The 142070-nt window shown below is 55.0% G+C and overlaps 1 protein-coding gene across 1 annotated transcript; it reads right to left on the bottom strand.

Moving 5' to 3' along the window:
- Nucleotides 1-30882: 30882 nt before the first annotated feature.
- Nucleotides 30883-95744, bottom strand: SMAD6 (SMAD family member 6). The gene is made up of 4 exons (XM_056127205.1): nucleotides 93962-95744; nucleotides 86567-86623; nucleotides 80998-81075; nucleotides 30883-31676 (listed from the first exon to the last, which is right to left on the bottom strand). The coding sequence occupies exons 1-4, from the start codon at nucleotides 94746-94748 to the stop codon at nucleotides 31132-31134; spliced, it is 1467 nt and encodes a 488-aa protein (XP_055983180.1). The 5' UTR covers nucleotides 94749-95744; the 3' UTR covers nucleotides 30883-31131.
- Nucleotides 95745-142070: the final 46326 nt, after the last annotated feature.

The raw sequence follows: 142070 nt of genomic DNA, 5'->3' as shown, positions 1-142070 counted from the left end.
CTTACTCCTGGCTCTGTGCTCAGGGATCACTCCTGGCAGGACTCAGGGGACCAGATGTGGTGCCGGGAATAGAACTGGGGTCAACTTCTTGCAAGGCAAGTGCCCACCCCACTTTGTTCCTTGGCCCTTATTTACTTTTTATTTTGTTATGGGGTAGGGGTTATCGTTCTTTGTATTGCTCAGGGGACTAGAGAGTGGACCCTGGGCTCCCATATATGAAGGCTCCATTGTCACCCTCTGAGTCACCTCCAGCCACTTTGTCCCCTTTATAGAGGAAACAGGCCAGGTGCTCATCTGCCCCACACCCCGCCAGCTAAGGGAAGGCAGCATGAGCACCCACATGGCGGCACTGTGCATCCCCTCGAGGGAAACCACGTGCTAGGGGCTGTGAATCAGAGCCACATCCACACATTCATGTCTCTCTGCTATGACCACCCAGGGGCATTGCCCGTGATGGGATGGAAGTGGTGGCCTGGCTCATGGAGATTGTCCAGTCACCAACATTGATCCCAGTAGCCCAGCTCATCCCCAGGACGTGCTGCCATTGTGATGCTCCCAGCTCAGCTTCCAATGCCCCCATGATCTATCTGCAAGGAAGGATGGGGGAGGGAGCACATCTTTCGCCCATGGAGCCCTCAAGCGTCTGTGTGCAAATGAGGATCTGTAGCCCTGTACACATACACACACACACACACACACACACACACACGATTTTCCCATGTTCAAGGACAGAAGCAGCTTTAGTATGCAAAGGCAAAGTACATAGATGTTGCTACAGCAGCCTCAGTGGTGGCCAGAAGACAAAACATTACCAGAGAGTCACTTCACTTTTCACTGGCCTGCTAGCAATATTTAACTCTCTCCTCCCTCCCTTCCTTTCTCTCCTCTCTCTCTCTCCCTCTCCCTCTCTGTCTCTCTGTCTCTGTCTCTCTCTCCCTCTCTGTCTCTCTGTCTCTGTCTCTCTCTCCCTCTCTGTTTGTCTTTGTCTCTGTATCTCTGTCTGTCTGTCTGTCTGTCTCTCTCTCTGTTTCTCTCTCTCCTGGGTCACCTCCAACAGTGTTCAGGGCTAACTCCTGTCTCTGTGCTCGGGAATCACTCCAGGTGCTGCTCAGGGACCATAAGGATTACTGCATATTTGAACTGGATTAAGAGGGTTGCAAGGCAGGTGCCTTGTTTCCTGTACTATAAAACTCTGACCCATTGCCTTTTTTTATATATATATACTTTTGTTTGTTTTTGTTTTGGGGCCACACCTGGCAATGCTCAAGGCTCACTCCTGGCTCTTCACCTCAGAAATTTTTCCTGGAGGTGCTCAGGGGACCATATGGGGTCCCAGCGGTTGAACCCCAGTCAGACATACAGCAGGCACTTAGGGGATTCACAGGTGCACCTGGGACCCTCCCAGCACAGTTGTTTTGCTGAGGTGGTGCTGGGAGCACCAGGGCTATGCAGTTAGTGCTTAGCAGGGGCCATGCAGTGCTGAGGATCAAACTCGGGGCCTTGTGCTGCAAAGCTCTTCAGGCCTCTGCAACTCCTGGTTCCACACAGGATTTTGCTGGACAGGCTTTGCAGTGGCCACTCAGGGCTACCACCTGCTTGCCCCAAATTGGCACATGAGTCTCATCTCACCATTTCTATGGTTTGAGGTGGCCTCACGGAGCTTGCCTCCTGGTCTCTCCCAGACTGTCATAGAGCTCTGTGTGTATGTGTGCATGTGTGTGAGTGTGTGTGTTTGTGTATGTGCTTGCATGTGTGTGAGTGTGTTTGTGTGTCTGTGTGCATGCACGCATATGTGCATGCGTTTGTGTGTATGTGCGTGTGTGTGTTTGTGTATGTGCGTGTGTGTGTATGTCTGTGTACGTGCGTGCATGTATGCATGTGTTTGTGTGCTTGTGTTTCTGGGTGTGTGCATGCATTTTTCTGTGTGTGTGCGTGTGTGTGTGCATGTATGTGCGTGTGTATATATGTGTGTCTGTGTGTGCATGCATTTATGCATGCATTTGTCTGTGTGTATGTGTGTGCGTGCGTGTGTGTGTGTGTGTGTGTGTGTTTGGGCGGGTTCCCTCAGGCTCATGCAAATGCTGCTGGCAGGGTTGGGTGCCCCGTGGTTGCCAGGCCACAGACCTCAGGTCCCACAGGCCTTGCTGAACGTAGACTGGAGGCCTCTTTGCCCTGTAGAGTGTCCCAATAGGCCAGTGGGCAACATTTGGGGGAAAAGGACAGTGTCTGGGACAATGGCCTGGGTCCTGGTCTGCAGCGTGACACCAGCCATACTGTTCTTCCCCTTCTGCTGTGTGATGAGTGGTCTTGAGCCCAGTGCATCTGCGTAGAGGAAAACACAAGGATCCCAGCACTGGGGTTCTGTGGGAAGTGCCTCCCAGGCCCTACAGGCCTGGTTCCAAGGTGGGTGTTCCTGGGAGAAAGAGAAGGGGCTCTGGGTCGGGGCTGCAGGCACCAACCACAATCTCTGTCCTCACTCCAGGGCCTCTGGAGGGTCGGGGTGATTTGCAGGCAGTGAGAGCCACATTCCAGGGCTGGGTACTTAACATTCCATAGAAGCTCTCAGCTAATTATTGCCTTACCCAGTGAGGCCTGGACCACCAGCTCCCCGGGGGCTCCCACGGCTTCGCTCCTGGGTCAGACCCGCAGTCTCAGATAGGGCCTGACTTAACAAGACTGGCCTGAGATAGCAACTGGCAACGGCAGAGGCTGGAGCCCAGCCTTCCCCACCGCCCCCACATCCCCACCCCTGTAAGTTTGTGGGCAACAGGAGATGTAGCAGGAACCCGGGGCTCAGCCGGCTCAGCAAGTGAGTCTCCGTTTTCTGGGAAAAGAGGATTATTCTTTCTACTATTATTGCTACGATGATATTGTTTTATTTGGGGGCCACATCCAGTGGTTCTCAGGGCTCACTCTGGACTCTGCATCAAGGTCTTACTCCTGACCGTCCTGAGGGACCTCATAGGATGCTGGGGATTGAACCCGGCTCAGCGATTGCAAAGCGAGTGCCCTACCTGCTGTGCTTCTGCTTCAGCCCCTGAAAGGCCAACCTTTCTAAGAGCTGTGACTGTGTGAAAATCTTGAACTCTCCCTTTCACCCCATTTCCAATGGGCCCCTCTTAGCTTTCCAGCGGGGCTCTGTCCTGGGCCTTGTCTCGGGCCTAGGCCCACTCTAGCAAGAACCCAGATTAGTCGGGATAAAGATGACCTTACCAGCCCTGATAACCCTTCACCCTGCTGGGTCTTCAATAGAAACCTTGTGTATTAAGAAGCAAGAAGCCCTCCTACTCCTTATTTTGTGGGAAGTGGGTAGTTTGGGTTTGGGGCCACACCCAGATGTGCTCAGGGATCACTGGGATCCTGGCATTATTCAGGGTATTATGCAGTACAGGGTATCAAACCGGGAATGGCCATGTGCAAGGCAAGGCCTTAACCCCTGAACTATCTCTCTAGATCACGTTTTTATTCTTCGGAGGCTGAGTACTCTCTGTGAGACTGATTGGAGTCTCAGGCTTCTCTGTGAGATACTATTAAGAACAGGGGATTAGAGGAGAGAGAGCGTAGCATAGCAGGGAGGGCACTCACCTTGCATACAGCTGATGTGGATTCAATCTCTGGCATCCCATAGGGTCCCCTGAGCCCCAAGAGGAGCGATCTCTAAGTGCAGCGGCTAGAGTAAGCCCTGAGCACAAACAAAACAAAACAGAACAACAGAAGACTTTCCCTTTCTTCTGCAGTGACACCTGTTCTCCTTTCTTGTGGGAAGCTAAAGGTAAAGCTAAAGGTAACTGAGAATTTCACTGACAAAGCCAAGACTTCCTGCCATCTCCTCCTCTCTTCCTTGCCTTCCTTCCTTCCTTCCTTTAAAAAAAAAAACTCTCTTTGTCTCTTCCCTTAAGCTCCCTGAATCCTTTGATGAGCCCCCATTAAGCCTCCCCCTCCTCAATTTCTCTCTTCCCACTCCAGCCCCTCAATTCCTGCAGCAACTTAAGGATGAGGCTCCCTGACCCCATTTGAGGTCTCCACGGGCCTCGGATACTTCCCAAATATAACAAGAAAAATTAACGTTTTCAAATTCTCTTTTTTTAAGGTAAAGGGATGTACATAATCACCTTTCTGTTTCTGTTTTGTAAACCATAATGCTGGGGGGGGGGGGGAGAGAGAGAGAGAGAGAGAGAGAGAGAGAGAGAGAGAGAGAGAGAGAAGTGTCTGCCATAGACACAGGTTGCAGTAGGGATGGTCAGAGAGAAACTGGGGAAACTGGTGGTAGGAAATGTACACTGGTGAAGGGATGGGTGTTGGAACATTATATGACAGAAATACTATCATGAACAACTTTGTAACTGTAGATCTCACTATTACTCAAATTTAAAAAAAATTAATTCCCTTCCTTAAATATTGGTAACGTCTTTAACCCTCATGTTGAAAGTAAACTCAACTTATCCTATTTGGCAGAAATAAAATTCTGATAAAAAAAAATTTAAAAAGACAAAGGTACTGGGCTGGAGAGATCAAACAATGGTTAAGGTGTTTTGGAGCTGAGTTCGAATCCCCAGGACCACATATGGTCCCACAGGCACCACGGGGCTCACTCCTGAGCACAGAACCAGGAGTAGCCTCTGAGCACTACCAGGTGTACCCCCCCAAAAAAATGCTAAATGCTGTATATGTAGGTCAATGAGATTTGTGTTAGCATATTTATCTGACTCATGGCTAAAACTTTGAAATACAGTTGTCAGAACCTTTAGCAAAATTCTAGCTAAGCAAGTTCAATGCTACGTGACTAATACCACATACCCAGAAAGATTTAGCCCACAAATGCAAGCATGGTTCAACCAAATAATGGGCCAGAGAGTTCAAGAGGCTGAGTGGACGCCTTGCATGTGGTGGCCCTCGAGGTGCTGTCAGGAGTGACCCTCCCAAACACACACCCAAGAATAATTCAAGTCCCTCCAGCAAACAGAAACATGCACAAGTCAATAATGTAATTCAGCATCAACAACCTAACTTCTTAAACTGTGGGATTCAATTCTACAACTGAATGTGGGTATTTATGAAAAAAATTGGCAATAGTAAAAAGTCTCTGAATGTGCAATGACAAAACAATAATTCAAAATCCAATATGCAGGGATTGGAGAAATAGTTCAGCAGGTAGGACATTTGTCTTGTATGCCACCAATCTGAGTTCTATCTCCAGCACCACATATGGTCCCCCTGAGGCTGCCAAGAGAGATCCCTGAGCACAGAGCCAGGAAAAGGCCCAAGCAATGCAGTGTGGTCCCAAAACAAAACAAAACAAAAATTCAAATATCAATGGACAAGAAGTTCTTGGCATTGCTTACCTGCCTGCATTGTGTTTCTTGGAAAACAAGGAGTTGTGAAAATACAAAGCTTCAAAAGCCCTGGTGGGGCTGCAGAGGGCATGGCAGGCTCTGTGCCTGGTCAGGGGCTGGCATAGATCATTCAGAGAGACGGTGTGCATGCTCCAAGTTTCCCAGCACCACGGTTCCCTGAAAGTTGTAACCCTAATGACTTGTAAACCATGAAACCGGCAACGTTGGTCCAAGTATCTCCTGCAGACACCCCCAAGTATTGCTGGGGAGGTCCCCAAATAAATATAAAGTGAAAAGTTTCTGTATAACAATAAAAACAATATAAACAGGACAAAAACATGACCTATTGAACAGTAGCAGGTATTTATTTAAGCCTCCTCCATCTGATAAGGAGTTAATATCTAAGGTTATATAAGGAATGCATGCAGGGGGCAGAGCGATAGTACAGTATGTAGGGCAGTTGTCTTGCACAGGGCTGACCTGGGTTCGATCCTCAGCATCCCATGTAGTCTCCTGAGCACAGCCAGGAGTGATCTCTGAGTGCAGAGCCAGGAGTAACCCTGGAGAACCGCCTGGTGTGACCCAAAAAGGCAAAAAGCAAAAAATAAAAAAACAAAGAAAAGCCCTGCATGCAACTCATAAACAGCGAAGCAAATAGCACAATTAACAAAGGAAGGAATATCTGCATGGATCTTCATGTAAGGGGTCACCAGGCACATGAAAAGACGTTCCTCTTGTTTTACAATCTCCTCTTAGCAAAATGCAGAGTGTCACCACCACATACACCTGCGAGACTAATTCTGCTTTCACAGAACAGCAAAGATCTGGGAGACTCTGGTACAGCATTGCTGGGAGTTGGGGGTCAGCCAGCAATTTGAGGAGAGAGGTGGGTGTTTCCTCATGATGCTGAACACACAGCTACCAGAAAATGGGCAGACATTCGCTCAGAAGATTTCCACTCCTAGGGTCAAGCCAGAGAACAGCTGGAAAAATGCTTCCTTGCACGCAGCCAACCCAGGTTCTAACCCCAGCTCTACAAATGGTCCCTGAGCCTTTCCAGGAGTGAGTTCCTGAATACAGAGCTAGGAGTCAGCCCTGAGCACAGCCAGGTGGGTCCCTTCCCACCAAAACAACAACAACAAAAAAGATTTCCACTATTGCTTGAGAACTTCTGGGTAAAGAAACTATGGTACATCTACACAATGGAATACTATGTAGCCACCAGGAAAAATGAAGTCATAAAACTTGCTTATAAATAGATGGACATGGGGAGTATCATGCTGAGTGAAATGAGTCAGAGGGAGAGGGACAGACCTAGAAGGATTGCACCCGTTTGTGGGATATAAAAAACTAGTATGAGACTAATAATACCCAAGGACAATAGAAACAAGGGTCAAGAGGACTGGACCATGGTTAGAAGCTTGCCACAGTGAGATGGGGGAAGGGCAGTTAGGACAGAGAAGGGACGACTATGACAATAGTTGGAAATTATCACTCTGGATCTGGACAAGAAGTGAGTGCTGAAAGGAGGTGAAGGGACAAATGACTTCAAATGAAGGGACAAAAGTTTTCAGTACTTTTATTGCAAACCACAATGCGCAGAAAGACTGAGCGAGGGAGAGAGAAAGAGAGAGAAAAGAAAAGTATCTGTCATAGAGTCAGGCTGGTAGAGAGGTGTGGTGGGAGGGAAATTGGGGACATTGGCGGTGAAAAATGCACACTAGTGAAGGGACAGGTGTTGCAACATTGTATAATGGAAACCCAATCAAGAACAACTTTGTATCTATATATCTCACCTCTGAGGTTCAAGTTAAAAAAAAATAGATGAGTGGGTAACAATGTTGCGGAACACAACTGGGCCATAAAGAAAAGAGTGAAACTCTGCCATTTTCAGGAGAAGGAAGAAACTTGAGATGCCGCTGCAAATGATTCAGATGATGCAGAGGAGTCAAAAGGAGAAAGGCAAATACTAGATGACTCTACCTCCGCCTTCAGTATAAGGAAACAAAGCAGATGAATGAGCGAAACAAAGTAGAAACTAAGTCAGCTAATGACCACAACACAGACACAACACAGACCACAACACAGAGGCTATCAGAAGGGAAGAAGTTTTGGGAGGGGGGTGGAAAGCAGGGTTCTAAGAATGGTGACAGTGTGAAAGAAAAGAAAACCAAGAATATGGATCCAAAGCCACATTGGGGGGAAGAGAAATAGATATGGGGGAGAGGGGTTGGGCCACCACATCTTGCAGTGTTCAGGGATCACTCCTGGCTCTGTGCTCAGGGATCACTCCTGATGGGGCTCAGGAAACCATATGGGGTGTCGGGGATTGAACCGAGTCAGTTGCATGCAAGGCAAGAGCCCCACCCTCTGTCCTATCGCCCTGGCCCAAGATAAATAGAATTTAATAACCATGTCTTTTTTCCAAAATGAGAGACCAAGAAGGCACGTGGCTCAGGGATAGAATGCTTGCCTTGAGAAGGAGGAAGAGAGCAAGGAGAGAGCAGGAGAGGAGGAGGAAGAAGAAGGAGGAGGAGAAGGAGGAGGAGGAGGGAGAGAAGGCAGAAGAGGGAGAAGAAGGAGAGGAGGACACCAGGAACTGGGACAGAAATAATGACAAACCATATGTGTCTTATTTAACAATAATGCATGTCTTCTGATTTGTTAACCTTAAGGAAAATACATTTATACACTTATACACATTTATTCTGTTTGACTTTATTAATCAAAATAAACTGGATATTTACTTTTCAGTGATACCCTACTTACTGGATATTTCAGATTGTAAACATTATAAATTCAACTGACATACAAGTGTTCGGGTAAATATGCATAAAAATGAACTGGTGCATTGTTATAACTTGACATGTATGAAGTTTGGTAGGAAAAGGTAAAAGTAGGATTGGAACAGTGGTTGGGGCATTTGCCTTGCACACAGCCAACCTAGGTTCGATCCCCAGCATCCCATATGGTCCCCCAAGTACCACCAAGACTAATTCCTGAGTGCAGAGCAAGGAGTAAATCCTGAGCATCACAGGTCATAATCCAAAACTTCACTGCTGCCTGGAGGGCCCCAGGGAGTCCTCATAGCACTTTGGAGGGGTGGCTCGCTAGGGATTGAACACAGCCTGTGCTTGCAGCTGCCTTTATTTCTGAGCCCTGGACCCAGGGCCCTGAATTGATGTTTTCAGTTTTCTGGTGTTTTGCCTTTGTGATTTTTCTGATGCTTATCTAGTACATGTGTTATAAAAATTGTTAACAGGTTAAGGCTAGCTGTGTCTGATGTCTTACGAAATGTCGGTGAAGAATCCAAGCATTGTCAAGAACATGTTTATTATAAGTCGGTGTAAGTGAAAGAGGTTTTTAGAAACCTATGGCTCAGCTCTGGGGTACATGTTTCATGTGTGAGGACCTAGGTTTGATGCCCAGCACTGAAAAGAAATAGCTAAAATAAAAATTTGAACTACTAAGGAGTCTGGGCACATTAATGTGTGGGATAGTATATTTCTAAAATGTGCTAGTTTGCTATAGAATTCTGTATGTTAGACAATTTCCAACTGCCTGCCTCCTAGTTTTCTCTGAAAAAAAATTATTCGTGGTCAAAATACATAATATGTGTAAATGAATGATTCATATATGTAAATTTAAGTTTAAAAGTTCATTCTAGAAGTCATGATAAGCAAATCACTTTTCATAAGGGTTATACAAGAAATGCAGGGCAATTTTTTATGGGGAAAAAAAGAGCAATTTAGACCTAGGGCAATTCAGCCCTAAAACACAATTCAAAGTCTGAACAGTTAGAAACAATTATAGCCAAGGCTCCTCCTTAGTTCAATAAAGCATATCAACAAAATGAGGGAAGGAGGGAGAAAAGAGGAACTTTCTACTCAGATCAGGTCCCAGGTAAAGATATGCCCAGCCCTGATCCTTTTCTGCTGGCTAAGGGTTCCAGCAAAGGCAACAAAACAAGAAGGGAAAGCAAGTCCATCAATATAGTAGCAAATTTCATGGCTTCATTTTACCTGGTGGCTGCATAATATTCCATTGTGTAGATGGTGGCTGCAGAGTATTCCATTGTGTGTATGTGCCATAGTTTCTTTATCCACTAATCTGTTCTTGGGCACTCTGGTTGTTTCCAGATTCTGGATATTGTGAATACTGAGGTGATTCGATTTAAAAACTATATATTATTTAAATAAAAGGAAAAGAAAGCAAAAGTGGAGAGGCTGAGAAGGAGGAAATAGCATGACCTGACTCAACCATTTCTAGAGAAGATAGGAAGGAACCACTCAAGTCTCGGGAACGAGGCTTGATTACAGCCAGGAACTCGATTCCACAGCTCTGGAACAAAGGCACATTCTGCTTTCAATGCAGACAAGGCACAGGCGCACCCACCCTGTATACCAGAGAGGAACAAGCAGGATTTGAAATTTAAAGACCACAGGAGTGTTGCACAGGGGTTTGCCTCTGTGTTCAGAGCTGACTCAGATGTATGGATTCATTTTTAAGTGTTTTGTGTTTTAAGTTTTAATAGTACACTGGTAGTGTACTATTAATAGTATACAAAGTACACTCCATTGTGCCAGCCCTCTGCTACAAGAAAAATTTCTTGGATTACGGGTGCGCTTTGTTTTGGGGTCGCACCTGGCAGTGCTCACAGTTTGCTCCTGGCTCTGTCCCAGGGATCACTCCTGCAAGGAGCAGGGGAGATATAGGGTGCCAGGAATCAAACTTGGGTCAGCTACATGAAAGAGACAAGCATTGTGCCCTGTGTGCTATTGTTCCAACCCTCCGGTCTGCTGCAAGTCAAAGATAGCAAAAGGTTTTTCTCGAACTTTTTTGTAATGTCCCTGAAAATCAAAGATTCTGTGTCTTAGCAGAATCATTTCCTGTGCCTTCATGTTACCCTTCCTCCTGGTCTTAACTTTTTAAAAGTTAAGGTTTTCTCACTTTTGGGGCTGGAGCGATAGCACAGTGGGTAGGGCATTTGCCTTGCACACGGCCAGCCCGGGTTTGATTCCCAGCATCCCATATGGTACCCTGAGCACCGCCAGGAGTGATTCCTGAGTAGAGAGCCAGGAGTAAGCCCTGAGCATCGCCAGGTGTAACACAAAAAGAAAAAAAAAAAGTTTCTCACTTTTAAAAGCTGATGTAGGTCAGAGCTATAGTATAGCAGGGAGAGCACTTGCCTTGCATGTACCCAACCAGGTTCATCCCCAGCACCCCATAGGGTTCCTAAGCCCTGCCAGGAATGATCCCGGAACACAGCCATTAGCACAGCAGACGTGTTGCCTTGAACAAATGAAGAAATGAAAGAGCTGGAGCTGGAGCGACAGCACAGTGGGTAGGGCATTTGCCATGCACGCGGCCAACCTGGGTTCAATTCCCAGCATCCCATATGGTCCCTCAAGCACTGCCAGGAGTAATTCCTGAGTGCATGAGCCAGGAGTAACCCCTGTGCATCGCCGGGTATAACCCAAAAAGAAAAAAAAAATAAATGAAAGAGCTGATACTCATGTTTGTTCATGTTTGTTTCCTCCTCAGCCCCTTCCCTTGGTGCCAGGGTCTCAGCGACAGGGCACCGTGAGGGCTCACAGAGCAGGCTCTGCCCCTTGCACACTCACCTTTCTGATGCAGGCCTCCTTCGGTCACAATGTGTGGACATGCCCTGCCCTGCTGGGAGCCACAACCTGACCCAGAGGACAACCTTACTGCCTCGAGGTACTGAACACTCCATAGCGGCCCTGGGGATCCCACAAGGCAGAAGAGTCGAGACCACACTCAGGATATGCAAGTGGCACCAGGGGTCTAACTCGTGCTCAGAAAGCAGAAGGGTCTCACTTCCACAGAGCTATTCATCCTGGCCCTGAGTCCCTGAGGTTTCATCTACAACCAAGCCATCTCCTGACGTTCCCCCGTACCCATGTCTCTCTTTACAGGAGTATCAAACAGGTGGCAAGGTCCAGGGTCACAGTGACCTAAGGTCTTACTCAGATGCATACGCTCAAACTTTGGGGCATTTTGACAATTTGGGCATCTCAAAAATCACATCCGGAAGGAGATTTTCTTCTTGAACTGAGCTTGAGATTTATCAGGGAGCCCCGGTGAAAATTTCAAAAGATCTTTTCTTGTATAAAGTAATGTTAGGGTTGGAAGAGATAGTACAAGGAGTTGGACACCTGCCTTGCATGCAGTTGACCTGGGTTCAATTCCCAGCACCTCAAAGGTCCCCTGAGCCCTGCCAGGAGTGATCCCTGAGTGCAGACAGGAGTCATCCCTGAACACTGCTGAATGTGGCCCCCAAACCAACCAATAAAAAAAGTGATGTTAAAAGGTCAGGAATGTGGTTCAGTGATAGAATGTGGGCTTTGCCTGTGAGAGGGCTGGCTTCGACCCCTGGCACCTTAACAAACATTTCTTTAAAAATTAGATTTGAGGGACTGGAGCAATAGTACAGTGGGTCCAGCATATGCCTTGTATGCAGCTGACCGGGTTTGATTCCCCAGCATTCCATATGATCACCTAAGTACTGCCAGGAGGAATTTCTGAGTGCAGAGCCAGGAATAACCCCTGAGCATAGTCAGTGTGGCCCAAAAATCAAAATAGATTTGAGATGTTGAATTGCGTGAGTAGCACTATCAAATATTCAATCGTTCCTCAAATGTTTATGTGGATAAAGGTCACAAGTGTGAGTGTCTCAGAGATTGCAGGGAGTGTCTCGTCTGACTCGTCTCTGCCCATGAAATATCTCGCCTCATGACATCAGCCCTGATTCCAGTTACTGTTTAAGAGGGAACATGTCACACAGATACCACATTTCCTCTTCAATTGTATCATTTCTGTGGCAAACTGATCAGATCTTGTCCCAAAGCACTTTCTAATCCTTCCCTGCCCACTGAGATTTGACTCTGACCAGTCTGTGAAAGTCCTGTGGTCAGCCAGGGGCATGAGTGTGGTCTCCAGGGATGGGGGCTGTGCTCTCTGGGACCTTGGAGGAAAGGCTTGACAGACCTTCGGCCTGGTCTCCTGTAGCTTTGCATGGACAACATAAGACAATCTCTCTGGGCTGAGTAAGGATTTCTAGAACTCCATAGCAAATCTGACAGACTCAGAAAACCTGCTAACTTAGGATCAAGCAGAACAAGAATTGGTGTCACAGCTCAGAGAGAAGTAATAAGGAAGGATTATGGCTTTGATTTGAAATGTCACAATTGAGCTGAAGAACCCCTTTGTTCTTTTCACAGTCACAGTCACGGTCTTCCCATTGTTCATCGATTTGCTTGAGCGGGCCCAGTAACGTCTCCATTGTTGTTACTGTGTTTGGCATATCGAGTACGCCATGGGTAGCTTGCCAGGCTTTGCCGTGCGGGCGAGATACTCTCGGTAGCTTGCCGGGCTCTCCGAGAGGGGCAGAGGAATCGAACTCCTGTCGGCCATTCACCCAACTCGGCTGCGTGTAAGGCAAACGCCCTACCGCTAGGCTATCACTCCAGCCCTTGCTTTTTTCACTTAACAATTTAGTCAATTTAATATTGCAAACCATAATGACCAAAAGAAGAGAGTTTGGGGAAAATTGTCTGCCATAGAGGCAGGAAAAGGGTTGGGAAGTGGGCAGGGGGGTGGATACTGGGGACATTGGTGGTGGGGAGAGTGCACTGGTGGATGGATGGATGCTTGATCATTGTATGACTGAAACTCAAACGTGAAAGTTTTGTAACTGTATCTCACTGTGTCACTGTCACTGTCACTGTCCTCCCGTTGTTCATCGATTTGCTCGAGCGGGCCCAGTAACGTCTCCATTGTTGTTACTGTGTTTGGCATATCGAGTACGCCACGGGTAGCTTGCCAGGCTTTGCCGTGCGGGCGAGATACTCTCGGTAGCTTGCCGGGCTCTCCGAGAGGGGCAGAGGAATCGAACTCCTGTCGGCCATTCACCCAACTCGGCTGCGTGTAAGGCAAACACCCTACCGCTAGGCTATCACTCCAGCCCTTGCTCTTTTCACTTAACAATTTAGTCAATTTAATATTGCAAACCATAATGACCAAAAGAAGAGAGAGTTTGGGGAAAATTGTCTGCCATAGAGGCAGGAAAAGGGTTGGGAAGTGGGCAGGGGGGGTGGATACTGGGGACATTGGTGGTGGGGAGAGTGCACTGGTGGACGGATGGATGCTTGATCATTGTATGGCTGAAACTCAAATGTGAAAGTTTTGTAACTGTATCTCACTGTGTCACTGTCACTGTCACTGTCCTCCTGTTGTTCATCGATTTGCTCGAGCGGGCCCAGTAACGTCTCCATTGGAGACTTTTGTTGTTACTGTGTTTGGCATATCGAATACATCACGGGTAGCTTGCCAGGCTCTCCGAGAGGGGCGAAGGAATCAAACTCGGGTCAGCCATGTTGGACGCTTGCAAGGCAAACACCCTACCTGCTGCGCTATCGCTCCAGCCCATCTCACAGTGATTCCGTAAAATTTTTTAAAAGTTTTTTAAAAAAGAATTTAGTCAATATAGCTAGAAAGAAACAACACTTGTCTTTTTCTTTCAAACTAAACCCTCCAGAATTTTGAAATTTTTATTGCATGTTCACATGTCATGGTCATAAAATTATTTGCATGAGTTCTGTAAGAATTAGTCCTTTAGAAAAAAAATTAAAAAATAAAAAATAAAATAAAAAAATTAAAAAAAAAGAATTAGTCCTTTAGGGGGCTGGAGAGATAGCACAGCGGGTAGGGCATTTGCCTTGCACGCGGCCAACCAAGGTTTGATTCCCAGCATCCCATATGATCCCCTGAGCACCGCCAGGAGTAACTCCTGAGTACAGAGCCAGAAGTAATCCCTGTGCATTGCCGGGTGTGACCCAAAAAGCAAAAAAAAAAAAAAAAAAAAAAAAAGAAAGAAAGAAAGAAAGAAAGAACAAAAGAATTAGTCCTTTAGAAAGACTTGCATGTGGCTGACCCAGGTTTGATCCCCAGCACCCCATATGGTCCTTCTAAGATGTTCGGGAGTGAATCCTGAGTGCAGAGCCAGAACTAAGCCCTGAGCACTGCTGGTGTGGCCCAATATTCTTCTTGTAACAGGAAATTATGGGAAAACGCATTACATTATCAAGGTTTAGACTGAAATGTCTTATTTGAGCACAATATGTGGAGAGATAGCTTTGAGGGGGCTGAAAGAGCCAAGTCTCACTTAATGGAGCCAGTGGGAAGAGGGTCCTGAAGACGTCACATCCAGTGGTCCTTGGGGCCTAGTCCTGAGGTGTGGTACTCAGGGACTGTGGTACTCCAGGGGCCGCACTGTGCAGGGGACACACATCCTGTGTCCCATTGTCCAAACGCCTTCGTCCCTCTCCATCCATCTGTGTCCCTCTGGGGACACTCTGAGGACACTCTCCCTCTGTGTGGGTATTAGGGCTGACTGGTGCCGGAGTTCAGCTTGTGCCACTTGGCTATTCAATAAGAAATCACTGAAGGAAGAAAGGGCTGCTGTCAGCCCTAAGCATTATCTGGTGTGGCCCAAGTTTTTTTTACATCGGACTCCACACCAGGCTATTTCACCCAGGGTGCCCCAGAAAGGTGCGGGTGAGAGCCCTCCCCACCCCAAGGGACCAAGCGCTGGCAGCCAAAAGCCTCCACTACTCAACTGCTGCCATGCTCAAGGCCGCTCCCCACACGCTCGAGCCAAGCCTCACATACGAGTGAACATATTCCTGAACCAACACATCATGAGACACTCTCTACCCATTCTCCATAATTATGACACCATATTTGATGGGGTTCAGATAGTAGGTAATAAATCATAGGGGATTTATATATATATATATATACATATTTTCAGATATATATATCAAAGCTCACATCACCCAAACTTTAACAACATGTTAGTAATATTCTTTAGAATGTCTTAATTGCATGGGCTGGAGCGATAGCACAGCAGTAGGGCGTTTGCCTTGCACACAGCCAACATGGCCGACCCGAGTTCTATTCCTCCACCCCTCTCAGAGAGCCCGGCAAGCTACCGAGAGTATCTCACCCGCACGGCAGAGCCTGGCAAGCTCCCCATGACGTATTCGATATGCCAGACACAGTAACAACAAAGTCTCCAATGGAGACGTTACTGGGCCCGCTCGAGCAAATCGATGAACAACGGGAGGACAGCTTACAGCTTAATGGCATCTGCCAAAATAGAACAATCCTTACACTGTTTCCTCTATGAACAGTTTTTTGTAAGCATGTTCAGCAGTTCTTCATAACAGACAATACAAAATACATTATTTCAGTTATGTTTTGGGACAGGGATTGGGGCTTCCCGAATATGGTGGTGGGAAAGTGTGATAATGGTGGTAGGATTGGAGTCTGAATATTAAATGAATCAAATATTGTTAACTTACTTATAAAATAAAAAAATCTAAAAGAAAAAAAAAGGGAGCAGAAAGGACAAGCAAACAAAAGGTCAAAGGTCAGCCCTCCCAGCCTGGCCAGTCTCAACTGCTCTAACAGTTTCACAGACCTGGTCACGGAACAGAGAACCCACTCCAGCGGTGGTTGGCATCTGAGAGCAGAAGCTCAGGCCCCAGAGGGCCCCGTCCCCATGGAGTTGCTGTCTGCAGCTTCCCAGCGTGGCCTCAGAGAGAGAAAGAGCAAGAGTGAGGTCGGACAGACAGCACAGAGAGGTTCAGGGGCCTGGCTGGCACGCAGCCGACCCTGGTTCAATCCTCAGCCTCCCATAGGTCACTGAGCACTCATCTCCGTCACTGTTCTCTGACGCATTCCCTCACCTCTTAGCTGAGAATTCCTGGTTCCGCCCTGGCTCTAGGCAATTGGCTGGCCAGCCCTTATCTGTAGACTAATTGTCTGCGCACACAGGTCTGCACCATCACCTGTTGCCATAATAATGATGAGCAACAAACTACCCCAAACCTGGTTGGCAAACATTTATTTAGCTCATGCATGTGTGGGGCTCAGCTGCTCTGGGCTGGGAGCTGTCAGCTGGCACGATCTCCTGGCACCTCCCTGGGCAGAAGCAAAGGGGAAGCAAAGCTTATCTCACATCCCATCAGCCAAAGCAAATCAGAGCTAAGCCCAGAGCCAAGAGCTGGGCAGAACATTCTACCCGGGGTGGAAGGCAGAGTCACTGGGCACCAGAGCGACGGAGAAATGTGAATTGTGGGCAGCATGCCACCCATAACCGCCATCTCCTCCAGGAGAACGAGTTGGGTTCCTCCCACGCTGAGTTTTCTTCACTGGACTGGGAATTCTCTTGTTGGTTGGATTTGGGAGGGAAAAGGTTGGAAAACTCAGCCCAATCCTCTCGGTGTGATCGTGAGAAAAACCATTCAAAGGCTTGATTTCTTGGAGGGGCTGGAGAGGGTACAGCTAGTAAGCTGTTTGCCTTGCACACAACTGACCCAGGTTTGATCCCCTGTATCCCAAATGGTGCCCCCCCCCCCGCACCACAGGGTATGGCCCCCAAACAAAAACACATTCAAATTCTTGATTTCCTCATTTTTGAAATAGGGAAGAGGGTTGGGTCAGAGAAATGGTACAGTGACTAGGGCTTTTGCTCTGCCCGCAGCTGACTTGGGTTTGATCCCCAGCACCCCATAAGGTCCCCGACCCAGCTGGGAGTGCTCCCTGAGTGCAGAGTCAGGGGTAAGTCCTAAACACCACTGATATGGCCCCCCAAGCCCCAGAAAAGGAAGAGAATAATTCCTGGGCCAGAGAATTAGGGGAACATGGAGATGTGGGCTTTGCCCGGCTTTGGAGCAAGCAGAATTCTTGTGCCCCTTGGTGCTTTTTTTTTTTCTATTGTATTTTAGGCCATACCCAGCAATTCTCAGGATTTACTCCTAACTCTTTGTTCAGGGTTCACTCCTGGTAGGCCCAGGAGACTTTCTGGGGTGCCAGGGATGGAACCCCGGTAGGCGTGTGCAAACACTCTGGACACCATGCTTAGCCTTTTAGCCACCAAACTGCTTCCCAAAGTGGCCGCCACTCCCCTGCCAGCATCACTGATGCTCCTGGAGCCCCCGCCCCCACCCCACAGCTGTGCTATCGGCCCTTTGTATGGGGGTCCGTAAGGTGTGGGGAGCACCTCATTGTGGTTTTATTTGCAATTCCCTTGAGAAAAATTGCATCTAGCAGTTGTTCAATGTGTATCTTTTCCATCAATATAGCTTTGGCAATGTTTTGCTTTGGGGTGTCACCCAGCAGTGTTTTAGGGTGCTGAGGGGCCACTTCTAGTGACACTCAGTCAGCCAAGCCAGGTGGTTCAATGCTTGGGCATGATGACGGGGTTCTGCTCAGGGCCTGGGGTGAAGGGGGCCACCAGAGTCACACCTGGAGGTGCTGGGGGTCAGCCCAGGCCTTGCATATCTGGGGAACGTACTTCTGACCCCCAAGACATCTCCTAGCCCCTCACAGCCTCTCTGCAGTCTTCCTGTTCAAGTCTGCTTTCCTGCTTTTAAATTGGAGAGACATCATCTATTTTAAGTTTTAAGGTGTTTTTTGTTTTGTTTTGTTTTTAATATTTTGAGTAAAGTTTTTCCCCAGATTTCCATCTGGGCCATGGCTGACTTCATTTTCTTCTGAGTAACTCTATGGAAGGCTCACATTTTAATAAACTCCACTTTATGTCCTCACTCCTGATACTCACCACTTGTGTCTTCTTCTTTTCTTAGTTGGGCTGAAGATACTGATGGATTGATCTTATCAAAGGCCTCACTTTCAATTTTAATGGTTTCCGATTTCTTATTTTCAATTTTTACTTACTTTCATTACTACTAAGCAACAATCATTAATCATGAATCATATTATTTATCATCTTACTCAAATTATCTGATAATTAAATGATGTTGATTGAAATTAGTCAAGTACTATCTTATTATAAATCATTTCAATATTCATAGGCAATTTATTATTTCCAAATAATAAATTAATTTATTATTAAACTTATTATATTTATTATATTTATTATAATAATATTGTATTTTTTATAATGTGATCATTGATATTTTAATGGCATTAAGCTTATTATTTCTTCCCCCTGATGGCTTTAGGCTAGTACCACTTTTCCTTCTCTAGTGTCCTAAACTTAAAACACGGGAACTAGAGCTACAGAACAGTGGGAGCGCTCTTCCCTTGCATGCAGCAGACGTGGGTTTAATCCCTGACATCTCACATAGTGCTGAGTCCACCAGGCGTCATCCCTGAGTGCAGAGCCAGAAGTAAGCCCTGAGCACCTCCGCGTATGGTCCCAAACACAAATAAATAAAGAGAAGACACAAAAAACTTCAGCCATTCTTACCTCTCAGTGGCTCAAAGCCACTGAGGCCTCTGAACATAGGGTTGGGGTGCACAGGAGCCCCTGCAGGTTTGTTCAAATGCAGATTCAGAGCTGAGGGATGCTCACAGGGCTGAGCTCACGCTTTGCAGACAGGAGGTCGCGGTTCAATCCCAAATACCACATGCTCCCCTGAGCACTGTGGGGAGTGACCCTCACAAGGTCATGAATAGCCCCTGAGTGCCACTAGGTGTGGCCCCAAAACAAACCAGATGTGTTGGGGCTGGAATGATAGTACAGCAGGGCAAGCACTTGCACACGGCTGACCCGAGTTTGATCCCCAGCATCCTATATAGTCCCCTGAGCCCTGCCAGAAATGATCCCTGAGTGTAGAGACAGGAGTAAGTACTAAGCACCACTGGAAGGAAAAAAAAAAAAAACAACCAAACAACAATTACCTAAAACCAAAATAACCAAACAGGATGCTGATTCATCAGGTCTGAGCTGGGGGTGGGTCCAGTGTTGGGCTCCCAACAGTCTTTGGGCTGCTGGTCCCAGATTCAGCAGGTGCCCGCACCCTGTTCCATTGGGTCTCTTGATTCTCTCCGTCCAGCTATTGCCCAGCTCAGTCCCCTGAGGGACCCTCTTAGGGAGCAGGATGTGCCCAGGGTTACACATGCACAGAAGCCAGGAGACAGGCGACAGCCACGGCTGAGACTTGGCCCTGCGCTATCCAACCTTTCCAAGGCCTGGACCTGGCCAAAGCAGCACTTACTGGTCACTTGTTGGACAGAGAAGTGACCACAGCATGACCCCCAGGGTGAGACAGGACGGGACGTGTCAGTGTGTCTCTGGCTACGAGTGAATGAGCGCAGATGTTTATTTGGGGCTGACTTCTGGCTCCCCCAGTGCGGGGTCTGAGGGAGGAGGACCTGTCCACTCACATCTCTGGATGCTGCCATTAGAGTGTCTGTCCAGTAGTTCTGGACGGGACCTGAGAGCCTGTATTTTGGGCTCTGCCCAGACAGGCGGCTGTGAGAGACTCCACCGGCCCCAGGAGAGGGCGGCACTTGCCAGGCCACTCTTGTGATCAGCGTTTCCCAACGGGCCCTGAGAAGGGCCCTTCTGCCACTGGCCTGTCCCCCCTCCTGCCCCTGAAGCCCAGCCTCAGCACCCCCTACAGAGCCTTTCTGTGCGTCCCTGGAGCCTGCCTTGGCCAAGCAGTGGACATGTCTATGTAGACTGGCTTTGTACCCTGGTGACTGACCCAGGCCAGGGCCTCTGGGGCCACAGTGGCCTGTGGCGCTCATCCACCCCCACCCCCCCACCTGGTGACTCAAGCTTCCTTTGGGACTCCGGGAAACCCTGGCACTGCCACCACAGCCACCACTGCTATTTCCTGGTTTAATGAGATCTTCTCTGGAGATTTCCATGGTAACCTCAGGAGCGGGGGCAGGGGGAGAGGGGGACAAATCCATTCCAGAGAGGGGCCCCAAGAATGCCCACCACCCCACACCATGGTACATACACACTTGCATGCATATACACATGCATGCAGGCACACACACAGGCACACACATGTGTGCACACACACACACACATGCACATACGAGCACACACATACATGCGCGCGCTCGCGCGCACACACACACACACACACATACGCACACTCATGCCCTTGCATCCTCCTGCCAGCTCCTGGTCTGAACCCCCCAACCCTCCGTGGATCTTGGGGCCAGGAAGGCTGGGCCCAGAAATGCTTGCTTTTATTAAAAAGGAATGGCCTCACAAAGGCACGACTGTAGGAAAGGTTGTAATTTGCCCAAATAAAACTTAATTTGATCCATGAAATAGCTGTGGTTTATTGTGTAATGGATGTGCTATGTGTTTCACTGTAATGGGGCCACACGAGCGGGGGCAGCCGGGGCCTCCGGGGCAGCCTCCTCCCCCTGCACACAGTAGGGCCGCAACCTGCCCGGCCACCGAGGCCCTCCGCCCACCGAGGCTGAGGCCGGACAGAGCCGGCCGCAGACTCCTGGCCCAGGCCCTGGAGGCTCGTGGGAAACAGTCCCGGGACAGAGGAGGGAAGAGTGCTGGAAGGCGAAAACAGAAAAAGGGAAGAAATGAAAACCGCCCTTTTCCAAAGCAAGGCAGGAGGAGGGAGGCTGAGTCACCTTCCTGTCCCCTGCCTGCGAGCCACCACCAGGCTGCGGGAGAGAGAGGGCGGGCCTGTCCGCTGGAATGTATGGGGGCGTGGGGGTCCCTAGAAAGAAGCCTTTGGAGACTGTCCTGGAGGCAGTGGACTCTGGTCAGCTCAGCAAGAAGGTGAATAGGCTGGGATTGAACCAGGGCTGAAGGGTCCCTAGGCTATGGCAAGGCTCCCGGGAAAAGTTCACACCAAGGCCCAGAGAGGGTAAGCAAGCTCTGAAAGGTTGAACAGCCCCAGAGCAATGAGAGAGAGAGAGAGAGAGAGAGAGAGAGAGAGAGCATTTGTCCTCTTCAGTCTCTTTAATCTCAGAGTCTCTGAGGCCTATGGCACGCAGGCAGCCAAGGGGGTGTGGGGGGGAGGGGAAGTACATGATCACATGATACAAATGTGGGGATTCATTTACTGACATTTAATATAGTCAAATGTCAGTTAAGCAGAACCCGGGCAGCTAGAAATGTTTTCTAGAGATTTAATGCCAAATAAATCCCTCTTGGTTCAACATTTATGGGAGGAGGAGGGCTTTTATAATTATCATTCATAATTAAGTTTAATGCATTCTAATAAAGATAATGCATGCCCATTGTAGGAAATTTGAAAAATGTGGGAAAATATTAAAAATGAAACAAGGGCTGGGCACATTGCTCAGGGGCAGAGTGAATGCTTGCCATGTCTGAGCATCCGGGTTCAAGGCCAAGAAAATTCAACTTTAAAGCAAAAGCGCATTTAAGTGCAAAATTCCCCCCAGCTCCACAGAACTGTTTGTTGATTATATTTTACACACAGATGAGCATGAATGTTACCAAAGCATTCTCTCTGTTGTAGGAGAACGGCATTATCTGTGCTTTGAGCTTTTGTTTTTGCTTTTTCAGTCACACCCTGCGATGCTCAGGGTTTACCCCTGGCTCCACACTCAAGAATCACTGCTGGTCATGCTCAAGGGACCATAAGGGATGCCAGGGATTGAACCAGGGTCAGCCGTGTGCAAGGCAAGTGCCGACCTGCTGTACTGTCTCTCCTGCCCTCTGTGCTTAAATTTGAATGCAGTACTGGAAAAAAAATATATATATATGTATATATGTATATATATATGTATATTATAGCCTTAAATCACTTGCCTTTTTTCCCCATTCACTACTCTATGATACTTTTTTCAAATAATCGTTAAAAAGCCTAATAAACATTTTTTTCTTATATAAATAATATATGCTTGGGGCGGAGTGATGGTATAGTGGGTAGGATGTCTGCCTTGCTTGTGGCTTATGTGGGTATAATCCCTGACACCCCAAGTGGTCCCCTGAGTACTGTCAGGAGTGATTCCTGAGTGCGGAGCAAGGTGTAATCCTTGAGCACCACCCGTGAGACACCCCAAAACCAAAACAAACAAAAAATATATGCTCATGGTAAGGTAAAGACTCCAGAATGAAAAGAAAACCAACAATAACTGAACCTTTCCTAGTCTCCCAGGTATAATTTCTGTTAACAATAAAACAAGAATTATTTTATTTTATTTTTGTGTTTCAGGCCTCACCCAGCGGTGCTCACAGCTTATTCTGGGCTCTGTGCTCAGGGATCACTCCTCTCAGGTTCAGGAGGCCATTCGAGTTGCTGGGGATTGAACTTGGGTAGGCTGTGTGCAAGACAAGTACCTTATCCCGATATTCTCTCTGAACCCCCTTCCCCAATGTGTTGTTCTGTTGCTGTTGTTGCTTTGGTGTCTGGGGTCATTTTTGTCTCAGTGCTGGAGTTAGTTAGTGGTGCTTGCTAGTGGTGCTCATCAGAGGTTACACTTGTGGCATCCAGGAGCACACCTGGCAGGGTCCAGATGGCACTTAGCATGTGAGTGGTGCTGGAGGTCGGATTAGCAGCCTTCTGACTGCAGACCAGGTGCCCTACCACGAAGAAAGGCTGCAATCTTTGCTGTTCTAAAAATGACTATTTTCTGGGAACTGGAGCAACAGTACATCAGGGAGGGCACGTGCCTTGCATGTGACTGACCCAGGTTCCATCCCCAGCAACTCGTATGGTTCCCAAGCCCCACCAGGAGTGATTCCTGAGCACAGAGCCAGGAGTCAGCCCTGAACATAGCAAGGTGCGGTCCCAAGACCAAAACCAAACCAAACAAAAACACTATTTCCAGCAAAAGTTCCCGTGAGTCAAAATTGCTAGAACAAAGTTTCAAACAATGAACAATTGGGGTAGGGGGTTGTGAGATTGGGTCACACCTGGCGGTGCTCAGGACTGACTCCTGGTGCTGTGCTCAGGGAGCCCTCCTGGTAAGGCCTGGGACTGACCCGAGCCCACAAGACAAACAGCTGACCCACTATGCTCACTCTCCAGCCTGGGACAAGGTCTTTAGAGGGCTCTGATCCCTAGAGAGATACTGGTTTCCTGAAAGATGCCATTTAAAGCAACAAAGGCATGAGAGGAGCACTTTGCTCTCTTGTCTTTTTTCTTTCTTTTTTGGATGCCAGCATGGAACCCAGGACCTCACGCATACCAGGCTCTACCCCTGAGCTCTGTCCCCCGCCTAATGCTTCTCTCCTTTTATCTCAGTACCATTGAACGTTACTTTTATACATCTACAAACACATGTATTACACATACACACATACATAAACACACATTTACATAGACATATATTTTGACTCAAGTGATCAAAGGAGAATAATGTCACTATTTGATATTTTTTTCATTCCTTCCTTCCCATCATCCTTCCCTTTTTCAACATCGGTGCCGTGGTAACAATCACGGAGCTTACACCACATAGCTGGTTGTGTGCCTGTCCACTTGTAGCTATGCTCACACCCTTAGTGGTGGTTCACAAGTTATGCTTGTGATGCTTGCTAAGGGGTACTACAGTGCTCACACCTGTGCTTCTAAGGCCCATTACATTTCTGGATTCCCGTACACATCTTTTCATTGGTGATGCTCACACACCTGGCTTTGGTGCTGGCAGAAATTGCTGTGGCACCAGAGCCCACAGACAAGCAGAACTCCAAGGATAACACTTGCCACACGTGGGATGCCAGGGGTTTGAACTCGTGACCATGAATTTGCAAGGCAGGTGCTATAAGCCCCTGGGCCAGCATCTTACTGGAGCTTTGGTTTGGTAATGAATGAGCTTAGAGACATGTTCATGTGCTGGGGCACTTGTGTTGTTTTTTTTTTCCCTTAGTTAATCTTTTCATTTCTAACTGCTTATTTGTTTCTCTGAATGTTATGAGATTTTTTTTTTTTTTGCCTTTTGGGTCATACCCAGCAATACTCAGGGGTTACTCCTGGCTGTACTCAGGAATTACTCCTGGCGGTGCTTGGGGGTACCATATGGGATGCCAGGGATCGAACCCGGGTCGACTGTGTGCAAGGCAATTGCCCTACCCTCTGTACTATCGCTCCAGCCCTATGAGATCTTTTTTTTTTTTTTTGGTTCACAGGTACTCTTTGCATATTTGTTTCTATTTGGATGCTGCGAATGTGTTGGTGAGCTGACCTTTCCAGTTTCTGGGACAGCCGTCTGTGTCTTTCCTGGGATCACTTCCTCCAGAGTTGCTGAGCTCAGCCGAGTCCATGGGCACTTTATCCTAGTTACCTCACAGTTTCCGTGTGTTCGTGTTTGGTCCCATTCATCCGGAAGTCATCTGCCTGATAGTGTGAGGCGAAAGTGTGGCTGTTCTCTGCCTGCCTCTCCACCAGCTCCTCGGTTTCCTCAATACCCCCTTAGTAAATGAAACTTCCTTTCTAGGGGACTTGCTGACATGCAACCCCAGGCACTGGGACAGAACTTCCTAGAGACACCCCAATCTTTCAAGAAACCCTCTGCCCCACACCTATCAGGCGTCCACTTTATCCCGGGACCCTCTGCCCTGCACTGGGCACCCAGAAACTGATCCAAAAGGCTTCCGCCTTTTCTAACTGGTGGCTCAGTGACAGGGGCCTATGTGACTACATGTGTAAAGCACTGTAGTGTTCAGTGGGACATGAGTCTGCTGTCAAGAAAAGGGAATTGCGTCACTGGGGACAAAATGGATAGAGTTTGAGGTGATGCCAAGAAATAAACCAGGAAGTGATGGTCAGTCACCAGGTGGCGTCACTCACATGTGGGCCAGCAGGAATCACGGAAGCAGACGAACTGGCTGCAGCGTGAAGGGCACTTATTTTGCACTTGGCCATTCAAGTTTGATCCGCAGCACCATAAAGGGGCCTTTGAGTGCAGAGACAGGAGTGATCCCTGAGCACAAGCCATGAATGAGCCCTGAGCACAGAGCCAGGAGTGAGCCCTGGGCACAGAGCCAGGAGTGATGCTGAGCACAGAGCCAGGAGTGAGCCCTGAGTACAAAGACAGGAGTGAACCCTGAGCACAGAGACAGGAGTGAGCCCTGAGAGCAGAGCTAGGAGTGACTTCTGAGCACCACAGGTGTGATTCCAAAAGAAAAACAAAACAAAACAAATAACTGAGGCCGGAGCCATAGTACAGCAGGGAGGGTGCTTGCCTTGCACATAGCTGAACCAGATTCGATTCCTGACAGCCCATATGGTCCCCTGAGCCCAGGAGTGATCCCTGAGCACAGAGCTAGGAGAAAGCTCTGGAGCTTTTACAGAGCTCAGGAGCACACTAGGGGGTGACCCCAAAACAAACAAAAAAATTAAAAACAAACAGAAAACTGGGGACTGGAGCCATGGTAGAGAGGGGAGGGCATTTGCCTTGCATGCAACTGACCCAGGACCCAGGTTCGATTCCTGACACCTTATATGATCCTCCAAGCCCTGCCAGGAGTTAGCCCTGAGCACAGGACCAGAAGTAAGCCCTGAGCACACTAGGGGTAGCCCCTAAGCAAGGAAAGAAAAGAAGGAAGGAAGGGAGGGAGGAAGGAAGGAAGGGAGGGAGGGAGGGAGGGAGGGAGGGAGAGAGGGAGGGAGGGAGGGAGAAAGGGAGGGAGGGAGAAAGGGAGAAAGGGAGGGAAGGTGGAAAGGAAGGAAGTCGTTGACCTTACAGTGTTTCTTGTAATTAAACAACGAAACATGCTTCTGAACTCAATGAAAACTATGGGGGTTTCCAGAGGGAAGGAGGCAGGGTGGGAACAATGCCTAAAAGGGTCTTCTTGGTAGGGGTCGGGGGTGGGTTGCAGGTCTTTGGAGGCTGGAGAATCCGAGACAGAGAGAGAAGTGGTGAAAACGTCAGTGTCTATCAGAGAGATCAGAATGGTAATGTTCCCTTCCACTGACATTAATTTTGGATGTTTCCAGAAATTCGTTTTTTGGGGCCAGAGCAATAGGACAGTGCAGAACAAGACATTTGCTTTGCTTGCAGTTGACGTGGGTTTGATTCCCAGCATCCCCTATGTTCCTACAAGCCTGCTCAGAGTGATCCCTGAGCATAGAGCCAGGAGTAACCCCTCAGCATCTCCAGGTGCAGCCCTCTCAAAAAAAAAATTAATTAATTAATTAATTAATTAAATTTGACCAGAATTCCACTTGCAGGGACCAGCGATAGTACAGCTGGCAGTGCACTGGCCTTGCATGCTGCCAAGCTGGTGCACCCCCACCTGCCAAAAATATAAAACAGAATTCCATGTGCTGCCCTACAGGCCCTCTGGCTAAATGTCTGTTACAGAACAAGGCACGCTGGCCAGGGAAAGTAAGGAGGGGCCTCCCCAGAAATGGGCAGGACGAAATCTCCATCCCAAAATGGGTCTCCATGACACCCCAGCAACAAAGCTTTAATGAAGGTTGGTGGCAGGAGTCATGGAGGGAGTTGGACCCTCTCTGGAATTCCCGTGGACCATGGCTGACTCCCCTACGCAGGCTAGTGGATTATGAGGCCACTTGGGAGGGAGGAAGAAGGAAGCCGGACTTGGGCTGGAGCAATAGTACAGCAGGTAGCGCATTTGCCTTGCCAGCATCCCATATGGTCCCCCGAGCACCACCAGGAGTAATTCCTGAGCGTAGAGCCAGGAGTAACCGCTGTGCATCACCAAGTGTGACCCAAAAAGCAAAAAAAAAAAAAAAAAAAAAAAAAAAAGGAAGTTGGACTTGACAGACCAGCCCTCACCTCTGGGAATTGGTTTAAAAGTAGTCAGCAGCAGGGCCGGAGCAATAGCATAGTGGGCAGGGCATGCTATTGGCTTTGCCTTGCATGCAGCAAACCCAGGTTCTGTCTCCAGCGTCCCATATGGTTCCCTGAGCAATAGTTCCTGAGTACAGAGTTGCAGAGTGAGGGGTAACCCCTGAGTATTACTGAAAAACCAAAAACTAAAAAGAAAAAAAAAGGGAGGGAGGGAGAGAGAGAGAGAGAGAGAGAGAGAGAGAGAGAGAGAGAGAGAGAGAGAGAAAGTTGTCCCCAGGATTTGAGGGCTGCTTCAGCCTGCAACCCAGTGCTGCAACTTCCTGTGGGGGGCGGCGGTGACCAGGGGAGTGGGTAGGGACCTCCACCACAGCTCAGTGTCAAGAAGGGGAACCTGTTTGGGTCTTTTTTTTTTCGCCTTTTATTAAACAACAGGGTGGGCTGGAATGATAGCACAGCAGTAGGGTGTTTGCCTTGTGCACAGCCAGCCCGGCCAAGCCGGCTTCGATTCCTCCGCCCCTCTGGGAGAGCCCGGCAAGCTACCGAGAGAATCTCGCCCGCAAGGCAAAGCCTGGCAAGCTACCCGTGACGTATTCAATATGCCAAACACAGTAACAACAAGTCTCAAAATGGAGACGTTACTGGGCCCGCTCGAGCAAATCGATGAACAACGGGAGGACAGTGCTTTAATTAAACAATGTGTGGATTAGCCCAGATCTGTGGACCTCCCCTCCCTCCCAGTGCGAGAGGCATGTCTGTTTCAGCTCAGTGATATGTGCTGAAAAGCATCCAGGAAGAAGAGAAGTTTCCAGCACTGGACTGTGGTTGCCCAACGATGCAAATGCAGAGACATGGCCAAACAGGCTGATGTCAAGTTAGGCAAATTTTAAAGTCAAATTTAAATAATTTATTGAAAAGAGTATCACGAAGAGCAAACACGATTGGTCTGCCCCTTCCTCGCTTCTTGGCTCCCTTTGCCAGTGTGCCTGCCTTTCTGCAGCTTCTCCGGGGTCCTATGAGGTGCCGAAGTGCCTGTCTCCCGCTGCTACGGGGCTCTGGGGGTTAGCGCCTATGGTCCTGAGGCCTGTGGGGAAGTGGCTGTAGTGGTCCAGGAGACGTAGAGAATCAGGAGCTCGGCCTGATGGGTGCCCACTGGTACCCCTGACCTCTGTGACCCTTTTGTCCCGAAAACATCCAGAAGCCCATCAGGAACAGACCGGGCATCACTGGTGTCCAGGAGACTCCCTGGAGGAGAAGGAGCAGAGGGCACCACTGGGCTCAGGCCTAGGCTGAGCAAGTGGAGGGTGGGTGCCACGGAAACTTGGGCAAAAGAACAGGAGGTGGGCAGGGGAGGTGGGGGAGGGGAGGCTGGAGTGGGGTGGGCTGGAGCAGGAGCAGCCTGAGTTGTCTCTGGGACTCAGGTCCTGAGGGTACAGTGGGAAGAAGCAGGGGCACTGTCAGGTGGAGGTGTGAGTCTTGAGTGTTTGTGGGGCTGGAGTGATAGCACAGCAGGTAGGGTGTTTGCCTTGCATGTGGCCAACCTGGGTTCGATTCCCAGCATCCCATATGGTTCCCCCGAGCACCACCAGGAGTAATTCCTGAGTGCAAGAGCCAGGACTAACCCCTGAGCATCGCATCGCCGGGTTTGACCCAAAATGCAAAAAAAAAAAAAAGTGTTTGTGAGTGAGAGCACAAATGATGTGTGATAGTGTGTGTGTGTGTGTGTGTGTGTGTGTGTATGAATGAGTGTGTGTGAATGTGCATGTGTGTGTTGGGGGAGCTTCCAGGACTAAGGGACAGGACTGGGACACAGGCAAGACCTTGGCAATGACCACAGGTGAGCTGGTGGGAACCACCCCTCAGAACCAGATCTGGAAGCAGCAGTCAGACCAGGGGTCCTGCGGTGAGCTTTATGTCCACTTGCTGTGTGATCTCTGGCCACTTGAAGTCCTTCTCTGGGCCTCTGTTTTTTCCCCCTGAGGCAAATGCTTTCAGACTGTCCCTCCCCCACTCGTCCCCGACTGCTTTTCTAGCTCCTCCACTCCCACACCCCAAACAATCCCAGAAGGGTGGGACTGAGGGCCGAACCCCTTCCCCCAAAGCCCCATGATCTGCCAAGAATCACCGTGTCCCCCTTGGGGCTGTGGGGAGCCGCCCCCTCATTCCCTGGAGATCAGACTTGTTTAGAATGAGTCACCAGAGCCCCGGTGGTCTGCAGGAACCGGATGGGGGGGGGGGGCTTTGAGCTGTGGCTAGGGGGGTGGGGGTGGCAGGGATGTCAGCAGCTTAGCCTGGACTCTGTTTCCCCACGTGTAAACTGGGAGAAAGGGGCATCTGAGACTGCCAACAATACCCTGCACTGGGCAGTCCCAGGAGCGCCCGTGGGTCAGTGCCCTGTGTCCTGCAAGCTGCAGTGGGCACTTCAGGCCGTGTCTTGGACCTCACAGATGCGAGTGCGGTCTACTGTCAGAAAACTCAAAGAAGCAGCAGGGAATGGTGCTCTTCTCAGGAGCCGGGCCATGACCCCCAGCACCTGCCCCCAATCTGTTCCCCAACCCCTCCGTCACGGCTGCATCACTGAGCAGAAGCGGGGACAGGCCAGTTGTAAAACACAGTTACAGAAGATGGCAGCTTCACTCTTGGCCCCAGGGAAAGTCACATCCACGCCACACACAGCACAGCTGAGGGTTCCTGAGCCCCACAGCCGAGGCCTCCAGCCGGCAGCCACCTGAGTCCCCCAGCCCCACCTGAAGCCTCAGAAGACGGCAGGTACGCTGTGACCTCACATTGCCTCCAGCCTGATTCAGGGTGCAACGACTGTTTGCATCTCTGAGAAAGCAGCTCTTCATTGCCACATCCCCCTGGGGTTCCTGTACAGAGTTCTCGGTTCCCGGTTCCCTGAGCTTTCTCAAGAGAGAAAAACCATTTTACTATGCTGCTGCTCCTCGAATATAACTTCTGACCTCCTCTGCTTCCTGATTAGTCACCTGCCCTTCTGGCACCTTACTCTCCCCTTTTATAGGGTGGGAAGATTCGACCTGCCTCTGTGTGAGTCAGGGTGACGCCCTGGGTGGGGGGTGGGGATCAGGTCTTGGGGAACGAGCCCTGCTCAGATGCTCCCCGGGCTCTCAAGGCTTCTCTAGGGTGGGCTCAAGGCCCACCAGTCAGATATTTTATTTTACACGCCACTTTTCCCCCAGAGGATGAGAAAAAGCATCTTCTGACTCCTGTGGGTATCATCCACTGGGAGGCGAGGGCTGGCTCCTCCCCACACCCACCCCTGCTCACACCACACCACCTTCTCTAAACGGCAGGGTTTTTTCTTTTTCCTTATCTTTGGCCACACCTGGTAGTGCTTAGGGATCACTTCTGGAAGGCTCTAGCTAGGGACCATATGTGGTGCTGGGGATCGAACCAGGGTCAACTGTGTGCAAGGCAAGTGCCCTCCATAACCTGGGTTCAAACTCCCTGGCCCCAGCCCTTTTCAATTATAAATTTCCTGGTCTATCAGGTAAACTGACTGAGATCAGTTGTTTTTTTTTTTTTGAGTGAACTGAGATCAATTTTTTTTTTTTGGGAGGGGGGTCACAACCGGCAATACTCAGGGTTTACTCCTGGATCTGCACTCAGGAATTACTCCTGGCGGTGCCCAGGGGACCATATGGGATGCTGGGAATCCAACCCAAGCCAACCTTGTGCAAGTCAAACACCCTACCCGCTATACTATTGCTCCAGTCCCTGAGATCAGTTTTAAGGTTCTTGATGGGTGAAAAACATCTGCCGGTGCCCTGAATGTCCATCTTTGTTCAAAGCAAGACAGTTTAAAAAAAAAAAACCTATAATGCGAATACTTTATTATCAACGAGTGACTGGCATTAGCTTTTTTTTTTTTGGTCTGGGCATTAATATTTCAAAAATCATATACCAAACCCAGGTTTCTTCGACTGCCCAGATCCGCTGCACTGTATTTTTAAAAAATAAAGAGGAGAAAGGAAGGAAAGAAAGAAAATATATCTGTATTGAAAGAAGTATAAGCCAAAGTGCGTCTTTCTTGTTTTGTTCATATACACACATTGCACCGTACATAAATAATTACATTGTAAAAATGACTCCATAATTACAAGTATAATATATATTTCCATATAATATATAAAACTTTTATATTAAATCTAGGTAGATGATATCTGGGGGTGGGAGGGGGGTGGGAGGCGGGGCCGAGTCTCTGGGCTCCGGTGGGGGAGGGGGGCCACTATCTGTGGTTGTTGAGGAGGATTTCCAGCCAGCAGGGGCAGGAGGTGATGAACTGCCGCGAGTAGCTGGGCCCCCAGCCCTTGGCGAAGCTGATGCGCACGCTGTTGGGGTCGTAGGGGCCGTGCGCCGCGTCGGGCTCGGGCGCGTGGTGCAGCTGGCCCGAGCGCTCGAAGTCGAAGACCTTGATGGAGTAGCCGGGGGGCACCTTGCGCACTACGAGCGTGCGGCCGGCGCCCGGCGCGTCCAGCGTGGGCGAGTTGACGAAGATGGGGTGCTCGCCGCGGTTGTAGGCCCACACGCCGTCGGGCTCCTTGCTCAGCTGGATGCCGAAGCCGATCTTGCTGCGCGTGCGCCGCACCGACTCGCCGCGCTGCTCCAGGTGGAGCTGGCCCAGGCAGAAGCCGCTGCCCTGAGGTAGGTCGTAGAAGATGCTGACAGCCTGCTCGCACACCGCGTACAGGCGGCCCACCCGCGTCCGGTGCTCCCAGTACGCCACGCTGCACCAGTGGCTCGGCTTGGTGGCGTCCGGGGACATGCTGGTGTCTGTGGGCAAACACAGGAAAGGGAGAGTTATTCCCAGGGGTGGGCGCTAGCTGTGTGTGCCACCAACCCAGGTTCCATCCTCAGCATCCCACAGGGTCCCCCATGTGTCCCCAGGAGTGATCCCCGAGTCAGCCCTGAGCACGGCCAGGGGTGGTGCCAGGCCTGCCCGGGCATTGCGGGCGCGGTTGCCTTCATGTTCAGTGGGTTTAGTTGTCCCCCACATGTCACGTGGTTCGGGGAGAAAGCCCAAGGGTGCACACACCCAGTGAGAGGGAGAACTTGGGCTGTGTCCTGGTACCCCCGTGGCCCACCCCAACTCCCAACACCTGCTGGCTGTGGTCCTTGTAATTAAGAACAAGACATTCTAGGGCCGGAGAAATAGTACAACGGGGAGGGCGCTGCCTTTACACGGAGGTGATCTGGGTCCCATCTCTGACACCCCATACCATCTCCAGCCCAGCCAGGAGTGATCCCGGAATGCAGCCAGGAGTAAGCCCTGAGTACGGACCAAAGTTCAAAGAAAAGGAAGTTCCAGCAGGAAGCCAACCCCTCTATGCACGAACCTCAACACAAGATAAAGACTTGACCCTACGGGTAGGGCAAAGCAGCCACCACGTGCTGTGGCCAACCCACTCTCGCCCCTTAGGAGGGACGGCGTGTGGCGCCCAGCCCCAGCCAGCCATGGGATAGTCAGTTGCATCTAGTCCATCCACACCTCTCTGTCCACCTCCACAGCCCCGGCCAGGACTCAGAGCAGAGCAGGGTGACAAGGGTTGCTCTGCAGGACACGCTCCTGTGGTGGTCCCGGACCTCAGACCCCACCTCTGCCTGGGACCAGCAACCTGGCAGGGTTTCCGGGGCCACCCTGAGAGTGGGAGGAAGGAAGGGAGGGTTCCAAGTGCCACACAACAAAACCCCTCTTCAGACCAACACCTAAGGAGAGTAGAGATAAGGGCCAAATGGAGAGTTCCACGGCTTGGAAGCTAATCTCATGAGCTGGGGGAAAAGGCAGGTGGGATGGAGAAAGGACCACCAAGCAAATGATGGTTGGAAGAATCACTCAGGATGGCAGATGCATGCTGAAAATAGACTATAGACCAAACATGATGGCCGCTTAGTACCTGTATTGCAAACCATAACACCCAAAGGGAGAGAGAGTAAGAGGGAATGTGCCTGCCACAGAGGCAGGGGATGGGAAAAGGGGGGAGGGTGGTGGGAGGGACACTGGGAACATTGGTGGTGGAGAATGGGCACTGGTGGAGGGATGGGTACTTGATCATTGTTGGACTGAAATGCAATCATAGAAGTTTTTAAGTCTCTAATTGTATCTCACAGTGGTTCGTTAAAATAAAAAAAATAAAATAAAAAAACAAAAACAACCAGGCCTTGTGCAGAGACGGCGCAACCACCGGGGTTGATAAGGCCAGTCCCCCTGCCTGTGGGCAGCCGGAGCAGACCCAGCTGCTCCTTTCCCCAGGCTGCACCCCCCTCAAGGAGCTCCCAGGGGCAAGAGAAGCAGTGACATTCCAGCCTGGCCAGAGACCACTAGCCCAACACTCGGGTAGTGACCAAGGCCTCTGGGGGCTTCAGGGGCAAAGATGGGGCAGCCAGGATACAGGCTGGACAGCAGGCACTGGGCGGACAGTGGGAATGTGAAGCCCCCACCACCCACTTCCCAGCAAAGGAGGCTGAGAGTGAGGCCACGGCAGGTCAGGGTCTACATGAGCAGGTGCCCAGCTGGCATCCTCCGTCCAGGCTGAGCAAGCCTTCCCTCTGAGCCTCAGTTTCTCTCTCTATGACCACGCTTGTCAGTCCTAGGGGTGCTGACCCATCCAAGGGAGAGTCAGGACCCTGCTCCGGGCACAGGCCAGAGGGACTGGGGGCCTGCTGGGCCCGTCCACAGGGAAGGGGCCACTGGCCAGCACGTACCCCTCCCTCAGGCCTATGGTCTGTGCCCCCTCCACCCACCTGATGCCCATATGATGCTCTCGGTCCCTGGATCACTGGCTTGGAGCAGGGTACCCTGGGATTGGAAGTGAGTCCTCAAACTGCCCAGGGTCCAGGCTGCCTCAGTAGCTGGCGCAAGGACACTGACACCAGCTGGGCCAAACCTCCACCCTCACCCGATGCCCTGCACAAGGCCTCCACCACCTCCCGAGGTCCAGGAGCTCTACACCACCTCTGTGACCACTGCCCTGCTCCCTCAAGCTTCCGACTCTGGGTCCTCAGCGTGGCTGTCCTCACAGTACACGAGGGGTCCAGCCTAGGTGAGGTCCCGGAATCCAGCCCCTGCATCACACGACCCCCACAATCCCCCACCTCAGCTCTGCAAGGTGTGGGCCTGGTGTCCCCTCTCCTTCCCACCCGGCACTGCCAGGAGTGGCCCCCCACAAAGTAATGCCCACCCAAACACTCTCCAGGTCTGCAGCTGGCCCCGCAGGCCGGGCTCGGCTCTCCTCCCAGTTCCCCAGGGTGAAAAGCCACCAGAGAGTCACTGACCCAGCTCTATCCCCTGAGCCCCGTGTCATGGGTCACGTACGTAGCTGGGAGGTGGGTCCAGCACCTCCAGTGATGCTCAGGCACCGTGAGACACAGGGATCAAAGCTGGGCCTCCAGCATTCCAAATCAGGTGGCCAGCTCACAGATGCCCTTTCAGACCCGCACCCACCCTGGCATCAGCAAAACCCCATCCTTCTGCTCTTGCTGGCACCAGGTCAGCTGGGCGAGTGCAGGAATGGGACAGTTCACACAGTCAGGCTCTATGTTTGCTCTGTGGGGACCAAGGAAAGCGTGTCTGGGTCTGCTGGCGGGGCCCACTTCTGGCACGCTCCCTCTGAGCCCCTATTCTCCCGGAAACGAGGCACTAGGGTCCCCACAAAGGTCCGGGGCAGGGGATGGAGCCTGAGAGCCCAACACCAAAGCGTGACCCTGGACACGAAGGTGTCCAAGCCAGACGGGCCGAGGCACTCCTTGCGGTCAAGACTCAGGTCCCCGCCTGCGGATGGACGTTCGTGTCGCAGGCACAGCCCACCTCTGGGTTTTCCAGAAACTCTAGAGCAGATCAGCCGGGTGTGGAGAGAAGTGGCTGCTCAGGTAGGAGCTTCCCAAGGGATCTGAGGGTTCAGGGCCCAGAGTGACCACTGTGGGAGGTCACAGCAGGGCACAGTGAGCTGCAACGCCCCGGCTGGACCCCAGGGCCCTTTGCGAGTGACCCACTATAGGGGAGAGAGATGTGGGGTGAGTTTTTTGAGGGGGAAAGGTGGGTGTCCTCCTCCTTGCCTGCCGCTGGCAGGACAGGCCCCTGGACGAGCTGCTCTCTCCTGAGCTCGTGGCCGCAGCCGGCCCCGCCATCTCCCTCAGCCATCAGCCTAATTAGGAAGCCGCTCCTTAATTGCAAATAAATACCGGGGGAGTCAGACCCGAGTGAGCGACATCAAAGGTGACCGCGGTCTGACCGAAACTCCTGCTCAGTAGCCCCTGCCCGGGGCCTGGCCTCGCGCCCAGCCGGACTCGGGGTGTGCGGGCGGAGGGAGGGGGGGGAGGCTCAGTCTGGGACTGTGCCCCCCAGACAAGGCATCACTCTTCTCTCTCCTGGCTCACACTCTCTGCGATGTGGCGAACATTCCCCACAGCTCTGACCTCTGTGGGCAGTGGGGACTGGTGGCCCGGTCACCCCCAACTCCTAGGCGGAGACCCTGCCCCTGGTGTGGTCACTCAGGAGGTGGGGGGTCAGGGGGAACCTGCCCCGTGCGTGCAGGTGGGACGTGTAGATGCCCTCCCCCAAGACACACCCATCCCTCTCCTGTGCCCCTTGGCCAGCAGGGACAGAGCCCAGGACCAGCCCAGCTGGAAGTGGGCGCCTGTGAGAGAGAGGGTGACCCCATTTCTAGGCAGACAGACAGACAGACAGAGCGGACGCAGGAAACTGCCGAGGGAAAAGAAGGTGGGGCCGGGGCTCAGGATACGAAGGGACGGCAAAGAAGCCAGGACGGAGGCTTCTTTCTAGAACATTCAGGGGGTGGGGGGGGTGGGAAGGAGGGCTCCTGACAGGCTCAGGGCAGGACTGTCTGGGAGGAGGAGGAGGAAGACAGGGTCTGAAGGAACTGCTGGGGTCAGGGGGACAGTCGCGTCACCGCTTCCCAGCAGAGGAAAAGCCAGCAGGAGGAGGGCCAGTGCCCTGCCCTGCACACACAGCAGGACCCCTTGGGGACAGGCGTGTCCCCCTGATGCTGTGATGCACATTCCTGCCACCAGAGGGTGGTGGACGCCTGTGGTGGGCAGCAGAGAGGCTGGGCCAGGCAGCCAACCCCCCCAGGGCCCCCTCTCCCCCTACCCCAGCCAGCCCCTCCGCCCCAGGGAGGGAGCTGGGAGCCCAACCTGTAATTTTGTGGGGGTGCTGAGGCTCCCGGGGCGGGGCCAACAGCAGCCTGGGGGCGGCAAGGAGAACCAAGGGCCCAAGAAAAGCCTTTTTCCCCTCTTCGAATCAGCAGTTTTTGGTCAAAACAAAGGGCATGAACGTTCTTGGGGCTCCCTGTGAGACCAGCCACTCTGAGCACACGCATGCAAGGCAGCTGGTTTGCTGGGGAAGGGCCACACCGCCGCCCACCCTGCAGGGGCCTCAGTCAAGGTCACTCGGAGAGGGGACCAGAATGTGCTTGAGGGCTCAGACATTTCCCAGGAGGAGCTGAAAAGCCCCCAAGGGCCGGGCCTCTGCCAAAGTCATTAGTTCCCATAAGCCAGAGCCCCTCCGGCCCCCCCAGGGCCAGGCAGAGGGAGAAACAGAGGGGTGGGGGCAGCAGCCCAGGGAGGAGGGAGGCTGTCTTGTACACAGCCGGTACCCTATGGTGCCCCGAGCACCACCAGACATGGTCTCTGAGTGCAGAACCACGAGTCAGCCCTGAGCACTGCTGGGTTGGCCCCCAAACAAACAAAAGAAGTATCCCATCCAGAGGTGGAGGGAAATAGGGACTCAGGCCCCGAGAGACCCTGGAGAACTGCCAGAGGGCAGCAGCGTGCTGGGGGCAGAGGAGCCCAGGCCCGGTGCCCGTTGTGTCCAGTGCCCCTGTCCCGGGGCCAGGCTGGGGCCCAGTGCTCTCTTCTGTCCCCTGCCAGCCTTGTGTGGCTTCAAATCGCAGCAACTGGAGTCTGGGAGTGAACACCTGGCCCACATCTGTCTGACCTAACACCCCGCTAAAAGCCTTGTTTGCCCATTAGATAAGTAGTTTCTGTTATCAAACTCTTTCCGCTTCACCTTCCTTTGTCAGTTTAAGCTGCAGACCCGGCTTTGGACTCCGCAGCACGCCCAGGGCTGCCCCAGAAGGGCTGGGTCCCTCTTTCGTTCCTTCCCCCCTCTTCTGGATGAAGGGTCTGACCTTCACGCAGGGTGCTGGCAGCAAGACAGAAATGCACGCACACAAGCAGGACCACGTTAGTGGACAACGCTTTGAGGGAGCATCAGCGCGGAGCCCTTTCAGAAGCAGGGCCCAGCTGACCGGCGGTCATGCTGCTGTCCCTCCCTACTCCTGTCTCAGTCCAGCGCCTCTGGCTGGAGAGGAAGCCCTGCATCCAAGAGGAAGTGTCTAATGGGTCATTCCATCCCGGGAGGTCTGGGCACGGCCTGCACAGGGCCCACCTTGGCTCTCGGAGGCAGGAGGAGCCAGCCCCACGCCCCAGATGCTCTGATGGGACAGTCTCACCACCAGGACCGGGACGAGGACAGTGAGGGTGAGGGGTGAGGGGGAGGGGTGCAGAGCTCTGTCACCACAGTCCCTGGGGCTCAAGTTCGAGACTCCACAGTTGCAGAAACAGGGTCCCCCGGGAAATCAGGACAAGCCCACCATGACACAGTGCAGGGACCCCGGGCAGCTGCTCCTTCTCCAACTCTATGAAACAGGAGTATTGTGGCAGGGACTTCAGCAGGATATTGGGGTTAATTGCACGGGCAACCAGATAGTATCTGGTTCAGAATTAAGCCAGCAGCAGTACAGTGGGCAGGGCGCTTGCCCAGCACACAGCCACATGGGTAGGATCCCTGAGCACAGAGCTAGGAGTAACCTCTGAGCATCACCAGGAGGGACCCAAAATACAATAAATAAATAACCAAAAGGGACTGTAAAAAAAAAGAAGAAAAAAACCTCAGAAGGGTAGGAGGACTTTTTTTTTTTTTTTGCTTTGTTGGGTCACACCTGGTGATGCACAGGGATTACTCCTGGCTCTGTATTCAGGAATTACCCCTGATGGTGCACCATATGGGATGCTGGGTTGGGCGCGTACAAGGCAAATGCCATACCCGCTGTCCTATTGCTCCAACCCCCGGGTAGGAGGACTTTAAAAATAAAAGATAATAATTCAGAGAGTTCAACATGTTGAGCACATGTCCTGCTTGCAGGAGGCCCAAGTTTGGTCTCCAGCACCCCTGAGCACTGCTGGGTGCGGCCCCCAAATCCAACCCTCCCAATACTAAATAAGTACTCCTTAAAACAACTACAATTGGCCAACCCAGGTTCAATCCCCAGCACCCCATATGGTCCCCCACCCAGCCCACCAAGAGTGATCCTGGAGGACAGAGCCAGGAGTAGCCCTGAGCAACTCAGCCAAACAAAAACCAAAATAAAACAACCACAATTTTTGTTTTGTTTTGGGGCCTCACTTGGCAGTTCTCAGGGGTTACTTCTGGCTCTGCACTCAGGAATTACTTGCAGTGGTGCTCGCGGGAACCGTATGGGATGACGGGAATCAAACCCAGGTTGCAAGGCAAACACCCTACCCACTGTACTATCGCTCTGGCTCACAACCATGATTTAAAAAAAAAAAAAAAACGAATTATCACCATCTTCCCTTTGTTTGAGAGTAGACATTATGTCGCCCGGCTAGGGTTCCGTGATCACTCCTGCAGAGACGATGGGCTGTTGGCACTGAGCGTGAAGGGAAAACCCACAAGAAGTACTACTCGTTAACAGCAGAAGAAATAAAATAATCCAGTCAGCACTGAAACAGAGTATGTGTTTAAATCCACACGCTGTGAGTCCCTTAATTGCATTTTAAATGACTGAGTGGGGTCAAAGCAACAGCACAGCGGGGTGGGAGTGGAGGGCCACTTGCCTTGCACGAGGCCAAGCCCGGTTCGATCCCCGCACCCCCACATGGTCCCCTGAGTAATGCCAGGAGTGACTCCTGAGTACAGAGCCAGGGTTAAGTCCTGAGCACCACCAGGTGTGGCCCAAAGATAAAAAGGAAAGAAAAAGGGAGGCTTTTGCCTGCGGGGGCCCCTGGTTTGACCTCCGGTACCTGTGATCCCCCAAGCACCACCCCCAGAAACCTCCACGCACCAGAGAGCAGCCCCGAGCTGCGTGCCCCAAACAAAACTAAATAAACAAGATGAGAGAGAGAGAGAAAGAGAGAGAGAGAGAGAGAGAGAGAGAGAGAGAGAGAGAGAGAGAGTCTGGCTGTGGCATAGCAACAGAGCTGCGCCTGGCCTGGGTGAGGGTCATGGAGGAAGAGGGGGAGGAACTGAGTTCTTCAAGTCAGGTGATGTCAGGGTCTGCACTTGCTTGAGTCCGATCCCCAGCACCCTGCAGGGTCCGTCCCCGGAGCCCTGCCAGAAGTGAGCTCTGAGCACCACCGGGTGTGGTCCAAAACCCAAAACCAAACAAACAGAAAACAGTTAAACATGTCGTGCCATGCCTGCAGTCCTCAGCTCAGAAGCCGTGGCGCCGGGTTCAAACTCGGGGTCAGTGGGGCTTCGAGACGGGCCTTGCCTGACGACTGTGGCCGCGACCCCAGATGCCAACGCCCCCCCTCCCACCCCACAGACACAGGGCAGGGTGGGGCACCGTGGCAAAGGGGGCTCCAGTCTTACCCGACAGCCCGCCTCCCCAGGACACAGGCCCGGCACTCAGGGCTCCCAAGAGCTCCCTGTGGATGGAACCTCTTTGCTCTGGGGCCCGGGGGACACAGTGCTGAGGACAGAGCCTCGGGTCTCTCACCATAGAGTGTGAGACTCGCTCAGCCAGTGCTCCCCAAGGCCCTGAAGAGCTGGTTTCTCCACCAGTGCCCCCTGCCCCTCCACAGCCCAAGGAACACTCCCCGCCCCGCCCCCCCAAGTCCCTCCATGGGGAGGTGCCGGCTGACACAGGCCCTTGAACTGCTCAAGAGACAGGATGATGGCCCCACTCTGAAAACACAGCCCCAGACGCAGTGTGAGATGGAGCCTCACCCTGCATCGCAGACGCAGGAGCTGCTAGAGGTGGGAGATGTGGGGAGAAGGGCAGTCACCATCCTTGGTCTCTGCGGAGAAAGGACGGTCAGACTGCCCCTTCCCTGGCCCCAGGCCCACCCTGGAGAAAGGGATTTCAGGATGAAATGATAGTGAAGTCAAGTAGTTTTGTTTGGGTGGGGGGCACATCCAGGAGTGCTCAGGGATGACTCCTGGCTCTGCACTCAGGAATCACTTCTGGTGGTGTTGGGGGACCCTATGGAGGGCTGGGGGTGGAACCCGGATCAGCCAGCTGCCCGTGAGGCCGGCGCCCTCCCCGCCGTGCCATCCCTTGGCCCAAGCTGTCCAGTCTTTCATCCTGTGCAGTAAACAAACGAATCCTGAAAAGTGAACCTCAGCCTGAAAGGAACTTTCACCAAGGCCGAGAGCTCAGGCTTGCTCTGCGTGGCCGCGCTCCAGGCCCCGGTGCCCAGCAGGCAGGAGCAAGCCCGGGGAGCAAGCCCGGCCCCTCCCCGCCCGTGTCTCCTGCAGCCTGGTAAGACCACTGCCCCAGCCCACGGTGGGCAAGCACTTGCCATGCACCATAGAAGTGACCATTGAACACAGAGCCTTGAGAGTAAGAGTCAGCCCTGAGCACAGCCGTGTGTAGCCCCCAAACCAAACCAAACTAAACCAAGGCGCTGGGCCTGCAGTGAGACTGTTGAAAAACAACCTCTCAGTGCGATACTCTGTGGGAGCAAAGCTCAGAGCCTTTTGCTGCAGGAATTGGTTCCTTCCAGGGCTCTGTTCAAGGTTCCATTGGTGGCTTCCAGCTGCTGTATGCCTGGACCAGCCCCACTGGCGTTACTTTGGTGTCTGGCCACCACCGAGGTGCTCTGGGGGTCACTCATAGTCATGCTGAAGTCATGTGACCATGTGGTTCCAGGTTCAAACCCAGGGCTCCAGCATATGCACAAGCTCCAGCCCCTTGACCCCCCCCTCACCAGCCAACCTGGCCCTGGGGAGCTGCCCTGGGTTGTGCAGGGGCTGGTCTCAGCAGGAACCTGGCTCCCACCACCTGGGGGTTTCGCCCAGACCCATGGGCCCGGGCGACAGCATCGGTGGAAGAATCCAGAGGCCCAGGAAAGGCCAGTTTGAGGGGAGACGCAGATGGGAGTGAAGGGGCTTATCGGCCGGACACGGTTCCCCAGAAGGAACAAGTTTCTGTAACAAGGCTCCAAGCTTTGCCCCCACCCGAATATCACAGGAAAAGGTCAATCTGTGCAATTGTTTATGGATCCTGAAAGCCCCTCCCCCCAGCCACTGCCCCCACCACCACACCGGGGGATAGCCTGTCCTCCCTGTAAGGTCCAGAGAAACTAACAGAAGCCTGGAAAAGGTGGCAGATGGGGGGCTCAGGGGGGGTGGGGGGTGGAGGAGAATCTTCCAGAATAAGCCTGCTGCCTTGTTTGTAAACCACCAACCAGTTAATTCGTGCTGTGTCTGGGCTCAACTCTAGCTGCCAGTGCTGATGCTCAGGGGTCCCCACCCGGACCAGGAAGAACATGGTGCTCTGGGGGTTCAGCTAGGCTGGGCTGGGCTGAGGTGGAGGTGAGGGATGGGCAGGGGGTCCCCGCATGTGGACCAGGAGGATCCAGGCATCACCGGCTTCCTCACCTCCCAAATACAACAAGTTGACCAGTCCAGCGTCCTGCCTCCCACTTCAAGGAGGCAAAGGACCACAGGTGCTCAGATGATACTGTTTTGGTCAAATGATGAGACCCACCCCCCAACTCTGCTTTCTGTGGAGTGCTGGGGTAGGGGACAGCCTCAGGAGGAAGTGTCTGAGGGCGGCAGCATGACTTGAGGACTTCCTATAAGAATCCCCCACAGCAGGGCAGAAGCAGCCCGGTTTGGAGAACCACGGTGCCCACACTACACTGGTTCCTCCCCACCAGCTCCCTCTCTCAGGGCAGCTGTGTACCAGGCCCACTGAGGGGGCGGCAGGGCCCCCAGGGCTAAAACTGTAAGAATCTGACCAAGATGGAACACCAATGGCGGGTGCCTCAGGAGCCCTGGATAGGACCCCCAGCATTGAAGGGTGGTCTCAGCACCAGGCAACAGGCCAGAATTAGTCCCAGAGCATGGTCATGGGGTCCAACCTGCCCCCAGACCTAAACATTCAGGACTGATGTGGTGTGTACCACTGGTGGTTCACATGCGCCTGGTTTAATCGACACGCCAGTGTTAATGTGCTCAAATAGGTCCCCTCCTCTCGGGACCCCCAGCACACACTCCTCTCCAAGAATGCCTCCACCCAGAGCTGCGTGTCCTATCCAGGGGACTCGACGTGGCTGTCAGGCTGGTACTGAGCTGCCTGGGAGTGCAGCAGGGGCGCTGTCTGCCCCCGCACCCCACGGAGGGGGGTCTAACATGAGAGCCGCACAGGGGCAGAGGAACGGGAGGGACGGGCCCTGCTCGCAGGAGATCCCGGGGTGCGGGGAAGCTGCTGGAACAAGCCAGGCACCGAGACGGCGGCTGTGCTGGACGCACTAGGAAGCCGGGGGACAGTGTCCAACAGTGGCTGTGCTGCTGACCAGTCAGTCCCCCCAAGGGGAGATGGCCGGAGCCTCATTTTCCACCATCTACTTTGTCATCCTTGGATTCTTCTGGAAAAGACCAGGGGCCTGGGAGGTGCCGGCCATGCCCAAGTGTCTCCTGACCTGCCCATGGTGTGAGTGAGGGTCGAAGCTCGTCTGCAGGGCCCTTAGGAGGTGGGCGGGAGACACTGTGAGTCTGCAGAGGGCTGCTCAGTGGCCCTGGGCCACCCTGAGCCGCTCCCGACCTTCCAGCCCGCCTAAGACGTCCTACAGCTCACTCTCTTCTCACGAGCTATCCAGCCGCACCAGAGGGCCCTGAGCGAAGGGTCAGTGGAGGATCCCCGGCTCTCAGGAAGGTCAAGTCTCAGAGCCAAGGTCACACAGCCAAGAGCCAGAGTCTGGACCCTGAGCTCCCTTCCTTCCTCCCGCAGCCAGGAGGACTCAGCTTCTCCGCAGTACCTGGACCCAGCCCGGGTCGGCGGGCAGTCCCTCTCCCAAGGGTGTGACCCGTCCCTCCTCTAGGCCTCCTCCCAGGCCCTGGCGCCGGCCTCACAGTCCCCCCCACTTCCCCACCCTTCCCCAGGGCACAAACCAGCCTGCGGGCTGCCAGCGTCTGCATTCCTGGAGCTCGTGCCCAAGCTGGGCCCAGAAGGAGGATCCGAGTAAATCATGCCCATAAATCAAGGCCATTGTGAATTTCCCTTTTAGCCACAGGCAGAGTCAGGCTTTTCCGTCCCCCACCGGAGTTAACCATTCTCTGTACACAGTATCGCCCCTGGCGGGGCCTGGCTGGGGGCCAGTTCTCAATTATTAATTAATCGGGGAGGCAGGTCGCATTCCTGGCCACCTAACCACTTCCTCCTTGGTTGGTCGGGAACTCGCCGGCCGAGCCCTTTTAGTTACATCAAGAGTCTCACAACATCCCAGACCTACTTTGTGGCCACAGCAGCAAGAAAGGACACTTAAAACCAGAATTTAAAAAAAAAAAAAAACCAGCAAAGGGCTGGAGAAGCAGCTCCCAGGGCTGCAGCGCTGTGGGCAGGAGCCCAGGTTCAGGCACTGCCTGGCCCCCAGCACAGCCGGGAGTGACCCTGAGGACCACCGAGCCCAGAGGCAAGCAGCGACAGCCCCCTAAACAAGTGAAAAGAGAAATCCCGAGCACCCGGCAGTCACTTCCCCCTGACAACGGGTGGCACCTCCTCTTGCAAATCGGGACTATGTGTTCCAGCCATGGGATGCCTGGTGTGGGGGGCCTGGGTAGGTGGGGAGCCCCCTCTCAGCAATGGGCAGTCCGACAGGGGCTAGATACCCCTAGGGAAGTATCTTGAGGGATGGTGAGGGAAAGGAAAACAGACTGGGCCCCTCTGTTGATATTTTTTGTTGGGGGAGTTGTTTGTTTTTTTGTTTGGGGGACCACACCTGGTGATGCTCAGAGATTACTCCTGGCTCTGCACTCAGGAATCACTCCTGGAGGTACTTAGGGGACCATATGGGATGCCGGGGATTGACCCTAGGTCAGCCCTGTGCAAGGTAAGTGCCCTATCTACTGTATTATCACTCTGGCCTCTCTTGTGTTTTTTTTTTTTTCCTTGGGTTTTGGGGCCACACCCAGCAGTGATCTGGGTTTACTTCTGGCTCTGTGCTCGGGGATCATTCTTGGCAGGGCTTGGAGGACCATATGAGATCTGGGGATCGAATCCAGGTTGTAACATGCAAGGCCAATGCCCTCCCACTGTACTGTCTCTATCCCCAGGATCTTACTTTCCTAATTAATAGAAGCCCTTCCCTCCTTCCAGCTACCAATCAGAATGGGCACCTTGTGTCTGCGTAATGCTGGAGGGATGATAACACCAGCTGAGTACATGGCAGAAGTGAAACCCAGGACATCACAGCTTCCTCCACCTTCCTTCCCTCCCTGGCCGGGTCACGTGACGCAGGATGTCAGTCCCACTTGAACTGTCCCCCAAGAGCAAGACAGGAGCATGAATAACTTAGGGGTACACAGACCATTCCCCAGCTTACAATGGTTTGATTGATTCCTTTTCGCCAGTAGGCTAACAGAACCCAGACGGCCAGTTCAGCAAGGTAGCGCTACAAGCTACGCTTCACTTCCAGGCAGCAGACAATAAATCATACCAGAGAGCCACACCTGATTCTGAAACAGACTTTGCAGCAGATGACTGCCCGACTCCAGGCCCACCTTAAACGTCCTAAGCGAAGAGACAATGGGTCAGGCTGTTCTTCAGCAGGCCAGTGTGTGAAACGCACTCAACAATTCATTCGGTGGGGCTGGCGCGACAGTACAGTGGGGAGGGCGCTTGCCTTGCACATGACCAACCCAAGTTCAATCCCTGGCACCCCATACGGTCAGCTGAGTGTACCAGGAGTGATCCCTGAGCACAGAGCTAGGAAAAACCCCTGAGCACTGCCAGGTGCACTCCCTCCACCCCCAAAAACAGTTCCCTCGGGCCAGAGAGATATAGTACAGTAGGCATGGCACCTGTCTTACTTATGGTCAACACAGGTTTGAGCCCCAGCACCACATAAGGACCCTGAGCACAGAGCCAGGAATAAGCCCTGAGCACTGCTGAGCGTGGCCCCCAAATCAAAAAGAAACAAATAAGTAAATGAATTGTTCATCAGGACAGTCCCGTGTGTGAGTGGAGGGTTGTTATTTGCATTTTAGGAAAGATCTCAGAGTCTCCTGCCTTCCCAGCTATCCTCTAAGATAATGTGCAATCTCATCCCCAAGTTTTCAGATGATATTAATATTCTGGGGCAGGATCTATCCTGAGGCTCAGTACTGAGGCATTTGGAGAAAACAAGCATTCCGTCAAGATAACGTGCCTATATAATAAAGAACCAGTAATTAGGACTCATAAATCTAGAGTTTGTAGTAATTCCAAAAGCAGCTGGGTTCAAGTTTAAAAAAAAAAAGTCTTGATAAACAAACGCAAAATATAAATAAGGTTTAAGAGAACTGTTTATTCTACAAACGCTGTATAAACAACTGGCATACCAATTACGAATCCTCTTATCTACCCCCTAAAGCAAGACCTGCAAATGACCTTTACAGGAAACACCCCGTTTGCATTGCGCAGTCTTTGTAAAGAAAAGAAAAAAAAATCAGAAAACTTGGTTTCTTAGACAGTGCCCTGCTTCCCAGCACCCACACAAATGGAACGGCTGGGGGAGCCCTGCTCCATTTTGTGTCTGGATGGTGGAACATCCAGAACCCCCAGCCCCAGAGGGCATCCTGAAAGGCAAAGTGACCCTTGGCTCCGGTATGCCTACCTGCCACCCAGCTATCTCTACGCCCATCTAGAGTAGCACCGTTCCCTTGGGCTGGGGGCCAGGGGACGCAGCCAACTGGGACATTCCCCCAGGAATGGTTCCCCACGTGGACACCCTGTGGGTCAGGGTGTGGAGAGACGCCTCCTGGGTGCCAGGCAGATGCCCCCTGTGTGCATCTCAGAGGAATGGGGATTCCCAGCTGAGCTGGGGGTCTGGGGGCCCTCTGTCACCTGGTTCCCTGGACGCAAGCCAGCCAAAGAGCCCTCTCGAAGGTGGACAGACTGAGGCCCCAGAAGCAGGCTGCAGACCAGGCTATAGCTCAGGGCTGGCTCTGCCGAGTCCAGGGGTGGGGGGTTTGGGGGGTGGAGGAGGAGGTGTGGATGCTTGGGGGACGAACAGGACAGCAGGTTCTGGCCAGGGAGAGCTTCAAGGACACCGAGTCCGGAGCAACTGCCTGGGCACGTGAGAGCTGGAGTCATGCCTGCGGGACCCAGGGTCACCCATTTCCCTGGAATGCCCCTGGCCGGGTACTCGCCAGCAGCCACCAGCCTGGCAGGCCCCCGTGGAATGCGGCGACCTCATTCTAGCAGGACTTGGCTGATGCCCAGAGCATCCCCTGGGAGAGGGGGCTGCAGGCACTGCTCAGTGGCTGTCTCAGAGGTCTTCTGTACCCTACACCCTGGATGGACAGTACCCACTGGGATAAGGGGCCAGCCTTGGGGGAGGCCTCAGGTCAAGAAAAATCTCTGCAGCATCCTTGGGGGAAATGGCCGGTGGCACTGCCCTGGCACACAGTCAACCGGGGCTCGATCCCAGCACCTAATAAGGTCCTCCGGGCCCCACCAAGGGGTGATCCCTGAAAACCACCAGGTGTGGCCCAAATGCCAACAAATAAATGAATTAGAGACCTACTAGGGCTGGAGTGATAACACAGCAGGTAGGGCATTTGCTTTGAATGCAGCTGACCCGGGTTTGATTCCTCCGCCCCTCTCGGAGAGCCCGGCAAGCTACCGAGAGTATCCCGCCCGCACGGCAGAGCCTGGCAAGCTCCCCATGGTGTATTGGATATGCCAAAAACAGTAACAACAAGTCTCACAATGGAGACGTTACTGGTGTCCACTTGAGCAGATTGATGAACAACAGGAGGACAGGACAGTGCTACAGAGACCCACTGAGCAGTACGCCCTCGCAGGTGAGCGAACCCTGAGTCAGTCCATCTCTGCCCTCCCCTGCACCTGTTCCACTCTCACGCTCCAGCATGTACGCCGGGCCCCAGCCTCAGTCCCTGAAAGCAAATCCCTTGTGGAGAAAAGAATGGGCTGGGAGTGTTTGAGGAGCCACTCATTGTGGACCTGAGGTGCCGTCAGCAGACGGAGATGCATGAGGCGCCTCCTGCGGGCAAAGGTGCCCCGTGGGGAAGTTTCGAGGCTGGAGGAGAAGAAAATAAGGGAGAAGGCGAAAGAAGGGAGGCTCTCGCTTTGTAAATATCATTCCTCTGGCCAGTTCCGTGGTATTTTGTGGGCTATGCACACACTTTTTATTTTGTTTTCTTTTCCCTCAAACCAAAGTAAACCTCCTTAAAACTTCCCAGCCAAGGAGAAGAAGGAAAAGAGCATAAACATTCCTTGCATCTGGCCCTTAGGGGAGAAGGGCGGTGTCAGCCCTAGCCCACAGCAGTTACCCAAACAGGGGCAAGCCCAAAGGGTGTCCCTGGCAGACTCCTCACTCAGAATGGCCCTCGTGGTCATCCTGCAGACAGCCCAGGCCACCCCGGGCCAGGTGCACGTCTGGGGACCGAACAGTCCCCCCCCCCCACTGTATCCCCCGCAGGCAAATGTTGGAAACTGGAAATTATAGGGTGCCATGGAAAATGCCAGCTAAGGGTAAGATCAACTCCTTTCAAAGAGAAGCTTGGAGGAGGTTAAGGGCATCTAGAGAGTGTCCAGGCCGTCCCTGCGGCCTACACAGAACAATCTCCTTCTTTTGCAGACGGGGAAACTGAGGCTCAGCGAGCAGAAGCCACAATGCCCAATGGTCATGGCAGGACAGGGTCCTCCAAACATACCGCAATCTCCTCCAGGAACAAACCATCCCAGCCGGTCCCGCCAGCATGAATTATTTTCACCCAGAAGGTCTATTTGTTTGTTCTCGCGGGGCGTGGGGAGCGTGGCCTTCGGCCACTCCCAGCCCGCGCCAGAGAAGTGGCGGCCGGGGCTGGCCGGCACCAAGGCTCTCTCAAGCAAAGGATGTGCGTTGCAAAAATGGGGCAAAGTTTCCTATTCTGAAGATAACATTGTAAGACACAGGAAGTCTGCAAGCCAGGCCTGCGTTTCCAGCACCTCCTCAGCAGAGCCACTCACAGCCGTGTCCACTGAACTCAAGACGCTGGACGTCCCTGGCCGGGGCACACTGTGAGGGGCAAGGGCAGTGCTGGCAAGGGGCACAGCTGAGCCCGGGTGCTAGTCCGGAGAGTGGTCTGCGGTCTTCCCCGCCTGCGGCCCCTCCTGCCCACACCCACCTCTCCCGTGGGGAGGCATCCACGTCTGCAGCCGTGGGGCCAAGGGTAACACAGAGCGCACACAAGGGTTAACAGAGCCGCCCGCCCGCCCCCAGGGCCCTGGCGTCCAGATTCCCAGACCCGCCCCTGGAGGTTCTGATTCATGGGTTCTGGGTGGGGCCCAGGAATCTATGTTTTCAACAGAATTTAAGAGGCCCCTTTTCTGGCTGGGATCTGGACAGATCCCCCGAGCGGGGCGGCGGGTTCAACGGCCTGGCACGGCAGCGGCGAGGGCAGGAAGGAGGCCAAACCGAGTCCAGCGGGAGCGCTGGGGCCCGCGGGGGGAGAGGGGCAGTGCTGGCAGAGACCTAGGCAGCCTGCTCTTCGCGGGGGGCCGCGGCACGTCCCGCTGGGCTGCTCCCATCCCGGTCCTGCCACTTCTGGGCTGTGCATCTGGGGACAGCCCATGCGAGGATGGGCTAATCCCCACCCTACCTGCTCCTGACCTGCACGGAGGAAGTGGGAGCTGCCCCCGGCGGAGAAGGGGCGTGGCCAGGGCTGTAGCCCCGCCCACTTGCACCCCAGGGCACAGACCCAGCTCTGCAGAGGGCTCCAACCAAGGCAGGGCAGAGTACTGAGCGCAGCGAGGCCAGTGGGGGTGGGAGGAGGCGACAACTGTAGGTGACAGAGGGGTGCAAGGACCCGGGGGGTGACGGGCTTAGCCCCAAGGAAGTGGGCAGATGGAGAGCTAGAGGAGATGGAAGAGGACAGAGTCTGGCAACATCAGGCAGTGCTCAGGGCTCACTCCAGGCGGTGCTCGGGGACCATATGCAGTGCCAGGATCAAACCGGGGTCAGCTGCATGCAAGGCAAAGGCCCTCCACACTGTACCACCTCTCTGGCACCCAGACTCACGTTTACACTGGACCCTGACAGAGCTGATGAGCACTTGTTCCATGAGCACAGAATCTGGGCAGGGGGTAGCACAGAGGGCAGCTCTGCCGGGCTCCACGGTGTGTACCCTACACCCCAACAGGCTGAGGGCACTTAAGGCGGCCCCGCCTCTCACTTCCTCCCTACAGCTGACTGTGCCCAGCCAGGAGCCGCTGCTTCTCCTGTCCTCTCCCTGGTCTCCATCAGCAAGAAGACAGACTCAAGAAAGAGGGCTGGGGTAGCATCGAGGGCTGCAGTGAGTGCCTCGCCTGTGTGCAGTGAGTTCCAGCTCCGGGTCACCCGGTCCAGCAGTCACTGAACACTGAATCCTTGGGCTGAGCCCCAGGCCAGTGGGTGCATCCAAAGCTGGTTCTGCTCTTCCCACCACCCTCCACGCTCTAGAATCAAGTTCATTCCTCCAGTGCTTGCCCAAGTCCTTTCTCCCCTCACCAAACTGCACTTTACAAAGGGCAGTTTTGGGCATATAAAGATTTCTCACCACCTTGGTGCTGACCGGAAAGTGGGAAGGGTGAGGGAGAGCCTCGCTGAGACCCTGTTTGTTGTGTGGATGAAGCTCCACACACAGTGCACGCTCACTCGCTCACCAGCTATCCACGGAGGTCCCAGTGGCAGTGGCCAGCAGTGGTGAGATAGTCGGGGGCGGGGGGGTTCTGCGAGGCTGAAATAATAACTTCTGGTCCCCTGTGATCTCCTAACGAAGGCCTCTGTTCCTCGGCGTGCACTCCTGACTTATTTTAATGTTGCTGCCTGATGTTTTTGTCTAGAACTGTTCAATGTGCCTTTCCCCCATTGCTCTGTTTTGTTTTGGGGTCACTCCTGGAAATGCTCACAGGTTCTTCACTCCTAATTCTGCACTCAAGGATCAATCACTCCTGGCCATGCTCAGGGGACTAGATGGAATGCTGGGGATGGACCCCTGGTCGGGCAGGTGCACAGCAAGCATCTTCCCCTCGGGATTATCTCCCTCCCCACCCTTCACTTTTTTTGTTCTTTACTTTGGACCTTCTGAAGCAGTTTTGTTTAAGTGTGCAACCCTCTTCTGGAAACTCGGCGTGCACCTGGAACTGGAAGATCACTCCGACAGTCATCGGTGCTATCACTGCTCCTGGGTTTTGCCCTCACCACACTGTCATTCTTCTTCCTTCCTTGTTTTCCATGGCAGTGGGGACAGCTCCTGGCAGTGCTCCGGGGGCCCTGAGGTGCTGGGGAGCAGAGCAAGCCCCACACACGCAGGGCATGATGATTCCCATCACTCGGTCATATCCCTGGCCTGTGTGTGTGTGTGTGTGTGTGTGTGTGTGTGTGTGTGTGAGAGAGAGAGAGAGAGAGAGAGAGAGAGAGAAACTGTTTTCCTTTTTTTAATCCACACAATACACTATAACTTTCATCCTGTTCAACTGGTGCAGTGACGCTGCAGTGGGCAGTGTTTGAGAGGGATGTTTGGGGTCTGACAGAGGCTCTCGGGCCTGCGTAGTGACACACAGGTTTGCATTTAATCATCCAAAGGTGCACCTTTCAAAAACGGACAGCCACGGACAGCCGAAATCTCAGGCACCCTGTCCTCCCTGTAGCCCTCTCTCTGCCAGGCCTGCCCCAGCTCTGGGAAATACAGTCTCGTCAAGGATGGGCCCAACCCACCAGAGACCTGGGCCAGGGGCCACTCCTCTACTGGGCCCAGCGGGGTCCCCTCCACACTAGCTGTGGGCCTGTTCTGCAATGCCCACACTCTGCTGTCCAGCGGACACTCCTCACCCAGGGTGTGTGGCAGAATGCATGGCCAGTGTCCTACATTTCTCATCTGCGGCAGGAGATGGAGGCCAGCAAGGCCTGGGAGAGCCTGGGCTGAGGAGAGGACCCCAAGGGGCCAGATCTAAAGGGACCAGCCAGGGGAGGTTGGAATCCCTACAGAGGGTCACTGGGACTGTGCCGTGGGCCGGGCATGGGGTGTGGGGCGAAGCTCCAACACCCGCAATCCCGCTGTCCCTGGGCCTCTATGCTCCCTGGGGCAGAAGCCGAGTCCTGCCTCCTCAGTAAGGAGAGAGGGCCACAGGGGGCATCTGGAGCCAGAGGCAGGGCCTTTCCCGGGCACCCAGGGCACATGTCACCCCCGGCGGGCTGGGCGCTGTGAGGGGGTAATGAAAGCTTCTCCTGGGCACCCTGGGGGCTCCACAGACCATCTCCTCCATCACTGCAACAATATGGGCAGCCCCAGTCACAGATGGGAAAACTGAGGCTCAGGCAGGGCCTTCCCTTCTCCCCACCAGGTGTCTGGGGCCCAGAGGAACCAAGACCAAGAGTCAGGAGACAGATGCCTCTATAGTAGCCACAAAGTGGAACCACGGCCATCTGGAGACATGCACACCTCCACCTCTCTGCGGGACACACGGTACGTACCTCTGGTCACAACTGATTCTGATTTGCTGGTGATTTTAGACAAGTCACTCACCCTCTCTGGGCCCTCTCTTCCTTGCCACTAGGGGACTCGGCTCTGGGATCCTCCCCAGGGCGACTGCTCCCTCCACCCCCAGGAGACTCTATCAAGTGTGGGAGCCCCCCCCCCCCAGCCCTGTGCGGCCCGTGGGCGGAGAGGGGAGGATGGACTGTGATGGAAAACAAGTATTTTCAAGGGATGGGAGTAAACACCCCTGCTGGCAGGGCAGGGCCGGCGGAGTCCTGAACTAAAATCCTGAAACCGTTAAAAATAGGAAAAGAAACGGTCCCGTTCACATATTTTGCAAAGCTAAGTTAAATCAACATCTGCAAAAAATATCCCCGTTAAACGGAATAGCAGGATTTCATTAAGTAAATTGCAAGTTGGCAAAAATTCTGAAAGAAAGGGGGAAAGCCACGGGCCGGCCTGTAATTTAAACCTTACTTTAACTGTGACAGCAGAGCTGCAAAGGGTTCGGCTTCCAAGGGAAAGGGAGAAGAAAATAAAATAAAACCTAAAAAAAGAGAATCCCCCACCCCCACAAAGGGCCTCCTGCATGGGGGGCGTGGCTCCCCAGCTCCACGGACCCACAACATTTGCAGTAATTATAAGGTCACCTAACTTTCCCAGGCTGCACACACGGAGGAGGAGTGGGGGCGGGGCACGTGGCCTCGGTCATTTGGAACCAGGGCTCAGTTCTCTGCACACCACACCGCACCGGAGGCGGGGCTGCCGGGCCGGCCCAGGAAAGTGGTGGCCCCGCCCCCTGCCCGCCCACCCATCCCCAAGCGGCTCACAGGCTGCTGGGTGGGGGGGCGTTCCCTAGGCCTGCTTGGGCCTAGAACCTCATCTCCCACAGCAGGGATGAGGCCAGTGGCCGCCCTGCCGGGGGTGGACAGGGAGATTTGTGACAAGTACCCGGAAAGCACAGGGACCCCCAAAGTCCACTTCTGCAGAGGAGAGGGCTCTGGTGGGCTGGCAGCACCCCCCTTTCAGCACCTGCCCTGCCCTGAACTCCCTCCAGCCCGCAGGTGAGCTGACCTTTGCTAGACTGTCAGCATGTCCACAGTTCTCAGGGATGGAGGCCGGGGCAGGAAGGTGCCTTTACTGAGCCAGAAACACCCCCACTCTCACAGGGCCCTCCTGCGACCTCCGGGTCCTCAAACACGCCAGTCATGTGCCCCCCTACCCCGACCCCAGGGCTTTACAGCAGCAATGGGAAGAACTCACACTCATCTAGAATGGGAAACTGAGGCAGGGCCCCGAGAGGTGAGAGTGCAGCCCTGCCCTTAGGAGGGTCCATGTTCCAGGTCACTCTGAAGCCTGAAGCTTAGTGCGGAGGAGACCACCCCCCCATATCCCCATATATGCCCCCACCCCAAACACACACCCCCTCCACCCACACACACTTGAACATGCACCCCCAAGGCGAACTGGGAGCAGCGGAACAGACTGGAGCCCAGGGAGAGACGCTCTCACCACACAATTGGCTGCCCCCAGTTTCCAGAACACTTAGGGAGGGATTAGGTAAGCAGGCAGTTTTTATAGCTCAGAGAGGGAAAGGGACTTGTGTAAAGTCACACAGCTGACAAGCTGCAGAGAAGGCAAAAGGGACAAGATCAGAGCAGCACCCCCAGCCCCCAGGTGGAAGCTCAACTTCCGGATCAGCTGCGACCCCCACAGAGGACCCCACGCTGGCATCCTGAAGGCTTCTCCCCCTGAAGGATTCTCATTACCTTTCCCAGAGCCTGTGGATGAAGACCACCCTGAGCAGACCTGCCCCGGCCACCCTAGCTGCACCCAAGACAACAGGGGCCCTTGGGGAGACGCGCACGAACTGAGGGGTCAGAGACACAGCACAGAGGAAGGACGCTGGGCACTGCATGCAGCCAGTGTGCTCGAACCCTGGCACCCCAAGGGGGTCCCCAGAGTCCCACCGGGAGTGATGCCCGAATGCACAGCCAGGAGTCAGCCCTGAGGAGCACAGAGGGTCCCCCTGTGACCCTCTTGAGGGTCCAGTGCAGGCAGGGGGGAGCAGGAGGCAGTGCAGGGTTAGGGCACACACTCAGGGCATAAGCCTGGCATGCACCAGACCCACTCAATTCCCAGCACACCCGTGCCCCGGAGGAGTACCAGGTGTACCCTGGAGACCGTGAGAGCAACGCATCCCTGGGGGCTGGCTGGCCCTGGACCCCCAACCTTTGGGAGGCCCAATGGAAAAAAAATGTGTGTGTGTGTGTGTGCGCGCGTGTGTGTGTGTACACACAAATATATACACAGTACATAACTAATCTATTTAATCTATAAACTCCATATACCAGGTCTGGACAGTCCTGAGCAGCCCCCCACCCCCAACACACACACACTCAGCCACACTGTGGGAGCCTCCGCACGCGTCCCAGAGCAGGAGGAAGGGCATCAGGGAAGGCTGCCTGGAAGCAGCGTGGATAGGGCAGGGGGTGCCTTCTCACCCCGCCAGCAGAGCACCTGCTCGTGCACTCACCTGTGCCAGGTAAGCATTCATGCTCAAGTCCTGAAGAGTGGCCACACGAGCACTGCCCACCGGACAGCCAAGGGTGGGCAGTGGCGGTGGCCGCAGGACAGCCAGACACGGGGGAGAGCCCTGCCTGCTGGAACAGTCAGCACCCCTCGAGGAGTCTCCAGAGAGGCAGGGGTGAGCTTGGGGTGCAGAGCACCAGCCAACGCAAGGAACTGCATCACTGTTTTTGTATTGGGGGCCACACCATGCAGTGCTAGGTTACTCCTGTCTGCACTCAGGGATCACCCCTGGTCAAGGCAAGCGCCCTCCCTGCTGTGCTATCTCTCTGGCCGCAAGGTTTTTCATTTCTTAAGCATCTAATACACACTGAGAACCAGGCCAGCACTGCTCCTGGGCCATCGCTGAAACAGCCAGACTGGCAGAGTCCTTGTCCCCTGCAGCGACAGGCTAATAAGGCCAGCGCTGGGCACGGCTCCGACTGGCCGCTGTGGCCCTGCTCTCTTTGCCACAGCTCTGGAGGCTGCTGGTGGGTCTCGGTACGTACCGGCTCAACAACCCCAATGTGCACAGTACCTGCCCACATCTCCTCAGCCCTCCCCGGGTGCTCAGCCCAGAGCGGCATGCATGCCCCATGCTGGCTTCAATCCCAGGACTGGCCCTGGACGCAGGGACCTGGCTCCCCCTGAGAGTTGGGAAATGCCAGAAATGAATGACCTCCCACTCCCCCAGCGGCGGCCCGAGAACCGGCTCCCTCGCCGGCCCTGAAATAACCCTGGTGTGAGTTCAGTCCTGGCTCCCAACTGACAGCCGGCGTCCAGGCCAAGTGCCCACAGAGGTAGCTGGTTTGCTAACGGTCCCCTAACTGGCCCCCGAACAGCCCCTCCCCTGCTCGCCTGCGCTCTCCCCTCTGGGTCCAGCCTCTGCTGCCACTGCAGAATGCAGGGGTGAAGGCATGTCTCTGCAGGCCACTGCACCCAGCACCACCCGTCCCCCCAACGGGAGTGCTCCTTGAGAGCACAGTAAGAACAAATCTGCTGGGGGTGGGTGAGGGGCACAGAATAAAGATCTGTGAAAACTGAGTCGTGCGCTCCCATCTTCATCTGCAGAGACAGACACTCCACACTGAGAAAACCTCCCCTGGAAGTCACAGGGCTGGACCCCGGAAGCGCCCCCAGGAGGCGCGGGTTTCCCAGGGGCGCCCAGAGCCAGAGCAGAGTGAGTGTGTGATGAGTCACTCTCTGGGCGGGCACTCCCCGCTGGCACTGTCTCCATAGTGTCTGCACACATCAAAGGATGCGTGCTCCCCGTGACGACATGGGCAGGCGCAGCCCCCGGGGCCACTCCCAGGGCAGGCTCCGTGGCATCAAGAGAAGGGTCACAGGGCAGGAGGGCGCGGGAGGTGCCCACAGACGCCCTGGACATGGGGCGCAGTCCCAAAAGGGTCAAAAAGGGTCCTGGTGGGGTTGGAGCGATAGCACAGCAGGGAGGGCATGTGCCTTGCAACGTGGTCGACCCGGGTTCAATTCCCAGCATCCCATATGGTCCCCCGAGCACCACCAGAAGTAACTTCTGAGTGCAGAGCCAGGAGTAACCTCTGTGTATCACCAGGTATGACTCAAAAAGCAAAAAAAAAAAAAAAAAAAAAAACAGGATCCTGGCTTGCTCAGCCCTGAGGTTGTATGTGTGGGATTGGGTGGGTGGGAACGTGGCGGGGTGGGGGTGAAGGTTGCAGGTGAATACCCGTGCCCGTGTCAGTGTGTGTAAGTCTGACCTCTACAGGTAGCGCCTGGCCAGGCTTGGAAAATGTGTCTTAGGGGCCAGAGAGAGTACAGCGGGTAAGGTATTTGCCTTCCATGCAACTGACTTGGGTTCAATCCTGCATTTTGTGTGACTCCCCAAGCCCTCACCACCTGGCGTGAGCCTTGGGCATAGGCAGGTGTGCCAGCCCCCCTCCTTGCCCAAAAAAGAAAGACAATGTCCCTTCATCACGGGACACCAAACCCAGCACTCAGTGCCCCTCTGGCTCCCGGACCATGAGGCAGAGATGCACCCCTGGCAGCCACCAGGGCCGGGCCACCCTCTGCTGGTACCTGTCATGTTCACACTGTGGATCAGAACAGCAATGTCCACAGTTCCCAGAGGGTCCAGGAGGCACCTTGCAGCCTAGCCCCGGGAGGAGCCTGGATGTCTGTTCCCAGCTTCTGTTGGGCCATTTCTCGCCCAGCCTCTGCAGCAGACGGGGCTCAAGTTCCAGGGCCTGTGGCAAAGCTCTCCTGACCCCTACTGCAAAAGCCCCTCAAGGAATAGGAGAAACTGAGTCTTACATCCCACCCCACACCCCGGCACCCAGCAAAGGCTCTGCAGTGGCACAGGAAACTCAACCCATCTCTTTTTCCTGAGGGTCTCGGGCAAAAGGGAAGTGAGACCCCACAGGCTAGGGGAAACCCCCTGGGGAGGGCAGGCGCTCGAACCTTCCTCGGGAGAGGCCACGGGGTCCCCTGAAGCCAGAGTGTGATTCAGGTGGCCGTGGAAATGGCCATGTTTTAAAGATGAAAGTCTGCAGTTCCCTGAAATGTGTAAGTAGTGCTTTTTCTCTCACACTGAATCACTGAAAACGTTTGCGCATTCCTTGCATTTCTCAGGGCACTGTTCATTTTTATTTATTGTTGTAACCCAATGCCCTTAGCAGCGTGAATGGGGCTATTCGAAGGAAACTTGTTTTGCAATGGGGCGAGTGTCCCAGGTCTCTTAAAAGGTTCATTATGTGTGTGGCGGCTCGGGTCTATTAATAAGCCTGCAGCGTATAGGCAGGGCTGACTTTCCACTCAGCATTATATTTTCCACAATTCTGTAAACAGCTCCCCCCCCCCCCCCCCCACCGCACCAACCTTTTTGATATCAATTCCTCCCTGTTATTTCCCTAACCACTCTTCTCTCTGGGCCTACTTCTTATAAAAAAGGGGGGGGGGGGGGAAGGAGGGGGGGGCAGCGCAGGGTATAAGACAGGGAGAGAAAGAAATCACCCAAGCTCACATATTTTTTCAATTAAGCCATGCTTGGTGCCAAAATATATGGATCCCACTAATAGCCATAAGTAATCTTAAGGTCTTTTCCCCAAATATTTTGATTATTTTACAAATCCCCCAAGGAATGTGCTCTTAGGGTGATTTACAGAGCCCAGGGGGTCAAGACAGGAGAGATATGGGGGCGGGGGGCTCAGTGCCCCTCTAAACACCGCCTTGTGCTCTGGCTGGAGAAGGAGCCTCCAGGGGTCTTGGGGTGGGGGGTACCAGGACATTCATGCTGGGTGCAAAGGTCAGTGCTTTCCCCATACAGAGCAGGCATCGGTAAGCAGTCCCCAGGAAAAACAGAGAAACTGGAGGTGAGGTGACCACCAGAGAGGAATCCCCAGGGCCTGTGATCCCTGAGTCACTTCTACTTGGATTTACTGTGCATTTAAGTGGGGTGAGGGGCTGGAGCCATAGCACAGCAGGGAGGGCACTTGCCTTGCACAGGGCCAAGCCAGGTTTGATCCCCAGCATCCCATATGGTCCTCTGAGTATTGCCAAGAGTGATATCTGAGGACCGCTGGGTGTGGCCTCCCCAAAAAAAGTGGGGTGTTTCCTGTTCAACTTTGGTCAGTTCAACACCACTCACATCTCAACATCTAATTAGTGCAGATACCTACAGGCAACATCAGTGTCAGGCACCAACCTGACATCCAAGACTATCTGTGAACAAGCTGCAGGCACAGACGGAAGCCAGGCTGGGGGCAGGGGCACCCTTGAGGAAGACAGAACCAGGGGTCATCCTAGACAGGGACCAGGAGAGGGAACACACACGCTGTGACAGGGGCGGGGGGCGGGGTGCTGTGTTCTCAAGAGGGCAGCCTGTGGTCACTGACCACAGCCTGACCCCAGGATGGGTCTAGGGCAGTGGTCAGGGTCCTGCACACGCACACCTGGTCACACAGCCAAGGCTAAGTCCCCATACCCTGCTTGCCCAGGGGAACCAACCATTTATTTTTTAGTTTTTGGTTTTGGGGCCACACCCGGCAGTACTCGGGGTTTATTCCTGGCTCTGCACCCAGGAATGACTCTTGGTGGGGCTCAGGGAACCACACGGGATGCCAGGGGCTGAACCAGGTCAGCCATGCACAAATGCCCTGCTTGCTGTGCTACCACTCAGGACCTAGAACCAAGAGTTTCTGTCTTTCTGGCTGGGTTCTGTGGTGGCTGAGCAATTGAAGGGAAGGGATTATTCTCTGTGAAGTGTAGGTGGGGTCGGAAGTTTTGTGCTCTAGCATTCCTGCCCAGCTCCCAGGGCAGGGGGTCACTCTGAGATGAGAGGAAGGCTTCAGCCCATGACCCCAGGACCCCCAGGGGGCTCAATCCTTCCCCTAACCCAGAACTGGATGCCTCGACTCACTGGCACAGCTTCGGTCTGTCCAGAGTCACCCCCTGCCAGTGTCCCACAGAGCGAGCCAGGCCCACTACGGGGCAGTCTGGCGGCCAAGCCCACTGGGCAAGGAGTCAGCCTTAGTCCCAACGGGTGCGGTCTCCAAGGGTCAGACCCAGATCCTCACTGTCGCCGCCTCCCGCAGAGCCAGAGGACATCTGCCCAGAACCAATGAGCTTGCCAGCATGCCCAGGGTCCCGCTGCCGGCATGGAAACTCACCCCAGCAAATCCGGAAGAACCTGGAGGCTGCGTTCAGAACAGCAGGTTCAAGCCACAGAGCTGAGGGGCAGAGCAAAGAGCTGGGGGTGGGGGGGGTCTTTCGGGGACCACACACGGTCATTGGCACGGCAGCCTGCACGCGGGAGGGGCCAGGTGTTGTGTGGCCTTTCAAAAGGCCTGGTTTTGCAAGCTCCAGAAACCCCCAGGCTTGCATGCGCACACCTCAATAGGGGACGCAACAGTCACTCAAGGCCACTCTCTTCCCTGTCCCCTGGGAGGCGGGAGAGGCCCGAGGGTCGAGGGTCTCAGGCAGCAGCACACTCTCCGCTCTGCACCCCGTCCCCACCTCCACTGACTCACAGGGGCCTCTTTTTGAGGGTGACACACCTGCCTCGTGCTCAGGGATGACTCCTGCCTCGTGCTCAGGGATCACTCCTGGCAGTGCTCAGGGGACCGTGTGGGATGCCGAGGATCGGATCTGGGTCAGCTGCATGCAAGGTAAGCGCCTACCTGTTGTACTGTGACTCTGGCCCCCAGAACCTCTAATCCAGACCCACCCGCCCCACTCCTATAACCCAGACCCACTGGCCACACAACCCCCCGGAGTGTGCCCATGTCCCTGCAAAGTGGTTGCACCAGGTGCGGATAGGCAGAGTTCTGCAAGCCATAAGGGGGGGCCTTCCTGCCCCCAGGCACTGAGAAGCGGTCCTTGACCACCACGCACAGGCCCAGCGAGGCCGCACAGCACCCAAGGCTGCACCCCAGGCCCAAGTCTGGCTTCTCGGGGCTTCGTGCCCTCGGCAGCCTGGCAGACACTGCACCCAGTGATGCCCAAGATTCGCCATCCCAAAGTCCATGCGCACCCCCAAGCCAGAAACCCTTCTCCTCTCAGTTGAGTGGAGGCAGGTCAGGGAAGCAGGACAGGGACAGGGAGCCCCCAAGTGCTGCTGGACTGAGGGGCCAGGAAGGGAACTGCTGAGGACAGGTGAGGGGTCAGAGACGCAGGGTTTTCAGGAAGGGCCACACCCAACAGTGCTCGGCATGGACTCCAGGCTCTGTGCTCAGGGATCACCCCTGGTAGGCTGGGGACCGTAGGGTGCCAGGGAGTGACCCCGCACACAAGGGGAATGTTCTACCCACTGGGCTATGGCTGCTCCAGGTCCCTGTAACCTTCTCACCCAGGAGCCTCCACTGTACTACAGCTCTGGCCCCACAGAGCCGGGATTTTAAAAGCAGGGAGTTGGGGGTGGGGGGTGAGTCTCCCCATCTGAAATGAAAAACCTATAACCCTCTTTGAGGAGGCCCCCAGCGTGGGTTGGAGCACTTTATCTGTACCACCCTGGAGGGGAAGGGCACCACCCCACTGCTGACTGGGCAGGGACCAGAATGGGCAGCAGCAGGCCTGATCCAGTAGATATCCACAGTGCTGGAGTCTCACCCATCGGGGCACTGGCACCCACACTCTCAGCCTACAAGCCAGGAGGAGGCCCCAAGAACCGAGTCTCGTCCCAAGAACACAAGCTCAGACAGTGAATACGCATCCACATGGCCTCCAAGATATTCTAGCACTCTCCAAGCAGTGTGTGTGTGTGTGTGTGTGTGTGTGTGTGTGTGTGTGTGTGTATGTGTGTGTTTTGGGGGACGGAATGCCACCTCTTGGGGTGAACAAAGCTCAGACTCTAAAGAGCTCATGGACATGTCTGGAGGACTACACACAGTCAGTAGCTATCCCATGGGCTCCACAGCCCCTAAGTGCACAGCTGAAGCTTGGAGCAACGCCATGGGCAGAGCCAGGTGCTAGCTAGGATGGGGCCAGGGCTGCAGGAGGCCCACCAGGCAGATTGGCAGCCTGAGCCCCACTCCCCCCCGGCTCTCCTGAGCGCCCCCCTGGCCCGGGGAGTGGCCAACTGGCCGCGTGTCTCCCTTCCCCAGCAGGAGGCCGCTCCCAGCACCATTCTTTCTCCTTTTTCATTTTCCAACTCCTCCTGGCTCAGGGCTTGGAAAGAGCAAAGGGCCATGAGCCTCCGGATCCGGGTCCTCGCCTGCACGGCCGCCGGGGAGAGAACGGATGCAGCCTTTCCGGAGGGATGCTGACCCGGGGCGCGCGCGGCCTCTGACCCCCGCTCCCCTTCTAGGAATGCAGCCCCAGGCACAGCACGGGGATGTGCTGGGATGTGCTGAGATGCTGGTGTGCACGCCCGCTGGAGGCCACACCCATGACGGTCCCTCAGACCCTGAACACACTACAGCAGCCGGAATGTCCGGTGGGGATTCTGGGTCAGCAAGAGGATGGGCGGGGCCCGGACCCACACAGCTGAGCATGGAGCCGTCCCCGGTGTGGTCACTGAAACAACCCATCAGCACCTTCTCCTCCTGGGGCGAGCAGGAGCTGAGGGAGACGCCCCGTATGTGCCCAGAAAAGTAATACTCCACTAATCAAAAACATGGGAGGGCCAAAGAGCCAGTACAGTGGGGAGGGCACTTGCCTTGCATGTGGCCAACATGGGTTCAATCCCCGGCACCCCATATGGTCCCCTGAGCATCACCAGCAATGATCCCTGAGCACAGAGCCAGGAGTAAGCCCAGAACACTGCCGGGTGTGGCTCCAAAACCAACAAATAAAAACCCAACAACTGTGTGCAGAGACACTAAATTATTTTGATTAACTTCCCAAACATTTCCCTATATAAAAATTAACATATTTAATTTTTTTTGCTTTCTTTTGGGTCAGCCCCAAAGATGCTCAGAGGTTACTCCTGGTTCTGCACTCATGAATTACTCCTGGCAGTGATGAGGGGACCATATGGGATGATAGGGATCGAACCCTGATTGAGTGTGTACAAGACAAATGCCCTATCCGCTGTACTATTGCTCCGGCCCAACATATTGAATTATTAACACAAACAACCGCACCTCTCCCCACCCAAGACAAGTTAGTCCTCGAGAAACTGACTTACTGAATTAACCATCTAAAGAACCTAGCTGCGTGGACTCCTACACTACAATGAAAATAAAAGCCAGAGTTGGTAAGATCAAGGGACCTGAGCGGTGGTACAGCTGGGAGGGCGCTGGTCTTGCACTTGCCTGAACAGGGCTTGATCCCTGACCACCCCATATGTTCCCTTAAGCCCCACCAGGAGTGGTCTCTAAGCTCCGCTGGGTGTGGCCCAAACATCAGGGATGGATGAAGCTCGGTGGTAGAGCCCAGGCCTTGCCTGCATGGCTGGGCCCAGACTCCAAACGGCCCTCAGAGCACTTCTCCACCACCACCCTCATGCCCCCAGAACCTCATGGGGCAGGTACCCATTTCCCAGAGGCAGAAATGACTCCACAGGGCAGCTCAGAGGCCTCCACTAAGACCCGACTTCGAATGACTGACTGGGGGGGGAGGGGAGAGAAGGAGGCCCCAGGACCACCCACCTCCCCTGGGAGCCAGTGAGCAGCTTTGGCCTCTCTGAGCTGCAGAGGGTCTCGAAGTCCCCGATGCCCAACAGTCCTAGAGTAGACCCTGAGGCGCACAGTGGACAAGGGCCATATGGGCAGAGTGGGGGCTGCCACACTGACAGTCCAGGAAAGGAAACTCACGGCCGAGGACTCGGCAAGAAGCCAGGACACGTACCAGCCTGGGCACACACGCTGGTCTCAGGTCACAGCGGGGGCCACATCCACGAGCCACAGGCCTCCAGGAATCATGCGGGAGGGCATGGACCCAGGTCAGGTCAGGTCAGGTCACGAATGCCAGTGGTGACTGGGCAGCTTCAGCTAACAGGACCATCCGTGAGAAGGGCTATCAGAGTGCAGGGCAAGCCCCATCCTTGGGTGACCATTTACACTGAGAGGCTGACAGGGATCCCAAGAGACCCTGAGACCATACATGTCCAAATGAGCAAGTACACACAGAGCCTCACCTTGTGGGGCAGGCAATATCCCACAACAGGCCATCAGAGTCCCCTACACGCACATGTGCGCGCGCACACACACACGCACACTCACTTGCATTCACGCATGTACACATGCACTCACATGCACATGCCTTCACATAGGCTCGCTCACATGAATTCAGACGCTCACATGCTTTCACACACATACACACACGTGCATACATACCCATACATTGACACAGGCACACTCATACACATGCACTGAATTAACACACACATACACATGCCCACACATATGCTTCTATGCATTCACACATGCTCCATGAATTTACACACACACACGCTCATTTGCATTCACACATGCACACACAATCTCACATCATGTATTCACATACACAAACACACACACACACACACACACACACACACACACACACACACACACGCCGGGCAGGGCTTCCTGACCACGGCAGGAAGCTGGGACACAGGAAAGGAGCGTGACCTTTCACTGACAAGGTGGGAACCAAGAGGAACTCGCCCCACCCCCGCTCCCAGGCTCCGTATCTGTCACCAAGCCCTGGGTGTTAAGGGGTGACGTTTCTGGGAGCCCTGACTTGCTTGCAGCAAAACTCAGAGGGGCAGGACCTGGAAGGGTTTTCTGGTCCAAGACCTCAGTGCCCGAAGCTTGATCTGGGCAGTACAGGCAGGAAGTGGTGCTGAGGAAGGGGAGACAGGTTTCCAGGGGTGGCACACCCCTGAGCCTCAGCCCAAACCTGCCCAGGCTGGCTCAGAGCCCCACTTCAGGGCCAGCTCAGCAGTCAGTGAGAGACTGCGGGGTGCTTGGGAGCCCGGGGAGAGGACCCCCCCCTCCAGCCACCTCAGTGACCCTGCCTGAGAGGATCAGGACCCCTCAACCTTCCCAGGGCCTGGTTCCAAATGACCCTTCCTCCTGAATCCAGGCAATGGTCTGGGCTCTGGGAGTCGAGAGTGCCTGTAAGGGGCACGCTGGGCTTCAAGGCAGGGATTTAAGCTCCAGAATCCCCCGCGGCCACAGCCTGGGTCCCTGCCTTCCACTTAGCAGAGAATGCTGTGTCCCAGGAGACCCTGGCCCGAAGCACCCGATTTCCATCCATATGGGGTGGCCAGCGTCCACCACCACCTCCCAGCTGCTCCCTCCCTCCAGATGCAGAAACTTGAGGTGAAGAGAAGAAGAACCCAAAACTCTGGCGGGAGCCCACGGAAATGCCAACGACCCTTCCTGAAGGGAAAGTAGGTCTGCGACCGGGGATCCCTGGACCATTCTCAGTAGGATGAGATGGGCCGACCCTCTGCAGGTGTGGAAAGGTGAGCTGACCTTTCGCAGGCTGAGGGACGAATGATGGGTTGGTGGTGAGGGAGGGGTTTCCTGACTGCCCCCAGAATCCATAAGGCAAAGACAGTCACCATCTTCCCACCCGGTTCCTCAAGGAACCAGGAAGCCAGAGATCATTTTCTTCTTGTTGTTATTTTTTAAAATACAAATTATTTCCAGCCGGAAGGCAGGGGGCTGAGGGCCACTGGAGGCCTCCAGCCGCGGCACCCCGGCACCCCGCCAGCCTCGTAAATGCCTGGGAGGGAGCCGCTGGTTGCCATGGAGACGAGCTCCTTACTGCTCATTTCCCTGGCTCCCCGCTGATGGATTCGGTGTGTTTCTGTCTCCAAAGACATTTCCTCCCTCCAGGGAACTGCCAGGGCCCTGGGCGCCAGCAGGATATCATAGCAGACTCAGTTTCCCCAACCAAAGTGCAGCAGGCAGGAGAAAAGGGAACAGAGAAAGTTGGCTCAGCTGTGGTCAAGGGCCCCCCACTCCCGCCTCGCTCTCCCTCTGCCCCCTGCTCACTGGGCTGCTGGTTCCTGTGGGTGAAAGGGAAGCGACGTCACCATCCCACCCTGGTACTCGGAACCACCCCCCTTTCCCACGGTGTCACCCCACCAGGATGAGGCAAGGAGTCTGGGCTTCATTATCTCTTCAATTTTCCCTAGTGACCCATGGCATCACCGTCACTCTCCTTTGACAAGGCTCAGAGAGGCTATGGAGTTTGCCAAGGGTCACATAAGACATTGAGGGGTCAGACCCTCCTCAAAGCTTTAGCATCTAAAGCCAGTTCTCTGCGAAGCAGAAGAGCCCAAAGACGTCAGGAACGATGCAAGACCAGCCAGCACCCACGGGCCAGGCAGAACATTTCAGAGATTCCTCCCCCCGCCGGTGCTGGGAGTTCCAGGAGGCACAGATGCCCATTCTACCACCCTGAACAGGCCTGGCCTGCCCAGGGCAGTGGTCAGGGAGGGGCAACGAGAGGAAGAGGAGTGTCCACTGCCCATGGGTGCAGCCAGGCCCACCGAGTGTGCCCCCAGGCAGCTCAGGGCCCTGTAGACCCAGAGGCTAGGAGAGAGGGCAGCCATCAAAAACAGTCTTTCGGGAGTGTTAATGACACAGGGAAATATTTGTCATGCTGAGGGGAAAGGCAGGATGTAAAATTGTATTTTTTTAACAGAAAAAAAAAACCACTTTTTTTTTTAACCGAATAAGCCAGAATGTTCGCAGAGGCTTCCAGGTGAGCCGCAGTATGGGTGCTCCTGCTCAGACCACGTGGCACTCTGCAAGGCTCGTCCACGAGCTCCACAACGTGCTGCTCTTTGGAAAACATCAGCCAATAGGTGCGCTGGAAGTGAGCCAAGATGACGCCTGGCCAGTCCCTCCTCACTGCACGGAGCTGACCCAAAGCCTGGACGCTGGGCGGGGCCGGGTGGAAACAGCAGCCAAGAGCTTGGAGCGGCTCTCACCCAAGCCTAGAAAAGGGGGCTTGGAACTCCAGAGGACCACTGGCCGCCGGCGGTCAGGCCCATGTTCCAGCTCCAGGCAGGTGAGGGCCCGAGCCACCTGGTGAGATGGCAGCAGAGGCAGCCTGGGGCTGCCTCGTAAATATTCCTGGTGCCCTGCGCCCGAGAAGGTGCCCAGCGGCTGGCACACTCAGCTACCCCTCCCCTCTCTGCATCTTGTCTCTGGCCCCAAAGATGTCATGTGCGGCTGAGGCTCACCCCACATGCAGCCCAGAGGCCCCGCTGACAGGACTCCCACACAGCACCAGAGCGAGAACCCCCAAACCATCACAAAGGTCACGGCAGGAAATATGACTCCAGGCCAGGTTCACTGGGTTGGGGCCCCTGGCCATGCCCAGGTCCACAAAGAGATGGAGAAGGAAAGATCTAGAACCCTTGGAAGCCTAAGGATGCAGTCTGGATGGGAGGGCAAGTAGGAAGAGCAGAAAGGAGATCTTTCTCTCTCTCTCTCTCTCTCTCTCTCTCTCTCTCTCTCTCTCTCTCTCCTCCCCCCTTTCTCTCTCACACACACACATACTCACACAGGCATAAAGACACAAAGACACACACCTAGACACACATAAACACAGACACACACTCACACAATCACAGACACAAACACTCACACAGATAGAGACATATTTACAAGCACACAGAAACACATCCAAACATAGACACGCATAAACACACAGACACAGACAAACACAGACACACTCACAAAGGCAGAGACACACAGAGACAGACACACATAGGAACACACAAGACACAGACACACTCACATACATGGCTGAGAAGGACTCAGCCCTTTCTCTCTCCAAACTTTCAAAACAGCTGCGATGCTTCTTTCAGGAGCCCCCGCCCCAACTCCCCTGCCCCCCTGACTCCCCTGGAACCCCCCGACTTTCACAGGGCACATAAGAACAGGCCTATCAGTGACCGTGTTCCCTCCCCTGCCTCCTCCAGCTGTGTCCTGGCCATTGTGGCGCATCCCTACTTGCTTCCTTGCCCCCGGAAGTGGCCTCTGTCCAAGCTCTGGCCGGTGTCAGTGACACAGCATCCCAGTGTGTGTTTCGGCAGTTTACAGGTGGGAGTGAACGCAGGGGGCAGGAACACACGTGTGAGCTGCGTGACAGGTGTGGGTTCTGCTCCAGACCCCGCATGCTTCCACAGTAGCCCCAGTGTGTCCCTGAGCACTGAGCCCCCGGTGGACTCGCCAATCACTGCTGGCCCTGTGGTTCCCCCAACCCAAATCCCTCTACAAATGGCCTCTGTAAAAGGCCATTGTCAGGACGGAGGCCGAGAGCAGGCACTGGGACGGGAGCCGGGGGCCTGACGCTCTCAAACGGTTCCGATGGTAGAGCTGCATCTCTGTATTTCCTCCTGGAGAGGCGCTTCCCATCCCAGCGGCACTCGGGCCCCCTTTCAGGGACCAGGGTCCATTTCCAAATGTGGGGCCGGGGGAGGGCTGCTTACTCCTAGTGATCCAGAGTGGAGTTTGTCTGGGGGGGAGGGACTAGTCATTGAGTGCCCACCACCACCCACGACCCGGCTATCAGGCCTCGCTACCCTGAAGAACCCCCACCCACGTGTCATTGGGAACCTCAGACTGGCACAGGCCAGTGGACTGCAGTGCCAAGAAAAGGCCCAGCAGGAAGGGAGATGAGGCTGGGGAGGAAGACAGGATCCTCCCCCTCAAAGGACCCCCATCCTCCCCCCAATCCTGCATCTTTCCTGAGGGCCTCACCCTGCAGGCGCTGGCACTCGGAGAAGCAGCAGGCATGGGGTGGGGTGCAGGCCAGGAGGCAGGGTGCAGGGGACAGGGGACGGAGGAAGGACACAGAGGACAGGGGACAGAACACAGGGGCTAAGGCACAGGGGGCAAGGGGCAGGGGCAGGGGCAGGGGACGAGGATAGGGCATAGGACGCAGGGCACAGCTGGCCCCTCCCCTTCTGTCGGGGTGAGTGGAGAACCGTGAGCCAGCCCTGGCTCTGGAGAGGAGGGAGCAGGAGGACTGGGCCTCCAGAAAAGAAAACCATTATCTTTTTCTTCTTTTTTTTTTTTCCTTTTTTATTTGGTTTTGGCCGTGCTCTGGGTTGACTCCTGGCTCTGTGCTTAGGGGTCACTCCTGGCGGGGCTCAGAGAACCATATGGGGTGCCAGGGATTGAACCCAGGCTGGCCCCATTGCCAGGCCGGCACCCTCTCCTGTACCATCACTCCGGCCCTATGAGCCGGTGTTCTCCTCCCAGCTGCTGGGCGTCACCACTGGACCTCCAGGGCCCGGGAAGGCCCCCCGCCAGCCCATGACTAGTGCAGGCGTGGAACACGGCATCTCTGGGCCAGAGGGATTGTTCACAGGCGGAGCGCAGCAAAGCATATTCCGTGTGTGGGAGGCCCGGCTCTGTCCCCAGCGCCAGTGGGACTGACCCCTGAGCACTGCCAGGTGTGACCCCAGACAGGAAAATACCCTCTTTGTTGAATAAGAACCTCGGTGTCCCTGCTCCGAAGACACCCACCAGGGTGGCCCCTCGAAGTCCAAGATGCCGCGGTAAACTGTGAGCCAGCACCGCGGGCGGGCCTGGCCCTGCACGCAGCTGACCCGGTTTCAGTCCTCAGAAACCCACGGGGTCACCGGAGCCTGCCACAAGTGAGCCCTGAGTGCTGAGCCGGGAATAAGCCCTGAGCACAGCTGGGTGTGGGCCCCAAACAAAACAAGACAGCAACAACAACAAACAACGCAGGAAATGTCAGACGGAAGAGGAACCCTGTTTGCAGTCACCTCTGGAACGCACCCGTTTCTCACTGTCTTCTGAAACTCAGACACACCTGGACGTCCTGGAGTTTGTTGGGTTTCGGGGAGGTGGGGAGGAAGGGGACACTCGCTGTTACTCAAAGCTTATTCCTGACTCTGCATTCAGGGATGAGTTCTGGCGAGGCTCAGGTGGCCATATGGGGTTCCGGGGACCACACCTAGGTGCCCAGGGGTGAAGGAGGGCCAGGCAAGCACCCTCACCCCCATCTTCTCACTCTAGGCCCGGTCTGGTGCTCTTCTCTACATCAGGGAGCTGGTCTGTAATAGCTGCATCTCAGTCCTGGTCATATTTGGGGACAAGTCAGGTGCCCGGCAGTGAGTCGCTGGGTGCCCAGAAGCCCTGGGGCTGGGGTGCAAAAGTCCGTTTTTTTCTCCTTTCTTCTCAGGCCCCCGTTCAATCCAGCAGAGACACTGCCCAATAGGGGGAGGGCAGCACCTCTCACCTCCCCGAACACAGATGCCATGAAGCTGACCACAGCACAGTAGCCACGGGCATGTGGGCATGTGCTCAGAGAGGCACACCCAGCAACCCACCCCTCGCCGCTGTGGGGACATGGCTGACCCAGTGACAACAGTTGTCAGCAGTGACAACTCCAGGCAGCTCCAGGCCCCTTTCCTGCTTCCACAGAGAACACGGCCCTCCCCGTGGCAAAGCGGTTCCCCTCCCCACCTCGGCTCTGCTCCCACAACCCAAGCCAGGCTACCTCGGCTCCGCCATCACCAGGACAAGTCCCACGTGGGCTCTGGTGTCCATTGAGCCTGGGCTGGCTGCAGAGTGCCCTGAACCCTTTGCTGAGCATCGCTACGGACCCGTAATAAAGCACAGGCCGCCGTTGTGACTTCCTTCCCTGATGGGCTCCCACAGGGAGACGCTCTTGAAGGAGAAAGCGACATTAGCTCTCAGCCCTGCCAAGGGACCGAGAGCACAGGCTGGCCAGACAGGCACCGTGCCATCCGGTCTGGCTCCGGCCCAGCCCTGGACTCCGGCTTGGCTTGGGTGGCCGGCAGGCCCCGATCACCCCAGCTCCCGGCTCTGCTGTAGGCATCCAGGGCCCTGGGACAGTGTCCCGGCATCCTGGTGGGGATGCTGCCAGCATCTCGGCCGCTCTCTGTTCTCAACGAGGCACGCCGGGGAAAGACCAGCTGGCACGGCCGTCTGCTGGCCAAAGCGCTGGCCTGCCCTCCTGCCTGGACCCCAGGTAGTGGCACCGACCAGACACTCATGCCTGCCAAGTGGCCTGCCCCCATGTGTGGGGGCCACAACAGCAACTTAAAGCATCAGAGATATGGGAACAGACTCCAGGGCTCGACTCTCCTGGCACCTCCCCGTGGAACTCCAGGGGACGAAGTCTAGTCACAATGTGGCGCCACCAATCACTCCTACTTCCAGAACTTTTCGTTTTTTCTTATTTTGGTTTTGGGTTACCAGCTATGGTCAGGGCTTCCTCCAGGCTCTGTGCTCAGGGATTACTCCTGGCAAGCTTGGGAGACCCCATTCTGGGAACGGGTCCTGGGGTCAGTCGTGTGCAAGGTGAGCACCTTTTCCACTGTCCAATCTCTCTAGGCCCCTCCAGAGCCTTTTCACCCACCTGCTAGAAATCCGTTACACCAAATGCCAGGTTTACAGTAAAGTCAGAGTGACTCACATAGCTCCTTCGGATGAGGGAAAACCTCTCTGAGCCTTGGTCTCTGAACCAACAAAATGAGAGGGTCCCTGGGAGAGCACCAGGCTCAGCAAAGTTCATTTCCTCCAAGGCGAGCAGACGCCACCCGAACAACGGCCCGGTGGGACGTAGCCGCTCACAGTGTTAGACCCTGCAGAGCAAGGCAGCCGCTCCCGCTCCTGCAGACGCACAGCTGGGACCGCACCAACGGCCTCCAGTGCTTTCCTGTGTCGTGCCGACTCCATTCCAAACCAGACTTACAAAGGCCTTTCAACTCCACGCCTGGGGTGAGGTCAGCCAAAACCGTATTTCCAAGCACGGAGCTTTGAGGCTCTGGAAACAGTCAGACGTGGACTTCAGAGGGGCACCGCTGGCAAGAGGCCGCCTGGGCCTCCGCGTCCTCTGGACAGGCTGCACTGGGGGCATTCCCCAGCCAGACAGGACTGGGTATGGCTGGGCCCGGGGATAGGAGATCCCCCACCACCACCACCACCACCACACACACACACACACCCATCTTCCTCCAGATACCGGGCGACCCAGCCAAGCGCCTTGTCTCTCAGTTCTGTGAAATAAGGGTTCCCCAGGGGAGGACCCGGCTTTCTTCCAGGTCCCTCTGCCCGTGGTCTGTGGATCAGACCGGGTGCTAGGGGGGACAAACTTGGCCAGGCCCTCTGATCTGAGGCTCCCCATGGCCTGCCAGGGATGAACAGGAAGCCAACGGCCAACACTGGGGGGTATCACCCAAGAGGCTGGCAGCTCCCCATAAAATAATTCAGCTTCGGCTATCTTAGCGGATGACAGGGTAAAGGAGATGCTGCCAAGAGACCAGAAGGCAGAGAATCGCCCACTTTGCAAATCTCCCTTTGATACTTGGCACCAAATACTGAATACCCGAGTCATCAAAATCCTACGCATACAGGGTGGATCGAGGGAAAGATGGGGCCTTTCTCTATCCTCTCACTATCACTGTCCTCCCGTTGTTCACCGATTTGCTCAAGCGGGCACCAGTAACGTCTCCATTGTGAGACTTGTTACTGTTTTTGGCATAGCGAATACGCCATGGGGAGCTTTCCAGGCTCTGTCGTATGGGCGGGATACTCTCGGTAGCTTGCCAAACTTTCCGAGAGAGTCGGAAGATTTAAACCAGGGCCGGCCACATGCAAGACAAAAGCCCTACACACTGTGCAATTGCTCCAGTTCTAGTAATGGATAATTGGGAGATCTTTTACAATAGTACCCCCCCCGCCCCTCTCGGAGAGCCCGGCAAGCTACCGAGAGTATTTGATATGCCAGACACAGTAACAATAAAGTCTCCAATGGAGACGTTACTGGGCCCGCTCGAGCAAATCGACGATCAACGGGAGGGCCTTTACCTTTACCTTACCTTTACCCCCCCCCAAAAAAAGTGATAGTACAGCAGGGAAGGCAGGCTTGCCTTGCACGCGACTGACCAAGGTTTGCTCCCCGGCATCCCATATGGTTCCCCAAGTCCACCAGGAGTGATCCCTGAGCACAAAGCCAAGAGTAAACCTTGAGCACCACTGGGTGTGGCTCCTCTCCCTGCAATAAATAAATAAATAACTAAAATGAACTTGGGGGGCTGGAGAGATAGCACAGCAGGTAGGGCGTTTGACTTGCACGCGGCCAACCCAGGTTCGATTCCCAGCATCCCATATGGTCCCCTGAGCACCGCCAGGAGTAACTCCTGAGTGCAGAGCCAGCACCCTGTACATTGCCGGGTGTGACACAAAAAGAAAAAAAAAATAGAAATGAACTTGGAAATGAAAATGCCTAGAAAAACCAGAAGAACTTTGAACAGTGACTTAGAGGATTCGGACTCTCCAGCACCCCAACAACAGGATTGGAGAGAAAGGTGCTACAGCGGTTGGGCTCCATATAAAATGATGATTGTATGTGACTGCTCCATATGTAACTGCTATTAATGGTCAAGACATGTACTGTGCGCAAAAAAAAAAAAAAAAAAAAAACCAATCTGGAAAGTCTGAAACTGTAAAACCTTCGGAAGGAAACCGTGGCAGAACTTGTGAGTTTGGGTTTGTCGGATGATACCAAGAAGCCTGAGAAGCAAGGATTGCTAGGCAGCACTGAGCAGCATTGCAAATGTCTTCTCTTCAAAAGGGTCCACTAGGGCCAGAGTGACAGGACAGCTGGGAGGGCTCCCACCTTGCATGCAGCTGACCTGGGTTCAATCCCCAGCACCACATATGGTACTGAGTCCCACCACAAGTGATCCCTAAGCACAGACAGGAGTCAGCCCTGAACACTGCCGGGGGTGGCCTCAAAGCAAAACACAAAAGGCTCCACTAGGAAATAAAGAGACAAGCTACAGACTGGGGGAAGAGTCACAAAAAGTATGGCTGAAGAATTGCCCACCTGGAAAGGGGACTCTGAAAGGCTAGTGCCTTTCAGTAGCCACACTACACTCGAGGGACCCACACTCCCACTTCGGGTAGGGAACTTCTCTCCAGCACATTTCACTCTGGGACAACCCACCCCAGCTCCGGTGTGCCCGCTCCCTTGGCAGCATGCGACCAGGGCTGCCAGGTCTTTACTTTACACCAGAAATGTCCTTTTTAACTTTGTTTTGTTTCATTTGGGAGCCACTCCGGCAATGCTCAGAGATTATTCCTAGCCCCACACCCAGGAATCACTTCATTCAGGAATCACTCCTGGCAGTGCTCAGGGGACCATATGGGATGCCAGGGATTGAACCCTGGTCGGCAACATGCAAGTCAAGCACCCTCCCGCTGCACTATTGCTCTAACTCCAGAGCATAAGTGTCCTTAAATGTATAGCCTTTCTTCTTTCTCTTTGGAGAATCATTCATTTTTTTAGAATTAGCTTCCACCAGATTAAAATTGGATCCCTTTACAGTTTTTCAGGAAGAGCTGGAGAGACACTGTTGCTCTCTCCAGGGTTAATTAAGACACTTGCCTGGCACACGGCCCACCAGGGTTCTACGCCCAGAGACCTGAGCATCAGGGTTCTGGTCCAAAGTACTGAAAACAAGCCAAATATCCATCCAGACACGCTCAGAGGACCAAAGCGGATGCCGGGGATCAAACCTGCGTTGGCCTGCAAGGCAAACGCCCTTCCCTCTGTGCTCTCAATCCAGCCCCTGTAGATCGTTTCTTAATAAAACCAAAACAGACAGAACCAACAAACACCATTCAGCTTCGAGAGGGGCTCAGCTTCTCCCTCCAACTGTCTTAGGGATCACAGATGGAATGTGGGGGTGATTTCTGCTCTGAGAAGAAACACCCTGTCCAAGAACACACACTCTGAAAGTCAGGAGAACTGGGGGGGACAAAGATGCCTCAGTCACTCATTGGTCTGCAGCCGCAGGCAAGGACTCCTGCCCTGGGGGTGATTTCTCACCTTTGCTGAGAATAGCAGGACCTAACTGAGACTGAAGAACAATCCTGGGGTTGGAGCGATATAGGGCATTTGCCTTGCACGCGGCTGACCCAGGTTCGATTCCCAGCATCCCATATGGTCCCCTGAGCACCGCCACGAGTAATTCCTGAATGCATGAGCCAGGAGTAACCCCTGTGCAACACCAGGTGTGACTCCCCCCCCCCCCCCCAGAAAAAAGAACAAACCTCATGGGTTTTGGCCCCGGGGCCATACCCTGTGATACTCAAGCTTATTCCTGGCCCTGGGCCCGGCGATCACTCCTGGTGGTGCTTGGGGGATCATATGGGATGCCAGAATCCAACTGGGGTCAGTCACATGCAAGGCAAGCGCCTGCCCCACTGTATTATGCCCCTGGTCCCATGTTGCTTTAAATTGTTTGGTTTGATTTGGTTTCTGGGCCCAGCTGGCGGTGCTCAGGGCTTACTCCTGGCTCTGCATTTAGGAATTCTTCCTGGCAAGTGCTCAGGTGACTATATACCCTATGGGATGCTGGCGATGGAATCTGGACCAGTCGCATGCTGGGCAAGCGCACTCCCAGCTGTCCTCTCTCCCAGTCTGGGGCCTTGGGTCTTACACTCAAATTTCGCCACCACAGCTCCATGCTATGATCATAAGGGCCAAGTGGGCGAGGCAGGGGACAAGCCCAAACCATCCTCACACGTGCAGTGGGCAATGCCGGGCTCAAGAGACACTGGCTTCCCGATCCCAGCCAGGGGCAGCCCCAGCCAAGCTGGGAACAGTGAATAAGTTGGTCTAGTGAAGGGAACCACACACAGGCACAAACAAGCTGGGCATCTGCCTTGCAGGGAGGGGGAGGGAGAGAGAGAGAGAGAGAGAGAGAGAGAGAGAGAGAGAGCGCGCAAGCATATCAGGGAATGGGAAGTCCCCTGGAGCAGCAGCAGCCTGGAAGGCTTCCTGGAAAAGGCAGGCTTTCTATGAGCACCTTCCCAGTGAGGGACGAAGAGGGATGCAAGGAAAGTCCTCTCACACCAACTTCCCTCCTACCCATCCTCGCTTTGACGTTTCCTTCCCAAGAACAACCTTGGGCTGAGGGAAGTGTCAACTGGCCAAGCAGCAGCAGGACCCACATGTCCCGACACTGGACAGGAGGGACAGTGGAAAGGTGGGCGCTGTCCCCCTGGTCTGCCCCAACCCGAGGCGGGTGTGTCTGCAGCGTGTTTTCTTAAGTCCCAGTGTTTGCCCAGCAGCCGGGGGCCTGTCCTCACGGCAATGTCGCGGACAGCACGGCCCCTTTAATAAGCAATTTCCGTGGAAAACCCTGGTAACTGGGTCGTGAATCAGGCCTATAAACACCTCAGACCCATCAAAGCACCCAAGAAAAGGGGTGGGGGTGGGAGGGCAGGAATTTTGGATGCTGGCCTGCAGGACAGGCCTTGGTGCCACGCTGAACTGTCCACCCCCGAGAGTGGGACTCGGACCCCCGCCTGGGTGCGGGCCCCAGGATTGAGTACGAGGCCCAGAATGACTGACAGCCCAGGGGGGCAAACCTGCCCGCGCTCCTGGGGCACAGCGACAAGGCACTGCGACGTCCGTGTTTTGGCTACTGGGGAGAGGCTCGTTTACTGGGCTGGGTTCCCGTCCACTCCTCTCCCTGCTCAGGGCCTTCGGAAAGGAGCCGGAGCTGGGGGGTGCGGGCGGGGTGGGGTCCCAAAGTCATCCGAGAAGTGGGCGGGCACCACCTGCGGTCCTGGGTACCAGCTTCCTGGGGCTCGCCCCAGGTTTCCACCATCCAATCCCTCGTGCTGATTCTCCGTGTCCCCTGAAGGGCAAGGGGAAAGGGGTTCCGCACGGTGCACCCCCCCCCCCCCCCGCACGAGTCGGGGAGCGCTGCCAGGCCCACATCGCCCTGGGGTCTCCGCCCACCGACGTAAGGGCCCCGCCCACCAACGCTCAGGTTCCGCCCACCAATGCACACACCCGCCCAGGGAACCCCAAGCCCCTTGGATTACTCAGAGAAACTGCCCACAGCCAGCAGAGTGGAGCACGGGTAGCGCAGTGCAGAGGGCACTTGCCTTGCACGCAGCTGGACGGGATTTGATCCCTGGCATCCCCCCAGGGTTCCCCGAGCAAGGCCAGGAGGGCTTCTTGAGTGCAGAGCCAGGAGTCGGGCCCTGAGCATCAGTGGGTGTGGCCCCAAAGCCAAAGCAAAAATGTGAAAAAAGAACTCTAGGCCCCTGGCACGGGAGAGTTGACCTTAGAAGCTCTTCCGGTCTCCCTGTGCAGACGGGCGCCGGCCACAGGCCAGCTTCAGAGGAGACCTGGATAGGATTCTGGGCCCTGAGGTCAGCCCGGGGGCGCCCTGGTTTTCATCCCAAGGGAAGTAGGCAGCTACGTGGATGATACTGATGACCCTGTCCGCCATTCCTGGCTAGGCACTCAGGCCCCAGGCAGCAGAACCCCCCACAGCCAGGCTCCCCCAACCAGGGCTCTGTCTTTCCTCCTGGAGACCCTCCAGGAGTGCCCCACAGACCATCTGTGTGTCCACTGCACCCCAGACCTCAGCTCGGTGGGGAGGTCCCGGGCCCTGCCTTCTGCATTAAGCCCCCTAAATCCTTGCTTTGGAAATGGTGCCCGTGCCCAGGAGTGGCCCCGCAGGGCGTGGTGGCACAGAGTGGACATGAGGCCCTGGGGGACCGCAGAGCGGCGAATGAAGGCAGAGACACAACAACAGAAGGGCACTGCTCAGCACTGGACAGCAGGAAGGGCAGAGCGCAGAGTGGAGCAGGGAGAGTTCTGGGGGGCCCAGGCACACACTCCGACTCCAGGCTGGCCAGGGAGGACAATCTGTCGAATGCCGGGTGCAGGGTTCAGCTTAGTCAGCAAGACAACTGCCCCTGCCCCATCCCTCGCCAGCCCACTTCACTGACCACAGCTGACAGCAAAGCCTTCCCCCAGCACCCCCTGCCTCCTCCAGCACCCCGTGCCCAGCACCCTACAGCACCTCCCGTGCCCTTCACCTCCCTTTTCCATGCCCAGCACGCCCAGCATCCCATGTCCACCCCCTTATCCTTCTGCTTTGTCGTGCTCTGAGCCCAGTGCTCACACCACCCAAGTCAACTTAGATTAAAGCAACCTCCAGGGGCCGCAGAGACAGAAGAGCAGGGTGGGCACTTGCCTTGCACGTGGCCAAACACCACCCCCCCCCCAGCACCACCAGGAGTGATCCCTGAGCACTGAAACCAAACACCAAAAGCAAAGAAATAAAAGATAAAGCAGCTTCCGGGGCTGGAGGCAGCATGCCACCCTCAGCCATACGAAAAATAGAATCAAGTGGCTTCTAGGCCCCTGACGCCCAGCCCCCAACCCTCCTGCGGAAGCTGGACTCTGCGTCTCCTCCATGGTCTGAACTGGTGGCCTGGGTGCCCGTTCCAGACGTGACCTCTAGCATGGGGTGAGCCCCGCGCCTGTCCCTCAGGGTGCCCTGCAGAGGTGCCAACCCCTCCGGCCTCACCCTCTCTGACGAGAAGTGCCCCTGGGCTGAGGGCTGCCTGGAGGAGGTGGAAAACTAGAATTCTTTCCACCCAGGGCAACTGGAAAAGCAATGCATCACCTTGGCCGTGGAGGGAGAATGTTTAATACAAAAACATCTGACAAAGTACCTCCGGGCTATATTTTCTGCATCAAAGAAAGACTCTTGGCAAGCATGACGGTGCCCTGACAAGGAAACTTTCGAGCGTGGCTCCCGATGGCCAGAGATGCAGGGGTGGGGGTGCCGGGGGGGGGGGGGGGGGGCTCCGGCGGGGGCAGTGGCGGGCGAGCTGGGGGCCTGGCAGACAGATGGCTGTGGTTAGGCTGGAGGCAACCAACTGCATTTTCCTGGAATTTCAGTACCGGCTCTGCGCTCACGGATCACTCCTGGCAGTGCTTGGGAGACCCCATGGAGCACCGCGGGTCCAACCTGGGTCTGCCGTGTGCTGGGGAAGCACCCTCCCCACTGTCCTGTTGCTCCAGTCCTGGCTCTACCTGATGGGTTCTGAAAGGGCTGGTGAAGGCTCCACCCTCAGGAGGTCTGTGTTGGGTCCCCAGCACTGCCAGGAACAACGCCTGGGCACAGGGCTGGGCACAACCCCTGCCTCCCCCCACCGGTTAATGCTGGGCTCCCCAATCCCCCCCAAACTCCTCTAGTCGCTGAGCACCGGGCTAGTGCCACACCTGCTCTTCTCCACCTGGAGTGTCCCCAGTCTCGGCCCCCGGCAGAGCCCAGGGTGGTAGCCCTGGACAGAGGACTTGCTTTTTTTTTTTTTTTTTGGGTCACACCTGGCGATGCTCAGTACTCCTGACTCTGTACTCAGGAATTACTCCTGGCAGTCCTCGGGGGACCATATGGGATGCTGGGAATTGAACCTGGGTTTGTTGCATGCAAGGCAAACACCTTACCCGCTGTGCTATCTCTCCAGCCCCCAGGACTTGCTTTCTTGAGAGGAGGGGTTGGGCCACACCGGGCCCTGATCGCAAGGAGCACTCCTGGTGAGGCTCAGGAAACCACGGGGGCTTACTAAGGGTAGGGCCAGTGCCTTCAGCCCTGAATGGTGTCTCTGGCCTCTGCTCTGCATTTATGTAGCTTCAACCAATGCTAGACAGAGAGTACAGGGGGAAAGGCAGTTGCCTTACATGTGACTGACCTATATAAGGTCCCCTGAGTACTGCCAGGAATGAGCCCTGAGCACAGAACCAGAAGTCCTGAGCATCATCAGGGGTAGCCCAAACAACTCCCCACCAAAAGAAAAACAACTTGGAGGTCACCTCTTCCAGTCAGTCTTCCTGGATATACCCCACCCCATATAAGAGGCAGTGACCACTTCTCATGCTCCTGTTTGTGTCTCCATCTGTCTGTGAGGACCTGAAGGAGCTTTAGAAAGTGGGGAGGGGGCCACGCAGCAGCCAGGTACCAAGAGTAGCAAGGAAATCGGTGGGCTGGGACTGACACTTATGCAGCCGGCTGCTCACCCTTCAAGCATCTGGGTATCCTCGGCGGCAGAGAGCCTTGTCCTCACCTGCGTGTCTCACTGAGGGACCCCAGGCAGAGAGTGAGGGGCATCAGCTAGTGTCCGTGTCATCTGCCCTTTAATATCAAACTGCCATGCCTGGTGGGCCAGAGCGACAGAACAGCAGGGAGGGCGTTTGCCTTGCATGCAGCCGACCCAGGTTTGATCCGGCACCCCACATGGGCCCCTGAGCTCTGCCAGGAGTGATCCCAGAGCACAGAGCCAGGAGTCAGTCCTGAGCACTGCTGGTTTTGGTCCAAATGACAGAAAAACAAACACACCCCGCACCTGCCCCGTGCCCGCTGGTCACCTTCCTGACCCCACTCCCAGCTGGCCTTGGGCAGAGCCCCACACCCCAGCTCCATCCAAGCCACGGCACCCCAGGACCTTCCTCCCTATGTCTGTGCTCTGGGGGCCGCCAGGAGAGGGTTTAGCCAGGACCCACAGTCTGTGGAAAAGCTTGACAGTGTGCCCTGCCCCTGTGGGAAGAGCCTGGACACCACACTGGGGTTCCTCTTGCTGACCGAGAACCCAGAACACAAGCGATGCCCGCAGACATGTTTCTCCACTAAAGGCTGGGCACTCATGGCGCTCCATTCCCTCAGTCCCCAGAGACCCAGGCACAGAGTCACCAATTCCCTCCACCAAAGTCAGCGCAGCCCCTGGGTGGCCTGTGGTTCCCAAGCAGACCCGCTGGGCAGCCCAGCTGAAGGGCCCCAGACCCGGGGAAAGGACCACCTGCAACTGCTTCAGGGTCTCGTCCTTCCTGCCAGGACCCCACAGGAGCTGGCTCTGGGATGACCAAAATCAGGAATTAGGTGCTGTGAGTACAGGAAAAGTGAAGAAACCTCCCTGAGCTCTGCACATGGGCTGGCACAGTGAATGATGGCCATGGGGAAGACAAAAAAAAGGCACCCAGGGGTCGAGTCAGCCAAGGAAATGCATGCCAAGGTGGGGACACAGTCCCACGTGCAGAAGTACCTGCAAGTCGCTTGCTTCAAACCTACCCGTGGCACCCAACCAGGAGACGCAGTAAGGGGACATGGTTTCATGACTGGGACTGTCTGTTGCATGCAGAAGGCCAGAATCCACTTCCGGTACTGCCCAGTCCCCTGAGCACCACCAAGTGTGGCTCCCACAAAGAAACCAAACACACACATTCAAGTCATGGCCTTTGTTCCCATCAGCTTGGGACCTTCCAAAGACACACGATAGCACTGTCCTCCCAGTTGTTCATTGATTTGCTCGAGTGGGCATCAGTAACATCTCCATTTTGAGACTTGTTGTCACTGTTTGGCATATCAAATACACCACAGGGAGCTTGCCAGGCTCTGCCGTGTGGGCAAGATACTCTGGGTAGCTTCCCGGACACTCCGAGAGGGGCGGAGGAATCGAACCCAGGTCAGCCAGGTCGGCCACATGCAAGGCAAACACCCTTTCCACTGTGCTATCGCTCCAGCCCTCCAAAGACACACACAAAAGCTTAATTATGAGTCAGAACCAATGGCAGAGAAGCAAGCGAGTCTCTGAACGGGGACCCCATAAGCAAGCACACAGGATGCAGCAAGGGGCCCTGAGTCCAGCACAGGGCGCTGTCCCTCCTGCTCAGGCCTCCAGTGTCTGGACCTGGCACAGCAAGGCTCCCCCGAGGCTGCTGTGGAGTATGGGAGGGGCCAAAGGGTGGCATCACCCTTGGAGGGGCCAGAATGATCCAGAGCACTTGTGGGGAGGGTTCCCCAAAGAGCCAGTGGCCAGTGTCCCATAAGTGCATGGTGGCCAACAGCTGGGCTGCAAGGCGGTGCTGAGTGAGTCACTGCCCAGCGCTCAGGAAGCCGTGGGCCCAGGGCATCCCAACTGCATGCTGCGGTTGCTATGGTGATAGAGAGTCGATGGAGAGTGAGGCACAGGAGTGGTCCAGGTCCAGCCACGCCCAGGGGGGAGCTCAGAGGCTATGGACCCACCCAGCTCAGAACCAGGCCATAAACCCCACAAGTCACCAAGCACCCCCCCTTGCCCCACAGACCTTGGCAGTGGGTCCTTCCAGGAGTACCCCCAAGTCACCGCCCCCTCTCACTCTCAAGGCAAGTGATGGGCACACTCCCAGGAGTGCGAGGTACCCCAGAACTGACACTTCCCTGGGGGTCCTAGCCAGGGTCTCTCCTGGTCCTGGGCCCGACAGCCACTGCTCACGCATAAACAGGACTCTTGGCAAACTGCCTGCCACAGCACCACCAGCCCACCCTGCCCACTATTCCCTCCTCCCCCACTCCTGTGACCCTTCCCTGGTCCTCCCCCGAACACAGGACATACACACACATGACCTGTTTGCCGCCATCAGTGGGAGGGCCAAGCGAGCCTCAGAGAGTGTTGGGGGTGGGAGGGCCACCAGAACACAAGAAGGGTGTAGGGGACAGATGTCACCAGACATCCCCCGGTATCATGCACAAAGGCCACAGCACAAGAAACAGGGAAGACAACGGGTTACCAGGACAGGCCCCGAGGACGCACCCACCTGGGAAGTGGCCCGGAGCAGTGATGAGGGAGCCGGTGGCCTCTGTTTCAGTGTAAGACAATGTGGAATCCGACAGATCTGCAGGAGGAAGAGAGACAGACTCAGTGGGCATGGGGGCACCCCCTTCCCTCCTTTCTCAGACCCAGGCACTGGGTATGCATATAAGTTTCACCCCCCCCCAACACACACACCCCACGGGAGGTGCAGCCCTCATGGCCCATCCCAACAGCAGGACCCTGGCTCCTCTAGGGAATCTTCTGGAAAACAGTGCGGCGGCGGCCCCAACCCCTGAAACTCGTCCCATCGCTCTGACCACAGCAATCGCCCCAGCTCAGGGCACCGAGCAAGCAGCGACTTGGAGCTTCCTCGGGGAAAGGTTAAATTAAGCCCCGAAACAATTCATAGTTGCCGTACTTAATTACAACCATTAAAATTCTTGAAGTTGTTCCTTCTTGCTTCCTTCCTTCCTTCCTTCCTCTGGCTGGTGCTGGAGAAAATCTGTTTTAACAAGTTACCAGCCAGCCTCACTCTGTCCCGCTTACACCCCTCTAATTAAGGGCTCAAGCATTTGCTCCCAGATTAACTTTTTTTTTTCCCCTCCCTCTCCTCCCCTCCTCCACTCCCTCAGACCCGGGCTGCTCAAGGAGCAGCTTGCAATGCCTGGCCTGTTTTTCCGACGCTATTTCTAAGCGCTTCCAAAGGCGCACACTGTCTGCATTTCCTCAGTGGGGAAGGAAAAAATTCTGCACGTTTTCTCTGGAACACAGAGTGGCTAGCTTGACAAACCGGGGCATGTGGGGGCAGGTGGATCTGGAACGGTTTCTCGGCCTGTGCCTCCCAGGACACTGCCCCTGGGAAGGAACATCAGGGCCAGCACTCAGGAGGGACACCCCCCCCCCCATGAGGCCTGGGGTCCTCTCACACGTGCCCCCCTGCAGCAAAACCAACTTTTGGCCCAGCCCCACCTGACTCAGGAGAGCCTGTGCTGGGAATTCCTGGGACAAGAACCACCTCCTGGGGCCCTTGCGGGCTAGAATTCCATGCTCCATCCCGCAGGCATTTTTCGCTCTTACCACACGGCTTGGGGGGGAGGGGGGGCGGGGAGGGCGGGAAGATGAAACATTAACCAACGTGGCCTTTCTCTCCCCCTCCCAGACGCACACTGGGTGTTCTGAGTTGTATTTTGTTTTTCGGTCTCATGTGATCACAGGGCCTTAGAAGTGAACTGACTTTTTGTTTATGAAAGAGCAACAATGCAAGGAAAAGAAAATAATACAGGGGCTGGGGAGGCGGCTCAAAGGGCCGAGCTGGCTGAGCGCGTGCTCTGCATGCAGGAGGTCTGGGTCTGCTCCCTGGCACTGCTGCAGTGAATCCCGAGCACAGCCCTGGGAGCAGGCCCCGAGCATGGCCCCGGGTGACCACAAAAAGAAAAAAAACACAGAATGTGACTTGGGCTGTTTATTGGAGTGGGACAAATTACCTGATGGTAATGTGCTAGGGAAAAAGAAGAGTCTCAAAAAACCTCTTTTCAAAAATAAATAGTACGGGGCTGGAGCCATAGTACAGCGGGTAGGGCGTTTGCCTTGCAAGTGGCTGACCTAGGTTCGATTCCCAGCATCCCATATGGTCCCCTGAGCACCGACAGGAGGAATTCCTGAGTGCAGAGCCAGGACTAACCCTAGCAGCGCTGGGTGTGACGCAAAAAGTCAAAAAAAAAAAGAATAGTGGGGTGGGGGTGTTGCTGGAGTGATAGTACACAGCAGGGAGGCGTTTGCCTTGCACTTGGCCAAACAGGGTTTGATCCCTGGCACCCTATACGGTCCCCAGAGCCTGCTGAGTGCGATCCCTGAGGAGAAAGCCAGGAGACAGTCCTTAACATCACCAGATGTGGCCCCAAAACAAACAAAAATCAAAAACCAACAAAATCTCAAAGAGCAGGGCCGGAGAGAAAGCACAGGGGTTATGGCACTTGCCATGCATGTTCCAGCCCTAACCCCCAGCAACACATAGGGTCCCTGAGCCCACCAGGAGCGATCCCTGAGCACAGAGCCAGGAATAAGTCCTGAGCACCGCTGGGTATGGTCCCCAAACAACAACAAAACTACAACGGTAGAGGCCAGAGTGCAGATCAGGCCTGATCATTGAGCCACCCAGCCCACACTGGCAGGCTGAGCAGCACCAGGTAACCCACAGGCACCTGTCAGACCAAAAATCACCACCACCACCACCACCACCAGCCAGGGATGTGGCTGCAGGACAGCCCGTGTCTCGCATGGAATCATCTGAGTTCCATTCCTCACCCCACGGAATACTCTCAGGTACCACTAGGAAAAGCCCCCCAAAATAAATAACAGCCTCAGAGCCTAAATGAGAACTCCTTTTCTTTTCTTTTTTCCTTCCTGTGCTGCTGGACATTGAACACTGGGCTGCACACGTGCAAGGCGCACTGAGCTGTTCCTCACCCTTCTGAGTAGGGATTTCCTAGGAGAGTTTTGCTCTGCACTCAGGAGTCGCGCCTGGCGGGCTTGGGGGGCAGTAGGGGATGCCAGGGATCAAGCCCAGGTCGGGCATCTGCAAGGCAAGTGCCCTGCTGCTGTTCTGTCGCTCCAGTCCCCTTGGGGGCTGCTTCTGGCTCTGTGCTCAGAAGTAACCCCTGGCAGTGCTCAGGGGCCCATGCGGGGTTGGCTGCTCTCTAGGCAGACACCTTCCCTGTGACACTCTCCCCCCAGCAGAGTTTGGCTTTTAATGACTAAAGCTCCTGAATCAGCATCCTGGGCCCGGCTGCCACTCGTCATTTAAAGAGGGCTACAGCATAGGGGCTGGAGCGATAGCACAGCGGGTAGGGCGTTTACCTTGCATGCGGCTGACCCGGGTTCCCATATGGTCCCCCGAGCACTGCCAGGAGTAATTCCTGAGTAAAGAGCCAGGAGTAACCCCTGTGCATCGCTGGGTGTGACCAAAAATAAAAAGGAAAGAAAAAAAAAAAAGAGGGCTACAGCACAGGCTCCGCCATCTCTCAGGCAGCACTGAGGTTCCTAGAAGGATGGAGAATGACAGGCATGCCCCCACCCACTCTCCACCCAGGCCAAACCCCACGTCCAGCCCTCGGAGGCTGCCATTTACAACAAGGACATACTGGGGCCAGCGAGATAGTACAGTGGTTAGGGCAAAGGGTGCCCGAACCCTGCCAGGAGGGATCCCTGCGCACAGAGCCAGGAGTAAGACCTGAGCACTGCAGGGTGCGCTCCCAAAAAAGGGGAGAGGGGGAACTAGCACAGTGGGTAGGGGATTTGCCTTGCATGCAGCCAACCTGAGTTCATGCCAGGTAGCACTAATAGTCCCCTGAGCATTTCCAGGATTCCTGAGCACAGCTAGGTATAAACCTGCCACCTTTTTCCTTTTTTTTTTAAATTTCCAAAAAAGGAAATCAAAATGACCAAAAAAAAAAAACCAACAAAACGCAAAGCCCACTCTTAGCTGGTGGGTCATGGGGAAATAGGTAGCTATAGATTACAAGTCACACCGAAACTGTAAGACCACCTGCCCAAAGTCACTTCCTCTTTTTTATTTTTCTTCAATTTTGGTAGGGGCCCACACGCTGCAATGCTCAGGGCTCACTCCTGGCTCTGCACTCAGGGATCACTCCTAGAGCTCTAGGGAACCTGCGGGGTGTTGGGGGATCAAACCCAGGTCAGCTGCATGCAAGGCAAGTGGCCTACCCACTGTGCTCTCTCTCGGGCCCCCACTTCCTCTTTCTGGGTTTCAGTTGTCCTGTTGGTAAAATCATCCTGGAGACCAGCAGTTTCCCCACAGGTCACCCTGCACAGCTGAGGGCCACCCAGCCACTACCAGGCTGAACCACCCACAAGCTCGGGGCAACAAACCCTGACATCCTCACTGAGGAGCCCCAGTCCCTGAGACCCTGGAGGGGTCTGCTCAGTGCCAGGAACTTCCAAACCACTCCTATAATTATGCTAACCTCAGAAATGCTGACAGAGGCCTGGGGAACCGGGCTGGGGGTCTGAGCTCCAGTCCTCCCCCCCCCCTTCAGTCCCAGCTCCCCTCTATACACAGCAGGGGTCCCTCCACATGCTCACCCTGCACCTCACAGAGGAAAGTGCCTGCCCTAGGAGATCAGGGAGCCCTCGTCTTGCACTGGGTCAACCTGGGTTCGATCCCCCCCATATGGGTCCCTAATCCTCTCCAGGAGTGATTCCTGAGCACAGAACCAGGAGTAACTCCTGAGCACTGCTGGATGTGACAACCCCCTCCCCCCCCAAGAAAAAGTGCCCGCACTCAAAGAGTTGGTCATACTTCAGAAATGGGCTGTCCACGGGACACTCTGCCCTAGGTCTGAGGTTCTGGGGGGGGGGGGTGGTGGAGCTGGAGGCACTCTACCACCATGGGGAGAGAGTGGAGGCATAGCCGGGCCAGCAGCCTCAGAGGATGATGGAGGCAAGAGGAGGGACCTTGCCCAAGTGCCAAACCAAACCCACTGGGACAAAGTGGGCATCTAAGCCCCACAGCAGCTGCCCAAGGCTCCTGGCCCAGTCAGGCCAGGCCAGAGGGGCCTGCCCAGGGACACCAGAGGTCAAAAGCACAAACACCCGGATTTCCAATACCCCATGTGGTCTCCCCAAAGTTGCCCAGAACACATTCCTACCTGCAAGGGGACTTGTCCACAGCCCACTGTGTACATGCAGACTCCTGGCCCAGCTCAGGGCCTTCATACACAGGCTATTTCTGTTTCATTTAGGGGCTACACCTGGCAGTGATCAGGGCTCACCCCTCAGTCTGCTCTCAGGAACTATTTCTGGCAAACTTGGGGGACCATCCAGGGTTCCGAGAACCAAATCGCAGTGGGCTGTGTCCAAGGTAAATGCCCTGCCCGCTGTATGATCACTCCGGCCCCATGGAGGCTGTTTCTTTTCTTTTCTTTTCTTTTCTTTTCTTTTCTTTTCTTTTCTTTTCTTTGCTTTTTGGGTCACACCTGGCAATGCTCAGGGGACCATATGGGATGCTGGGAATCGAACCTGGGTTGGCCGTGTGCAAAGCAAACACCCTATCCGCTGTGCTATCGCTCCAGCAACAGAGGCTGTTTCTGAATCTGCTCATTGCCACTCCTCTGGCCAAGGTGAAGTTCTGGACTTCAAAAGGGGGAGCTGAAGCCCTCCCCGCAGAGACCTCATGGCCAGCCCATTCGTCACACTGCTAATTAATGCACACCTACGAGGGAGGGGGTGGGATGCCCCCTGGGAGCAGGTGGGCAGGAGGAGGGAGGGAAGTGCCCACCCACTTCCAACTTCCAGGAAGATGCTTCAGTGAAGCCCATTCATCTCCCATGGGCCCATGCCTGAAGGTCACTGAGAGGCTAACGATGAGCTGTGGAATTTCAAGATGTAAATAGAAGAAGTTCCAGCAGTAAACAGGCTGCGGGGTGGTGGGGTCTGCTCTGGCCCAAGTGTGGGGTGTTTGCAAAGCTTCACCCCATTTCCAAGGCTTACCCGGTCAACTCCCCCTCGTTCCCCCCCCACCCCCAGCCCAGGACGTGGGTGGCCGGCACACTTACCCAGTGGCTTGTACTCGTCAGGAGGAGAGAGCCGCGAGTAGGGAGGGGGCGGGGATTCTGCAAAACAGGAGACACATGTCACTGCGGGCTGAGGAGTCACGCCTGCTGTCCCCTCCGCCCCCACCCACTAAGATGCCCATGGCCCACAACACTGGCCAGCACACCGGCCTGGGCCAGCATCTCCCACTCCCACCCCGGGCTGTGTGACCTCCATCAAGTTCCTTCACCTCTCTGAACCACTCTGAAATGTTTCATCAGACAATAATCAGAGACAAAGTTTAAGTACTGAAAACTGCTTGGTACAGGACCCGAGTGATAGTACAGTGGATAGAGCGTTTGCCCTGCACACAGCCGACCGGGGTTCAATCCCCGGCATCGCATATGGTCCCGAGTACTGCCCGGAGTGATTCCTGTGTGCAGAGCCAGGAGTAACCCCTGAGCGCCCCTGGGTGTGACCAAAAAGGAAAAGAAATACCTTGGGCAGAGTGGAAAAAAAGACTTCCGCCAACAATTACCATTAGTAGTAGTAACAGTGTAACAACAGAAAGGAGGGCAGAGGAGGTAAAGTTGGAACTAGGGCTGCCCGGCTGAGCACAGGAAGCCGAGTTAAATGGAAGTCTAGGTGGAGGCCGCGCCCCTTTCCAGTGTGAGGAAGTCCCTTGCAATATCTGAGATAAACTTATGCTAACACATTTCATGTCTCAGTCAGGCCTCTGTAATGACAGGCTTTGGGGGCAACGTGTCATTAGGTGATTTCATCGCCGTGCAAATGTCCTGGAGTATAATCAGGCAAACTAAGAGGGCTCAGCCTGCCCTGGCCAGCCTCTGTGCTGGAGCCACTGGGACCAGCGACCCCTGTCACCCATTGACCCCCCCCAAGCAGTGGTGCGGGGCTGCACGTAGCTCAATGCCACGGGAAGTGGGCGTTCGAGGTTCCACCAACCCATATGGCAACCCTGGTTCCCAAGTGAGCCCGGCAGTGCAGGCCAGGACACAAAAGCGGTTTGCAAGCAGGTTGCCTTAGCACTGACCCTGACAGCCTTGCACAGGTATCTGGAAACAGGAAGCGGAACCCAAAGCCCACCTGGAGGTTGAGACTGAAACCATGTCCCTCTGGAGAAGGGGCCAGAAGGACCCCGGGGAACAGACCCCCTGGGAGTGCTTATTGTCTATGGTATTTTTCTTTGGTTTCCTTTCATTTGCCTAAAATACTCCTGCTTAAAAACATATACTTTGTCTTCAGAAAGATTCCTCAGCCTCTTGCTTTAGGGAAGTAACAATTTGCTAAACTAAGTAACAATTTGCATGAATGAAATGACCCTTCATTTTCCGTAAATGAAACTAAGCACCATCAAATCGCAAACTAAAACAAACTCTCAGTGGTAGTAAAGTGGTAATAACTATTATTAGGCAGGTATCAGTAATGACACGGGCTAATAAGTGTTTTTCGCAATTAGAATAAGGCACAATTAGTTGTAGGAGCATTTTTTTTTCTTTTTCTCTCTGCACCCAAAACAGCTTCATCTCTTCCCTGCTGGGGGTTCTTTTTCTGCCAGCAGTTGCTCCCACAAAGGACAGGGAAGGCTGCCCCAGGACAGGGATGGCTACGGGCCGGGTTCGAACACAGCAGGAGCTGGCCACTGTGCAGGCACTGAGAGCCACGCCGAGACGCGGGCTTCTCTTCCTGCCGCGTTTTCAAGTTCATTCGTTATATTCTAGCCTTTGGGCCTTAGGTACAAATGTGGTTCATTAAGCTCGCTGGATGCCCATGTTTATGTCACCCCTTTCTGAAAACAAATGAGTTGGCAGTCAAGTGTTCCCTTCTTACAGACAGGAAACCCGGCTTGAGCACTGTGCCCTGCCAAACCCACTGGGGCTGGCATTTGTGCCCGGGCCTCACTGCTACCCCTCACTCCAGTGACACAGGCCTCCAGGAGGCACCTCTTTTTCCATACCACCACCTGGCAATGGGGAGGGGGGAGCTTATCACACCTAGCAAAGACAATACAGCAGGATCTCTGCCTTGCATGAGGCTGATCCAGGTTCAATCCCCAACACCCCACAGGGTTCTCCCAGCACTGCCAGGAATGATCCCTGATCACGAGGGGAGGCAAACCTCTACTCCCATAATAAAAAAAAAAAAAGGAAGGTGTAAGGTGTACACAAAGACAATGGTGATAAAAATAATAAGAAAAGCTGACAAAGATGCAGAGAAGGAAGATGAGATGTTGGAGGCAAAGGCAGGAGCCCAGGGAGACAGCCAACAAGCTGGGGACCCATCTGCCACCACTCAGAGGCCAAACACAGGAAGGGCTGGAGGGGAGGTGGGGCCGGAGGGAGAAAGAGAGCAGGGGGTGAGGTAGAGAGTGTTAAGCCCCAGACTCCCCCCACAGGAGCCAGTCAGCCACCTGGACAGTGGAAGTAACCCCACAGAGTCCATCAGGGGCCCAGACCTCCCTGACTCCCTGCTTCTACCGTTCCCATGCCCCACACTTCTCTGGAGGTGACATTGCATGGTAGGTTCCCTCCAACCAACAAGCCTGGAGGGCCCAGGACACAGAGGGTGGGAAGCTGTCAGCCTCAAGCTCCGGGGTGATGTTTGGCAGCTGTGGGCAGGCAAGGGAGTAGGATATCCTGGTCTACCCTGGGGGGAAGGGGCTTGACCTTGACCTGAAGGGGTGACTGGAGGCTCATGACTGGAGGTGTGAGGCCAGACACACCTGGAAGGCACCCCAATGCCAGAAACTGAAACAGTGATTGGTGGTCCACATGCACAGGCTCCTGAACCCTACGCAGCTCCCAAAGGTGCCAGGCTGGATCACTGAACCCCATCCCAGGCCAGAGAAAAGTTCTGAAGCTCAGAGACCTCCCCGTGAAAGCCACTCCTTAAGAGTGTCGGTGTTCACCCCAGCAAGCTCTTGTTTTCTGTGAAGGGACCACCTGTCCACGCAGATGTGCACCCAGCTGCCAAGTCTAGGCGAGGAGAGTCCTATACCAACTTTGGTTGTTTGAGTGATTCGGGTCCTCCTAGTCCCTCTGTTCCGTTCAATGCTGCTCCGTAAAAGCACCTCTGAACATTCTTAATCACTCATCACAGCCATTTCCAGCATCCCCAGAAGAAGTCCTACCTACCCCCTTAGAGGGGGAAACACCCTCCACCCTCAGGTCTAGAGAGCCCCTGAGCTGCCACTTCCTGTCCTGGATACTTCCCACAATCCGTGCTGTGGCCTTTTCTCCCAGCCCCTTCTCCTTCTCACAAGGGTTTCCAGATTCGCTCCCAGTGTGACCTGCTCTGTTCATTCTCTCCCCAGTCCAAACTCACCACCTTTTCTGTGTCACCTCATGGACATCCTGATTGTTCCCACTTCTGGACATCCTGATTGTTCCCACTTCTCAAGTTGAAGTTAGGGAATTTTTGGCACCCCTTTAATCCACCCAACTCCACCAACTCCATCCAGGCACTGGGAGAAAGGGAGCCCGAGATCGAGGCAGAAGGATGGATGGGGGGGCGGGGGACTAGACACATACAACAAAAGATAGGCAAAGCAAGGAGGAGGAGCAGCCCCAGGCTCAGTTCCTGCAGAAGGTGGATTCATTTAAAATGAAGAACTTAACTGCGGACAGGTTGTTTGCCTTGCACACAGCCAAACTGGGTTCAACTCCCAGCATCCCTGAGCACTGCCAGAAGTGATCTGGGAGCCAGGAATATGTCTGACACTGCTGGGTGTGGTCCCAAAACAAAACCAAAAACCAAACAAACAAACCCAAAAGAACTTAGGTGCTCTACACATGCAATTGGGGGGGGGGGGGGGGTCAGAGAGAAACTGCAGCCCCTCAGGCTCACAGGCTTGGCCTCAGGCACCACCCCAGGGCCAGCAGAACTGTCAGCCAGGTTCCAGGCCTGACCCTGGGGAGTGCTTAGCCTCCCGAGAGTCTCTGGGGATGAGCTCAGCTTCCAAAGCCAGGAGAGTTCACAGCCTCCTGCCCGACCAGCTCCAGTTCCCATTCGGGACATCACCTTTCCCTCTGAACTCTGCAGCCCAGACTCCCGCGGGTGGTCGAGGGCTGAGGGTGGGGAGGGGGGCTCCCCGGGGCCTGCCTCCACTGGGAACTCCAGCCCCCCGCCCCTCCCCCACCCAACCAGGGTGGGAGAGGCAGAAAAGGCGCTCCTGGCGCTTTAAGGGCCGGCTGAGCTTAATTGCCCGGATTCCCCAGGCAGCCAGATAAACAGCGCGGCCGGCTGGCGCCAGCAAGAGGCAAACTGCACATTATCACCCCTTCCTCACCTCCGAGAAGGAGCAGGGCTGGGCGAGGGGCCGCCGGAGGGGCGGGGCGGGCTTGGAAGCCCAACTTGAAATTGATCTCATTTCAAAGGGATAATGCCAGGCCAAATAAAAGGAAAACCTTCTAGCCCAGTCTCATTCCGACAGTCCCGGCCTGGGAACCCTGCGTTTCCCTAGGCTGTCTCGGGCTCCTCCAGCCCTTTAGAACCTTGCACTTTCTCTCTCTCTCTCTCTCTCTCTCTCTCTCTCTCTCTCTCTCTCTCTCTCTCTCTCTCTCTCTCTCTCTCTCTCCATATCTCGCTCTCCCCCCCCTGTGTCTCTCTCTGTCTCTCACTCGCTCTCGCTCTCTCTCTCTCCTCTCTCTCTCTCTCTCTTTCCCCGGTGCAATTTGGATAATAGTAATTTACTGAATATAATTACAGAAAAAAAAAACGGTGGTGAAGCAAAGAGCAGGAGATTTATTCCAAACTTAATGGATACTTTGGAGGAGAAAGGAGCTCCCTAAACATAGGTTGGAACCGTGATTAAAGTATTTCTCCACATTTCCGTTCACACAGGCACCCAGCTCAGAGCAATGGCTTTACTGGAGAGGGAGGGCCAAGGAGGGCCTGACCCCACAGGAGCAGGGGGCCCTGGACAGAGGGGTTCCCCCACTTTGACACAAATACGAATATGGTATGGGTGGGTGGTCCTTGTAACCTAGGATCTGTCTCAGTCTGGACCTCAGGATTTTATGTCTCCCCATTATGGGTGGGGTGTGTGTGTGGGGGGGTGGGGGTGTATCCATCAGTCCTTCTGACTGTGTGCCCTGGAATACTCTCTTTATTGGGACGCACACTGTTGGGTGGGTGGGTGCGTGCGTGCGTGCGTGTGTGTGTGTCCATCCATCAGTCCCTCTGTCCGGGTGCCCTGGGATACTCTTTATTAGGACGCGCACTGCTGGGCACCAGCTATGTGCCCGCCTGGTTCCAGGAGCCAGGCTGACGGTCAGGCATGGCATAGGGTGGGGTGGCAGCCAAAGTCCCTGTACCCCAAACCATCAGGGAGGGGATGAGGCACAGCCGGCTGTGATCCTCTAGCTTAGTGGAGAGGCCTGAGAACAGACTTGAGTCCTGGAGAGCACCTCCTGGGGGAGTTCAGGGCCAGAACTTCTTAGAGAATGAGATAGAAAGGCCAGAGACAGCACAGCAGGGAGGGCGCCGGCCTGGCATTCTGCTCTCCTGGCTTTTATCCCCAGCACCCCAGAGGGTGCCCCAAGCACCCCCAGGAGTGATCCCTGAGCAGAGCCAGGAGTCAGCCAGGAGTGATCCCTGAGCAGAGCCAGGAGTCAGCCTGAAGCACCGGTGGGTGTGGCCCCCAAACAAACATGAATTAGTGTGGAGATTGTTCCTCCAGCCCTGGATACCAGACAGGAGATTCAAGAAGGAAGTTACTAGTCCAAGGTCAAGATGCCTGGCCAGCCAGGAAGAGCCTGGGGCCAGGCCTGCGGTCAGGACTAGTTCACAGGGTCTGGGCCCTCAGCCCTCACCCCACAGCTGTGCAAGTCCCAACTCAAACCCCCAAGAGGCTTTCCAGCCCAAACACTAGAGACAGGGCTGTGCCATGCCTAGGGACCCCTGCTTTGCCCCCTTCCCTTCCCTACTCACATCTGAGCTTGCTGGCACCCACCTCCCTTAATCCATCCTCTAAGCCCCCACTTGGTTCAGACTAGGGCACTCCCAAGGGCCATCCTGTTACACCCCAACAAGGTCCACTGGCTCAGACCCTCAGGCCTGGCTCTACTGCCCCCTTTCCCCAGAAGATCAGGTTTCTAAAGGGCACAGATCCTACTCAGATTCCACTCTCCCCACTACAGCACCCAGCATGGAGCCTGGCAAGCAGGAACACTCAATAGTGCCTGCAGTGGGCCTGGGAAGGAAGAAAATACAAACTAGGGTTGTCCCAAAGGCCGTGTGAGCCCTAAAGTGACGAGGTCAATCAGCTCCGAGCAGGAATGAGTTCTGCTCCAACAGAGGGGCAAAAGGGGCACAGGAGCCCCAAGTTCTCCCAGGCCCAGCAGTCTCAAGCCCCTAACAGTTGCCTCGACAGAACCTCCAGGGGCCAGTAAGAAGCTACAGGCAATGATGTGATGGGGAAGGAGGGGGTTCAGAGAGAGAGAGAGAGAGAGAGAGAGAGAGCCCAGGAAGACAAAAAAAAAAAAAGAAAGGGGGCACTTGTCACAGGTATCCAGCTTCCTCAACTACTCACAGATGCCTCCTGGACCCTGTACTCTAGGGAAACACCTGGACACAATGAGAGAATGATGGAGAGAGAACGAGTGAAGATGATGGAGAGAGATTGAGAGTGAGGGTGGAGAAAACGAGAGGAGGAGGATGGAGCAGGTGAGAACGAATATGATAGAGAATGAGAGAGGATGATGGAGAGAATGAGAGGATGATGGAGAATGAGTGAGGATGATGGAGAATGAGTGAGGAGGATGTGGCAGAGAATGAGAGCGAGGTTGGTGAGTGAAAGTGAAGATGATGGAGAGAATGAGAGTAAGGATGATGGAGAGAGTGAGAGCAAGGATGATGGAAAGGAGAGCGAGGATGATGGAGAATGAGTGAGTGTGAGGATGATGGCGAGACAGAGTGAGGATACTGGAGAGAAAGAGGATGCTGGAGAGAATGAGAGCGAGGATGCTGGAGAGCAAGGACGCGAGGATGTGAGCAAGCGGAGTACCTGACCCCCACGAGATGCCTGGCGCAATATAAGAGCAAAAGGGTGAGCCCCACTTTGAGCTGTCACCCCACAAGAGTTTTCTGCTCCAAAGTCTCCGAAGGGGAGCAGTTTTCAGTACCACCGGGACTGTGGCCCTGCGAGTCTGCCCCCAACCACACAGCCTGACACAGAGACAGAGACCCACACCCACAAACACTAGAGACTCGGGCCCACTACAGACTGGGGCCCCTGGCTCCCCTTGGGCGCACCGTACCCCATTCCTCGCTGTCCCGTGTGGCTGGGGCCACACTGCGTCCACCTTCGCCGCCGGAGACTGCCCAGGGGACGCGCGCACCGGGACCCACGCCCCCACTCCCCCCCCACCATCGCCCCGGCTGGGCGCGGTGCTCACCTGGCCCGCAGAGCCGGCTGAAGTGGTAGGGGTTGCAGCACACGGTGGGGCCGTCGGCGGCGGCGGCGAAGCTGTGGCAGCCGCACAGGGGCTTCAGCTCCACGGCGTGCTGCAGGTCGGGCCAGCGGAAGAGGCGGCCGAGCAGCAGCTGCGGCGGCGCGGGCTGGCCGCCCAGGCGGAGGTCGGCGCGCGGCACCAGCACGCAGCCGCCCGGCACGCCGCCGCGGGACTCCACCGCCTCCAGCAGCGTGTCCAGCGAGCGCTCCTTGAGCCGCTTCAGCAGCGAGTACGTGACCGTCTTCAGCTCCTGCTCCAGCAGCAGCAGGCGCGAGCGGGCTTCGCGGCTCCGCCCGGCCGCCGCGGGCTCCGGGGCCGGCCCGGCCAGGGGGTCGCCGGCGGCCGCGTCGCGCTCCGAGAAAAGGCAGCAGGTCACCGTCTCGCAGTCGCTCTCGGGCAGCCCGCCGGGGCCGCCCGGCTCCGCCAAGTCCCGCGGGGCACCCCCGGCCCCGGTCCCGGCCCCCGGCTCGGCCACGGGCCTCGGGGGGCCGCCTGCGCGCCGGCGCCGCCCGGCGCCCCGCGGTCCCGCCGCGTCCCGGGGCCGCCGCGGGGCTACCGGGCGGCCGTCCGGGCGGCCGCAGCCTCCGCCGTCTCGCGCGCACGGGCCGGGGTCGGCTCGGCTGCCCCAGCTCCCATCCTCGCCGCTGCCGCCGCCGCCTTCCTCCCGGTCGGGGACCACACGACTGCGCCAAAGTCGCCGCACCAGCCCCGAGCGTTTGGACCTGAACATACGATACCCTTGGGCGCCGGGGGAGCGGGGGGAGGCGCTCTCCGGTCAGCGGGGGTCCGTGCCCTCAGCGCGGCGCGGGCCGCGGCCCCGCATGAAGCTCCGCGCGCCGTCTGTCGTCGGGGGGGCGCCGCGGGCCGGCCACATCAGGGAGCTCGCCGAGCCGGGACGCCGGGGAGCGAACGCGCGCGCTCCTAGCCGCAGTCCGCGCCGACCCCTCGGCTACATGGGCCCCCGCGCGCCCGCGGCTCGGCTAGGGCGGCCCCCGCGCGCGGCGGGGGGGTGCAGCAGGCGCGCCGCCCCCCCAGACCCCGCATGGGCCGGCGAGCCTTCAAAAGTTGCGCGGCGGCTCCATGAGCACAAAGCCCCCGCGCCGGAACCCCCGAGTGGAGTTTGGGAAAGCGCAGGCAGGCTCCAGCAACCCGAGCGCTCAACTACATGGGCTTCTGCAGGCGTGCGGAGGACCCCCGCTCCCTTCTCACTCCCTGCAAGAAGGGAAGAAGGAAAAAAGAAAGAAAAAAAAAACGAAAGAAACCCCAAACGAAACCAAAACGCCTGCAACTGCTTGCACCCAAGGCCGAGTCCGTCTCAGGTCCCAGGCGCTGGAAAGCACTCGGAGTCTCTCCCGGACGCGGGTGTCAACGCATGAGTGGAAACTGTAAAGATCCCAAAGAGCTGCTGGAAATCCTTAGCTAAAAATGCAGTCCGCCGAAGCCGCAGTGGCCGCCCGCCCCGCGTCCCGCACCGACGCCCCGCGCGCCCCGGCCACAGAGGCCGCCCTGTCCCCCCGCCGCGGGAAGTGGCTCCCGGCGGCCCCGCGGTCCCGGCGCGCGCGGCGGCTCCCCGTCCCGGCGCGGCTCCCCCGCTCGCTCCCCCGCGCGGCTCGCTCGCTCTCTTTTTTGTTCTCCTCAAACGCACACTGAGGGCCCCCGGAGGAGCGCCGCGGAGTCATTGGCTGCCTCCCATCATATGCCAGTCTAGACACTTTGGCGGCTCCGCGGCGCTGATTGTTGCGCAAACAAGGTTTCAAGTTTCTTAACTCTTAAAGGAGAACGCGTCCCATTGCCGGGCCCGCGGCTCCCGGGGCGGGCCGAGCCCCGGCCCCCGCCCCGCGCCCCCGCCCCGCGCCCCCGCCCCGGGCCTGGCAGCGCCCCGGGCCCCCGCCAGCCCGCGACGCGCCCGGGGCACGGATGCGCTGGAGCCCACGCGTGCGCACACGCGCACACGCGCGCACCGGGAAACGTGCCACGGGCGGGGGCACGGGGCCTCGGTGGGTCCACCGCCGACTCCGGTGCGAACGGGGCGCTTGGCCTCTCCCGGCGGGTTGCACGGACTCAGTCGCACCGTTGCGCTCCAGAGTTGACCCAAACCGCCCTCCCGGGGAAGGTTAATAAAAATGGATGTGCGTGTGTGAGCGCGCCTCCCCGGCCGGCGGCTCATTCCTGGGGGTGGCGAGACCTTACGCGATGGCACGATGCTCTGCACAGCCCCTGCACCAAAGTTGGGGTCGCTCTGATGGGGGAGGGCGCATGGGGCAGAAACTCCCTGCAGCCGGGACAGGGGCTCTGTATACAGGCACTTTGCAAGAGGTGGGGTGCCGGCGGAGAGTCTCCTCTCGGGGCCCCCTCTCTGGGCAGTCCGCCGTCCCGGGCCCCCTGGAGGCCGGGACTCCCCTTCCCCGTGCCCTAGTGTTTTCTCTGTACCTCGGAGAGGGAGAGGGGTGCCGGGGGCTCTCCGCCCCGGGACCGTCCCGCACGCAAGCGCGGCCGGGCCGCCGGCGCGCCAAGAGTTAAGGCGGCTCCAGCGCCTGGAGCCGGCGCGGCGGGGCACCTCCTCGGGCGCGCTCGCTCGTCCGAGGGTGGCAAAAGTTCAAGCTTGTAAAGTCGGGATTGGTCCCGCGCTGAGGGAAAAAGGCCCGGCCCTCGCTGCCCCCGGGCGCCGCACTGATTGGTCCGACCGCGGCGGGCCCGCCCCCCGCCCCGAGGCCCCGCCCCGGACCGCGCCCCGCCCCCTTCCGGCCGGGCCGGGCCCCCGCGCTGAATGAAGGCGATTCGGCCGCTGCCATTGGCCGGGGCGCTGCTCTCCCCGGGGTGCCCACGTGTGCGGCGGGCCAGCGAGTGGCCGGGCCCAGCGCCCGGGCGGCGCTCGCGGGCAGGCAGGGAGCGCCCGGCGCCGAGGGCCCTGCACACCTTTGCAGACCTTTACCTGGCGCCAGGTGCTGTGCACGGCGGCTCGGGAGAGGCGACCCGGCCACTCCAGCCGGTCACTGAGCCTGTCCCGGCCCTGCGCTCCTCGTTCGAAATGAAATGAAGGTGCTGCTGGCCCCGCAGGATGGGGCAGTGCGCAGATCGCCCGCCCCCGCCCGTGGAAGACCCCCTTTTCCCGTCGCTTCTCACCTCCGGAGTCTCCCAGTCCAAGCAGACTCCTGAGTATTTTCTCGGGACATAGGCTGGTTTGGCTGCGGGTTGCAATAATGACAGCTTAGGCTGAGGCCTTCCCTTGGACGAGGCATTGTTCCTGGCATTACAAGGATTAGTCATTTAATTCCCACAACAACCTTGACAGGTTCTATTATCTGCGTTTTACTGGAGGAAACTGAGGCACCGAAACTCACCCATTTAATTTGCTTCTGAACCTGCGATGCCGGTGAGAGGTGCGAGAATGTCCAAATGGGAGGGGTCTGTGTCACCCCCAACAGTTGGGAAGGGTTGAGCGAGTCTGGTTGCCAAAATGTGGCCTGTGGAATCTACTGAATTAGTAGATTCCACTCCACCATAGCTATCACCTTCATTTAAAATAAGAAGATATCAAGGAATTAGTTGGGGCTAGAGAGACCATACAGCGAGGAGAGCATTTGCCTTGCATGCTACTGACCCAGGTTAGATCACCGGAGCCCTATGAGATCCCCTGAGCCCCCACCATGAGTGATCCCTGACTACAGAACCAAGAGTTAAGCCCTGAGCACAGCCTGGTGTGGTTCAAAAACAACAAAAAAGAAAGTTACAATGGGTAGGGCTCTTGCCTTGCAAGTGACTGACTTCAGTTCTATCCCTGGCACCTCATATGGTCTCCAAGGCCATATGAGAGGTCAGCCCTGAGCACAGATGCAGAGTTTGAGCTAAGCCATTCTGCCTGTGCAGCAGGCAGAGGTGGTGAACTTCAGGGCTCCCACAAATACTTGGCATCTACCCCCAAAGGCAACTATGTGGAGGAGCACGCCCGAGGGAGTCAGGGCTGCAATCCTCACCTCATCTCCAGGGCTTCAGACCAAGGACACGCAGAGCCCTGAGTTACCTGAGCAATAACTGGGCAGAGACTGGCTTTGGGTCCTGCTCAGTCACAGGGGTAGCACGGGTCAGGGGGTCGAGGACACGGAAATGCCAACGGGGATGGGGGATGCTTAAGGAACACTGAAACAGGACCAGAGACATAGTAGAGAGGAGAGGGCATTTACCTTGAACATAGCACTGTCGGGTTTGATCCCCAGCATCCCCTATGGTCCCTCGAGCCCAGCCAGGAGTCATCCCTGAGTGCAGAGCCAGATATAAACCCTGAGCACCACAGGTGTGGCCCCCAAAAACGTAAGAACACTGCAGTCAGAGTCTGGTAGGCCCAAGTTCAGCCCTCATTTTCCTTAACCTCTCTTCATTCTGTAAGCCTTAGGCTTCTCTTCTGTAGAATGGGGACAGGAGTCCCAAGGTGAGAAATGGATGACATGCAGACCCAGTGGCATCTGTCACCAGAAGTCTGTGTCTGAGTGGAGATAGATAACGTCAGCAAGAGAAGGAAGTCAGGGCCAGTGTTCTTGTGTCCTCAGGGTCCTTCCAACCAAGCAGTCCACCATGTAGCCACTATACCCTTCTAAAGGAGGGGGCAGGGTGGCAGCTACTGCTTTAGGGCCTCTTCCCAACCACTGTGAGCCACCTTCCAACTGGCCGGCTGGAAAAAGCCAAAAAGATGCTTCATGGGACGCTAAGACGGAAATGAAAATTCTTATTTATAACAGCATGTTGTATAGAGCTGGGAGACAGCCAAGGGCTGGAGCACACGCTCTATATGAGGGAGCCTGAGTTTGACCCCCCAAGCACTGGGAAGGACCCCTGGGCACAGCCGGTGTGGTCCCCAAAAGAAATATATAGGGACCCCAGAACAAGTCACTATGTTCATTCATTCCGTGTACTAGTGTTTATTTGTTTGGGGGTCACATCCACCAATACTCAGGGATTACTCCTGGCTCTATGCCCAGCAGTTGAACCTGGATCGGTCACTTGCAAGACAAGCACCTTACCTAATGTTCTCTCTCTCTCTCTCTCTCTCTCCCCCTCCCCCCCTCATCGTTTCATCATTCTATGCATTTGTTTTTAAATCTAATATTATGGGACTGGAGAAACAGTATGAGAGTTGAGGAGCTTGCCTTTCTGGTGGCCAACACCCAGTTAGGTCCCCTGCACCAAGAGTTCCCCCAAACACCACTGGGAGCAGCCTCTGAGCACAGAGCTGGGAGAAGCCTCCAAACACCACCAAGTATGTTCCAAACTCCAGCCAGGTCTAACATTACAAAGTGAAAATGTTATCCACGTGTAGGTACCATATGTTAAGCATCACAAAGTTTGGGGAATCGGCAGGAAAATCCTTGCATATTGGTTCTGGCTTGGGGACAAGTAGCTAAAAACTACTGTCCTACACTGCCTTTCGCAAAATAAACCTCAGTTCCCAGGGGTGCTGGTGAGGAGGCAAGTGGGGTCTGCACTGCTGCTCCTTGGTCTCTTGACAGCTCACAAACGAAAAAGAAATGCCACGACTAGAGCAGGGTGCTTGCCTTGCACGCAGCCAACATAGGCTTGACCTCTGGCACCCTGTATGGTCCCCTGAAACCCACCAGGAGTGATCCCTGAGCACAGAGCCAGGAGTCATCCCTGAGTATTCCTGGCTATGGCCCTCAAACCAAAATAAATCAGTAACTGTTTAGGCCAGAGAGCAGGTACGCGGCAGGACACTTGTCTTGCATGTGGCTGGCCCTGATCTAATCCCAAGCACCCCATTGTTCCTCTAGCACTGCCAGGAGCAATCCCTGAGCACAGAGCTAGGAGTAAGCCCTGAACGCCGTCAGGTGTGGCCCCCAAACTATAAATCAATCAATTCTTCCCTCACTTCAGTCCCTAGGGATGTGGCGCTGTGACAGCTGCAGGCAGGAGGGGTTAAGTTCTGTCCCCAGCACTGCCCCTCACGCCATGTGTGATCCCCGTGGCACTGCCACAGGACTCCCTAATGCCACGACCACATGTGTAAGCTCTAGCACCCCACAGCCAAGTGTGGGGCTACTGAAGCAACAACGAAGGACGGTGCAGGGGTAGTCCCGTAGACACCCCAGTTCTGTCCTCATCGGACCTTCTGTTCAGGACCTCACCATACCCCTTCTACATCACCAGGGAAAAGCTAGCCCTCAGCCTGCTATGAGAGGAAGAAATGGTAAATCTGGGCAGAAGAGACGGCTGACTCAGCAGGTGAGCCCAGCATGAGGAGGCCAGGACTCGAGCAGCTTAGGCCCCCTGCCGCGCACCTTGCACTGCCAGAAGTGACCCCTAAGTACAGAGCTGGGCAGAGGCCCTGGACACCACCTAAACGAAGACATGAAAAATCTGATGGCAGAACCAATAGGGGACAGATTTGGAATTCGAACCCAGTGCAATTTGAAGGAAGTCGTCATCGTCGTCATCTGATATTGTCTCCTCCTCCTCCTCCTCCTCCTCTTCCTCCTCCTCTTCTCTTTCTCCTTCTCTTCTCCTGCTCCTTCTCTTCTCCTTCTCCTTCTCCTTCTCCTTCTCCTTCTCCTTCTCCTTCTCCTTCTGTTTTGGGGGCCACACCTGGCAGTGCTCAGGGCTTACCCCTGGCTCTGAACCATTCCGGGATCACTCCTGGAGGGCTCAGGGGATCATCTGGCGTGCCCGGGATCGAACTCAGGTCAGACGTATATGCAAGACAAGGGCCCTCCCTGATGGATTTTGGCTCCAGCCCAGTAAATATTCATCTTCTCAAAGACCTATTCCTACAAAGAAAAGGCTGGTCCTCTGTCCTTGGATGTGTCCACTCAGAAGGAAAGACACAAAGCATGGAGGAGAGAACCGGTCACTGATGCGGCCAGGGGCATCCCAGAGTGAGGGGGGCCATACTCCCTGTAAACAAACCAGCAGGCAGCGACACTGGCTCATCCTAACCCACTTCACAGGAGACTGGTGCTACGTCAAAGCCCCATGAACTGACTGCCAGGAAGAAGCACTGAAGAGTCAAATGAGCAATACATCTGCTCCTTTGAAAGGAAGATCACCTTAGTCGACATGGGGGCCAGCAGAGGGAGAGTGCAGCCCCTCAAGGAGAAAGTCCAGCCGCCTGCAGCTCTGATGAATGCCACAGACCCCCCTCTCCTGAGACACACACGCCTAGGCGGGACTCTGTGTGTGTTCATTCGACCCGGGCATATTGCGTTTCTGTCCAAGACCAGGTCATGTTCCAGGCTCTTAGGATCCTGCAGCAAGCGAAACCCAGAGATTCCACTAATAAACAAGTGTGGCTGTGGCCCAACAAGCAGCTGGGGTATCCCCGTCAGCCGCTCCTCAGAGAAGGGAGGGTCCTCCTTCTCCAGGAACTCAGAAACCAAAGCAAGCAGCTCCTTCAGAGCTTCAGAAACCATTTCCTCAGGAGACCCACTCCTCTGGGCCTCGTGGTTGTTTCTGGTATACTGGGAGGAAACGCAACTCAGATTTGGGGCAGGTGGGCCAGAAGCACCTTCTCCAGAAGTTTCAGGAGCGGGTTGAGTGGAGCCTTTGGGACCACAGCTCTGTTTTTCCCTGATGCTTTCCCTCGCATGCCTTCATCTGTGGGTTGGTATCTGCCAGGTCTCTGTTGGTATCTGCAGGCCAGACTAGGGATTTCTAGTTTAGGGGGAGTACAAGCAGACCATAAACAAACCAAAAGGCAAAAGTGCCACCAAAAAAATAAAAACCGCCATGGCAAATAAGAGGGAAGAGACTATTAGGTCAGGAAAGACTTCCTGGAGGAAGTGGCAGTGGTCCAAAGATTTCTGATGGTTTTAACATGCACTGTGGCACTACCTGGTGGAACTGGGTAAAGAAAGTTTCAGGCACAGAGAGCAGCAAGTTCAAGAACCCTGAGACAAGCAGATCTCTAGCATGTTACAGAACTATCAAAAAGGTGATGAGGTGGACAAGAAACATCCAGGCGGGACAATCTAGGTGGTGGTTGGGTCTCGGCCTGGGGGAGCTTCTGAGAAAGGGCTGGTCTTTCTGGCTGGTCTGACTGGCTCCCTCTGGCGGCCATAAGGAGCACAGCTGGCAGCGGGCATACCTGGTTGCCCAGGCGGGCGATGCTGGTTGCTGTGGTCCAGAATAGGTCAGGGACTGGAGTGGAACCCAGCACTCACCGGCTCTGCGCCTGCTGATTGTCATCAGGAGAATCCCTCAAGTAGCGCCCACATGCTGACACGTATTGCGTTTAGGTTTGAAATCGACTCACTGCTTCCCTTTTTGGAGGCATCCCACACTGGGATGAACACACCAATGACCGTGTCCCAGCCATAGTAAAGCAGGCAAAGGGCAGGTTTGGCATGCAGCCAACCCAGGTTCAGTCCTCCCCCAAGTCCTCCAAGAGTGATTCCTGATTGCAGAGCCAAGAGTAATCCCTGAGCAGCGCCAAGTGTGGTCCCCAAACAAAACAACACAACACAACAACCACAAAAACAAAATCACATTTCTCTGTGTAATACTCAGAATTACCCTGGGGACCACCTTGATATCTGCATGTGAAGTTGGGGACACCAGTCCACTGAACCCTTCCCCTGAAGCCTTGATTCCTTTGCTTTTTTGGCCACTTTTTCTCAGGGGGAATGATTTTTGTCCTGATGTGTCTATAAGGTAGGGACCCATTTCTGCAGCAGGGCTGACTTTGCGATTGCCCCTCCCAGCCCTGTTCAGTCCAACAGATCAGGGTTCAAATCCAGTTTTGCCACCTCTTAGTGATGTGGCCTTAAGCAAACTTCCTTGACTTCCTCCAACACCCCCTAATAAGGGGCTATTACCCAGGTGAGAGGGAGCCTGAGACTGAGCTGGCAATCACAATATGAGAGGGGGGAGGCTGTTTGCTCTGCAGATGAAAATGCTTGGCACTGTGTCAGTCTCTCTTAAATATCGGACAAAGGGGCGTGATTTTCAGTGCAGTCATCAGCCTGCCCTGCCCCTGCTAGCCCTCTACCAGACTCAGGTGAAGTGAACGGGACCTGGACGAGACCCTCCCCCACCCCATCCCGATGTTCTGGGTTAGTGGGCACGAAAGGGTCCCTGGAGAGCGGCGTCCCGGGAAAGCTGGAAGACCTGCCCAGGGTCCCAGGTCGGAGGGAGGGAGGATGTCTCGGAGCCCTGGAGGTGAGCCGCGGGCTCTGGGTTGGGCGCTGTCCCCGTCACGTGACCCTTCTTCCGAGTCACATGACCCTCCTCTGCGCTTCTGTCTGCGGGCTGGGTGGCTGGAAAGTTTGTGAACAAAGCACAGCTTTACATTATGGGAGTCCAGAAACCTTGCAGAGTTGTGTTCTCACTTAATCTTGCCAATAATGTGACAGCACTGAATAAAACAGCAGGAGAGGGGCCCGAGCTATAATAGTACAGTGGGGAGGGCACTAGCCTTGCATGAGGCTGACCGGGGCTCCATCCCATATGGTCCCCTGGCTCTTAGTTCAGGGCTGATCCCTGAACTCAGAGCCACAAGTAAATCCTGAGCATGGCCAGGTATACCCCCCCCCCCCAAAAAAAAAAAGGAGCATGAAATGATCAGATTGGTCAATTAAAAAATGGATTGGGGGGGGACTAACACACAGCAGTGCTCAGGGCTCAGCTATATGCTTAGGGGTCACTCCCAGGGGGCTTCATATGCAAATTACTCTTTGAATTCTCTCCTGGCCCCATCCGATATGCATTTCTTCTTATTACTTGGGGGAGTAGCGATAGCACAGCGGTAGGGCGTTTGCCTTGCGCGCAGCCAACCTAGCCCAGCCGGGTTCAATTCCTCCGCTCCTCTCGGAGAGCCCAGCAAGCTACCGAGAGTATCTCGCCCTCACGGCAGAACCTGGCAAGCTACCCGTGACGTATTCAATATGCCAAACACAGTAACAACAGGTCTCATCGATGAACGACGGGGAGGACAGTGACAGTGACAGTGACTTGGGGGAGGGGCTCCTCCTGGCTCTGTACTCAGAAGTGCTCACATATACACTAAGCGTCAGCCACGTGTGAGGCGAGCACTTCACGCCTATGCTGTGTTTCCTCTCCAAACATTTTTAAATTGCAAATGTGTTGCTGAGTGGTTAGGGTAGAACACATGTGGTGTTGGGAGCACCGGGTCTGACCAACCATCAGGCCTACAGAACTGGGCTGGCATCACAGGAGTGGCCCCTGCACAAGATGAAAAGGAAACAGCAGGTGTGCTGTCCAATGGGGACACATGGCCTGAAGGAAGGAATGGAAAGGCTGCGGAGCTGAGCAGGGGATTGAGAGTAGACAGTGCAGCAGGCGGGAGGGCGCTGGCCTTGCGCGCAGTTCACCCAGTTTCATCCCCGCATCCCATATGGCCCCCAGCACTGCCAGGACTGATTCCTGAGAGCAGAGCCAGGAGTAACCCCTGAGCATCGTCAGGTGTGGCCCCAAACCAAACAAACAAATAAAAGAGAAGCTGAACTCAGCTTCTCTTGTGTTTTGACCACGGGCAAAACACAAGAAAGTTCAGTGGGTGCCAGAGCAGCAAGAGAGCCCCAGGCACTGCAGAGGCACCGGAGCTCTGAAATGGGCAGAGGAACTCACCATCCACTTCTTTGTTTGGGGGCCACACCCAGCAGTGCTCAGGACTGACTCCTGGGTCTGTGCTCAGGGACCACTCCTGGTGGGCTCAGGGGACCATGTGGGGTGCCGGGGATTGACCCGGATTAGTCGCATGGAGACTAGTGCCCTCTCCAAAGTGTTATGGCTCCAGCTCTCATTTCTTTTTGTTTTTCTTTTTTTCTTTTCAGGAGGGGACCATACCAAGTGGTGCTCGGGTGCCCCCTGAGGTGCTGAAAACCGAATTCTGGGCCTCACTCCTGCAAGGTACATGAGCATGTGCCACCAAGCCACAGCTTCACCCAAAGAGGGGCCCTTTAAGCCAGGGAGAGAGAATTGGGGTATGTGTGGAAAGACTCTTGTAACTGCAGCAGGGAGAGACTCTTGTAACTGCAGCAGTGGAGGAGGTGGCAGGAAGGGCAAAGGTACTGGCCACCCTCACTCTCCCTCTGGGGGTCTCTGGGGTCCCAGGCTGCTGTGATGGGCCTAGGTAGCCCGAGGATACACCCCAATCCTCAGGTTATTCTCCCCAACAAGACAGCATTGTTTGGAGTTCCAGTGCAGGGCACGGGAGACAGAGAAGCTGATTGTCCCCATCATAGTGAGTATGTAATTTATAATAATGTCAGCTATTAAAGGATTGTTAGTAATTAACTGACAGTGCTGTGCCATTTCACTGCGCTTCTGCCAGCCATAATGATCTTGAACTTTGCAAGTCGGTTTTGAACTTGCTCTAAATAAATCCTGTGTGTAAAGAAGGGGGCAGTTACTGCAAATGAGGGGCAAGAGGAGCTAGAGAAGGTGGGACTCTGCTCCTTTCAGGAAAGAGGGTGAGCTGTGTGGAAGCAGGATGCTCGCCACACACAGCTGCTCCCCGGGGCAGGGCCTGCCTGGCTGGAGGCCGAGAAGAAAGTCCAAGCAGGGGCCTGTCCCATGACTGTGTTAAACTGTGTCTTTTCAACAGCTCTTGTTGGTGTGATGCAGAGCTAGCAAGATTTTTCTCTTCCCCTCCCATCCTCATTGGTCCTGACACACAGGATCGCTAGGTGCATCTCTGCTCTCTTGAGTTCGGGTAGGCACAGATATAGAAATATTTCTGTTTTCCTCTTCATTCCATTAAGGAAACAGAAAGTCAGTACGGGCCCAGGGAGAGAGTTCAACGGGCAAGATCAAGTGCTCGGCATGTAGGAGGCCTAAATTCAATTCCTGGCATTATGTGATGGGTCCCCTGAGCAATGACCTGGGGAACCCCAGATTACTGAGCCAGGAGGAGCCCCTGTGTACCTCCAGGTATGTTCCCCAACTCAAAACCACAACAACAACAACAACAACATCAACGACAGAGCAACAAAGTCAGAAACAGCCCATTGATTTTTCTTTTTGGGTCATACCCGGCGATACACAGGGGTTGCTCCTGGCTCTACACTCAGGAATTACCCCTGGTGGTGCTCAGGGGACCATATGGGATGCTGGGAATCGAACCCGGGTCAGCTGCGTGCAAGGCAAACGCCCTACCCGCTGTGCTATTGCTCCAGCCCTGAAATAGCCAACTGATGAACGGTACTTAAGACTGAGTATAGAGAGGCATTAGGGAATGGCGGGGTCTGTGACAAATTGAGAACTGGGGCCCAATTGGGAGTGGCCTCCACTACTCTGCTCAAGAAAACTGGAGCTGGTGGTCTGGTGGAGACCGTAAGGGCCAGCAGCAATGAGCTCTTCTCTTTCTCCTTACCAGCACAGGGTGGTTTGCCTGTCCTGAGGCAAATGTTCTCCTGCCCTGGCCTGTGTCATCACGGGTACTCCCTCCGACCTGCTGTGACTGTGTGATTATTTCTGGCTCATAAGATGCCAGAAGAAGCTTTGTGCAAGAATTCTGGGGTGCCTGCGGACAGCATCACCCAGTCTGGAGGGTCCTGTCTTGCTGTCCACCGTCCCCCTTTGTCAGGTCACAAGCGGGAATGTGCCAGCTCAGTGGGAAGCCACTGTGGACCAGGACGTGCCCTTGGCCAACAGGCAACCTCGTTGGGAAGAGACAGAGCAGAAAGATGCCCCTGAACCTCGACGCCTGGCTGGGACTGACTGTTTATCTCCTGGCCTCTGTGAAAAGAGCATGCTGCCTGGGATGAGTCTCAGCAGCACAGCACTAGGCCCTGTATGTGTGAGGCCCTGGGTTTTATCCCTGACATAACAGAGGGGAACTGAAAAGCAAAAGAAATATCTGGGTGCTGGAGCACAAGCACAGCAGGGAAGGAGCTTGCCTTGAAGGCGGTGACTAACCCCTGTTCAATCCCTGGCATCCCGTATGGTTCCCTGAGGCCGCCAGGAGTGAGACAGGGTTGCGCCCTGAACACTGGGGAGACCCAAAGAAGGAAGGGAGGGAGGTAGGAAGCAAGGAAGGGAGGGAGGGAGGGATGAAGGAAGAGAGGGAGGAAGGGAGGGAGTGTAGGAGGGAGGGAGGGAGGGAGGGAAGGAGGGAGGGAGGGAGGGAGGGAGGGAGGGAGGTAGGGAGGGAGAGAGGTCAGCAGGCTGCAGACCAGTCTTAAGCTATAGCTATTTGGAATGTTTCTGTCTCATCTTCCCAACTTAATCCTAATGGGTACGACTGGGCTCACTCTCAGGTTTAGTCCAACTTCTTAAATTTAGCCGCCAGATGATCCAGAGAGTCCTGGCGTCACAGGTACGCACGCTGCACAGATGACATAACCTCAGGGCCTCACACAAATATCTAAAATGCCCAACAGCCCCACATCTGAGCTGTGTCTGCTACAACTCTGCTCTGGTCTGCTGTCCCCTGCTGTTCCCTTTCCGGCTACCACTGTCCCCTGTTGTTCCCCTCTGTCCCCTGCTCTGGTCTGCTGTCCCCGCTATCCCCCTTCTGGCCGCCACTGTCCCTCGCTGTCCCCCACTGTCCCCCGCTGTCCCCTGCTCTGGTCTGCTGTCCTCTGCTATCCCCCACTGTCCCCTGCTCTGGTCTCCTGTTACTGCTGTCCCTCTGTCCCCATTGTTCCCCTGCTCTGGTCTGCTGTCCCCCGCTGTCCCCTGCAGTCCCCTGCTGTCTCCCGCTGTCCCCATACTGTCCCCCGCTGTCCCCCTGCTATCCCCCTGTCTCTCCTCAGGAGCAGTGTAGGCTTGTGCCTCTGCATCCACGAACTGCAGGTGTGGTCCTAGGTCTTGTTTGGACTCCCCAAATTCTCTGTCACTTTCAGTGTGGCCCTCTGGGCAGACATCAGGCAGGATGGGGGACCCTCCGTTCTTTCCTCCCATTCCCGCGTCCATCCCTGCAGGAAGGATTCTTCTCCACAAGGCCTCTGAGTAACCACATGAAGATGAAGCTGGTTGGGGACTAGCAACTTGCTTCCACAGCATGCGTGAGTAAGGAGCAGGCAGCCTAGAACCCGGTCCTGGGCTGCTGTTCCCGCTGTGTGGTTAAGCCCAGCCAGGGTCTAGAAAGCTCTCCTCGCCTCTTGGGTGTGGGTGAATCGGCCCCTTCCTTTGAATCTCTCACTCCTTCTCTTTCTTTTACTAAAACAGATTTTTTTCAGGGGCCTGAGCCATAGAATAGAGGGTAGAGTGCTGACCTTGCATGCAGCCAACCTGGGTTCGATTCCCAGCATCCCATATGGTCGGTCCCCTGAGCATTGCCAGGTGTGATTCCTGAGTGCAGAGCCAGGACTAACCCCTGAGCATTGCCGATGTGACCCAAAACCTAAAACAAAACAGAAAAAAACAAAACCCCCAGATTTTCAATATCTCTGTATTTTTAGATAGCAAAGCCATGGGGAGTGTTGAGGATAAGTCACAATGCTGCTCACGGCTATTGGGGGTTGGGGGGGGAAACTCCTCCCTTTAGGAGTTACACTGGCTGTGATCCTCCCGGCTCTGTGCAGTGGTGCTCCCATGAAGTTGGAGACCCGCGGTGTGGGGCCAACCCCCAAGTCTCCTGCAAGCACGCTAAACCTCGGCTCCATCCTTTGAGTTCTGTCTCAGGTCCCTGATTGTTCCTCCTGCCTGTCCATGTCCTTTGGGGCCCTTCTCAGACCCCTCGTGTCCAGCCCCAGCAGAGAGAAACAGTGAGAAAGAGGAGGGGTTATCTGGGCAGCCTCTCCTGGCTAGAATATATGTGGGGTCTTTTTCTACTTTTCCTTCGTGTTTGTTTTGCTTCGGGGCCACACCGGCAGTGCTCACAGCTCAGAGATGCCTGGCTCTGCACCCAGGGATCACTCCTGATGGACTTGGGAAACCCTATGGGATGCCAGGGATCTAACCTAGGTGGGCACGTGCAAGGAAGGGCCCTCCCCAATGTACTATCGCTCTGGTCCTTTCTTCCTTTTAACTCTTACCCTACCCTCTCCTCATTCCATTCCTGCTCCCACCCCTGAAGTCTGCCTCAGATCTGGTGGGGGGATAACAGACACTTCCACTTTTTTTTAAAATTTTTGTATTAGTTAATCACCATGAGGTACATTACAGACTTACAAACATGCGTGCTTACATTTCAGTCATACAATGATCGAGTACCCATCCCTCCACCAGTGCCCATTCTCCACCACCAATGATCCCAGTAGCCCTCCTACCCAGTATCATTCCTACCCCATCCTCTCCACCCCACCCCGCCTCGGTGGCAGGCCATTCCCTTGTGCTTTCTCTCTCCTTTCGGGTGTTGTGTTTTGCAATAGAGGTATTAAGTGGTCATCAGGTTCGGTCTATAATCTACTTTCAGCCCGCATCTCCCACCCCAAGTGGGCCCTCCTAGCACCCTTTACTTGGGGTCCCTTCTCTATCTGAGCTGCCTTTCCTCCCAGCATGTGAGGCCGGCTTCTAAGCTGCAGATACCCCCATTTTCCCATCCCTCCTGGCTGCCCAGCTCCTGCCCGCCCCTTTGCAAACCCTCCTTGGCCACCTTTCCCATCCCTGTCCCCGGGTGCCCCGAGACGAGGGTCTCTGCCTGATCAGGCCGACTCCTGGGTCTCTGCCCAGCTGGCTGTAAGCGCTTATCTCTGGCACTGCCCTGAGAGCAGGCCTCGGTCTGCCACCACCATACTCCAGTGGACTCTGCATCCAGACAATCCACAGCCGGCCACTGATGCATCTGGCAGTCCCTCCCTGTCCCCTCCCTCTGCTGGCCTCCCCCACTGCCAGTGGCCTCCTACTTGGTCCCCCTGCAGGACCCCGAACATCCTGACCAATAGTTCGCAGCCCCATGCAAGGCCTGCCTTGAGCGCTGTTCCTGGTCTGCCAATGAAGACCCTCGCGCCAGCCTCAACTGGCATCAGAGCTGGCACCCTGCTCCCGTCCAGACCCTCCTGCACCCTTGGATGCTCCCGCCAGCTCTCGTGGGCTTCCGACTTTGCCCCCAGACCCAACAGCCAACAACAACTTATGCGTGCTCTCCCAAGTCTGAGCTGGGCCTGAAGTTCTGAACCTGCTGATGCGTTCCTCCCTGCCCTGCCCCTGGAACACAGGTCCACGTGCCCCCAGTTTGGTGGGGGCCATTTCACTCTCAAGTCTGGGGGTGCTCTGGCTGTCTTACAGGCCCATGGGGTGCCTCTCCAAAGGTTTGCTAGATTCTGGCTTAGGTTTTCTTTCTTTCTTTCTTTCTTTCTTTCTTTCTTTCTTTCTTTCTTCCTTTCTTTATTTCTTTCTTTCTTTCTTTTTTTAAGCTTGGTTTTAGGGTCATAGCCAGCCAGGCTGGAGGTTTACTCCTGACTCTGTGCTCAGAGATTGCTCCTGGACCCAGCGGGCCAGTGGGGTACCAGCATTCAAGCAAAGTGGGTCATGTGGAGGCTAACGCTCTGCCCACTGTCCCCTCTCTGGTACCTGCTCTGAAGATTTTACAGACTCATTCTGAAGAAGGGCTGGACAGTGTCCCAGGCCACCCTCACCAAGGGATGCATACTGGACAATGGACTCAAGTCTGGCCCCCAGGAGGCCAGAGTCCCTGTCCCCCATCCTGTAGCTAGACAGGGCCCCACCTCAGTACCCCAGAGCAGAGTAACAGGCCTCCTTCTTAGGAGGTATTTTCAGATATCTCCCTTGTGGGCAGATGGCTTCCTCATTCAGTGCTCAAAGTTAACAACAGTCATCAGTCATGGCTTTTCTTTCTTTCCTTTTCTTTTTCTTCTTTTTTGGGAGGTGGTTTGGGGGCCCTGCCCAGCAGTGCTTGGGGCTACTCCCAGGGGTTCTGACAGAGCACAAGGTCGCTGGACAGGACTGGGTGTCAGCGTCCTGCAAGGCCAGCACCTTCCTTACCCGCCTCTAGCATGTCTCTGGCTCCAAAAAGGAACGAATAAAACTAGTGTTGGGTCAGGGTACATGCCTTGAATGCAGCCGCATACCTGGCTGGGAACTCCCGGGAGTGCCAGGGCTCAGGCCTGAACTTAGAGCCAGGGGTACCCCACTACGGCCAGGTGTGGTCCCCAAACCAGAATGAAACATTGTAAACCCTCCTCAGCCACATTCATGGGGGCTCACAGGGGCGCTGCTGCTTCCCCAGGCAGGGAGGGAGGGAAGGCGGGGTCCAGCTGTAGAAACGGCCACACATGGCATCGCTGAAGCCCACCTGGCCAGGTGATGCATGGCCTGACTTGTATATTCTGGAGGCCCGTGGCCAGGGTTGGGGCCAGAGCCCCGTGCTCGAATATGCTGCTCCTGAGACTTAGGCAGGGCAGCTAATTTTGCCTCATCTGTGAAATGGGTCTAAGGAGCCACAGCAAAGAGGATGGATGGGAGTCATTGGGCGTGGCTGAGCACTGGGGCAGGCTCCTGGGGGAGTGTGGGCATGCCCTGGCCTCGGTCCCAGCCCTGCTAAGCTTCCCTGCTCTGAGAAACTGCAGGGCTCCAATCTACCCAATTCTCTTGAAGAGCAAAAAAAAAAAAAAAAAGTAAAGATGAATGTGAAATGTGGAGAAAAGCCTGGACCCACGTATGACTTCTACAAAATATAACAATTTGGCGGTATGAGGGTGAGACGTTGTGTTCCCCTCTCCCGAGGACCCAGAGCCTCTGGTCTGGGCAGCCCGAGGGCAGGCAGCTGGCACATTTCCTCCGCCCCGCCCTGCCCCGCCCCCATCCATCCTGGTGGCCTCCGGCGGCAAGAATGTGATGGTATCTCTGCAAACAGACAGTCTGTTCCCAGGGGAGCCGGCTGCCCCAGGAGGCCCCCCTCTCCCGGCCACAGTAAACACAGGGGTCTGTCCTCTTTATCAGCCGGCGGAGACAGTCTGCCCGCTGCGGAATCGCTACCAGTGATAAGCGGCTGCAGGCCCCCCCTCCTCCCCTCGTTCCGGCCTCCTTGTGGGGGTACAGCCCCCACCACCCTGGAACAGGAAGATGGACTGGGCTGGCTCAGGGCCGAACCCCTCAGTCAGGAGCTGGGGGCTTGGCGGGGGCGAGGGAGGGGGCGTGGCGTTAGCTGAAGGAGCCTCTAGGAGGTAGAGAGAAAGCCCAGAGCAGCGGGATTCCGGCGGCCGCTTCCCCTCTACAAAGCCCGCCTGACTCTCAGCCCCTTTCTCCAGACTCAGCATCACTTTCATTGCCCAGGGCCTTGCACTTTTACGCGGAGCCAGTGCTCAGAAGTCCAGAGCTCAGCCCCCTGTCACTGCCTTCCCAGGCCTGCCCCCCTCCCCCCCATGGATTCGCGGAGAACACCGCCTTTGCCCTCAGTGGGTGTCCCCCAAGACCGAAGACCACCTCGTCCCTGAAAATAACCAGCCTGCAGCGACAGTGCAGCGGAAAAGGCACTGATCTTCCACGCAGCCACCCAGGTTCAATTCCCAGCATCCCAAATGGTCCTCCAAACCCACCAGGAGAGATTTTTGTGTGTGTGTGTGTGCTTTTTGGGTCACACCCAGCGATGCACAGGGATTACTCCTGGCTCATGCACTCAGGAATTACTCCTGGCGGTGCTCGGGGGACCATTTGGGATGCTGGGAATCAAACCCCGGTTGGCCTGGTGCACGGCAAACGTCCTACCCACTGTGCTATTGCTCCAGCCCCCAGGAGTGGTTTCTAAGCACAGAGACAGAAGTGACCCTTGAGCATCGCTGGGTATAGCTCCCAAGTCAAGAGATACAACAAAAGCAACAGCCACAGGCCTGGAGAGATAGGACAGCAGGGAGGGCACTGACCTGGCACAAGGCCAACTCAGTCTGCTCCACCGCACCACACAGGGCCCCCTGAACACTGTCAGGAGTGATCCCTGAGCACAGAATCAGGAGCAAGCCCTGAGCACCGCTGGGTGATTTTAAAACTTTAAACAAAATTTGTGGAATCAAAGAGATGTGCCCGGAGCCGGAGGTTCTTCGTCCTCTTAGCTATTTCTTCGACGTTCTTGAAGGCGTTCCAAGCCGCTCTCTTCCTCCTGCGCAGCTCGGGTGCCAGGTCATTTGTCATGTTGACCTCTCGACCTAGGTACACATAGCTGTTGCATTCGGAGATGGTCGTTCCATTGAGAGCGAATGGGGCGTCAGGAACAAGGCTATTTCTCATAAACATTGTCTTCGTAAGATTCAGCTGTAGTCCTACCTTTCCACACTCACGGTCAAAGTCGGCCAGCATTTGTGCCGCTTGGCTGATGTTTGGTGTTATTAAAACAATGTCATCAGCAAAGCGGAGGTGGTGTAGTTGCCGACCATCTATCTTCACTCCCATTCCTTCCCATTCCAGTCGTCGCATGATGTTCTCGAGGGTGGCACTGAAGAGTTTTGGTGAAATGGTATCACCCTGCCGCACCCCTCTCTTGACATCAACGATCACTTCTTTGTAGAATGGTGAGATCCTGGTAGTGAATCCGCAATACAGCTCACGGAGGATCCTGATGTATTGGGCTTGTATGCCCTGATTGGCTAGGGCTTCAATGACCGCTTCCGTCTCAACAGAATCAAAGGCCTTCTTTAAATCAATGAACGTTAAGCAGAGCGGCATCTTGAACTCCCGAGAAACCTCAATGAGTTTGGTTATCGTGTGGATATGGTCGATGGTGCTGAATCCTTTGCGGAACCCTGCTTGCTCACATGGTTGTCCTTCATCTAGTGTTCTGCCAATCCTATTCAGGATGACTCGAGTGAACAACTTGTAGATGACAGACAATAGGCAGATCGGGCGATAGTTGCCAATGTCATGGATGTCTCCCTTCTTGAACAGTAGTACGGTCCTGCTGGTTTTCCATTGAGATGGAACCTTGCATTCAGACAGGTAGCGAGTGAAGAGCCGAGCCAGTGTATTGATGAGTACTGACGGCAGGTTCTTCAGGTGTTCAGGTCTGACCTTGTCTGGGCCGGGTGCTGTTTGCTTCTTTACTGACGAAATGGCGTGTCGGATTTCGGAAGGGAGAACGTTGGGAACGACATACCCATCCTGTGGAATTTGGTATGTCGGCAAGTGGACATGGCTATCGAAGAGATTTGAGTAGAAGTCATGGATAATCTTCTCCATTGCCGTTCTGGAGGATGTGATGGATCCATCAGGACGTCGGAGGGCAGTCATCTTGGTCTTATAGTTGGCGAAGGACAGGCGGGCGTTACGAATACTTTTCCCGGCTTCTGCCGCATCTACCAGTACTTCTGCTCTTCTCTCTTTGAGGTCTTCCTTGTTCTTCCTGCATTAACATATGCCTCAGAGACCTGGGCCCTACGCAAACAAGATGAGAACGCCATTCAGGTCTCCCAAAGAAGAATAGAAAGAGCTATGCTTGGAATATCACGTTTCACTCAAATGAGAGAACGAATCCGGAGTTCTGACATCCGTCGACGATCAAGGATCAGGGACGCTGTCTCATTTGCCAAGGTGTCGAAAATCAGATGGGCTGGTCACGTAATGAGATTTAAAGACGACCGTTGGACTAGAGCTGTTACTGATTGGATTCCACGGGATGTCAAGAGACCGCGTGGCCGCCCACCTACCAGATGGTCAGACTTCTTTGTCAAGGTCATGAACGATCGGTTTGAGGCCCTCCATGTTCCCGGAGCGAAGAGATGCCATTGGGCTACACTAGCACGCGACAGGGACAAATGGAGACGTTACTGGCGCCCGCTCGAGCAAATCGACGACTAACGGGAAGTTAAGTGATTAAGTGAAACAAAATTTAAAAAGTAAATAAATAAAATAACAAACACAAACTTTCTTCCAGAGGCCATGCCCGTTACAGCCTCGGTTTTCCAGTAGACAGGAGGCGAGGAAAACCAGAATGAACAGCAACCCCACTGACAGAGGCGGCAAGCTGAGCAGATCAGAGAAGTAAAGTGCTTTGCCCAAGGCTGCCCAGCCAGGGTATGGCCATGCGTGACTAGCCCAAGCTGCTGCACCCAAAGTCTACTCCCTGTCCTCTCTGGCAGGGCAGAGCAAGAGTGGGGGTGGGGGATGGACCCAACTCCCCCTGGCACACAAGAAAGCGGACTGCAGCTCCAGATAACCAGTGACAGTTGGACACCTGCAGGATGAGCACTTGGCTGGGAGTTCAATAGCCCTGGGCTCCATCCGGTCCCAGCTCCCCTGTTTCCAAGCTACAGGACAGGGGTGGAGCACTCACCCTTCCTGGGCACCATCCCAAGATCTTTAATCTCTTAATTTTGAAACAAGACACCTCCCCTCCTTTGGTTACTGCCATGAGTTACAGGTGATTACATGGACTGATCCATGTTAAAACCTCCTGGTTCGTAGCTGCAGAAAAGAACACTCTCCGGTTCCTTCCCAGCTCTCACCATCATCGAGTGTCCAGCCCAGACACCTCCTCTTCCAGGAAGCCCTCTCTGGATTCCTCTGAAGCATTATATCTCTGCCGGGGTGCTCTCTTCCTGGTATTGGGTCTCTGCAGATTCAGCACACATCCAAAGCTTAGTGGAATGACAAAGTGCAGGAAAGCTCCCACAATAACACATCCCCACCCCCGTTGCCCTTCTCTGTCTTCAAGGCTTAAAGGCATTCCCCTGTGTGCTGAAAGTAGATAAAGGACCAAATGTGACGGCCTCCCAGGATCCATATTGCAAACCATAATGCCCCAAAGTAGAGAGAGAGAGAGAGAGTATGGGGGAAATTGTCTGCCCTGGAGGCAGGGGGAGGGGTCAGATGGGGGCAGGATACTGGGGACATTGGTGGTGGAGAATGTGCACTGGTGGAGGGATGGGTGTTTGATCACTGAAACACAAACAGGAAAACTTTGTAACTGTATCTCAAAGTGATTCAATAATAATAAAAAAAAAAAAAGAACAAGAAAAAATAGGCATCCCCCCTTCCTCTTCTGCCTCCCACTGCTCACTCCAGACCCTCCTGTGCTCCGCCCCCCCCCCCCCCCCCCCCAGAGCTCCCTGCCTGGGCCATGCTCACTGTGCTTGCTGAGCCTCAGTCCAGCCACATCTGGCTCAGGGGGGGTCCAGAGGCCCTCCCTTCCCTTCTGAATCTGCTCCCTGGAAGTATCCAAGGGCCACCAGGGCTGCCCCCGATGGAGCCTGCGGACAGGATCAAATCCCTGAGAATATCTGGGGGGCCCATGATCCTCAGAAGAGCTGGGGAGGAGAGCTGGGGAGAAGGGGGTGGGGGCTGAGAGCAGGGTCTGGGCCCATCAGGAAATCTCAAGGTGCAGAAGAGTCTGGGGGCCTGGGGGAGGTGCTTCAGGGAGACTTGAGGGGAACAGTGCTGAGGCTGGAACCACGGGTGCCCACATCCAGAGCACATGGCCCAGCCCTCCTTGCCATCTGCCCTGCCCCTGAGGGGTCTGTGATACCAGGGTCCACCTGATGTTCTCAGTATTCTTCCAAAGCGGCTGGACCATGCAGTGGATGAACCATTCAGCATGTCTGTGAAAAGGATGGGCTGGGGGCCTCTGGGCAGCCTCCCCCCAGCCACACCCCAGCATGGTGCTGCCAACACGTATCAAGAGCAGGGGCTGCTTAAGAAATGTTAACAAGGGCTGGAGCAATAATACAGTGGGTGGGCATTACAAGTGGCTGGCCTGGGTTTGATCCCAGCATCCCATATGGTCCCCTGAGCATCACCAGGAGCGATTCCTCAGTGCAGAGCCAGGAGGAAGCCCTGAGCAGTGCTGGACATGCCCTGCCCCTTCCCCCCCAAAAAAATAGGAAAGAAAAGAAATGTTAATAGGGGCTGAGAGGTAGCTCAGGCCTTGCAAATGCCAGACTAGGATTTGATCTCTGGCAACACACGGTCCCCAGGGCATCCCTGACCACCCCTTGGGAGGCGCCCTCCTTCCAAAAAAGTCAAGAGAGACTTTACCCTACTAGGTAGGGGCAGTGGGCCAGAGGCAAAGTACGTGAAGGATATGTGAAGGGCGGAGCCAGCTGTGGGCAGGACCTCTGAAGGCACTGTCAGGGGGGTCTGTCCACAGTTGAGCTGAGAACACAAGCTTCTAATGTTTGTTCTTCTTTCATTTCTTTGGGGAGCATGGGGTCACACCCAGAAGTACTCAGGGCTCACTCATGCTTCTGTGCTCAGGAATCACTCCTAGCAGAGCTTGGGGGACCTTTTGCCATGTTAGGGATGGAGCCTGGGTTGGCAGTGTACAAGGCAAGAGCCCTCCCTGTTGTACTATTACTCCAGTGTGACAGTGTTTAACGTTCCTTTTTATTTTTATTTATGTTTGCTTTTTGGGTCACACCCAGTGATGCTCAGTGGTTACTCCTGGCTCTGCACTCAGGAATTACTGATGCTGGTGCTCTGGAGACCATATGAGATGCCAGAGATACAACTGGGTCAGCTGCGTGCAAGGCAAATGCCCTGCCTGCTATACTATTGTTTCAGCCCCTAATGTTCCTTTTTACATGTCACATAGATCATAATGAAAAATAAGATTTTAATTAAAAATATCAGTGAATGAATATAAGCTCCCAGTGGGTGAAGATGACAATAGTCATTAATAGCAAACGCATTCTACACGGAACAGTACTGCTAAATAGGAACTGTTCCTAGGATTTTACCAGCATACATTTATTTCCTTTTAGCAGCCCATGAAGTGGGCATTTTACTTCCAAATTACAGATGAGGACAATGAAGTAGAGAGCTGAGCATGGTGCCCAAGGGCACCCAAGTAGGATGAAAGCTGGAATTTAGGAATCTCATTCTTTTTGCCCGTTTGTGATTTTGTTGTTTTTGAGCCCCGTCAGTGCTGGACGTGGGGAGTGGGAACCACCCTTCCTTGTGGAAGGGGTCCCAGACCTCGCTCAGCGGACCCTGTGCAGTGCCAGATCTGCACTGTGCAAGGAAGCCCTGGCTGAGCCGTACTCTCACCGAAGCCCTCGTCCCATTCTCCCTCCTCTCAGGTTCAGCAAGTGCCCTGGGTCTACGCAGCCCTGCAAGAGTGGGCCCCTCGGGAGCCGGGTGGGCAGCCCAGACCCCCGGCCGCACCCCTTCCGCCCTTCCCTGCTCCTTCTCCCCATCTCCATTCCCAGGCATCCCAGGTCACTAAGCTGGAGCCAGCGCCAGAGCCTGACTCAGCCAGACTAGCGGAGCCAGACAGGCGGCCACTGGCTCCCGACCAGCTGCGGGCACCCGCGCCCCCAGATGGGGACACAGGCGGGGCGAGCCGGGGCGGGGCGCAGCTTCTGGGGGCGGGGTCTCCGGGAAGGGGCGGGGCCTCCGAGGGGCGTGATTTGGGGGAGGGCCGGGGATGGCTGGGGCTGAGGGCAGGGCCCGAGCGGGGCCGCCGTGGGCGCGGAGGGGTGGGGGCGGGGCCTCTGGGATGGGGCGGGGCCTAAAGGTCGGGGGCGGGACTGAGGGCGGGGCCTCAGGGATGGGCTGGGCTGCTGGTGGGGCCGGACCGGGGCGGGCCTCCGGAGAGTGGCCGCCCCAGCTCTGTCTGCACGTCCTCGCCCGCGACTGTCACCCGCCCTGAAACACCCGGCTATTTGGGGCCTGTTTTCCGACCCAGAATGACGGTGTCCTTGTACGGGCCGGCGCCCGGAGGCCGGCGGGGGTGCCGAGCTGCCTTCCTGTGCGCATGCTGACTGCAACCGAGGCCCCAGGGTTTCGATGCCAAGTTTGGAAGACACCAGTCATCATCACGATCGCCCTTGTCTTGAAAGCTTGGCTTTTGGGGTCCCCCCAGCTAATGCCCAAGACTTTGGGAGAGGAAACGTACATCCCCTCCCCCCCTTGTCCACTGGCCCAGCTTGGGCGATTCAGACAGCGACCAGCATTCCCAGGCTTGTCTGAAATGCAGATCTGAGAGCTCACCGCTGATACAGGAGTCCCCAGAGGGACCAGGAATCTGACCCACCTTCTCCTTTAACCAGCCCCCACTCGCGGAGGGCAACCATCACTTTGGTCTGTGATTCCAGTGCTTGCTGCCCAGTGGGGTTCCAGCCCCCGCTCTAACTATGGTGCCCTGAGCACAGTCAGGGGTAGACCCTGAACACTGAGAAGTGTGGTCCAAGCCCTTCCCACCCCCAAAATATCAGCCCTGCAGTAGACAGCAACCCGGTCCCACTCCTGAGATCCAATGCCTTCTGCAACTAAGGGCCCCGTCATTCACTCCCACAGGAAAAAAAAGCCCCAGGCCACTAGAATAACCCATCCTGTGTGAGTTTACAGGCCTTTGCGAATACATTGCTACTCCCTGCATCTCACAGGGCCTTCTTTCCTTAGACCAGAACTTCGAGTTTCTCTCTACCAGGAAACTTTCCAGAACCCCCAATTCTCGTTTTGGGGACCCTCAGCCTTTGCTCTAATTACTTGCAACTCCCCCTTCATTCTGGATGGGGCTGTGATGGCTGGGCTGTGAGCTGACACACTTAGGGAAGCAGTTCCTGGGGTCGGACACCTGCGGTGCTCGCCAAGCTTTGCCCCTCCTTTAGTTGTGGGGTTTACACATGTGCTCGCTGGGGGAGGGGCAGTCCTTGGCTGAGGAACACAAGAGACAGGAAGCTAGTGCAGGGGTTAAGGCACACGACAACCCAGTCTAGATCCCAGTGTCCTCTGAGCCCTGCCAGGAGTGACCTCTGAGCACAGCTGGTGTGGCCCCAACTCCCTCTTTAAAGGAAAAGCAAATATAAGACCAAATTTGAAGGAACTCCTGATACTGCTGTGATACTCACACCTACATGCCCCCTAGGGCCTTATTCTTCCCGGCTGTGGTGTGGCATGTCTTTAGTTGTGGTGGTGACATGTATCCCCCCCACACATTTTTTTGAGTCACCATGAATTACAAAGTTATTCATGACTGTGTTTATGAATTACAAAGTTATTCATACAATGTTACAACACCAGTGCCCACTTCCCTTCACCAATGTCCCTAGCTGCCCTCCCACCCCTGTCAGCCTCTGTGGAAAGCACTCTTGTTTTGCCATTTAGTCATGACCCTTCTGCGTGCCTCCTAGCCAGAGTGCGACTGGAAACCACCATTGATTCCCCTAGGAATCACCAAGAGTAGGACCACCAGGATTGCACTGAAAACAGAGTGCTGGGGACTTGAACTTGTGATGGTAACTCTGGCAAGGCAGGTGCTCTTAGGCCCTGTCTTTCCTTCTATCCTGGAGACTTAAGTCTTTGCACTTCTGCAGAGTCAAGCATTGACTGGAGTATGACTTTTGTTTTTTTGGCCATAGCCAGAGGCACTTAGGCCTTACTCCTGGCTCTGCACTCAGGAATCACTCCTGCTTGCGCTCAGGAGACCATTATGGGATGCCGGAGACTGAACCCAGGTCAGCTGCTTGCAAGGCCAACACCTTCCCCACTGTCCCCACTCGGGCCCCATCGTGTGGGTTCACCATTCTCTTCCTTCCTCCTTTCTTCTTTCCTTCCTCCTTTCTTCCTTCCTTGGTCCCAGCACCACAAGGCAAGTCTCATTTCCTCCTTGGATTATCTTGTCTTTCCCTGTTGCATTTTTTTCAGTAAAAATCAATCGCCTGTTTATATCTACTCTCTCTGAAGTTTTTATTGATTTATCTGCCTAATTTGAGGACCATGTGACAATGATTTAACAGCTGAAGCTTTAGAGGAAGTCCAGAGGGTATGGAATATAAATCTTCCCCCTGTTTTGGGTTTGAGACCTTTTTTAAATCTCTCTTCCCCTATGGCTGACCCATGATAGGACAGCACTCAGGTTTAATCCCTGGCATCCCATATGGTTCCCTGAACCCACCAGAAATGCAGAGCCAGGAGTAAGCCCTAAGCACTGCCAATTGTGTCCCAAAAAGCCAACAAGACTAATTAAATAAATAAAATCTCTCTTCTCTCAGGCCATAGTGGTAGTTTCTGCCTTTGCTCCCTAATATGACCCTGGGGTTGTGGTAATGGTCATTTTTGAGATGGAGACTCTCACCTCTCTGAGGGTAGGAATAAATGGACTCGTTGTTTTTTGAGGGATGCCACACCCCACCACATACGGTCCCCCAAAACTGGTGCTCAGTGCTGACTCCTGGCTCTGCACTCAAAAATTACTCCTGGCAGGGCTCGGGGGCCCATAGGCTGCCCTGTGTCAGCCGAATGCAAGACAGGAGCCCCACTGACTGTACTGTTGTCCCTCAAATTCTTGACAGTAAACTCAAAACTTAAGGGCACTTTACTTTTTGTTTTGTTTTTGGGGACCACACCTAGTGGTGCTCAGGGCTTACTCCTGACTTACTCAGGGATCACTCAGGGTGGGTTTGGAGGACCATAATGTGGTGCCAGGGATTGAACCTGGGTTGACTGTGAGCAAGGCAAATGTCCTCCCTGCTGTGTTGTCGCTCCATCCAGCCCAGAGAGCACTTTACTTTTTTTGGGGGGGGTCACACCCAGCAATTCTCAGGGGCTACTCCTGGCTCTGCACTCAGGAATTACTTCTGGCGGTTCTCAGGGGACCATATGGGATGCTGGGGATTGAACCTGGGTTGGCTGCATGCAAGGCAAATGTCCTACCCACTGTACTATTGTTTCAGCCCCAGCACTTTACTTTTAATGCAGGCATGTGCTATGATTTATCTTCTCTGTGCTGCTTTAAATGCATATCACTAATTTGGGTGAGTTCTGTTTTCATTTACATTCCGTTCAAAAAATAATTTTTTTTTAAAATTTGCCTCTGAGTTGTCCTTTGATCTTTGGTTTACTTAGAAACACATTACTTGGTCTCCAAATATTTGGAGCTTTTCCAGATATCTTTCCATTATTGACTTCGAATAACTTGCACTGCGATCAGAGAACATACTCGGTTTAAGGCATCCCTTGAACTCCACTGAGACTTGATTTGTGGGCCAGTGTGTAGATAAATGTCCTGTGTGTACTTGAGAAGAATGTGTATTCTGTAGTGTTTTAGAAAATGTCCAGGAGGTCAATTTGTCTTGAATGCTTTTGATTTCTTCCACAGCATTCTATTTTATTGATTTTCTTTTGCCTTGTCCTATGAAGTACTGAGGATATTAAAATCTAGAATTGTGAATTTATCTTTTATTACTTGTTGGGTTTCTTTGGTGTGTGAGTGTGTGTGTGTGTCTGTGTGTCTGTGTGTGTGTTGAGGTGGGGGTGTTCCCAAGCATTGCTCATAGGGACAAGTTCCACTCTGGGCAATACACAGACACTCTGACCAGGATATTAAAGCAAAAGCTGGAGAACTGGGTACCGCTGGGGCCTTCCTTGTGGCCCAGGATCACCAAAGGCAACCCAGACATGTTTAGGGTATTCCAGGGCTATTCTTGGTGGGGCTCAGAGGACCGTGCAGTGAGGGATCAAACCACAGCCCCATATAAGCAAAGTATGTACCCCAATCTCTGTGCCCTCTCCTCTGTCCTGAAGTCACATGACGTTTTTCCCAATTGGTTGAGGTTCTGTGGTTCACAAAATTGTTAGTGATGGTTTCACAGGCACTTAATTCCAGCACCACATCCATCACTATACCCATTCCTCCACCAAAGGACCCCAACACCCCTCCCTCTCAACCACTTCCTTCCCACCAACTCGGTTGTGTGGATCAGGTCTCGCATTGTGTTGCCTTTGTCTCTTTGTTGCTCTCTTGCTGTGCATCTTCCAGTCCTGTGATGAGAGAGATCAATTTGTGTCTCTCCCCTCCTGACTGACTTCATGCAGCACAAGATATTCTAGCTCCACCCATGTTGCTGCAAATCACATAATTCTTGGAGTTGCATAGTATTCCACTGTGCATACAGACCACAACTCCTTGGTCCATTTGTGTCTCCTTTCTGCTTCATGTAGTTTTCCTTCTGCTTCTCTTCCCATTGTTAGTGTTGCAATGACCAGAAATCACATGTGCCTGGCTGTCTGTACCCGTGCACAAGCCTGCAGTGCTCATTAGGGCTTGCACACTCATCTGCACTTACCCCAAGGCTCACTGGGCTTTAAATATTTTAGCTGCACTGCAGGGGATTCACACACTTTAGGTACAGAGGTGAGCACTGGAGAGCAAGCACATACTTTCAGTGCATCCGAAGCTGAGCTCAGCACACGTAGGCAGAACCAGGGATGGAGCCAAAGGCCTCCCCTAAAGCCCTTTCTGTCTTTGGGCCATGGTTCTGAGTCCCTGAGGTTTGTGGTCAGTAGAGACATAGCATTTAGGATGGTCACTTTGATATCTTTTTTTTTTTTTTTTGCTTTTTGGGTCACACCTGGCAATGCACAGGGGTTAATCCTGGCTCTGTACTCAGAAGTTACTCCTGGCAGTGCTCAGGGGACCATATGGATGCTGGGAATCGAACCCAGGTTGGCCGCGTGCAAGGCAAACACCCTACCTGCTGTGCTATCTCTCCAGCCCTGCACTTTGATATCTTAAGTGTATCTACATTTTTTTTTAATGTAGGAGTACTGCTATTTATTCAGCCACTGATTAGGCTGATTGAATTGGGCATGAACTCCACTTTACATTTTTTTCATTTTTTATAATTTTATTTATTGAATCACTGTGAGAACAGTTACAAAGCTTTCGGGTTTAAGTCTCGGTCATACAATGAAACACCTGTACCTTCACCAGTGCCCATTCTCCATCATCAAAAACCCCAGTATATCCCCATCATCAAAAACCCCAGTATATCCCCATCCCCAAAATTGTTACCTTCACCAGTGCCCATTCTCCCTACCTGTGGGGCACATGATTTCCACATTACTCTCTCTCTACTTTGATTACATTCAATATTTTGACACCAAACCCACGATTATTATTTGGGATTTTACCTCAACACGCAGATCTGCCAAAAAGTCAACAGTAGACAATTTGTTTTCTATTGCTGGTTATGAATAACATATGATGTTGCACAGCTGCAGTAGTGGCTGCGCAATTTTGAAATTCCAAAATTTTAACAATTAAATCTGGAGGGATTTCTGCCAAAAGCTGCTGCTGGGTTCCGAGATTTGTTTCTGAGTCTCTGGGATCATGGCCATTAAGTAGCTTGATCAGGAGCCAGAGAGGCCGTTCATGGGTGGCGACATCAGGTTTTGTTGGGATGGGGAGGAAAGGGTCAGCTCCACCCCCATCCTGTGAGGCCCCACGTGTCTTGTCACTGCAGGCCCAAACCTGACTGTCCAGTGGCCTCTGGAGGATGGCGGCTACTGGCCGCCAGGGGGAACAGACCAAGGCACGAAACCTATTCCCACCTGGGGTGGCCCAGTGCCAGTAACCTACTGCAGGGACCTACTGCAGATGCATTTCTGCCAAAAGCCACTGGGTTCTGAGATTTGTTTCTGAGTTTCTGGGATAATGGCCATTAAGCAGCTTGATAAGGAGCCAGAGAGGCCGTTCGTGGGCGGAGACTCAGGGTCTCATTAAGTGTGTCTTTACTATTGTCATGGACTGAACTTTGAGGGTGCAGGCGTGGGGTGGGTACCCTGGCTCTGTGCTAGGGAGTGACCCCTGGTGGTGCTTGGGGACCCGTATGTGGTACCAGGAATTCAAACTAGGTTCAGTGGCAGGCAAGGCAACACCCTGTGGTGTCTTGTTATTGTTTCGGTTTTGTTTTTGTTTTCCTTTTTGGGTCACACCCAGCTGTGCTCAGGGGTTACTTCTGGCTCTGTGCTTAGAGATCACGTCTGGTGGGCTCAGGGGACCATATGGGTGCTGGAGATTAAACCCAGGTCAGCTGTGTGCAAGGCAAGCACCCTCCCCGCTGTACTAGTGTCTCTAGTTTTGCTTGGTTTTTCTGTGTCTTGAGTTTGTGGGCTGCATCTGGAGGTGCTGAGATGGAGGGTCACTGCTGGGGTGCTTAGGGACCTTGGGGCTAGTCCCCGGCCCTCTTCTTTCTCTTCTTATATTCAATTATATTTAAAATGTTATCTATGTTTAGTAATGACAGAAATGGGTTCAGAGAGACAGTATAAGGGTTAAGTTTCTCATCTTGCATGAGGTTGATCTTGGTTCAATCCCTGGCACTGAATATGGTCCCTTGAGCCCTGCTAGGAGTAACCCTGAGCACAGAGTCAGGAGTAAGTCCTAAGCACTGCCAGTATGATTCAGTGCCTCCACCCCCCCCCCCTCCTGGCCCCCACCACCACACACACACATACAGTAAAAAAAAGTTAAGAGAAATATTTTAAATTGTCTCTCCAGCCCCAAGAACAATTCAATTAATTTAAAATAGCATTTAAGGGCTGGAGCGATAGTATAGAGGTAGCAGGGGTAGGGCATTTGCCTTGCACGTGACCAACCTGGGTTCAATTCCCAGCATCCCATATGGTCCCCGAGCACCACCAGGAGTAATTCCTGAGTGCAGAGCCAGGAGTAACCACTGTGCATTGCCGGGTGTGATATCCCCCCCAAAAAATAAATAAAATAACATTTTAAAATACTAAGTGCAGGGGCAAAGAGATGATAGAGGGATCAGGGCACTTTCCTGGCATGCAACTAACCCTAGTTTGATTACGAGACCCCAAGCACCACCAGTAGTGATCCCTGAGCATAGAACCAGGAGTAAGTTTTTAGTTGGGTGTTCTCCTCCCCCAAATACTAAATGCAGATAAATATTACAAGAGATGTGCAATATCTATCTAGTGAAAACGTAGCTAAAATGACATTTAAAATATATAATAAAGAAGTGAAAGGGGGCCAGAGAGATCAGTACAGCAGGGAACGTGCTGCCAGGGTTCAATCCCCTGAAGCCCAAAGGGTCCCCAAGCCCCACTAACGTGACCCTGAGCATAGAACCATCTCCAAGTGAGCCCTGAGCACTGCTGGGTGTGGCCAAATCCCACTCCTAAACCCCCTAAAAGAGGGGGGTTCTGAGGAAGCCTCTTCAGCAAATGATGCTGGAAAGACTGGGAGCCATGTGCAAACCGATGGGATGGACTCATCTGCCACAGTGCACTAGGATGCTGAGTCAGAATTTACCTGAGATTTGGGCCCAAGAGCTCAGCTGGGGGCGAAGGCTCTGGCCATGCATGCAGCCAACCCCAAATCTGGCTAGTCTCATGGTCCCCAAGCACCATGCCAACAACCCTTTCCCTCAGCACCTCCAGATGGGCCACCAAACTCAAGACACAGAAAGACCAAACTAAACCAGAACCCAGAGACGCTGAGGAAGTACTCAGACTTCCAGTTAATGACGCCACTGACAAAGAGAGCAACAAAAATAAAGTAGCTGGGTGGTGGCCAAGGAGAAAGTTTCAAGGGAGCCTGTGTCTCCCTTGAACCCATATCTCACTCCTTGTCTCTGTGTATCTTCACTTGCTTATTGTTTCCACTCTGGAGAAGCCCTTGTTCTCTCTTTGACACATACTTCCTCTCTTTCTCTCTCCTCACATATTTCTAAATAAGTTTCATTCAATAAAAATGATCTTGCTTCATTAAAAAAATGAACATGTTTTGCATGGCAAAATGAACTCAAACTAAAAAAAAATCAAAACACTACAATAAATAGCACTACAATAAGAAGGCCCCAAATGGTCTCCTGGTTCCCTGAGCATAGCTAGGAATAAACCCAGCACAGCAGGCATGCCCCAAAAACAACAACAAAAAAAGAAACAAACAAATAAAATATGAAGAAACCCTACTGAATGGGAAGAATATTTGCACACCTCAGATCAGATAAAGAGTATACACAATGTACAAAGCATGTACAAAGTTCAACAACAACAAAATTGAATAAACCCATCCAAAAATGGGGAGTGGAGATGAACAGACTCTTCCTCAAAGAAGACCTGTAGGTAGCTGTGGTCTTTGGGGTTTTTTTTTTTGTTTTTTTTTTTTGGTGGGGGGTCACACCCAGTGACGCACAGGGCTTACTTCTGGTTCATACACTCAGGAATTACTTATGGCAGTGCTTGGGGGACTATATGGGATGCTGGGAATTGAACCCGGCTTGACCGTGTGCAAGGGAAATGCCCTACCCGCTGTGCTATTGCTCCAGCCCCAGTAGCTGTGGTCTTTGATCACGAAACTCAGATGACTGCAACTGTACAAATGGAAACAGGAGGAGGGAAGGAAGAGGGGGACTAAAGCAACCAAAGACAGAGGTGCAGGATCTCAGGCACTCGGTGGTGTTTGTAAAGGTGCAATAACTTTGTACATTAAAACCATAAACACTATTTCAACCATGTTCCTGAATCACAGTAAAAATAAAGAATGAATGAGAAGTTATGACTCCATGGGCTGGAGAGATAGTACAGCAGGGAGGTCACTTGCTTTAGAGGAGGCTGACCCAGGTTCCATCCCTGGCATCCCATGTGGTCCCCTGAACACCACCAGGAATGATCCCTGAGTGCAGAGCCAGGAGAAAGTCCCGAGTTCTGTCAGTGTGGACCCCAAACAAACAAAAAATAAATAAATAAATAAAAGTTAGTTATGATTCCTGCCCCCAAATGAATTTCTGTTTCTTAGAAAAGAGCTGGTAAGAGAATACGAAAATAAACTACAGAAAACCCTAGCAGGTCAAATCATTGATGAAGGACTGGTACCCTGATCACCAGCAGGATCTTCACCACTCCGTGATGAGAGGAGGAAAGTGTGCAAAGGGCTGGAGTGTATTTTCTGCATGTGGCAGCACACCCCCTCCCCCTGTTCCATCCTCAGCACCACATTGTTCCCCAAGCATCATGGCATGATCTCCAGGCACTGTGAGGGGACAGCCCCTGAGCACTGCTGGTTGTGAGCCCCAAAGAAACAAAATCCTCAGTCATGAGAAAATAAACAATAAAGAGACAAAGTGACTTGAGCAGACACTTCCAGAAAGAAGATAAACCAGGAGCAAACAAACAAATGAAAAGATGCTCCTCTATATCACTAGTTACTAAGGAAATTTTTTTTGTTTGGGGAGCCATACCCAGAGATGCTTGGGGCTAAGCCTCAGGGATCACTCTTGGTGGGCTCAGGGGACAATATGTGATGCCTGGAATCAAACCCAAGTTGGCGCCATATGCCAGGCAAATGCCCTCTGCTCTGACTATGGCTCTGAGCCGTAGTTATTAAAGGAATGTAAGCTAAAACCATAAGATTGAGACTCAGAGACAGAGCGCTCACGGCACTGGTGGAGGGATGGGTATCTGATCATTGTATAATCGAAACCCAAGCACAAAAAATTGTAAATCTACAACTGTACCTCATGGTGTTTCACTAATAAAAAAAATAAAAATAATAAAAAAAAGATTTACAGAAAAAAAAAAAGAGACAGAGCACTCGCCTAACATGCAGTTTCCAGGTTTGGTCTCCCAAGTCCATCAGGAGTGATCCCTGAAGGCAGAGCCAGGAGTGAGCCCTGAGCACTGGCAGGTGTGGTCCCACAGGGAAAACAAACAACAAGCACCTTAACAAGACATGGATGTGCACCTATCATGGATCACACCTATCAGTCTGTGTGAGCTGAAGACACTGGCCCCTGCGAGGGTGGCTAAGGCAATGAAGCCCCATCACGAGATTCCCTCACAGAGCTGGCTGGAAGGAAACGTGCCAGCCACACTACCAGGTGGTTGGCATGTCCGTGGTAGCTTTGCTTCTAAGGGTGCAACACTGGCAGCATTCCCGGAAGATGCACGAACACAGCATGCCCTCCGTGGAATACTACTTGGCAATACAAGGGAACAAGTCTCCAAAGAACTGTGCCGAGCGCAAGAGGCTTTCCACACAAGAGCACAGACTGTCTGACTCCATCGGCATATAAAATTCTTGGCATTCCTGGAAATGCAAATCGATGTATAGTGACCTAAAGCAGATCAGCAGTTGCCTGGAGACCAGGGGGAGAGAGGGAGCAAGGAGAGATTACCAAGGGGCACGGAGGTGCTTTTGGCAGTGGTGGACATGTTCATTTTCTTGATTACGGTGATGGTTCCGTGAATGTAAACATAACGTCAAAGTGTATCACGTCGCCGACATTAAATCCGTGCGATTTATTCTACGTCAGCCACATCTCTAACAGAACTGTTTTAAAAACATGCAAGTCAGGAACACAGAGATAAATCGAACCTGGATTCTGCTTTCCTGGGGAGCAGCTGGGACGGGGGCCTGGGGACTCATCAAAGCCTGAGGCTAAAGGGTGAAGTTAGAGGGATGAGGCTCATCCCAGAGCAAAGGGGGGACCAGGGGGGAATAGAGCTGAGGGAAGAGTCTTCTGTGGTCCTGAAGGCGCGCTCCCCCAACCCCCATCCCCGCGCCAGGCGGGCTCTGCCTTATCTTCATGGTTCGCTCTCCAACATTCTTTCATCCTCAAACATCCCAGCCAAGAGAGACTTCCTGAAATTCGTGGGGCAGCCTCGGGAGGCCAGAACAATAACTGCGCCCCCACTGAGGCCAGCACAGGTCATGCTGTTTAACCCTTGCCTCGACCAGGAAGAACTGATTTCACTAATAAGGAAACTGAGGCAGAGCCCAGAGTGACTGTACGGCGGGGAGGGTGCTTGCTTTTCATGAAGCTGCCCTGGGTTTGATCCTTGGCATCCCGGATGGTCCCTTATATCACTGCCAGCAGTGAGTCCTGACTGCAGCGCCAGGAGTAACCCCTGAGCATCACTGGGTATGGTCCCTAAATAAAAACAAATGAGGCTGAAAAAAGGGAAGTGATGGATCTAGGATACTGGGGTCTCTCTGTCATGGCATGCCCCAGAAGGCCCTACACGAGACAGAGAAAGAAGCAATCCTTGGCAGGGTGTCCCCACCTTATGGGAGAAACCCCGCCACCACACAAGGCATAGGGCCCCTAGATGCTGCCTGGCTCCCCTGTGGTCCTACTCATGGTACTTCTCTTGTGTTGGCTAAGTTTTGTTTGTTTTGTTGGGGGACCACAGCTGGTGGTGCTCAGGGCTGACTCCTAGCTCTGCACTGAGGGATCACACCTGGTAGGGCTCAGGGAACCCTAATGTGTTGGGGATTGAACCCCAGTTGGCCGTGTACAAGGCAAGTGACTTGCCCCCTCTGTCTTTGCAGCCCTGCTCCTTTGTCTCAGGCCAAGCAACTCTTTCTCTCTCCCACTTTTAAACACGTTCCGAAGCGCTCTGTTTCCTGGCAAAAGGGTTTGATTTACTGAGGGTCTTTACGGGGCTCATTTCAGGGCTCAAGCAGATGAAGCCACAGTGAGAGGTCCTGGGGGCAGCACCCCCGCCATCGATGTGTGCCCAGACCCCACGGGCACCAAAGCTGAGCCCTCATTCCCGGCCAGACACCCCGCAGGCACCTCGGAACGGGCCGGAAATGCCAGCCTGCCTGCCATCTCGGCGCCCCGAGCTCTGGCTGTTTTCCTGGGGAGTCATCTTACCTTATCAAGTCACAAGTCCCTGAGTCACCCCCCGCCTGGCTCCCCGGCTGTCCCTGCCGAGCTTCCTGTGGCCTCCTCCGCCCGCCCCATATTGTTCCCTGCCCGCAGCCGGCCGTCGGGGACGTGCTGTCTGGCCGGGCCTGGCGACTGCAAGCCTCTGGGAACAGGAAGTGCATGAGGCCCGGGTCATTCCCAGGAAGTCCACGTGGGATGCGAGGGGACGTGTCCAGCAGCAGAGCCAGTGCCGGCGCTAGCGTCAGCCTTGTCCTGCTGCCCAGGGACCAAGCCTGGTCTGGTCTGGGGGTCTGTGTGTGCCCACCCTGAGGACAGTGCTGCCAAGGGTTTGGGGCTGGAGGAGGTCCTGGGCGGTGGAGGGACAGGCCAGTGTCACTGAGACATGGCTGCACCCAGGTGGCCGTTGGTCTTTGTACTGGGGTGCTGAGGCTGCCAGCCGGGACCCTTGGGTTTATTTTCTTGTTTTGTTTTGCTTTGTTTGGGGGCCACGCCCGGTGGTGCTCAGGGCTGACTCCTGGGTCTATGCTCAGGGGACCACATGAGGTGCCAGGGGGCAGAATCTGGGTCAGCTCCGTGCATAGCAAGAACCAGACCCAGGCCTCCCCAAGTGCAAGGCTCCTGCACCGAGCCACATCCCAGGGTCCCTGTATTCATATTTTACCCTCTTGTCTGCTCATGCCCTTGCATGCCTGCTGAAGAGAAGCCTTTCAAGTTAATTGTCCTCTGCTTTCTCAGGTGCCACCCCTTCCAGGAAGCCCTTCCTGATAACCTCTGCCAGAATTAGGGGCACTTGTCAGTGGCTGTGCTGACTGCTGACACACAGCACTTGCCAAACACTGATCCTCAATACTTCTTTCCTTACCTGTTGGTCCTTGGGATAGTCCAAGGATAGAGATCTGCCCTTTCTCTGCCTTTTTAATTTCGCCTTAATGGAAGGGGCGGCACATTTCTGTCACGTGAATAAAGCACCTATTCTAGGCTTAGGACCAGTTAGAACCGCCTCTCCTCTGAGAGTCAAGCAAGTTTTGGTAAACTGTCTTGTGCCTCAGTTTCCTCCCCTGACCAGTGGGTCTGTAAGTGTTCTTAGGACCATATGGAAAAATGTCTTCCTCATCCTTTTCTGTGGTGAAGCTTGAACCGAGGGAACTTTCTGGTTGGGGAGAGGTTTAGGGAGCCCCAGAGACCTCACTGAACCCCTTTGGCTTGGCACGATGCAAAAGCCAGACCTGGAATCATCCCCAGAGACAACCAATATCCATTCACAAAGGGCTGTGATTCACCCCCTCCCGCCCTCATGACCTGCATTCACCTTCACAGGGGTCCTGTGGCTCCCCCACAATGGGCGGTGCCCATAGTACAGAGGAGAAAACTGAGGCTGTGAGGTCCATGGCGGGAACCAGCAGGACTGAGTGTCTAAGGGGCCAAACATGTTTGCTTTTGGCCCTACAGGAAAGTCCCAAGTGAATGGACTTGCTCGCTAAGGTGCGATTTCAGGCAATGGTGGAGTGGGAGGGGCGGGCGGGGGTGGTGGGGTGTTTGGGAATCAGGAGCCGGCCAGGGGATTTTTCGGAGTCTGTCCCCACGGGGATCCTGTCCCCGCACTCAGCTAGACCAGGGGAGCAAACAAACGTGCCCGAGCTGACTTCCCAGCCCCGGAGGCCCGGGAGGGGCTTGGCCATGGTCCATCTGAGCCGGCTCCCCACCCTCCAGTCTCATAAGTTCAGGCAGAAGAGTCTAGAGGAAAATCTGCTACTAATTAGGAAATCAATTAGTTGGTGTGCGTGTCACGGAACGCTTCCACGGGCAGCTGCCTTTCGGGGATTCCTCCCTCCTCCATTCCCCAGCAGCCCACAGCAGACCTGGCTGGGGCGGGATGGTTCCTGCGCCCTCCGTCAAGGGCAGCCGCATGGCTCATCTGGAGCCCGTTACCAGAAGGACGCGCGCCACTGACATTGGGCTGGCCGGGGCCCTCCTGTGCCTGCCCTGCCACACCAAGCAGGCAGAGAGGAGGGACTGACTCGGGGGACAGAGCCAGAGCACAGTGGGGAGGACACTTGCCCTGCACATGGCTGACCCAGGGTCCAGAGCACTGCCAGGAGTGGTCCCTGAATGTAGAGCCAGGAGTAAGCCCTGCCTGAGCACTGCTGGGTGTATTCCCGACACACACACACGCACACACACACACACGCACACACACACACACACGCACATACACACACAGCATTGTCCCTGCAAATATCACACATACACATACACTCACACACATGGCATTGTCCTGAAAAATATCACACACACACGGCATTGTCCCTGCAAATATCACACACACATACTCTCACACACATACACACACAGCACTGTCCCGGCATTTATCACACACACACACACACACAAACACACACACACACTCTGCCCCCTCCAAATCTCTTTATCACACAATCACCCTCACCCCCCCTGACACACACACATGCACACACACACACACATTCACAACTGCATCCTTACAGACAACCCAAACTACAGACTCACACTGAGCGCAAACCTGACCTGGGCATTCACAACCCCACTTATCTGCACTCACAGAATCCCCCCACACTCCACGCAAAGGGGCTTCACACATGTCATCCCCAGATGCACTGGCCTCCCACTAGATCTGGGAGCCCATGAATATTCCACGGAGCTAGGGTGGGTCTTCCAGATCTTTTACGACAAGCCTCCTGACATTCTCACAGGGGAAACGGAGGCCCAGAGAGAACACAGGAATTGCATAGACTGGTACACTCGCCCCCTTCTTTCCCCATATATTTAAAGAAGTCACAGGTTGGAGAACTTTTGTTTTATTTTAGTGCAACACCCCTGGTGCTCAGGACTGACTTCTGGCTCTGTGCTCAGGGATCACCCCTGGAGGGGCTCAGGAGGCGATATGGAGTGTTAGGGATTGAACTTAGGTCTGATCTAACTTTGGGCCTCTTTGTTGTAGTTTTGAGGCCACGCTGTCAGTACGGGGGTGGAGGGTCAGTCCCACCGTGCTCAGGGGACCATGCAGTGCTGTGGATGGAGCTGGTCCCAGGGTGACTGGGTGCCCACCAGCAAGGCAAGTGCCACAACTCCATTCTAGCTCTCTGGCCCCTGAGCTGGAGAATTGCCCAGAAGATCCAGGACTGAAGAAAGCAGGAGATAAAAAGATTTTTTTTTAAAGGGAGGGGTTGCAGAAGTAGTACAGATGGTAAGATGCTTCTCTTGCACACCTGGGTTCAATCCCTGGCATCCCATAGGGTCCCCTGAGCACCACCAGGGGTGACCCCTGAGGACAGATCCAGGAGTAACCCAAGTACCACCCAGTGTAGCCCAAAATCCAAACTAAAAAAAGAAAAAAAAATTTTTTTAGAAAGCAAGCAAGCAAGCAAACAAGCAGGATAAGGGAATTTACCCAGAGCCCAGCCCCTAGAACTTCAGCCAAATCTTCTAAGGAGGAAATGTAAAAATAATCAACAGGAAGGAATGTGTGGACCCCCAATCCCCTAAACCCTGCCCACTGATTCTTTGCACTGGACCCCAGTGCTGCAGGGTGCCGTGCCTCAGTTTCCTCAACTTTACAATGGAACAAAAACTGACCTCCCAGGTTGTGGGAAGGGAGGACAAAGACAAGTGTCCAGGGCTCCCTGCCCTGGCAGGCCATGAGCCCGGCCAGTACTGCTTCCTCTGCCTTTAGCTTCCCAGCTGACCGGTCACTGAGGCCCAGAGTCCTCAGCTACTTCCCCAGCTGACCAGCCACTGAGACACAGAGCTCACAGCCAGCTTCCTTAGCTGACCTGTTATTAAGGCAGAGCCTATGACCGGCTTCCTGGCTGAGAGCTGTATTCATAGGGCCTGCAGCGACCACAGCGATGGGCTGGACTTTCCCCTGAGACACTGGGCCTATAGGGTGCACAGAGCCCGTGGTGGGCCCCGTCTGGGAAGGCTGAGATCTGACTACTCCGGGGACCCCTGAGAGTCAGGGGCACAGGGAGGTGCTAGACAGGCTGCTATGTCCAGGCAACCATGTGCCTGCTCTGCGGGGGGTGGTGTGGGGGGCTGGAGTCTGGGGTGCAAGGAGCAGAAAGCAACGTAGGGATGTTTTGCGGGACAGGAAGGGGGTGGCAGAAGCTAGCAGGAGAAGGACCTCACTCAATGAGGGGATTGGGGGAAATATCCTGAGCCCCTTGGCAAATGCAGACCCAGCCCCACAGTGGGTGGGGAGCTAGGCTATCTGTCTACTCCCCACCCCCACCCCTGTGGGAACAGGGCAGGAGCCTGGGGTTAGGTGAAGGATGAGCTGGTCTCTGGTGCTTCTGGGCCTGTGCAGTCCAGGCTGAGTGAGTGTCAGTCTGCCTGGCTCTAAAATGGGCAGGTCACTGACCATTGCCATGCAGTACTATATGAATGTGGGACGGGGAGGAAGTTCCTCTGTCCCAGGGTCTAAGCCAGGCCCCACCAGGCCCCACTGACCCTTCACCTTCCAGGGGGCCAGCTCTGCCTGGGGTGCTGACCCCACCAGCCCAGCCCTCTGGGAGTGGTTGTCCCTGAGACTCAGCTCCACAGAGCGGCTCCTGCCCTGGACACAGGGTGGGGGTCCGCAGACTGAAGGCAGCGGGCGCCGGCCCCACCCGTCCAGGACCGCCCAGACCCCTCTACCCCCGGCGCCCCCATCGCCCTCGGTCCCCGCCGCCCTCTCGGAGACCCCGGCGGGCGCCAGCGGCGGGAGAGGCGCGCCGAGGCCTGGCGGGGGACAGCGCGGACGGGACGGGCGGGCTGGGCGGACGCAGACGCCGATAAGGCGGCGGCGGCTCCGGGTCCGGAGCCCAAACTCAAACATCCGGCGGCCGGGCGGCGCGCCACGCTCAGCGCAGGGCGGCGGGGAGGAGGGGTGCAGGGAGGATGCAGGCGGGCCCCTGCTGCTCAGCCTGCCCCCAGCCCCACGCTCCCGCCGGCAGGTGCTACCAGCAGCCCACACGCCCCCCACGGAGAGGAGGCGCTGGAAGAGGGCAAAGGCGCAGGGCTGCGGGACCACCCCAAGACTTTGTCTGTGCAGGAGCCTGGCACGACAGAGGGGACACCTAGCACTGAGCACCCTAGGTGCAGACATGGGTGATCTCTGCCCAGCACTGATGACAGCGGGTATCCTCTGACCTTGGGCCGGGGTGGGGTGGTCCTGGCCACTCTCCCTTCCCGAACCCTCCCTCATGCATCCCCTCTGCTGCTTTCATCTCTTAAAGCTTCTCCTCTCCTGGACAGGACAGGGGCTCACAGTACACCAGACCCTAACGAGATAAAGGGCAGAGGAAACCTCTGCCAGTGAGAGAGAGAGAGAGAGAGAGAGAGAGAGAGACAGACAGACAGACAGACAGACAGACAGACAGACAGACAGACAGACACAGACAGACACAGACAGAGACAGAGAGCACGACCATGGGTGAGAGGCTCAGATCCATCCCTCACCAGATCTCCTGGACCAAGGATGATCTGGGTGGAGGGGAGAGGGGAGGAACTAGAGCAATAGTGCAGAATGTAGGGTGCTTGCCCTGCACACAGGAGATCTGGATTTGATGCCCAGCATCCCAACTGGCCCCCTGAGCACTGCCAGAAATAATTCCTGAGCACAGAGCCAGGAGTAACCCCTGAGCATGGTCTGGTATGTCCAAAAACAAACAAACAAGAACCAAAAGAACTCACAATGGAGGGACCACCGTGCTAAGTACCCATGTGGGTGTGGGAGTGTCAGACTGTCAGCTACCCTAAGGTGTCGGAGGGGGAGGGTGTAGTTAGGGGCCGTAGGAGCACTTGTTTGCCCAGGTGAAGGAGCAAGAGTGCAGGCTCCTGTGTGGGGTCTTCAAAGACTGGAACAGCTGGACTCTGCCCCCTGAAGCCAGGCTGTATGATGAAAGGCAGAAGCGGGAGCGGTGGAGCTGGTGGCAGGCTGAGTCAGCGCCTGTAAGAAGACCCCTGAAGGCTGGGGGGGGGGCTAGAGGCCATGAAGGACTCATTTTCTGCTGACCCCCTTGTGGCCAGCCCAGCCCACCTCCTTTATTTGGGGGAGGGGGCCACCCAGCAGTGCTCAGGGGCTATTCCTGTGCTCAGGAGCGACCCCTGGCGGTGCTTAGGAGATGGTGTTGTGCTAAGCAGCAGGTTGAAGTGAGCCACGTGCGAGACAAGAGTAGTCCCCCTTCCCCACCTTCTCTCTTGCCCACACCCCACCTTAGGGCCCACTAGCTTGGTTCTGCCTGGACGCCCCTGACTGGCCACTAGGGCCTCAGCCCCTCACCCACCATCCACTTTCAGAGCATCCCAGACCCAACATAAAGCTACACCCATGGCCTGCTTCCACAGCATGCCCGGTCTGAATGTCCCAGGGCTCCTGAGATTCCTGCCTTTATGGACACGCCCCATTCCCCACCATTTCCTGTATTTCCCAGACTAGAAACTCAGGGTCCTCCAGCACCCAAACTCACGGGCTCCCCACCTGCCCAAACCCTGCCACCGCTCTCGGGGTGCTGCAGCTCTCTGCCCGTACTGGGCGGCACAGGGGGCTAGTGCTGGCTGGGGGCTGGGGGTCAGGGCCTGCTGCTGTCCACTTTCAGCTGTGGCCCCTATGTCTGAGAGCAGAGAGCTGAGACTGGGGCCATGCACTGCAGCTGTCCCCCCTGCTGCCCTCACATTCCCACACACATTCTGTGAAGGTCTTGTCTACACCTTGTCAAGTGGGAGAGAGGGCTGGCCTGGCCGGCTGGCGGCAAAAAATCACAGCCGCAGAAATGGGGGAGCAGGGACAGTCAGCATACACACAGCCCTGGGCAAAGCAGGCCTGGGGGTGGAGTGGGGGGGACATCTCAGGGTCAGAAAGACAGCCCAGTGAATAAGTCACTGGCCTTGCACATGGCTAACCAGGGTTCCCTGTAAGGTCCCCCAGGTCCCACCAGGAGTGATCTCTGACCACAGAGCCAGGAGCACAGCCCAGTGTGATCCCTGGCTAAGAATAAGCTCTAAGCACAAGTAAATGAAACAGAAAAGATGAGAATCTCACCACTGGCACAGAACCTTCCAGACAGTGAGCGGGGCTGCCGGTCCCTGGAGATGCCTGTCTATGCTACCCCGGCCTGAGCTCCCTGCATGTCTGCATTCCCCGGAGTGCTCTCTTTGTGGGACAGTCGCCCCTGCTAAGATCCCCCAGAAGCCACACCCCAACAGCAGCGGGGCAGTGGAGCGGCCACCGTGCCCATGGACGCCTGGGTTCCAGCCCTCGCACCAAGCTATGGGAAGAAGCCCAAAGGGACCGCCACAGCCTCGGAATGCAGGAGGCTGGCCTCAGTGCCCCTGGTCACATGGGGGAGAGTCCCTCCAGAGCACTGAGGCAGGAGGACCACTGCAGCACAGAGGAAGACATGGCGTCCAGGCAGCTGTGGGCAGCCTGGGGTGTGGGGTGGGAGGACAGCCTGGGGAGCCATGGTAGGGCCCAGCCAACAGCTCACAGGTGTTCACAGACAGGGCGTCGCTCCCCCGGGGCTGGCCGTGGGCTCGCCTGCCCCACTCAGGGGTGGTCTGCTCTCCCGATCCAAGCAGGAGCAGGAGGACGGGAAGGATCTGCAGGGTTCTCGGAGCCCAGCTCCTCACTGATGGGCGGGGCAGCTGAGGCAGAGGATGACACAGGCCAGGCCTCTGGGTCCAGACTCCTGGTGCCTCTTCCCTCTGGCCTCTGGAAACACCTGAATGAAGCGGCGCCTCCTTCAAAGGCACCAGAGACTGCAAGGCTGGGCAGCCTCTCCTGAATGACTTTGGCTTTTGGGGGATATATATATTTTTTGATGTGTGTGTGGGGGGGGGTGGTGGTTTGGGACATAGTCAGCAGTGTTCAGGCCTCATTCCTGGCTCTGTGCTCAGGGATCACTTTTGGCAGTGCTCAGGGCTCACTCCTGGCTCTGTGCTCGGGGATCACTTTTGGCAGTGCTCAGGGCTCACTCCTGGCTCTGTGCTCAGGGATCACTCTTGGCAGTGCTCAGGGATCACTCCTGGTAGTGCTCAGGTCTTACTGCTGGCTCTGTGCTCAGGGATCACTTCTGACAATGCTCAGGGCTTACTCCTGGTTCTGTGCTCAGGGCTCACTCCTGGCTCTGCGCTCAGGGATCACTCCTGACAGTGCTCAGAGCTTACTCCTGACTCTGTGCTCAAGGATAACTCATGGCTCTGTGCTCAGGGATCACTCCTGGCTCTGTGCTCAGGGATTACCCCGGCTCTGTGCTCAGGGTCACTCCTGGCAGTGCTCAGTGAGGGGAGCATATACATGATGCCAGGGATGGAACTGGGGCGACAGCATGAGGGCCTGCACTCCTCCTGCCATGCCCTCTCTCTGCCTGAGTGCTCCTTGGAGGGTGCTGCCTGCAGAGGTGCAGAGGTGCCGGAGGGGCCCAGGAGCTGGGCGAGTCCCTGCTGTGGGTTTCTACTCACTGAAACACGAACTCACAAACCCACACTCTCTCTTTTTCTTTTTCTGAATCACCATGAGATACAGTCTCAAAGCCGTTCACGACTGGGTTCCAGGTCGAGGCTCCAGCACCCGGCCTTGACCGTCCACATTCCCACCACCAAAGTCTCGAAGGGTAAGTCTCCAAGGCACAGGGCTGCAGCCTCACGTGGGTCATCACAGCCACAGTGACAGAGAGGATGTCGCAGGAGACCCTCAGGAGCACACTCCGCAGTCCTGCAGAAAAGAGAGGGAAAGAGGGAAAAGAGAAAGAGAGGGTGCCCAGGAACTGGGCCAGTAACCCCTAACACCTGAGTCCCACTGACCTGGGCTGAGCCCCAAGGCTGAGCTCTGGGCGGGCTGTCGGTACCCCACAATTTCTGTCTGCTGACTTCCTGGTGGGACCTACACTTTGGGGGGGCTCCTCATAGGGGCGGGGCTGTGCCTGCAGCAGCCCACACAGTGCTTAGCCCTCACCAGCCGGCCCTGCTGGGGCCACTGACCCGCAGACATGGAGACCAGGCAGCGAGGGAGGCCTTCAAGTGCCCTGACCGGGAGCTGGACTAGGAGCATGGGGGTCACTCACTCCTCGCTCGCTCACTCACTCACTCACTCACTCATCCATTAATTGATTCACCCACCCACTCACTTATTCTGTCACGCGCCCTCTTGCCCCCTGGCCCCTCCAGCCCACTCACGGGGCACTGTCTAGCTGCTGCTCCTTCCGAGGGCTCAGAATGAGCCAACAGCCTCTGCTTTCAGGCTGCCCCGGGGGCCAGCACCTGCGCCTCCCAGAGCTGAGGTCAGGTCTGAGCACAGTGAAGGGAGGTCCAGAACTCTGTCCAGAGCAGGACAGACTTCCCAAAAGCCTTGGCAGGGGCAGGGACAGGGGCAGGCCAAAAAGAAGCAGAATGGGACAGTGGGAGCGACCATTTCTGTCTGAGTGGCCAGCAGCAGGGGCTGGAGCAATAGCTCAACAGGTAGGGTGTTTGCCTTGTACGCGGCTGGCCTGGATTAGATTCTCAGCATCCCATGTGGTCCCCTGAGCATCACCAGGAGTAATTCCTGAGTGCAGAGCCAGGAGTAACCCCTGAGCATTGCTGGGTATGACCCAAAAAGTGAAAACAATAAAAAAAAAAAAAGTGGCTGGTGGAGAGAGTAGCACCAGTCCCCGGCCCTCAGGGTGGGGCGCTGAGGCCTGCTGGAGCTGAGATGAGGTTCTGACACCTGAAGACAGGTGTCTGCCGGGTACCAGCTCCTGCCACTTCCTCCTGGGGGCATTGGGAGCCACAGGTGACAGTGCTCAGGGGCTACTCCTGGCTCTGTGCTCAGGGGACTATCTGCCGCAGGGACGTGGGGAGACCAGAGAGGGAGCCTGGAGTGGACAGTGGGATGCTCCCCCCAGGCTGGGAGAAGGAGGCCAGGCGGGTGAGGGGGCTATGTGGCAGGGGCCCCCCGACAGAGCGGGCCGCTCACGCCTGGCAGCCTCCCAGGGGTGCCGCGCTGGGATGTGGCTGGCCCCGGCCCTCCCCAGGGCCTGATAAAGTGGAGAACAGAAAGCTGTGAAGGGAAGGAAACCCCAGCAGACAAAGGAGGGAAGGGCAGCCTGATTCCATCAGCTCCAAGCCCTCAGCCACCCTGGCGGGCTGGGCAGGGCAGGGCAGGACGTGCCGACGCACGGGAGGGCAGCCTGGGGAGCGGGCGGCAGGATGCGGGGGCCCGGCTGTAGCCAGTGCTGCACCAGCGGGGCCGGAGACGGGGACTTGGCCAGAGGGACAGGCCCTGCCTCTGCGACCCCACACAGCCGTGCCCACCATTGAGAGAGCCCACGGCGAGGTTGGACCCTCCCTGGGCTCTGACTCCCGGCCCTGGCCTCTGTGGGTCTGCCGGGACCCCACCAGGCAGGGGAGGAGGGTGCAGTTGGCCAGACTCGCTCACGCAGCCCTCCTCAGCTCTCTGCGCCTCTGAACATGCCCACCTGGCTGACGGGGACACTGAGGCAGGAGCAGTGCCCGTCTGAGCAAGCAGCGGACCGCCCTGCCCCCAGAAACTTCTGTGGGACTCAAAGGGAGAACAAGGAGCACCTTCCCCCTGAAACTTGGGCAAAAGCCTCTGAAACCCCAGCGGGTGGGGGAGAATGTGGTTGAACCCAGAGGAATGATGCTTGTACCCCTCACTCACCTCTCAGGGGGCAGGATGGTCCCCCAGAGGCTGCAGCTGGGCCCCTGGCCTGCTCATGCTCAGGACCACCCTGGCAACCCACTGCAGAGGTGAGGGCAGCATGGAGGGAGGCGGGCCTCCGGGGGGACTTCTGTGGCTGCACAGCCGAGGGGAACGGCACTGTGAGACCCCCTGCAGGCACGCCAGGCCCACCCTGCTCAGACTGCAGACCCTGCGCGTGCCTGAGCTGACCCTTTGCTGTATTTTCAGGCTCGGGGAGGTGCTGGGGATTGCTCCTGGTTTTGTGCTCAAGAATCACTACTGGTGGGCTCAGGGAATCCTATGGGGTGTCGGGTATTGAACCAGGGTCAGCCACCGGCAAGGCAAGCACCCTCCCTGCTGTGCCATTGCTCAGACCTCAACCTCTTCTTAATGGTTTCTGTTAGGGTTCCACAGAGAGCCAGGCCTTCTCCTACCGGGACCAGCCCACCACTCTTGCAGCCCTCGGCACAGAAACGGTCTCCATCTGATGGAGGAGCACTGAGGCTCAGAACCTTCTTCAAGGTTCCCTCCAGGTCCCTCTTTTCTGAGGAGCAGGCAGACCTCAGAAAAGGAAGACTGCTTGGAGGAGGTGTGCAGGGTCCCTACCGCAGCCCCACTCACCCTCCCTCCCCCCCCACACAGATTCTGCAAAGGCTGAGGTCAAAGGTTCCTCAGCAGCAGTCCTCCAGGGCTGACCGCTCCACTTCAGGACTTCTGGGGTGTAGCGGGGCTCCCTGGGCTCTGTCTGACACTCAGGAACACAGTCCATCCAAGCCTCGTGCTCCTGCTTTTTTTTGGGGGGGGGGTGGTGGGAGGGTGGACACACCTGCAGTGCTCGGGGATCACTCCTGGTGGGTTCAGGGTCATGCCTGGGGCAGGTGCCCGCTGTCCCATGGCTCCTGTTCTGTGGGTGTCTCTCTCTTCTGAGGGTCTCGGGGTGAAGCCTGACCAGGGCTGGTTGGGGTGGGAGAGGGGCCCCGACCCATAGGCCTGAGACAGCCCCTAAATGCCAGGCATCTCCTCCCCGGCTCCCAGGGGCCCTCACCTTCTGGGGCTGAGGCTGGGGCATGCTGGCTGTGCCTAGGTGACCTGGAGGTCCCAGAGATGGGGGCTGGGGGCGCGGGGGACCCGAAACACA

The sequence above is a fragment of the Sorex fumeus genome, unplaced genomic scaffold (assembly GCF_029834395.1).
Source record: "Sorex fumeus unplaced genomic scaffold, SorFum_2.1 ptg000063l, whole genome shotgun sequence".
In the NCBI taxonomy this organism is placed as follows: domain Eukaryota; kingdom Metazoa; phylum Chordata; class Mammalia; order Eulipotyphla; family Soricidae; genus Sorex; species Sorex fumeus.
This window is presented reverse-complemented; position numbering and strand designations above follow the sequence as displayed.

Bases quoted from the DNA above. Each gene is read 5' to 3' on its own strand.
- SMAD6 (XM_056127205.1), bottom strand. From the start codon at position 94,748: ATGTTCAGGTCCAAACGCTCGGGGCTGGTGCGGCGACTTTGGCGCAGT. The intron at 86,624-93,961 runs GTGAGCACCGCG...CCTGTTTTGCAG, and splicing joins CAGCCGGCTCTGCGGGCCAG to AATCCCCGCCCCCTCCCTAC. The intron at 31,677-80,997 runs GTGGGTGCGTCC...GTTTGCCCACAG, and splicing joins TGCTCCGGGCCACTTCCCAG to ACACCAGCATGTCCCCGGAC.